A 144,179-nucleotide genomic window follows, 5' to 3' on the forward strand; every position below is an offset into this window, starting at 1 on the left:
AACACTATACTACTGCCCTGTATATATCTTCAGCTATCTTGATTACAACCTGCCATAAATGTAATGAATGAAAACACATTAAACCTGCATAAGGATTTTATACAACCACACATCACTAGAGTATATGGGCACCTTCTGTCCTGGCAGTCTTGAGTGGACTGAGGGACTAACTCTAGCCCTACTCAGCCACTATCCCCTCACGTGACCCTCTGACTCATTGCATGAGAGGAAAGTGGAACAGTGGGGCCATGCCAGCTGGTCCCCACCATCACCATCGCATCCCCAGTGCCGGATGCCCCTGTGGAGCAGAACGTTAGTCATGCTGGGTTCTCCATTACAGGAGGAGTCTACAAAAATAGAGCACGATCCCCTCTTCAGACCATCCAACTTAATGCATGGGTGGTGGGAGGGTGGAGATGCAGTGGAGCGCATGGGGCCCGTACTCTCCCCCTCATGTGATGTTAATTGCATGAGGGGATAATGCCGACACAAATGGCCTGGCACCATCTTGAGGCAGAGGGCCCAAGTGCCCTGGGAGAACCCACCCCTGATGACTATTTTAAAAATAATGTTGTACACTTAAAAATGAAATAAATTCAGCAGTCCAGTGCCCAGCAGCTTCTAGCTTCCATCTGGGATTTGTGCCCAATTCTATGGAAGTTTAGTTTTTTCAGAGCATTATAGGGGGAAGGATGACCGCCACCACAAAAAAAACATGGCAGCCACCATATTCATCTTTCCTTCGCAATGGTATGGAAATACTTGTCTTCTGAGACATTGGGGGTAAATCCAAGATAGCATCTGGAAGGCATTCATCCCTGTAGTGCTGGGTTGTTTTTTAAGGTAGAGGATCAGTGATGGAAGAAGGCCCACTGATGGAGGGAGGCCCATAGGATGGCACTTTCCTGCAGGCCCCTTCAATCCTGAAGCCAAGCAGCTGCTGCCAACCCACATTTCCCCCCACCACTATCACTTGTCTTCCTGGTAACATTCTGTAAGAGAGACATGAGACATGATACCATGTGCTGACCCTGAAAATAGCAGTCAGTTAATAGGAGTGTGCACTGACCACGAGACTTGGCTCGGACCCAGATTTGGCAAATCAGAAGTGTCCCAGTTCAGCTCGGATTGATTTGGCAGCCAATCTGGCTCGGGTCCAAATCTCGATCCAGAAATCCAGATTTTCATGCCTCCCATTGACTATCATTGGAAATAAACAAATACCTATTGTATAACTTTTTTTGCTTTTTGTCACCATTGGATGACATTTGCAGGCATAGTGTCCCTTATGAGGGGATTATGCCTCCTAAATTTAAGAGAAATCAGTGCAGGGATTATTGTGCTGCATGTCTTTACATTTTGGGTTTTTTTTTAAAGGAACTACCAATAGATTTTTTAATTTCTTGGTACAATTGGATGAAATCAATTCAGCAGAAATAGTTACCCCTTCTGAGGGTATCATGCCTGCTAAGTTTCAGATGAATAGGTGCAGGGAGTTTGTACAAGAGCAGCCTTTACAGTTTGGAGGTTTCCAGAAAAAAGGGATGTGCTTATCTTCCCATGTTTTTTGTGGGCAGTTGTTATAAAATAGCATACAGCTTAGTGGTGGCCCTAGTGAAAAACCTGCAACATTTCAGAAGGATAGGTGCAATTGGGGGGGTGAAAGGAAAGTGTTCAAATTTGGGGGAGGGGAGTGACTCGCTTCCCCTTACCACCATCTATAGGGGTTTTTTTAACAATTTGTGTGAAAATGGCATATGTCATGGGTTGTCCCTAGGCAAGAAACTTGCAATATTTCAGAAGGATAGATGGGCAGTCATAATCCATGTAAAACAGTTAAACTCTTTTGGTTTCTTTTCTGCTCACTGGCATCAAGGTCACAGAAAGTACAATAGGGGTGGGGGGTGGATGATGGATGTGGAACATACAATGGCAGAGGCAGAAAGACCTAACATCTAGCATTTTTCAGGCAGGCACCCCATGCTACACCCTCCCAGGTCTCACAGACTCCACCTGCTCCTGGGAAAGAGAACTAGCAAAGAGCACGGAACAGTGGGTCAGCCCTGCAATATATTACTTCAACATGCCTACTCCAAAGCACTGGGATTCGAGAGCCCTGGTAAAACCATTCACTGTGATTAGAAGCTGGAGCTGCCAATCACAAAACTACTACACCCCCTCCTCTCCCCACCACATATGGAGAGGTTGGGAAGAAATGTATCCCTTTTCGGAGGCACGCTGTCCATGTCGGTGGCCTTTGAATCCTGAATCTCCAGGAGAGTTCAGCTTCAGGTTCAGTCCGCTTCAGATGAGTCTCACTTCAGTTTGGACATCTCCCGAATTTGTCCAGATCTGCCTGACTCAGTTCTGGATTTGGGATTTAGCCAAATCTGATATACAGCCCTGCCAGCAAACTGGCAGGTGTAGCCAAATCTGAAATGCAGTGACCTCATGTCACATGTTTCTTTTATCAAATGTTTCTTTTCCTGGGGAGATATGCAAGAGAGGAATATGAGTCAGGGGACAACTACTCATCCCTTATAATATATATTTAGGTCTTAAGGCAGCCTTCCCCCACCTGGTGCCCTCCAAATATGTTGGGCTACAACTTCCACCATCCCCAGCCAACATGGCCACAGTCAGGGATGATGGGAGTTGTTGTCCAACACATTTTAAAGCTGCCTTAAGGCTCTGAAGCTGTGGAACAAATAAAGCATATACCCTGCCCCCAGAGAAGTCTGACTGAAGTGGGACTTAAGTGGTGCTTTCTGTCTGCCAGCTGACTTTACAGGAATGAGTTTAACATCCTTAATATCTCCCACATTCCAGCAGCAGCAGCAGCAAAACCATTCATATTCTCAGTGGATGACACACTCATTCCTCTCCCCTCCTCTGATAGATTAGAAAGATTTTTCTCACCTAGCAATTGTGGCAGGGCAGTTCTTGAAAATATCTTGTGGGGCTAGTTATTAGTGAATCCTGCTTATATATTCACTAATAACTCTCCTCAGAAAGACAGTAGCTTTCCAAAATGCTGCTGGGGATAGCATTCATTTTCTGCAGAAAATGAGATGAGGTGTCACACCACCACACCTAGCTGGGCTGGCAACAGGAACTTTTGGCATTTCAAGAGGGATGGGCTCAGCATGCCACAACTATACCAACAAATGAAGATGCTCCATTCTGTTTTGGTCATTTGCGGGGCTGTGTACATATTTCACAGGGAAAAGGTTAATAGAGTTCAAGGGGCTGCAATAACCCAGAAAATGAGCTAAAGAAGAAACCCTATTATTTAGCACCAGGAATAACAACAACAACAACAACAACTATTATTTACATTTGATCAGACTGTCTAATTACCTGAGGTTTCACCTACCCCCATTTAGGGCTCTGCACAAACCCACAGATTTTATGTTTGTATAGGATGTCAGGAATATTTGCAGCTTTGCCTGTGACAGCAGGATATTCGTTGGGAAGCCCTCGAGAACAGCATTTTAGAAACCTCATGTCTTTCTAAAGCTCAGATTACAGCCATGGCGAAGATTATGGTATCTGAGTGGCCAGAACTGAGAAAACACCCAACCAACGCCCTGTGTTTAGTAGGATGTAAATTAGGGGTGGGGAACCTCTTTCAGTCGGAGGGCCAAATTCAATTTCAGTGAAACTCAGGGGGCTGCTTTCCAGTGGTGGGCAGTGCCTAAGGCAAAAGGGATGGGGCAAAAAATATCAGCATACATATTTTAGCTGTGAGTTCTTCTTGCTAGTAACTAAGCCTTAAGAGAGCCATACCTTTTAGAATGGGGTATGGGGGGGAGTGCACAAAAGCTGGGAAACTACCAAACAATCAATAGTTGGGAGAAACAGGATGGGGCCAGAGGAAGGGGACTGTTGTAAATGGCTGAGAGCAACATAGTTTGCTTCGAGTTTGGCCATTTTAACATGATGTACTGCAGTCTTTAATGCATTCATCCTCACAGCCTCCCTGCCGCTTGGAGATGTTGAGGCGAATAAAGGGCTTAGCATTTAGGGTTCCTGAGGGAAGGGAATAATAAGCAGTCCATTTTGCTCTGGCCTCAACAGCTTGGCTACCTCCCTCCACCATGCAGATGAAGACAATGAAGATATCAGAAAGGTGACACTCAGCAGTGTAAGACTCGACTCTTCATTACTGACTCATCAAGCTGTGGGATCGATTCCATTTTCCCACAGTTTATTGCAGTTCAAAGCTTGGTTAGCTTTAGCATTTCATTTTCTAAGGGCTCCCTGCACTCCTTAAGACAGACATCGAAGGGAGAGTGGTATTAGAGAGGTCACTGAAGCACTCAGAAATGGCAACAGCACCTGCGGAAATGGATCACTCTATTCATTAAGATGTAGGACAATAAGCCTTTGCTCCAAGAACACTTGCAAAGGAAACAGACTAGGAAGAATAGGTTTTACTCACTTCAATGCAGGGGGTGAGGGGTTGTTAAATAGCCTGAGACTTGTAGTGTTAGGAGGACCACTACATTCAACAAAAATGTGCATATACCATCAGTAGGATATGGCATTGTTGGCCTCCATGCTATTTAGGATGCATCTTCTCCAAGAGCTGGGCATACAGAGAGGTTCTGTTGTGGAAAGAGGTTTTGTCGATCCTTTTATGATGGCCCATTTGCAAGGCCTGGCTTGGTCTGAGACAGTGGAGTACCAGGCAAAGTCGTACTATTGTCTTTCCTGTACACTACAGTCAAACAGGGCTGGAGGTGCAAAACAGAGAGATGGGGGTTGCGTAGGGTGGCCATTTATTCACCCCCACAAAAGAGGACAAAAGACGGTATATGTTCACATAAAATTTGCATATGTTAATTCATATGTATAGCTGCAAATTTAGAAATAATTACTAGAATTACAATTTCACAGAAGGCAAGAGAAGTTCCCATCCAAATCACCCCAGACACTTTCTTCCATTAATTTACACTTCATTTCCAGATCACCCCATCAGTTCCTCTCTCTCTCTCTCTAACTCTCTCTCTCTCTCTCTCTGGTAACCTCACTTCCCACGCAAGAACATGTGCTATCCTGCAGCTGGTAATGTTTGGTATACACCACCTCCTCCTCCTGTTAAAGCTATTGTTTTTCCTGTTAGGGCTAATTTTATGTATGTATGCATGCATGCATGCATGCATATAAAAGTATATCCTACCCTTCCAGTGCTTATGTGGCTAAAACTCAGAGTGGCTAAAAATGATTAAAACCAACAATAAAATTACCCCAAAGAAGAAGGTACATACAGTCAGGGCCAGAAATATTGGAACAATGATAACTGTTTTGGCATTTGGCCTCTGCACACCACCACATTGAAGTTGAAAGGAAACACACCCAGATGGGAGCGAAGTCAGGACTTTCAGCTGTAATTCAATGGGTTGTACAAAAGTGGGGCACTAACCATCCAGGAAGTGCAGCCAGCAGCATATACGCACATACCCATTGTTGGTGGCTCATAAGTAATGGAACAAACCAACATCATTTCACACTTAAGGATCACCTTTAATACCTGGATGAAAATCCTTTGCAGTCAATGACTGCCTGAAGTCTGGAACCCATGGACATGACCAAATGCTGAGTTTCCTCCCTCGAGATGCTTTGCCAGGCCTTTACTGCAGCTGCCTTCAGCTGCTGCTTGTTTGTGGGTCTTTCTGCCTTCAGTCTTGTCTTCAGTAAGTGAAAAGCATGCTCTATTGGGTGGAGATCAAGTGACTGACTTGGCCATTGAAGAACATCCCACTTCTTTGCCTTCAGAAACTCTTGGGTAGCTTTTGCTGTATGTTTTGGGTCATATCCATCTGCAATATGAAGCGGCGTCCTATCAGTTTGGCAGCATTCGGCTGAATCTGAGCAGAAAGTATAGCCTTATACACTTCAGAATTCATCCTGCTGCTTTTATCAGCAGTCAGGTCATCAATAAACACCAGTGACTGGGTTCCATTGGCAGCCATACATGCCCATGCCATAACACTGCCTCCACCATGTTTGACAGATGATGTGGTATACTTTGGATCATGAGCTGTTCCTTTCCTTCTCCATACTTTCCTCTTCCCATCATTCTGGTGCAAGTTAATCTTGGTTTCATCAGTCCAAAGAATCTTATTCCAGAACTGGGCAGGCTTTTTTAAGTGTTTGCTGACAAAGGCTAATCTGGCCTGTCTGTTCTTGAGCGTTACCAGTGGTTTGCACCTTGTTGTGAAGCCTCTGTATTTACATTCATAAAGCCGTCTCTTGACTGTAGATGTTGACAATGACATACCTACCTCCTCAAGAGCGTTCTTGACCTGGCTAGATGTTGTGAAAGGGTTCCTCTTCACCAGGAGCAGAATTCTGCAGTCATCCACTTTAGTTGTCTTCCATGGTCTTCCAGGCCTTTTGCTGTTGCTGAGCTTGCCAGTTAACTCCTTCTTTTTCAGAATGTTCCAAACTGTTGTGTTGGCCACTCCCAATGTTTTTGCTATCTCTCTGATGGGTTTATTTTGTTTCCTCAGCCTAATGATGGCCTCCTTCACTTGCATGGACACCTCTTTGGACCTCATGTTGGGAGTTCCAGTGAACAGCTACCAAATGCCAATGTAGCACTCAGAACCACCTCCAGGGCTTTTCTCTGCTTGATTGGTCATGGGGTACCCAGGAAACAGGCCACAGCTGGCCATGCAGCTGCTTGTCAGCCATTCGTTCTGTTACTTATGAGCCACCAACTTTGGGTGTGTGTGTATGCCACTAGCTGTACTTCCTGAATGGGTAGTGCCTCACTTTTGTTAAACCCCTTGAATTACAGCTGAAAGTCCTGACTTCACTCCCATCTAGGTGTGTTTCCTTTCAACTTCAATGTGGTGGTGTAGAGAGGCCAACTACCAAAACAGTTATCCTTGTTCCAATATTTCTGGCCCTGACTGTATATAGATATAAACAGATAAAACAGAGGCATCCTATAAAATAAATACCACCTAAGCAAGAAGTTTTAAAATTTTATTTATTTAGTGCATTGGGTAAAGATCTACTGTTGCTATTCTTTACTCCTATTTTCTCTTAAGATGGCACATGCAACATGGTCTGCTTGCAGTTTTTTCACATTTTGTCTAGCTCAGTGTCTTTAAGGAAATGCCCTTGCCTTTTTCCACATGTAGCTACAAGTTTGAGCTGCGTTGGTCGGCCAGGAATTACAGATGGTGCCAGGGTTGCAGCTATCTTGACTGAGAGTCAGCTCAGGGTCTTTCAAACTCTAATGTAGCTGGGAAGAATGACCTGTTGTTGCTAAGCTGTCATAAGCCAGAGACTGTCCTGAAGGTTCTGGACGTAGCTGCATCTCTGAAACTAAGCAGCTCGGACCTGACCAATACCTGAACAAGTGATTGATCACCTGGCAATCCCTCCTACATATGACATTCTGAGTTCTTTAGAAAAAGGGTGAGATAGAAATAGTAACAAAATAGTTCATGGCATGTCAACTTAGAACTCATTATTCATGTAGGCCTGCTTTCATGTTCTACTCATGCAAAAAAGATCTGTCCGGAATGTGTGAGGTGGTTTACTCTACAGGTTCTACATGTGGTGATGGGAGGGTGAATAAGCCTCAAGCCCTCTCTTTGGGGTTCATCACACAAGGCTGTTTGTTTCACATTTTACCGGGGCTTCTGTTTCCACGTTCTAAGCAAGATAAAGATGAGCTTTTTACACAGACTGTTCTCCACAGCCTCAAGGCAGAGAGCGAGTGGTGAATCAGTGGATCTCCCAAGGGATCCAACTCTCTCTCTCTCTCTCTCTCTCTCTCTCTCTCTCTGCAAAGCAGTGTGTGTGGGTGGTGGGGGTGGCTTCATTGCTGTCAGCTGTTTACATGGAAGGGGTGACATCTTCTTCCTCCCCCAGCCAGTTCCATGTTCACTTTGAGCCTTTCTTAGCCCAGCCAAGAAAACTCTCCTCCCAAGTCAACAGGCAGACATGCTGGTGGGGTGGAGTGAGCAACTGTGATTTTCCTGCTCTTCTCAAGGGCTTCTTCCCAGGCTGTGGTTACAACAGAACTGCAAATTTACACACAGCTATTAAAGCAGATTTGCATTTAAATAGTGGATTATCTCAGGGTTTGGGGTGGGTTTTTTTTTTGCAGGATAAAGATCCAGTACAGCTGGAAGTGCCCTGGAGGTTGACAGCATCATGTAAATGAGCAAACTTCTGTGAGTGACCAGTCATGAGTGTATTATAAATGCCTCATGTAAAGACAGCCTTTTCCCTACTGTTAAGTTTATTTCTTTAAAATACCTTTAGGTGGATTCTACAAATTTGTCTAATCCCCTTTTAAAGTCATCCATATTTTGTCCATCACTACATCTTGTGGTAGCAAACTCCATAGTTTATGCTACTACTTAATTTTATCTGTCCTGAATCTCCCGCTAACCAGTTTCATGGGATGACCTTGGGTCCTAGTATTATGAGAGAGGGAGAAAAATGTCTCCCTATCCTCTTTCCCCACACTATGCATAATTTTATACACTTCTATTCAGTGATTGGAAACTTCCATCTACTGATTTCTGCCACTCTTAGATGTATAGCCCTACAAGGAAAAACAAAAGGTGGCAATCTTAGTCACTGTTGCATTCATTTTTTTTTATTATTTTTGCCATCTGTTCAAAGCCTACTAGTATAATATGATGACCACCCCACCCCAAAATGCACTGGCAATTATATGAATTACGACTTAAGTGCATTTTTTTTCCCAGCACTGTGAAACATTGATCCCATTCCTACCGTCTTGATTTCACATCTGGACCAAGCCCTGTCATCCGCTAACATCTGGCTCAGCTTCCATAAATGCTTATCAGAACAAGGTCAGCTGTTACTTGGCTGCAGAAGCAAAAGTCCCGTGTCTAAATGTTCAGACCCAGGGCACAGTTGTGGGAAATGGCACATTAGCATAGAACTCATTTGACTTCCCAGGCTCCCTGTTGTATCCCTGTCTGGAACCATTAAGAATAAAGCAATCCCTTTAATATGTAGAGGCCTGCCACAGAAAAACCTATTGGTGCAAAGTTAGGAACAATACAGCATATTTAACAGCCATACATTTTTGTAGCAGGAATTCTAGTGAAGGAATAGATCTTACAGATGTTGGTGCTGCTTTGGATAATAAGATGCAAAGCTACTGACATTGCAGTTCTTGGGTATCATAATCTGAGGTCCCTAAACTACGTGAGTAATGCATTTGGGGGGTTCAGAACTCTGACAGGTTTTGACATGCTGGTCTGGAGCCACGTTATCTCAACTTTGCCTTGTTTTTCTCAAGTTCTTCTCTCCACTGTGAACTTGCATACTCTGCTATTAAGCACCAGGCATAGAGAAAGCAGCAGTTGCAGCTCTACTTTGTGACAGGAGTTCTGCTCCATTAACAGTTGTATAGCAGCCAGCAATTCAACAGCTGCAGCCACTTCTCCCCAACACCAGTTGCCACCTCCTCCTGCCATAGATCCTGCATGTCAAGAGGAAAGTCAGCAGGTGAAGCTTTTCCCATCACTGCTTCTGCATGCCAGGAAAAGCTTCACTGGCTGGATTTCTATTGGCCACACAGCTATTAAAGGCACAGAAGCAAGAGAGAAAAACAGCACCAAATAGGCAACCCCTTTTTATGGTGGCTCTGAGGGGTCCTGTTCAGGGCTGGTGAAAGGGAATCTCACTAACACATAGGTTGTTTCCACTTGAATTTAACACATGGATTGGATTCCACTGTTCTGGTAGGGCTCCTGTGCATCAGAGAGGCAAATATTTAGCATTACATGAAGATGCTGCTATGACAGAGAGCTCCACCTAGTTGATTTCTGACTGCCGTTCAGTTGCTAAAGGCTCAGGGGTCCAAAACTCCCCAAAGTGGGGCATCAGGCTGGAACAGCCAGAAGGTATCACCAAGTCTTGAGATGCCACCCACTATCAGCACATTACCAGGAGTGGAACAGTTCACAATCCAACCCCACAATGCGATGTGCAAGACTCTGAAGTGGAAACAGCCAGAACCTGCTGAACTTTGCCAATATCTTGCAGCTTCACGCATTTCTGCCCCGTCCACCAAACCTTTTTGTGCAATGACATTAAACTCCCAGTAACATTTGCTAAACAGGGGTATCTGGGTAGAGTTGGCAGCTTTCCTCTTCACCTGGCTCAGTGGCGTGATCCCCGCCAGGCTCCACCATTAGCCAGAAGGCATGTGTGCGAATGGATGCACTGAGCCAAGCATGACTGGAGAAGGGAGATGGCTAATTGCCTGACAGGGAGAAGATGAATACGAGATGCTGATCTTTAATTGCAAACAATTACATTTGCAAGAAACAAGCTCATCCTCATGCATGATGTGCAGCTTCTAATTAAATGTTAAACACGTTCACTTTTTCCCTTCATTTCTCCTCCCCCCCCCAATTTTCTGTAGAAAGTAATTAACAGTGTTGTCTACAGGTAAGCCATTAATTAATTCTTTGCTCATGATGATCAAGATCAGATTGCTTTGATTTATTTAGTGTTACTTTTCCCTTAATGCAATTACTCCCTGATTCTTGGGAAGGGACAGTGGGGATTGACCTTTTATGCATGGGAAGAGGCAACCTCGAAGTGTGCATTGAAGGATGTAGCACTTCAAAGACTCCTGCATGGACCAAGATATCTGCATCACTCTACAGCACAGCATTCAGCAACTCACAGTTGCATGTGTGAACTGCCTACATTGATATATACTGTCTCTGTGGTGATACAAGGTGAGATGAGGGTTCTGAGCAGCATCCAGTACTACTGGCTCCGTTGTGCTTATGGGACCCACCACTGGTGCAACAGGATCTAAGGTAACCCCAGAAACAAGCGGAAATGCTTGTTTCCAGAACGGGAAAGATCAGCCAAGCTCCCTTCTGCAAGCTCTGCTGACCTGCGCCATCCCAGAAACTAGCGTTGCTGTTCATTTCTGATTGCTTTGGGAACCATTAGGTTCCCATTGCACTAGTGGTAGGTCTCACTAGCACCTGGGCAGTACTGGATACTGCCCTTGTTTGTGATGCTGGTTTTGAGATGGCTGTTTCATCCATGCAAGTCATCTCTGTAATTCTGTAATTGTTGCGTGATGAACACATGCATATGAATTCACAGTAGAGTAACTCACAGCCTGAAATCTTGTACAAGAAACAGAACTATAAAATGTGAGACCCTCTTCCTTTTCAGTACTCAGGCTAAAGATCCTCTAAGAGGCTGTGCTATGTTTTGCATTGACTTCAAAGTGATCCATTTTCAGCCATGTTTTGGTGATATCCATATTTATCCCAGTCTTGTGAATGGTTTGATAGCTCTTAAAACAGTAGGACAACAAAATGTTGGCAAGATTCAGAAATCTGTGCAGCCTGTGATTTAGATTCATATTGATCAGATTACTACAATTCATATAGAAATATCAACAAAAATGTGGATGTAAGTATGTGGAGGGCACATGTCAATCTCTCTAAACTTTCTAACCTGTTACCCCTTTCATTCTTAATTACGATTGAGTTAGAATTGGCACTAGATTTCTTCTAGCAACAAGGAACTTGTGAGAAAATATGTAAAATGAAAAAATATTGGATATATGAAAATATATATATTGTGAGAAATTTTATGGCAAGATTGAACATCAACATCTTGGGAATCAGCGAACTAAAATGGACAAGCATGGGCGAATTTAATTCAGGTGACCATCATATCTACTACTGTGGGCAAGAATCCCTTAGAAGAAATGGCGTAGCACTCATAGTCAATAAAAGGGTGGGAAAAGCCATACTGGGGTGCAATCTCAAAAACAATAGAATGATCTCAGTACGAATCCAAGGCAAACCATTCAACATCATAGTAATTCAAGTCTATGCCCCAACCACTGAGGCCAAAGAAGCTGAGGTTGATCGGTTCTATGAAGACCTACAACACCTTGTAGAACTAACACCAAAAAAAGATGTCCTCTTCATCATAGGGGATTGGAATGCTAAAGTAGGAAGTCAAGAAATCACCGGGATAAGAGGCAAGCATGGCCTTGGTGTACAAAATGAAGCAGGACAAAGGCTAATAGAGTTTTGCCAAGAGAACATGCTGATCATAGCAAGCACTCTTTTCCAACAGCACAAGAGGCGACTCTACACATGGACATGACCAGATGGTCAATATCAAAATCAGATTGATTATGTACTTTGCAGCCAAAGATGGAGAAGCTCTAAAAACAAGACCTGGAGCTGACTGTGGCTCAGATCATGAGCTGCTTCTTGCAAAATTTTGGCTTAAATTGAAGAACGTAGGGAAAACCACTAAATCATTCAGGTATGACCTAAATCATATCCCTTATGAATATACAGTGGAGGTGAGGAATAGATTTCAGGGATTAGACCTGATAGACAGAGTGCCTGAGGAACTATGGATGGAGGTCCGTAACACTGTTCAGGAGGCAGCAACTCAATCCATCCCAAAGAAAAAGAAATGCAAGAAAGCCAAGTGGCTGTCTGATGAGGCTTGACAAGTAGCTGAGGAAAGAAGGGACGCGAAAAGCAAGGGAGAAAGGGGAAGATATATCCAACTGAATGCAGACTTCCAGAGAATAGCAAGGAGAGACAAGAAGGCCTTCTTAAATGAACAGTGCAAGGAAATCGAGGAAAACAATAGAATGGGAAAGACTAGAGATATTTTCAAGAAAATCGGAGATCTCAAGGAAACGTTTTGTGCAAAGACGGGCATGATAAAGGACGAAGAAGGCAGGGACCTAACAGAAGCAGATGAGATTAAGGAGAGGTGGAAAGAATACACAGAAGAACTATACAGGAAAGAACTTAATGTCCGTGATAGCCATGAGAGTGCAGTCACTGAACTTGAGCCCGACATCCTAGAGAGTGAAGTCAAGTGGTCCTTAGGAAGCATTAGTAACAACAAAGCTAGCGGAGATGACAGCCAGCTAAGCTATTTAAAATCCTAAAAGATGATGCTGTTAAAGTGCTGCACTCAATATGCCAACCAATTTGGAACACTCAACAGTGGCCACAAGACTGGAAAAGGTCAGTTTACATTCCAATTGCAAAGAAGGGCAACGCCAAAGAGTGTTCAAACTACCGTACAATTGAGCTCATTTCACATGCCAGCAAGGTGATGCTCAAAATCCTACAAGCTAGGCTTCAGCAGTATGCGAACCAAGAACTACCGGAAGTACAAGCTGGGTTTCGAAGAGGCAGAGGAACTAGAGATCAAATTGCCAACATTCGCTGGATCATGGAGAAAGCAAGAGAATTCCAGAAAAACGTCTATTTCTGCTTCATTGACTATGCTAAAGCCTTTGATTGTGTGGATCACAACAAACTGTGGCAAATTCTGAAAGAGATGGGAGTACCAGACCACCTTACCTGTCTCCTGAGAAACCTGTACGAGGAACAACCGATTGGTTCAAAATTGGGAAATGAGTACGACAAGGCTGCATATTGTCGCCCTGCTTATTTAACTTATATGCAGAGTATATCATGAGAAACGCTGGATTGGATGAATCACAGGTCAGAATTAAGATTGCCGGGAGAATGATCAACAACCTCCGATATGCAGACGATACCACCCTAATGGCAGAAAGCAAAGAGGATCTAAAGAGCCTCTTGTTGAGGGTGAAAGTGGAGAGGGTGAAAGCTGGTTTGAAACTCAACATTAAAAAAACTAAGATCATGGCATCTGGCCCCATCACTTCCTGGCATATAGAAGGGAAAGAAATGGAAGCAGTGACAGATTTTATTTTCTTGGGCTCCAAGATCACCGCAGACGGTGACTGTAGCCATGAAATTAAAAGACGCTTGCTCCTTGGGAGGAAAGCTATGGCAAACCTAGACAGCATGGTAAGAAGCAGAGACATCACCATGCCGACAAAGGTCCGTCTAATCAAAGCTATGGTTTTCCCAGTAGTAATGCATGGCTGTGAGAGCTGGACTATAAGGAAGGCTGAGCACCGAAGTACTGATGCTTTCAAACTATGGTGCTGGAGAAGACTCTTATGAGTCCCCTGGACTGCAAGGAGGTCAAATCAGTCCATCCTAAAGGAAATCAACCCTGACTGCTCATTGGAAGGACAGATACTGAAACTGAAGCTCCAATATTTTGGCCACCTAATGCGAAGAGAAAACTCCCTGGAAAAGACCCTGATGCTGGGAAAGATTGAAGGCGAAAGGAGAAGTGGACGGCAGAGGATGAGATGGCTAGATAGCATCACTGATGCAATGAATATGAACTTGAGCACACTCTGGGAGAGAGCAGAGGACAGGAAGGCCTGGGGTGCTATGGTCCATGGGGTCACGAAGAGTCGGACACGACTTAACGACTAAACAACAACAACCCATTTCCAGAGTTTACGCTGCCTGCTAAACTCAGCTGCAAGTATATTGGCTCCTGTTTGTATCTTGCCAGCTTCCTAAGGTTGTCCTCTTTTTTAGTCTGGAGCCCTCAGAACATTTTCTTCCATCTCTGTGGCATGATGGGAATTGACTCATTAGATGAGGAATGCGACCAACCATCCTTTCTCAGCAGCCCGTATGTCTTTCAATGAAAACCAGCACCATCTAATGAAAAACAGCACCATCTAGTGGCTGAAAATAGCAGTGTGCACCCCGTTGTATTTAAATACCTCAATTAAATTGTTTGTTTTAACTACACTTTTTGCCAGGGATAGCATGGGAGGGGCCCTGGATGATGACAGCATCATGTAATGGACCCACACACCTCTGTGGATGGCCAGTCATGAATGCACTATAAATGTGTAAAGACAGCCACAGAGCATCTTCATCTTTAAGAAGCACATGTTGTAATGTCTTTTTGGCATGGAAATGTAGCGATAAGGAAATAGTCCTGGTTGAGTTCTTGCTAGCAAAGAACCCCTGTCCATTAAAAAAAAAAATCAACCATACAGCTTTCAGTTCCTACTAGCTTGACCAAAGAATAAAGAACAGAGGGTTCCTGCACAGTTAACAGCTGTGTAGAAGAGGGAATTTCAGCAGATGTACCTGGTCCTGCAAATTCCTTCTTCTAGACAACTATTAAAGGTGCAAGGTTGTCATGCAAGTTACACCTGCTAATATTCCCTCTTTTTCACAACTATTAAAGGTGCAGGGGCCCTGTCCTCTTATGCATCTGGACAACCTACCTACACCTCCTTTCTCTGGAGTATCCACAAACTTCAGGGTAACAGGTTCTAAGATGACTCAGCTGTTTGAGAGTTATGAGATAGGGATTTGCCTCTAGGGCAGGGATAACCCTGGCCCATGGGGGATTCTCCATCCAGCTCCCTCCGCAGCTTTTTCCCCAGGCCCCTCTCCTGGTGGGGAAAAGCTCTTATCTCCAATCAGCAAATGATCAGATATAAGAGCTTTTCCCTGCTGTGTAGTGCAAAAGGGAGCCTTTGTCACTGTGCAGCAGGGGAAGGCTGCTGTTTGGAGACAAGAGATTTTCCCTGCAGGAGAGAGTGGGCAGGGCCTGGGAAGGAAGCTGTTGAGTGATTCAGCCCTGCTTTCTTCTGAGGCTTATCATACAGAGGCTTGCCTTCTTTACTTCTGAGTAGATATGCTGCTCATGCTTACTTCTGGATAGACATGCAGAGGCTTAGTATTTGGGATGCTACTGGAAAGTGCTGCTGAGTGATTCAGTCCTGCTGAATAGACATGGTTACTTGTGTGTTATCTAGGGTTACCATCTTGTTATTGGCTCTGTTCCTGTGCCTTTTAACAATTACGTGACACAGAGAGAATCAGAAGGTGAAATGTTTCTCATCACTTTTCTCGAGGGGAAAAACTTCACCTGCTAAATGTCTGCAATTAATGTACAGCAGCAGGACCTTTATAAACATGTCTTCTGGACTCCCAGATGGCTTAATAGAAATAAAATCCCTTGGGGGAATTGCAAATTCCCACCATACTTCAGAACCTTGGTTGCAACTAATTTGTGCCACAGATAATTGTTAAAGGACCAACAATAGTTCAGAGAATTGTCAAAAGCTATGCAAAATGAGGTTTAAAAATATGCTTATCTGGATGGCACAGCACTACATGTGCCATGGGGCATAGACAAAAGTGGAGAAATGGTAATAGAGTACACAGGACCTAGTCACCTTGGCTTGCACAAGATAACTGTGACACATAAGTATGGGGTTAATGGAGAATCACTCTTTCTTCACACGATGTTTTAATTGTAAGTTGTAGCAAGAAAATTACCCCCCCCCTTTTAAACAGGCAGTTTGAGTTGTATCTAGGGGGGAACCGCTACCCACAGGTGTAAGATGAGCTTTGAGTTGTTGAGCAATGTAATCAGAGCAATTGCCACTAGGGGATGCTCTAAGCTGCAAAATTAAGCCAAGCCTTAGGCTAAACAATAGTAATATTGTCTGGAACATATTGTGCAAAAGCTGACAAAAGTGGGAATCTTCCTGTTCCTTCCACCCAGAACCCTAGAGGTGTACACCCCAAGTTCTTGGCATATTCTTGCAATTTAATAATGCAAGGTGTTGACGAAACAGATTCCCTATTTTTTTTTTCCAGTGGGAACAAACATTTTCATGTTGCCAAGGGAAAAAAATGTCTGATTAGCACATCCTCTCTCTCATGCAGACTTGGCCTAAACAACCTTTTATCGTTAGTGATATGCAGAGACAGGACCTCAAGCTTTTCTCATCTCCTTCCCATGAATTCCTGGGCAATCGGGCAGCGTATGACAGCCAGGAAACTGACACCCTAAGCATCTTTACTAAGAATTCTCCCTAAACTTACAGGTTCAGGAATTCCTCATCATTAATTACTGATGATTCTGCAAGTTCATGATGTGCAATAAGTCACAACTTGTCCAGTAATGATAGATATTCAACTGCGGTTAATCTGAAAAACTGAGTCTGCAGCATCCATGTCTAAATTATAGGTCTTCATAAATCACATTCCTCTTTGTATGACTGTATCAATATGAAAGCGGGGTGGGGGGATAGCAGCATGATTTGAACCACCCAACCTTAGCACAAAAAGACCAAGGTGTTTGGTACTAAAGCAGGGCTGGGGAACTATAATTATTCCTTCATGGGCCTGATGACATCAGTGAGAGTGGCAATGTCCCCTGATGTCATTCTGTCCACAGCCAAAGCTCCACATGGCAGCTGTGCCAGGGACTCAGCTTCACCTGCCCTGCACCTTCCACCACTGGGAAGGACACAGGCGGGCATAACTGCTGGGTGTTCTTCCACCAGACACCTCGCTGGAGGAATGTGGCTTTGCTGTTCGTGGGTTTTCCCTGTCTGGGGAAAGCCCACGCACAGTGAAGCCACTCCTGGGGAGACACTGGGTGGAGGAATGTTCCTCCACACCACAGCTCCATCAGGGTGGCTTTGCCTGCCTCATGCCTTTCCCGAGTGGGGAAGACGCAGGTCAGGTGAGACTCTTAGCAAGCTGCTCATGCTCCCAATTGGGATGGTAAGCATCACACTAAGGGAATTTATACTGATCACTGATTGGAAACAAAAGCAGGAATTCCCTAAACACACCACTGCGGTGTGGGACACAGACAAATCCCTGCTGACCAATTATCAGAGATAACAGGGATTCCTCTCCCTGCTTGCTCTGAAGGGGCAGGGCTTGGGGAGGGCATGGAGCTTGGGAGAAGGAGCAGGCCCTTGGCTGAGGCGCCATGGGCTAAATGGGCTGGCCCTGTGGGTCAAATAGGCTCGTGGGCCAGATATTCCCCATCCCTGTACTAAAGGAAGTATTCTCTGTCAATAATAAGATGCCATTCTGAGTACTGATCCTACATTAGGGGTAGTATATAAAATACAGGCTCTAGCAGAGTCAGATCAAGAATTTGGGGGTCCCTTGGGCAAGGTGTCTTCAGTAGCCCTATTGCCATCACCCGTTCATTCTCTTTCCCTCTGGCTTAATCCCCACCACAATGTAGAGAGAAATGGTGGACAAGTGAGTAGTCAACAGGTTTTACTGTCTCTTCTCCTCACTCCTGTTGCTTGCTCACTTGCATTTTCACCCTGGGCCACAGAGACTGGGTGGAAATGGGAAGGAGTACAGGACATCTGGAGGTACCCAACAGTGCTGACCCCCCCCACACACACACACACTGGCTGGGCTCTGCTCAAATCTTTTGTTTCTCTTCTGAATTCTGGATCTAGAAAGTGGTCAAGAAAATCAGTGGGCATATAGCTTCTCCGTTTTCCTTGTGGTAAGCCATCTAGGGTTGTTTTGCTAACCATAGTCCATGCTCATTTCTGAGATGGTGCACCTTTGTCCCTTGACTACTGTTCGCACACGCTGTAACCTGAATGTTATAGACAAATCTGGATGATCTGTTCTTAAGCACAACTCTGCCATCAAGGTACCACAGAGGCCATATTCACAGGAGAAAACCTGGCCTCGCTGTGCTGGGCCCAGAACCACCAATGCAGTGTTTGAAACTAATGGGGCTGTTCCCAACTGAAGGGTGGGGAAAAGGAGAAAATCACATATATATAGTTAACTTTATGAAAATTGGTCTAGATTTTTGTCTGCATTCCATGGACAGTATCCAGTGCTGGCAGTCCATCGGCTGAGAACACCTTGCGCTAGCAGGAACTGCTAGCACAATGGGAAAGCAGCACTTGCTAGCGCAGCCCATGAAACTACCCAAAACTACTGCTTCCGGAATGGGACGAGTGAGTGGAGCTTCCTTTCACAACCTCTGCTGACTTCTCTTTCCAAAAGCAGTAGTTTTGTGTAGCTTCCAGTTGTGCTAGCAGGTGCTACTTTCTCGTTTCACTAGTGGTCATTTCTGCTGGAGCAGAGGCAGCGCTGGATACTGCCCCATACTCCTACTTCTGTACTGGGATATCTGCTGAACCAGTCAGCTGTTCCGATACGTGCTCACAAATCCAAGGCAGAGAACCATCATCTCACATAAATTACTCTAGACCTCAAACATGTTCCCCTAATCCACACCCTACCTAGATGTTCTCGTAATAAACCCAACCCTTTGGTATGACAGCAGTCTTGGTAATTTGCAGAACTAATCATTATATCCACATCAAACATCAGAGAAAAATCAGAAGCAGGGCCAGCCCAACCCAATATGCTGCCTGTGACATCAGAATGCAAGAGATGCCAGGATATTCTCTTTTTTTAAAGTCTCAAGAAAGAAACATAGTTTTCCTCCACCCAAGGTCCTTGGGGGTCCATGTCCCACCTTCAGAGTGTCATGGGGAAGCTGAAGGCGGACAGTATTTGAATTGCAGATTAATTTGTTTTATTAATATATAAATGTCTATGGTGGGGTGGGGAAACTGTGGCCTTCCAGATATTGTTAGACTACAATTCTCATCATTCCTGACCATCGGCCATGTTGGCTGGGGCTGATGGAGTTTGGAGTCCAACATCTGGAGGTCCACAGGTTCCTCAGCCTTGCTCAACAGAAGCTTTCACCAACCTGGCGCCCCCCAGATGTTTTGGGCTTCACCCCCGTCATCATGGCCAATCATCAGGAATCCTGGGAGTTGTGGTTCAAAACAACTGGAGGGCACCAGGTTGGAGAAGGCTGCTCTACAGCCATGAAGGCAAGGAACAGGGCCTTTCTTGAAATAAATGAATTAATAATGAGGAGGGGTCCCAGGTGGGGGTGGAGATCATAACTTATTCTGGTTCAGGACCCTCTGCTGTAATTGGCAGGAGATTAAATGTCCCATTTATCCAAATCAGCAATCGCATTTTAATACTGTGAGAGCACAGTCATTAATCAAATACAATCTGCTGGAATAATAATGGATGATTAATTTGTTGGGATTATCTGCCCCTTTTTAGTGATGCTTGGTTGATATATTAAGAGGGTTGTTGTTGTTGTTTTACAGCTCTTAACCAATTGGAGTAAGTCGCTGCTGCTTCTGTAGGGCTCACCCACTACCTTATGTCAGCAACAGAAAGTACTCAAGTGTTCTTCCTGGATAAATGCTGGCCCTGTGGACTTAAGCAAAGCTTCTTGAAAGCAGAATATGCTGTGGGTCCTGCAACTCTGGTACCCATTCCCTTTGGGGCAGGTGGGGTGGCCAGATTTAGGGAAACAAGGGCTGGTTCAAACGGGCAGTTTCTCTGGCACATAGTGCATCAATCTGGCAGAAACAAGAATTGTGGTAAGTGCACTGTCCCCAGGTATAGCCAACAGTAATTCCACGATTACAGTTTTCCACAGCTTTGGTCATGGGAATCTTTGCACAGGAAGCTGCCTTATACCAAGTCAGCTCTTTGGCCTCTCTTGCCCATGCCCAGTACTGTCGACACTGACTGGCAGCAGCTCTCCAAGGTTTCAGGCAGGAATTTTTCCAGCCCTAGCTGGGGATTGAACCTGGGACATTCAGCATGCAAAGCATGTGCTCTACCACTGAGCCACAGCCCTGCCCAGTGGTTCATCCATATCTAGAGCCAAGTTCACACCCTAACATTTCCTCATGTGATGGTGGGTATGTATACAGCCAAGGAAATGTTGTAGAAAGTTGCATGTAGGCAAAATTGCCAGCACAAACTTTCCCAAAGATATGCAACAATTTGTGCTCAGATCTTTGTCTCAACTCTGCTGCCCTTTCTAATTGGGCCTGGGTAAACAGCACAGGCCCCCATGTGGGTTGTCGGTCTCAAGCGCACAAATAATTGTTGTAAGGAAAAGAATGAGCAATGGCAAGTTTTAAATTGGGTGGCTGGCTTCCCTAGTGATCTTCCATCATTAAAACTGCACTATTTTTCCCAACCCTTCCCCTTGCATAGGCCTTATCAGAGGTACTCCACCAAAACAACAACGACGCCCTGAGGGATAAACTGTTTCTTGTATGCTACCTCCAAATTACCTGGTCATTGTCACTGTGAAGTCATGATCTGACCTAGCATGGCAGAATATTTCTACATTTCCAAATGTGAATATGTCATGACTTCCAAAGCAATAGGCTACTGGAATAACCAACTTAAATATTTATTAGCCAAGAACAGACTATGGTATGTAACTGTTCACTCGTGTGAGGGTTTTCCCCATTTGTGGAATGTTTTTCCTCGTATTATGTTCATATTGTTACAGCTGCAGGCAGACCAATAGTTTATTCAGTGGCTTGCTGATCCAAGATGGTCAGTTGATGTTTTATCATTGGGAGCTGATGGTTTGGAAATGTTTACCTGCTAGCTGGGGATATCTCTGTGGTTTTTGAAGATCTCCACGCTCTGATAGGTAAAGTATTGAAACAGCTGCACTGGCTTCCAGTTTGTTTCTGAGCTCCGTTCTTACTTAATGTCAGGGGCCCCTAGCCGGCCTCTTTCAGTCTACTCCAGTAGCCAACTCCAGACACAGACAAAGGATTCTTTTCAAGGCTTTATTCCTTTTACAACTTAATAACTCTATCACCAGCGACTAAGCTATGAACAGCAGAGTAACCTATGCCCCAGGTTGGAAACAGTTGGTCCCCGTTTGAACGAGAAACACTTGCAGACCCTAAACTTATGGGCTAGGGAGAGTCCCTCCCCTTTTCTCTTGGGTCCTCTGGACACGACCGTTGCTTGAGCACCAAACGGGCACTACGCCTCCTTTCTGCGCCCTCCATAGCTCATCGCGCTTTGCATCTGCGTCGAGCATCCAGCCAGCCCTCCTCCCGTGCTGTTTCACTCCCAGGACCACTATCTATGTCTGGAATGCTGGCAGAAGGAATCTCTGCCAGCTGCAGGGCCTGGGAGGGATGAGCGCGCTCCTCTCCCACGGACAGCTGTTCCTCCTCAGAATCAGAACTGCTCTGAGGTTCTATGGACTCAGTGTCCACCCTGACACTTAAGAAGCCCTAAATGGCTTGAGGCCTGGGTATTTTAAAGACTGCCTCCTCCTGAATAAACTTGCCCAAACATTTGTATTCATCATCTGAGGCCCTGTTGTGTCCCACTTCCTTCAGAGAAGAGTTTGTTGGGGATTTGGGACAGACCTTCTTTGTTGCAACACCCCAGATGTGGAACTCCCTCACAAGGTTTGGCTGGCGTCTTTTATTGTCCTTTAGACATTTGGTGAAGACAACATTGTTCCACTGAGCTTTTAAGAGTTAATTCCCCTCTTTGATTTTACCATTGGTTTTATTGTTTAGCCTTTTGTGGTTTATAATATATTTTTAGTTTTACATCACCTACAGTGTTCATTGACCAGAGGGGCGATCAAACACTATACCAGATAGAGATAGATGGATGGATGGATAGATAGGGTGGAGACCCTTTAGCTGAACTGAAAAGCAGAGAGGCAGCTGAAAAAGCAGTCTGTCAGTTCTGAATTTGTAGGCAGACAAGCAAGTTGGCTGAAGGAGAATTTATTTGTGGTTCGGGGCCTCCCGCTGGAGATCTTTTGTGGTATCATGGATCTGCTGCCTTGCAGGGGAGCCTTTTTGCCTCCACTTACACTTGGCTTGTGTCTCCAAAAAACACCTTAAAGACTAACCAATTTTATTATGTCACCAGAACTTTCTCATCTAGAGGAGACTTCTAATCACCAAGGCAAGTGAGGAGTATGTAACAATATTAATATTACACCACTATTACAGTCAGTATCCAAAGAGCTACTTTAGCATTCCCCACTGGATTTTTGCCTTCCCCCACGCTTACCTTGGAACAGCAGAGGCCTTTGCTACACCAGGAACTGTGTTTTGAAATTCCCCTCCATCTCAAAAGTATTTGCCATCTCTCATGCAGAGCGGGGAGGAGCAGCTCTTCCAGACATTACACAACTCCAGTGCACCTTTGGGTATGTGGAACTGGGCACAAAGTTTGTTGGATCCTGGTTTCGGTAACACAGTTCCTTAATTGTACTGAATTAGTTCTGTATTTTCAGACTTGGGTAAACTGAATTAGCAAAGACTTTCAAGAAATCTAATGAAAAGAAATGCCTACTGGGGTCAAAACATGGGGCTATACAATAACATGACAAAATGACATGTGGAGAGAAAAGTAAGAGGTGGCGAGGTGGAGGAACTCCTTATAAAAAGGAAGAATTCTCTGCATAGGGCAATACTTCTCAAAATATGAGTCCTAATCTGTTCCTGGGTGGGCTACGCAATGAGGGTCTTCCTCCCACCCACCCCTTATCTAGGAATGTCTTTTTTTTCCTTCTTCTTTCACCAAGCCAACCACACACCATTGCTTTTGGGTGGCCCTTTAAGAAACAAGCTCCCTTCTTCTGTGTCATGCTGAAATCCTGTTCAAATACATTCTGCCTATAGATGTACACCACCATTAATATTAAAAATGAAAAATAAAAACTATAAACTATAAACTTGCTCAGAGTCAATTGCTGGTGTGATGTCCTTGCATTTTAGGTTGTAAAGGTGGAAACAAGGGCCCAAAAGGTGGAGTTAATTGTATAAGTGGGTCCTAAAGACCAAGTAAGTTTACAGATGGTTCTTGCTCTGAAATGTTTGAGAAGCACTGGACCTAGGGGCACCATAAGATACAAAACCCAATCACATTTAATGCATTATACAGTTAGATAGCTTTCGTTACTTGACCTGTGGCCAGAGTACCTATAACCTTCAAGCCTGCTAGCTTGAACACCTTTGCTGTATTGTTGTGATGCAGGCTCTGGTGCACCTCTCTTCATCCCAAACAGCCAGAGCTTCAGAGGCTTCGTTCCAAGTTTGCTACTGCACCAGCCTCTGCTCACTGCATGCTGCTAGATGGACTGTTTGCCCTGGAGCTACTTTCAGGTATGCAACTTCCCCCTGAAAAGAACACTCATGAGCACCTCTACACACTAATAGTTGTAATTTATTTTTAATGCAGCATTGTACCTTTTCCAGTAAACTTTTCCCAGGGCAGTGTGTGTGTGTGTGTGTGTGCGCGCGCGCACGCGCATGAGATAGATAGATAGATAGATAGATAGATAGATAGATAGATAGATAGATAGCACAATCAGGACAAATAAGCAATATACTGAAGGGATTTTAGTACTCTAAAGCAGGGAAATGTATAAGCCTGTTGACATAGGAGCTTAATGACTAGCTGGTTATTTGTCCTGTGGCTTTCCTGAAGATCCCTCTAGATCTAATTTTCCCAAGACACAGAGCTCTGGGTAAGCAGCTTTCTCATCCTTCATATTCTCTGGGCTCAATCAGGCTCATTCACCTTACATCTCACACCGCCTTCACACAAACACACTTTAGATGCAAAAGACTGTTTGAAGAGCAGCAGCCTGGGCTATTCAGCAAAGAGCTCCTGACTCAGCAGAGCTCAAATCTTATGGAAAGTCTAAATAAACGGGCCCCAGGCTGAAGAGAAAGGCGGACAGGCAAGAATGCCAATCCTGTCCTCATGGCCATCACATGCATGAGCTCAGTGCTCCTGTCTTGGAAGGCAATTGAAGTGCGTTATGGTAATGATTAAGCTGATTTACAATTGTTTGAATGCCTGCTTGTCTGTGTGTGCATGTGTGCGCATGTGTGTGTGTTGAGGGATTGGGAAAAGGTCACAAGGACAAGCTTCTTCCATGCCAGAAAATGGAGCAAGAAAAGGTGATGCCATCCTCAAACCAAGCTTTTGGCTGAACAGAATGCAATGAACATGACAGGCTAGCAAGAATTAGTGACAGGAAGCAGTTCAGAGACATGGAAAACAGCCAGGTGTGGTTACAGCAGCTCCAGGAATGTATGCGTGTCTTCTTGGTAAATGAGTTGTCTGACTTCTCTGGCACGGGTGACAGAGAAAGCTTCACTTTCAGTATAGACAGTAAGACAGGCCAGGCTGCATGTTTGTCATGATCTAGCAGCTGCAGAGGGGAGCTTCCATTGCCAAAATGGACACCAGATGTTTTAGCTGTAGGAAAGAACATTGAGACACACGTTGTTGTTTTAAAAAAAAAACATGGGAAGCATGTTTTTTAAATCCTACCTAATTTATATGAAGTGAAAGATGAAGACCAAGGACAATTCCAACACTGCAACCAGGTGATGTAGAGGCTCGCTCTTCCCTAGAATCCAAAGCCATTCTCCCCAAAACCTGTGCCTGTTTACATTCTACGAGGAGAGAGTATTCCCCAAATTATAACATGCAAAACAAAGAGTGGTAATTTGTTTGGCATAGAGACTTACCTTGGAAACCCATAAAATAAGCCAGTGTACTACACCCCATTTTTGTAAGTTTATATCCATCAACATTTATTTTAGATTTTTATCCTGTCCTTTCATAGAATGTATAGGAAATTTGCATGGAGATATGGATCAACAGGAGGCCTTGACGCTCAGTGAAGTTTTTAATGTTTACTTAATTTTGTTCCGAAAAGTCCCAGTGTGATAGACAGCGAAACGAATGCCCTCCTCCTATAAGAATGGATTTGAGCCTATCAACTCCTCAGTAATTGGACAGGCTTAGAAATTATTAGGAGTGAGGAATGTGGTATCAATTTAATTTGTTCCAGAAGCCTTTCAGATACCATGCTTCAAATTTTGAAGACCCTCACTCTGCAACTAAGAAATAGGAACTTACAGCTGAAGTTAAGATTCTGACAACATTTAGCAGAGATACACAAGTCCAAGGACAGCTTCTTGGGTTTGACCCTGTTACTCTAAAGGCCTAAGGAGATATATCTTCTATAATAAAATCAAGAACTAGCTGTTAGGATTGATTCTGAGCATACGGAGAGTGTTAGCAGTTCAGACTCAGAAGGGGAATAGCCAGAACCAGGGGAGGCATCTTCCCAAGCGAGTTCAGATATGGATAGGCGTGCTTCTCAGGATACTCACACACAGACGGCTGGGCCTGAAGCCCCCCCCCCCTTTCCCTCCTCTGTGAGAACCCAGGAGGAACAGGAGAGTGCAGGGTGTGACCTGAGGGATGCTAGATTGCGGCACAGAGCAAAGAGGGAAAAGTTAGAGGTGGAACTCAGATGTTCCACCCAGTTGGCGATGCGTGAGGGTCAACGTAGGGGAGCATCACTGGAAGGGAGAGGCATCCCTCCCTAAGTTATTCTAGCCAGCAAGTTCTTGTTTCACACTGCTGGCAACATCGTAGCTCCCACTTGGATCCCCTGTTGCCATTCGTAAATATATGAAACAGCTGTATTCCTTAATAGCCTGGGAGTCTTTGAGGATTTGCATCTGTAATAAACCTGTTGACAGTGAATTAAAAGCGTGAGACTGAAGCCTCTCTTCTTGTGTGTGTGCATGAGGAAGGAGGAGGCCAAGGGAACGTGACACTAGAAATGTTCTAAGGGTCCTACCTCACCTTATGGCTCCTGTATATATCTCCTCAACCTAGGATAAGTTGAACCCGGGAAGTGGAGGAAAAGGGCTCTCTATAATGTCACAAAGGGCAAAGAGGGAGAATGGAACATTATGTACTTTCCTGTCCTCATATAAGGCTAGAGGAACCATGTGACCTGGCCACCAGCAATTCAGGTCAGCTTTGTGCCACAGAGCTAACTTTAGATAGATAGATAGATATTTTAAGGACATGCCATTTCTTGCATGCTCAGATATAAAAGGCAATGTTGTGAAGACCACCCCTTCTGCAATGGGCCAAAGCTTTTACAGGAGGAAATCATCAGGCTTACAACAGGGAAGAAGGGTTGTTTGAAAACTGCATGTGTCACAAAAGAGTTCTGTGGCAAGTACCCACTCTAGAATTTCACAAGCCTGTAGCTATGCCACAGATTGGGGAAGATGGTTGCCACCCTTCCGTTGCACCCATACATCTGATAATCCTCACCACAAGCCTAATGGGCTGACTGCTACTGCCAGGGGGAGGGTCAGGCCTAGCAAAGTTCTCTTCATCAGCTAACACTACACGGACCAACCCAAAATCAATTTAATCTGGAAGCACTGAAGAAAGATGACTGGGGAAAGAGCATGATTATAGCTGTAAACCCCCAAACCCTATATGCCAGCCAGCATTTTGTTTTTAGCGCCAACTAAGCAGAGGAAATAGCTGGCAGCAATTTAATCAGGGTGAAGGTTGGTAGCCTGCCCTTTGGGGTCTATTGCAGTTGTCCGAGTAACAAGACGCTACTGCTGGCTCTACTGGTCTTTCCCCCAGCTGCTGTGCACCCCCCAAATAAGACTGCATGCAAAATTAAGTATTGGAACAAATGCATCTATTGCTTTCCTTAATCTAGTTCATTCTAATAAGTTTAGGGTTGTAGATATAAAGTGAGTTTGTGTACCTGTGGGCTTTTTTTTAATGCATTAAAAAAGTGGGCTCCTGGAGTTCTGCAAGCTAATATTTTCTTACTTCCTCTCATGCCCACTTTTGCAGTCACCACATTCAAAGCTTCAGCTAGCTGACCAGTTCCTCCCTTCTTTTTCCCCAGACTATAAAAAGGATGCTCATGTTCTAATATCAGCCCACTCTCGATTATTTCAGGGCAAACATCTGCAAGTTTGTACAGGTCTGGATGAAATAGTGCTGTAGAAGGTATTAGCTATAATGTACAGTGATGCTTGGTTTCTGAGTGGCTTGCCTCTGAATGGGCTGCTTAGCCTTAGAACCTTAGTACATTCAGCCTTTTTCCCCCTTCCTCAGAGAGTTCAGCCCAAATGAACTACATGTTATTCAGGAGGTTCAGGATTGCATCTCCCACTATTTTGTTTTTAAGGAAATGTGGCTATGTTGTTGTTGTTGTTCAGTCGTTCAGTCGTGTCCGACTCTTCGTGACCCCATGGACCATAGCACGCCAGGCCTTCCTGTCCTGCGCTCTCTCCCGGAGCGTGTGGCTATAGGGTGGCTATAGGGTGCTGCCAATTTGTACTGAAGCTGTGGCAGGAAGTTAGGGAATATTTTACCCTTATAGCTTCCTCCTGCAGCTTTGATCAAATTGGCAACCTACTGCAACTGCATTTTCTTTTTTTAAAACTGCAAGGAGATCCAGTCTCAGATCTCTCATGTAATATATAACAGATGATAGACAGTAGCTTCAAACACAATAGAAAGTTCTGTTTAAACCAGAGAGTTCTGTAAATGACATTAGACTTCACGTAACACTTGAGAATGTAGCACCCAAGGCTGGCATTCAACATGCATAGGTCACAGCAAGCCAGAGGTGGCCATGGTAACAGGCCAGAGAAACAAGCTATGTACTACTCTTTCTTACTCTTTCTACTTACTCTTACTCTTTCTACAAGCATAAGGAAGTCTCCTAGATAGCTAGGAAAAGGTGGGGGGAGGGGGGTAGAAAACGGAGAAGGGACTGTGAACTAGCCTCAGCTTTAAGAATAGCCTAGAAATAAACATGGACCATGCTGGTGAAGAAGAGTGTTTATATGACAGCTGCCCATGATGCAATCTGTTCTGGAGCTAAACCACAGTCATTTTCCATCGCTATTAAAAGACTATCAAAATGCATTCCACCTTTTGGTAGAAACTTGCCCTAAAGACATGAACACTTAATCTAGGATTCTCTGCTGTCCTCAGCTCTCCTAGTACAGAGGCCACTCGAGTTGTTTTCTCCTTTCCATCTTTATACTGCAGAGTACTGGAATGGCACAGAATAGTTCCTGGGCACCTCCATCAGTTGCAACCTTTTCTGGGGGCTGGGAAGGGAGGAGAAAGAAAATCCTATGATCTACTTTATGGTGAAGATTTGATCAGCCAGCAATAAAAGGAATTTTTGGCAGCAGCACTGGAAAGGGTTTAACAGAACAAGCTGCAAGGAATTCTTTTCCAGTGGTTTCATCCAGGCAGTTGCAACAGCTCTGGAAGGAATCTTAGTGACATCTGTTCTCTCTTTACCTTTGCAAGCAGTAAAACAATTAAAAAACTTATGTGGAACTTTCTGGCCTTTGATACTCCAGTTTCTTCTTTAAGATAACTACTAAAGTCATCTAGGTTTCTCTTATGCATTGAGCTACGAAATCTGTTCTGCTTGCAAAATCTTAGATCAGCGTTTCTTAGCTTAATACAGTTAAAGAATCACTCAGTGGTGAGAGCTGTAACCACAGGAATGTGACAGGAAGCAGGCCGGAAATGCAACCATTACAAATTGCCAAATAATAATGTACTAGGAGCACTCACAGGCCCCATATCTATCTTACAACCCCCTTGTGTTACTTTGACATCTAGGATGATAAGGAGAAAGCAAATAAAGATTTATTTTAAGTGAGGGAGCAGCAGAAACATTCAGAGCACAGGGGAAGAGACTGAACACCACCACCCTTGTCTCTGTTGGAGCCTTGAGAACTGCACCACTGTGAGAGAATGGAGAGATCTACTGCAGGCTTTAAGAAACCTGGCTGCTATTTTCTGAACTTTGTTTTCCTGGCATAGCTGTTGCAGTTTGTAGTGTTTATTAAAGCCTTAATACATAGGAATGATTTAGTTTATTGGGCTCTGGTTTACATTCTACTGAAATATAATAATTGATATTGTGTTGCAATGTTTGATTTTGCCTATTTTGTAATTAATCTGAAATGTTATTATGTTAGTATCAGTGAAATGAGTTGTTTATGATTGTAATACGGTCCTATTATAATGTTGCTGTTGTATTGCTGTTTTGTTAGCCGCTTTGGGCACTTTTTGTGGGAAAGCTGCATATAAATTAAATGATAATGAATATTCCAAATATCATTCAAATATCATTCAAATATCATTTATTATTGGTGCCAGTGCAAAATATTGATATCAGCTCTGGAAAAAAGGAATAGTTTGAGTGCCCAGAGAGAACAACTAATCAGAGCTAACATCCTTCCATGCTGAAAAATAACCACAATTGAAAGGGCTTCTCTATCTATGTAGCCATGAGAATCTGGTCAGAAACTGCTATTGTGCTCTTTAAACATCTTTGGCAATAGAGAAGTTGTTAGCTTTTCAATGTTACCTTTCTCTCCATTCAGAGTTTCAGGCTAGAGCTGTAGGGCTGGATTCCTGCCCAGCAGCATCACCTAAAGAAGCAAAAGAGGACAGATGTATTCAGTTACTAAGCCTCCCAGTCTCAACAGATCATAGAGATCAAGACAAAGGTATGCTATTTCCACACCTGCTCCCTTCAGTATATTTGCTAGCAGAATGTTATCTGTTGGGACAGCCAACTACCAGAGTCAACACACATGGGTTTTGCTTGAATCATACCTATTACCAGTCCAAAATGCCCACCAATGGAGAAAGCTGCCCATTGCATCTCTGTATGAGTCACTACTGCAAGCATGCCTCCTTCCAGTCAGCTTCATTCACTCCAGATAGAGATGTAGAACAACCCAACTCCACAGAAGAGGCAGAATTAAATTATTTTCCTTATGTGGTCATCTATTACTGTATTTCACAAACATGTGTCCCAGGGCATGCAAAGGTTTTGCAAGAGAGCTGACAGTATCATATGGAAAACACGAAAAAGAAAATCTTTAAGAAAAATAAAATTCTGTATTTCCTGAGCCCACTTTAGAGGAGGCCAGCTTGAGTACAAGCTGGCCTCCTCTAAAGGAAATTCTATGATATATTTTTTTTTTAAAAAAACAACTTCCTAACTTTAACAGCACCTATGCTCAGTATTCTTACCCAATGAAGCCATTATCTCCAGGCACTAGAGGGGAAAGTAGTGTTACAATATTAAGTACTTCAAACATTCACATATATATGAGCATGAAGTTTAGACTAGGAAATTCTATGCATTTATTAGCATATGTCTAGCAGTGATGAAGGAACTCTGTGCAGTAGCCACTACTTAAAAAAGAGACTCTTCCTGTGCCTTAAGCGTGGCACAGTGGGCCAAAGTACTCCCAGGTGTGTGGGTATGTGATTGCTGCCTCAAAGGGTCAGAATAATGACTCTCAAATGGAAGAGTTTAGACACGATCAGCGTTTCACAAAAGTATGTTGGAGAAATGAAGACTAAACATCCACCATCTAGCCCTTGTTAGCAACATACCACAGTCCACATCCTACTGGTATGAAGAACAACATTATGATTTTCAGGGAAGACAGCAATTAGATGTGCTACATACTTAGTGACTTTGATTAACGCAGTTCCCATGACTCCTTGGCCAAAGGGTACTAAAAAAGATTGCCAGAAACAGCTAGTATTACCCTCACTTCAAAGAATTGATCCCTTTAAGTACAGAAACAGGAACAGTGTTGTGGGAGACATCATACTGATACCTAAGCCTTGGAAGCATGAAAAGAAGCTTCCCATCTCATCTTGACAGTATTAAAACAAAGGGCTGGTTCACATGATCAAAAGAAGTTACCGTGGCTTATGAGCCATGGCGTGTGCTGGCATGATTTGCATTATCACCTCCTACCCGCAGCTTATCGTGACATCTAAATCTGGGTGGCATGGCTTGTTGGATAGTTAAACAACCCTCAAATAACCCTACAACAGGCTATGGGGTTATTTGAGGGTTATTTAACCCTCCAACAAACAATGCTACCTGGGTTCAGACAACACGATAAGCTGGGCGGTGATCATGCAAATCATGCCGGACACACACCGGCACATCCCACCGCTCAGAACAGGTGGCTTCTTTTGATCATTCAAACTAGGTCAAACACTCCACTAGACAACTAATGTTGATTAGACACTCTTAATCCTTTCCTCTCCTTTATCAGTTGTGGCACAAGTGGATTGTACCCCAATAGCTACTGTAGCATTCTATGCAGGGCAGAGTTAGACAGTTCCATTTAGGGATGTACTAGAATTTTATTTCAGTTTGCAAATCTCTTGAAAATGCCCTGCTCTCACTCCCAAATGCAAATGGGACATGTTCTTCAAAAATATTTGCAAATTCCCAAACTTGCATTCGTGTTTGAAAAAAGCATTTGCACAGTTTTTTAAATTCATTTAAATTTTCATGCTTTAATCAGTGGGGAGAAAGTGTGTGCTTTTTCCATTTGAAATGCGTACTTTTCCTTTTTGAAATAACTGAAAAAAAACAGATTGCAAACAAGAATGGGAGTGAGCCGAACCGAGTTTTGAATTTCGGTGAGCTCAAGCATCCCTGGTTCTCCCATCCCATTTATCTTTAGATTTTACACATTGCAAAGCCATTCCCAAGGCCTTGCCTTGGATTCCCTCAGGTTGTAGCATCAGGAGTCAACAATAGTCCCATTCTACTCTGTCCTCTCTCTGCTGGATAATGTTCCTGTACAGCATGATTTTTTCCCAAGCTGCAGCGACAGCTACAGTTGTTTCAACCACAGATCATGCCAATTCCCAGCCCTGGAACACGTAAACGTGTCAGCACAGGGAGCCCTATCCTATACAGTGCACAGCACAAGATCAGGCTGTAATAGAGCACTTCTAATATACAAGATATTTTACTATAATCTTGGGTTATCCTCACAGGTTTGTGATATAGGCCATTAGTATTCCAATATAATAAAACAATAATGGAGACAGGGGCTTGTTTAAAATCATTGACATAATATGTCAATGACTACGCAGCACTCTGAATCAGCACGTAGTTCAAAATCCAGTATTCTCCAATGGACCATATATCTGCTCTCAGAGTTAATCAGATACCTTCATTGCAAGCTGGATATCTAGTTCATCCTTCTAGTAGATGGTTAAAATTAAATATAGCTTCATGATTGGGCATTTAGAATAACTACTTTTGCTCAAAGAAACAATGGGCGGAATCCAGTTGTCGCTTCCTTTCCAACCCACTGATTTTCTTCAGCAAATGATGGGTCCCGCCAATTCCATTGGCAAATGGGATTAACCACTTATGCAAAGGAGATTTACCACTTCCTAGGGGAAGCCCTGAAACGAGCTCCCCTTATGTTTGTTCTGCCGACTTCCCTCTTTCCAGAAAGTGCCCCAGAAGCACTAAACCTCTGTTGCACTAGCAGTGGGGGCTGCTTGAGCAATGGAATTGGCAGGGCGTAAGAGAATTGTGGGAACATAAGCATACTGTTGAATTCTGCACAGAAGCAGGAAAATTGCCTTTGGGTGCTAGCATATTCCCTGCATTATTATTTATTATCAATTTATTATTACAATTAATTTTATTATAGGCATTTTTACTCCACTCTTCAAACATATTCTCAGGGTCACTGTAACTGCAGTGCTTCTAACTTACCCAGTAAACATAGAGTTGAGACCAAATGCATTTAGATGCAGCTGCTATCTTCATGACTACTTGGACTTACAAGAACACGGACCACACTGGAAGCTTTTCATGGTTAATTTATTGCAGTGTAAACCAGTTATTATGAACTCTTGACACATGAACATGTAACAACTTGGTTTTACACTGTCACAGCTCAATACAGTACAATGAAATCTGTTTATACAAAATATTCTATTGGATTTATAAACTTATTCTAAAGTACGAAAATACCCTGACCTGTTCCTTTTTTGTACAATTTTAGAGCAGAATGAAATTACAAAATTAAAAAAAACAAATACCTAATTCAGCAGCCAAAACAACAGAACAGAGGATTTCACAGTGCATTGTGTAATACTGTCATGGGACTTCCAGAAACTTCTTTAACAAAGGAAAAGTCATTTGTCAGAATTTACATATTTGGGGTGGGGGAAAAGAAAACACAAAATACAATTTGTTCAATTTTATTTATATAAACCCTAAGTCTGGGACAATTACCAGCACTATCATTTGTGCAACATTATAAGCAAACACTGGAGTTTCCAGTAATCTGTTGTAATTCTCCCTTCAGTATGAGCTTAGATAAGGCAATGTTACTTCAATTAAAAATGTCCAGGTTACACAGCAAAAGAAGATCGGAGGCTTAAACTTACTGAATTCCTATCCTTTAAATAAACATACTCTTTTCAGGGGCAAGGGTGCGGGGGGAGGCCAGAGCATCATCTTACAATTAGTCTTTAAGGACGTGTCTGTATGGGTCTTTTGTGGGGAGTGAAGTGTTCTTAATAAGACAATAAGTTTTATTAGCCATTGCTTACTTCAACATTCAAATTAGCAAAACACCAAAGACACACCTTGTCCCTCCTGCTGCTGAAAGCTTGCAATTATATTTCTGTCCATTGTTTTCCTACAAGCTACTAGCTTCCATCGACTGAGTGGGTCATGAGATCACATCATATCTTATATGCTACAGGGATAATTCCTGTTATCTCCTCTCAGAACACCCACAAGCCACACACAAGCCTGTGCTACTCCTCTACTGTCCTACAAAATCCCCACACTACAACTGAGGGCCATTGTGGTCTGCAAAGGGAAATGGAAATGGTAGCATGAGAAGTTGCTGAGTCACACTGAACCTCCTTTTAGCTGGAACAAAATGGTCCCTGCAAAGGAACATCCTGTATTCCTGGAATACTGCTAAAGTGCTAAACACACAGGAAGTTCCTGGGCAGATGTCAGCCATTACCTGAGAGAGAGAAACTGAGAGAATCTGAACATTCAGTGTCAAAGCCTTTGTATAAGAACCATTTTTTTCAAAGTTATCAGGCCAAACAAAATTTTAAGAATATTAAGAATACTGGTTAGCATTTCATCAACCTCTGACTGGAATGGAATAGCAGTTTGTAGGCAAATACAAGTCAGTTACAAAACACCATTGCACAATTTGACTCCTATCAGGCCAGGTTCAGATTCCCAAAACATGCTCAAAAGTATAAAAAGATAAGTTTTAATTTTTCCATTTCCTAAAAAGTCAAATGCAATACAGCAACATGTTACTTGCTTTATACATTGCCAGCACTAGATGTTACACAGCATGTGTGGCTCCCACTAAAAACAGTAGTCCAGCATCTCCTCTTCTCTAGTACTTCAAAAAAACACAACACTGTGTCACTGGACTATGTGTTCCTTGACCACTGCAAGCAAATTGAACAGTGTGGGTTAACTAGAAGCGCAATGACATCACATCATGAATTTTGTGTTACTAGATTTTAGTCTCTAGAGGAAACACTGAGATGCAGTTTTCAGCATTAATGGCATAAGAGTGTCGGAGTTTTAGAAAGTTTACCCGATTAAAAGTAATTTGCAAGCAAGGCACATCAGCAGTCACATTTAACACACACCATTCACACAAGTGAGCATCAGGTACATTTCAAGAGAAGACCTCGAATTGTTTTTCTGTCAGTTATTCTCTTGCAGCCTACTAACTTTCATATGATTAAGTGACTCACGATGTCATGTCTTCATGGAACATAACTTTGTATCTATTTCCTTACAAGACCCATGTGATACATGCCAATGTACTCATGTACTTTGGAATGTGGCTGTGAAAGGTTAAATACTATATAGTTAAGCAGGAAAAAAAGGCATCAGCATTTGGTGGATACATTATACAAAAACGTTTATTTGAAAAAGCCAATGTCTTTCATAAATATTGATTGGATTTCAGTAGAATTGGCCAGTGACCATAAAGCTGCTCTCTGCTTACCCTCTGATGTAAAGTGTGATTTTCACCAATACTAATAACAACAAAATATATACAAAGTATTCTCCTGTCTTTTACCAGATAAAGTGTCTTGTAGCTGAGCACCTACATATCCTTTCAAATCCTTAGCTCATTCGAAATGAGGGCCAAAATGAAAAGCATGAGGAACTGAGAACAAGTAATGTATCTATCTGTGATCCAAGTTAGCATACACATGCTGCTCTTCAACAAATCTATCTGAGCACAGGTCAGAAAGAAGTAACTGCTCTGGCAGTATAGTTAATGATAAGACAGTGCTCTCTGGGCACTACTCTCTATAAAGCAGGGCACTAGATACTTAGAAGAAAGTGAAAATGAAAATTCATCCCTTTGGAAGTAGTGGGGTTGGCAAGAGGCAGTGAATGGCAACAATGCAGACCACAAGCCGGACCTTAAATGTGCTAACTCACATGTAAACTGCATTCATTTCAGTGAGACTTATTTCCAACCTTATGATGACATCCTTAATGTTTCCTGTTCCAGTGCACAAAATGAGTCAAACAGATAATGAAAAAGGTATACATTTATATTCTCTCAATTATAGTAATGGCATGCACTATGTAATCAGCTCACCCTCTTGCACTGATACCTCTTTCATTTCAAATATTATTCTCTCAAGATAGACCTTAGGCAGATGACAATCAGAAAATTAATGATGATTAAAATATAGACTCAGCTTCCATAGTAAGTCAAGTGAAGACAGTATAAAAATGTCTCTGTATATTTTATTCAATTTTGAGACCTCAAATTTAACCACGAAGGGATTTAAACAAACAAACCCCACAACAGTTAGAAAAGTTTTCAAAGGCTGTTAGAAACACAATCTGGCTTGAACCTCGCATCCAGAAGCATTAGGACTGCAATACTATTTATTAAAGATCCACCAACCTTTTCCTCAACTGTGCTCCAAAGATATTTGTACTTCTATCACAAGTCTTGTCAGCAACAGATTTTAGAAGCATATGAAGCAGTGTTCATTTTAACACTCAACTTTGAAACCTACTGAATAAAAGAAGTCAGATATCCTTTACAGATATAGCCTAGGCAGACTACAAACCTACAATAACAGAATGCAGAACTGAGTTAAGGCTTTGCAAGAATGGCCTAAATGTGGAAGCTCTAAGGCACATATTAATACATTCACATTTCTGTTAAAAAAAATGAAAAAGAAAAAAGCCATAGTACAAAAAATCCCCTCCCTCCCCACCAACCCCCAATAAAAAGATGGCAGTGCCCTCTGAGCTCTGATACTCCTATTAAATGCTGATAAAAAGACAATTTGCAGCTTCGTTTTCTTTTTTAAAAAATCACCTGATTTATACTTCTCACCACTGTTCACTACCAGCAGTGCTTCCCCCACCCATGTTGATAACTTTTTATCATAACCTCCTGGATTTAAGATACCAGTCCCTCACATGTGGCTATCCTCCTCTTTTATACCATCTTCTGCGGTTTTCTGAGACAGATTAGCCATATCAATGCTTGGATCCTTTTGTTTTTCAGCTTCATCGATGTTGGTTTCCTCCTCTTTCCCTTCAGCCTTCTGCTTATCCTCAGCCTTCTGCTCCTTTGCCAACAACCGGTAATTGATTCCCATCCCAATAAACAGGAAGAACCCAGAGACAATCAGGATGATGCCACATGCCCAGTAGGTATATTTGTAGTCACCATACATGTCATTCAGTGCACCTAATAGACAAAAAGGAACATTATAAGACTGTCCACTTTTTAATCATCTAAAGTACATGTAGTTCGAGGGAGTGTGGCAACTACTTCCCCTCCCTTTTAGGCTGTTCCGAAAAATCCATACAGGTACAAATCCATTATTTGGTTTATGCAAGCTGCACAATGATGGATAAGCTTTACCATGGATGCTTAATACATGTCTTTGGAAACTGTACCACAAGCTGATGAGAACACTTTTCTCATATTTGTATAGTGGCAGAAGAAGTATAATTGTCAGATTATCCTGAACATTTCTAAATCAGTGTATGGTGTCAGTAATGAACTGGATGAGGGTGAACAAATTGAAGTTTAATCCAAACAAGACAGAGGTGCTTCCGTTTAGTTGAAAGGCAGATCAGCGAAGAGGGATTCAACCTGTGCTGGATGGGGTTACACTCTCCCTGAAGACTCAGGCTAGCAGTTTGGCTATAATCTTGGATTCAGCTCTGACCTTGAATGCCCAGGTTTCAGCAGTGGCCAGGAGTGCACTGGCATAGCTGAGCCTTGTGCACCCACTGTTCCCACTCCTAGAGATGTCTGATCTGACCACAATCACACATACTTTGGTTACATCCTATTTAGGCTACTGTAACGTGCTCTATATGGGGCTGCCTTTGAAAACCGTTTGGAAACTTCAGCTGGTCCTGAATAAGGCGGCCAGACTGTTGACTAGGGTCAGTTACAGGAAGCCCAGGATTCCCTAGTTACAACAGCTTCACTGACGAATGGGTCTGTTTTGGGGTACAATTCAAAGTGCTGCTTATAACCTATAAAGCCCTGTATGGCTTGGGACCAGGTTACCTGAAAAGAATAGCTTCTCCCATATAAGCCTGTCCAGGTTTTATTATCTTTCAGGGAGGCCCTTCTCTTGGCACTGCCACTATCAGATTGCGTTTGGTGGGGACGTGAAAGGCGGCCTTCTTGGTGGCCACTTCCAGGCTCTGGAACTCCCTGCTGAGAGAGGTTAGGTTCTTGTCCTTCTGCTGGCATGCAACAATGTTTTTATTCAGGCAGACCTTTAGCATATAAGATGGTCTGCTGCAGAAGAGAGTTTTAAATTGTTTTATACTGTTTATTAACTTTTATTGCTGTATTCTTAATTGTGTTTCTAGTTTATTGATTTTTATGTTATGCTTTAATTAAGATTTTGGCTTTAATCTGGATTTTATTGTTAGCTGCTATGCGCACCACTTTTTGGCAGAAAGGCAGGATAAATAAACAAAATTTCTGACTTTCTTAGATTCTTAATGGCTTCATTAACCTCCATTTCAGATCTAGGTGGATTTAAACAGGATCTAGGTTCAGGTGAATGAGGTTTTAAATCCAACTTACTTAAGTAAGCTTCTATATTATTTGGGCTTGGGGAATCAGAAGAATATAAATTTGAATAAAAAACAGCAAATTCCTCATTAATTTGTTTATAGTCAAAAATCATATCACCTTTACGGTTTTTAATCCCCAGAATCAGATTTCTGGATTGCCTTTTTTAAAGAGCATTAGCCAGTAATTTTGAACATTTATCTCCTGATTCATAATAACACTGCTAATGTAGGTATGTAAGGTAGGCTAATGACACATAGATTTTTTTCTGTCTCCCAAGATTGGAACTCTGCCCATTTGTTGGTCAATGCAAGCTCAATTGTTGGATCTCCTGATATCTTAAAGTCCCTATCAAATTGTTTAATTTTATCCAGAATTATCTGGGCTTCATATTGATGCATTCGCTTCAGGAAGCTAGCTTCCTGGATACAGTGGCATCTTGTAACAACTTTCATAGCATCCCACAAAATGTGCATTTCAATGTCAGGGGTGGCATTCTCCTGGAAATATTGTCTAAGAACCTGTTTTAAACTATTCTGAAAGCTTTCAGAAATGAGCAAGTTAGGATTGAATTTCCAGGACTATGGTCCCCTTTTATCATGTATGTTAACCAATCCTTACCTCTTCTTTCTCCTCCACCTACCCATGTTTCCTGTGGTGAAGGTCAATAAGACAACTTGAGATGGATTGTTAAAAGATTATATATATTCATTTTTTAATATTATGGATTAGATCTATTTAGTATTTTAGATATTTTTAATTTATTATTATTTCTTTATTGTTGCTGTCACACCATGATTGTGTAATGTTGTACTTCAGTTTTGGTTGTAATTTGTTTTTCTATTTGTTAATAAATATATGTATATATTTTTTAAAAATCTGACATTAGAGGTACAATTAGTCTTTCTAACTGCCTCTTCTCATGTAATACCTGCAGACACAGCCCCACACAGAACTACCCCAGAAGAGCAATATAGAAAATACTCTACCTAGGAGAGGTGGTCCCAAAAGCACAGGGCAACATTCCACAATAGTCACCAAACCAACAGCACTGGAGAACCGTTGAGCTCCAACCAAATCCATCAGTGTTTCAAACAAGACAGAGCTTAGCCAGCCAAAAGCAAATCCAAAGAAGCCAGCATAGATACAAAAGCCAGCATAAGTGGTAGATAAAGGAACCATAAGGTGGCACACTCCATTATAGACCACAGACACAGCAAAGAAATACTGGATCCTAGGTCTCACCCACTTGGTGTTTGCTACCAAGCCCATGGATGGCCTGGCAACCATATCAACAAAGGCCAGGATGGATAGAAGGAAGGCAGAAGATTCTTTAGAGAAATTCATACTCTTTCCATAATTACTGAGAAAGACTAAAGGAGTAAACAGTCCAAAAAACATGACCACGTTGCCAAGCAGGTATAGTAAAAAGCCACGATGCGTAAAAAGAGACAAATCCAAAAATTTGTTAATAGTGTGGAAGGCTGTGGTTTTCTGCTTTTTCGTCTTCCCAGCAATAAGATCTGTACTGACATCTCCTGCTCCTTCTTTTCTCACTTCGCCAGCCTCCTGCAACGCTTCCTTATTAACACCTTTCTTCTGCTGGTCTGGCTTAGGACCTATTGGTCTCATTAGAGACCCAGCAACACAACAGTTCAACAAGAGGCCACCAAGGATTAAGAAGCTCCCTCTCCACCCAAAAATGGTGTAGAAATATTGGTTCAGGGGAGCCAGTGTAGACAAGAACACAGGGCTGCCTGCCATAGCCAGTCCATTAGCCAATGGACGCCTCTTGTAGAAATATTTACCAATCATGGTCAAGGCTGGGTTTAAATTAAATGCAAGTCCAAGACCTGGGAAAAGAAGTAAATACATGATTAAAGGCAAGAGAATTGCAGCTTTGCAAACCCTGTTCTAGAGAACATATTTATACATGAGTAGGCTGAACAAGAGGAACAGAGTTATGCTCTTAATGGGATTACAGCAGCATTCCCTAACCTGGTACTCTCCAAATGTTTTAGACTACAACTCCCATCATTCCTGACCATTGACTATGCTGGCTGGGGCTGATGGGAGCTGAAGTCCCAAACATTCAGAAGGAACCAGGTTGGGGAAGGCTGGACTATAGTATAATATGCACTCTGCCTGCTGACTTGAGCTGTTAGGCGGTTGGGGTAGACATTTTTGACTCAACTGCTACTCCTGTGACACATTTATGAAATCAATACAGTTTCAAAGGCTCCAAGGTACCGGAAGTCATGGTTATTTCAACATAGTGTAGGGCCAGTCTGGGGGTTCCCCACACTCTCTGAACTTTCCCAGCTCCCACTACACATCCCCTGATCAGTTTGTAAGTATATAATGCATCATTTCTTCTTATCTGGCAAGTACCCTTCTCATTTCCTAGGAGGGGTGTCTTCACTGCGGTCCTATATAGTCATGATCCAGTGTTGGAAGGGGTGGCAGGGGCTGCAAACCATGTCTGCTTCTTCCATGCAGGGGCTCCTCCCACTAGGAAATGAGAAGTCACCACAGATGCCTCTGTGTCTCTGGGAGATCACCTTGTTTCCCAAAAGGGAACACCTAATGGGCTAAAGGCCCATCTCACATCCACTGCTTTTAGCCAAGTCAGCATTACAAGTGTGCCTCTTTAGGACACAGAGACCTCTGGGTGACCTCTCATTTCCTAATTTCATTGCCTGCCTCTTTAATTTAAATGTATTTATATTCCTCCCTTCAACCCTGAATAGTTTCCAGGGCAGCTAACAATTAAAACAATCAATATTAAATATAAAACCAGCCAAACATTAAAAACATGGTAATTATTAAAACCACATAACCACAGAGCTAGGAAGCAAAAACACTCAACAGCAGATAAAATGCCTGAATAAATAAGGTCTTCATCTGGTGTCAAAAAGATAACAGAATTGATACTAGGCGAGCTATTCTAAAGGTGGGGTGCCACTAGGGATGGCAGAGAATTCCGCCACGGATCTCGGGGAGGCCGAATGTCAGTGCATTCGGCCCCCCGAAACCTGTGGCGGAACAGCCTGCCACCCCCCCGCCACCCCCGCGGATCCCCCCGGGACGAGACTTACCTGGGGCGGATCTTCCAGGCGGCGGTGGCTCCGGCGGCAGCAGCAGCGGCGGCTGCGGCGGCTGGTCTTCCGACCGGCTGCCACCACCGCCATTTGCAGGGATTTTTTTTTTTTTTTTACACCAACGTGATAAGCTACGTAAGTTTTTACGTAGCCGAAAACGTCTGGGTAAAAAAAAAAGGCATACGCAAATGGCGGCAGCTACAGCCGCCGCTATTTGCGTACGCCCTTTTTTTTTTTTTAACCCAGACGTTTTAGGCTACGTAAAAACTCATGTAGCCTAAAACAACTGGGTAAAAAAAAAAAAAAGTGTATGCAAATGGCGGCGGCTGTAGGCTGCCACCATTTGCGTTCCTTATTTTGGGCCGTCTTAGTCTACGTAAATAATTACATAGTCTTAGTCTACGTAAATAATTACGTAGACTAAGACGGCGAAAATAAGGGGAACGCAAATAGCGTCCACTACGCTATTTGCATTCCCCTTATTTTCGCCGTCTTAGTCTACGTAAACATTTACGTAGATTAAGAGGTCAAAAATAAGGAACACAAATGGCGGCGGCCATAGCCACCATTTGCGTACGCGGTTCCCCCCCCCGAGCCCTCCACGGCCAGAAATCCGGCTACGGATGGCTCTGGCCTGGCTGGGCCTGGCCAGCTGCTCCGCGGAGCCGCCGTGGAGCACAGCCGGCCAAGGAGGATTCCGGGGGGGGGGGGGAGGAACGGAGCACCTCCCCCCCGTCCAGGATTCCGGGGGAAGGGACGGAGCGCCTCCCTCCCCGTCCAGGATTCCAGGGGGAGGGACGGAGCGCCTCCCCCCCCACCATCAGCATAATCCGCAAACAGGTAAGTGATTTTTGTACATCCCTAGGTGCCACCATAGAGAAAGATCACCATCCACCTTTCCTCAGATAGCAGAGGGATCTGAATAAGGTCTTCTGAAGAAAATCTAGTGTCATGTGGGACAAATGAGGTACAGAAGTCCCTCCCAAACTACTTGGTTGAACTGGGGCGGGGGGAGGGGAGAATTGTGAACTTTCCTTGGCCAAGCTGTGATAACATTGTAGCTAGGGAGGGAATGAAACTGCCTCCCCCCCAAAAGCATACCCAGGGAGAATCTGGTCTCCCAAGGTCAAGACGCTGGCCATCCTGGAAATCGAGCATGGACCTCTACTTTTCAGTTCCTTAAAGTGGCTTCCCTTAAACACAAAGTAATCGACCTGGTCTCTAAAAGTCTATGCAATTACATGCTATAATACCTGCATTTATTTTTCCACAGGCTAGACTAGATTCCTTGTATCATAATCAAATCCAGTATCATTCCTCCAAAAGGAAGAGCAGAGTTATGAGGATTAGCCAAGGAGATGTCCAATAGCTGTCACTTACCTCCCACAACCCCAACACAAAAGTAAAGCTCTTCCACAGTATTACAGAAAGAGGCTGCAATCAAGCCGCATCCCGAAAGGCAGCCCCCTGCAATCATGACTGGCCGACTACCATATTTGTTCACCAGGATGCTGCTAATTGGGCCTAGGAAAAATCAAAAAGATAATTATTCAGATGTGAAGCACTTTTGTATTTCATTCATTTCCTGCACTTTAGAACAAGTGTACGCCAAGCAAAGTATGAACTGTTGAAGGCCATGGATACATGAATACTGTATACTGATTAGCTAGTTCATACGGGGCTGATTCACACATTGCATTGGATCCTAAGTAGTGCAATTGGAGGTCTACTTGCAGAACTAAGTTTTCCCACCGCGACCCACTGAACAGCTACTGCTGAGGGTTGGGTGACATTTGGAGATGGCATGGAATGTGTTGTGGAGGGACAGAGCTAGAGGAGAGGAAGTCAGGAGATACCGAGGACCCTATCCTTTGGGCAAGCAGCTATTCGGATCCAACCTGTTACGTACATAAGAGTACATTTGAAATGTAGTATGTGAAAGGCATGTGGGGACAAACTGTACAAATATGTATTTATTTATATATTGCACACTCTCATCAGAGATCAAGGTTTATCTGTGGCTCCCTGTTAAGTGTACCTTCAGTGGCAAACTGAGGTTTGTCACTGAGGATTTTGTGAAAAAGCCCATAGATGCACATTTTTATGAAAAACGGTTTTCCTGATGCCTTTTTTGGTACTATAAAGCCACTTCAGTCTATGTTTGCATGATCAAAACGTTTATTTAATGTTTAAGCCATGGTGGCTTGTTTAAATCGGCGGCACACAACCATGGCTTTGTTTGATCATCCAAACAAGCCCTGTGTCTGCATCTCTGTCAACTCTTCTGGAACAGGAAAGAACTAATGGAAGAGTAAAATGGCACAGAACAAATACAGGATCAAAGCCACTCCTAATGCAGTGCACATGTCGATATTCCACCCACACAATCTGCAGACTGTGAATGTCCACTGTATTCTAACTGTAACCTGTTATGCAATGGATAAGTTGTACAGTGTATGTGCACCAGTTTGCAACTGACACAGGGACTGGTGCTAGTGTTAGCACGCCACTAGCAAGTTGGCGGGTATTAAACATCCCTCTATGTCAGGCCATTATGAGCAATTAAAATGTTCCAGCACACCCAGGGTACAGAGCAAGACAATCCTGGGGTGCATGATCTGTGGCCAGCAGACATCTCGCCCTTGGCCACTCTCTGGGTGGCCCATGGGAGCCCCACCCACTACGTCCACAGCCCAGCTAATAAGCTCAGCTGCAGAGAAAAGGAAGTGGAACAAAGCACCAGGATCTTTAATTCCCAAATGGAGTTGCTGGGGAGAGATCAGGAAGCCCAAGGGTGGGATCAGGGAGAAGCAGCCAGGATGGTTTACTTTCCTGCCACTAATAGTGGCAGGAGAGCAGCCATGATAGCTGTGAGGGAGAAGGTTCTAGCCACTGCCTCCCTCAGTGACCCCACAGCATCCTCCCCCCCACCCCAGCAATCTTGAGCAGGATTGCTATGAGAATGAGGTATGTGTGTGCATGTGCACATGCATGGAGACATGTGTGTGATGCCTGAGCTGCCACCCAGCATCACATGTAGCCCACAGGACAAGAAAGATTATGCAGCCTTGTGCTACAGCATTAACTTTCACAATGCTATTTTTGATCATTTAGGAGAGATTGTTGCTCCACTCCAGAAGCAGCAATCCATGTGTCAAGTAGGCTTCGCGTTCATATCAAGAACTGTAAGCGTAAAGTAGATGTGGATGCATGTACACTGAATGATGAAAGCAAGGGAATGGGGACACTTTTTCCCAGACCCAGAAATTTGGGAGGGGGGGGGCTGGCCCAGTCCTCCCATTATTATGAGGAAAATCATAGACTATACTTGAGGATATTTATGCAATCTTATTTCCCTGTATCTACATGGAATATCCAGATCGTTTGAGAATTGCTGGAGCAAATCAGAAACAGTATTAGAATAGATCAAGCAACTCTGAACAGTGAGCTGATCTAGGCCCTCCTCTAGATCAGAGAAAGATAGAATGTTTGTATGAGAAACTCTAGGACTTGTAGTATGAGAGACAGAAAGTAATGTGCCATCTTATAACACATGCTCCCTCAAGTAAAAGTCCCTGAATTCCTTAGTCCCTGCTTACAATTCCTGTGCATAGGCAAAAAAACAAAAAGCGTGGCATCTAACTGACAACAGGAAGGAGGGACATGCACCATAATAACTGGGGACGTTAAGATCCCAGGAACAGTGGATGGCAATGTTGCTGATAGGATCTAGTAGCTTCAGAACACCTATGAGTGAGTTAGGCCTCTGGTCTCTAGAGTGAACAAAACTGATACTAGATCCCAGAAATAGGGAATGGTGTCAGTGTACTCATATGTAATTCACACATACATACCATACTACCATGTTTGGTAAGAAGACACAAATCTCCCAATTTTTCAAAACAGATAAGGCCTTTGATGGGGTCATGGGCAGGAGTGGCTCATGTTAAAAGTTTGTACTATGCCCAGAGAAATGATGCTTGGGCACTGCTCAGATGTGATCCAGTTTATGGTTGTGGTTCCTAATATTCCTTGATAAGAAGAGGGTATATGTTATTAAAAGTTGCTACATTCTTCCCGATGATGAAATAATGCTGTGCTGGCAATGTTTCTAAAGAATAGATGAGTGGAAGCAGCATTAATTTAACACTGTATTGCATTAAGAATACATTTGGTCTGGTAGATCGGGTGGAGACATTTTCTAGTTTAATCATCAGCAAAACAAAGATTCATCTATTTTGTAACTGCAATTCAATTGAAGCACTCCAAATATAATATGCACAGCCTACCTATAACTAACTGTCTGGCAACCTTATTGAGATTTTATTCTATACACTGCCTTGCATTAAGTATTCACCCCCTCTGACTTTACCATTTTGTTGTGTTACAACCTGGAATTAAAAGGGATTAAATTAGGATTTCTTGTCACTGATGTACACAAAATAGTCCACAATGTTAAAGTGGGGGGGAAATCTGCATATTTTACAAAATGATTTACAAATAAAAAATAGAGAAGTCTGGATTGCATAAGTATTCACCTCTTTGCTGTGACACCCCTAAATAAGCTCTAGTGCAACCAACTGCCTTCAGAAGCATAATTAGTTGTATGGAGCCCACCTGTGTGCAATTCAAGTATCACATGATCTCAGATTAAATACACCTGTTTCTGGAAGGCCCCAGAGTTTGCTGGAGAGCATATCTAAACAAACAGCAGCATGAAGACTAAGGAGCCATCAAAACAAGTCCAGGATAGAGAAGCACCAATCAGGGTTGGGTTATATAAAAAAATATATCCCAAACTGTGGACATCCCCTGGAGCACCATTAAATCCATTATTACAAAATGGAAAGAATATGGCACAACCACGACTCTGCCTAGAGAAGGCCATCCACCAAAACTCAGTAACCAAGTAAGGAGGGCATTAGTCAGAGAAACAACCAAGAGGCCAATAGTAACTCTGAAGGAACTGGAGAGATCCACAGCTGGTATGGGAGAAACTGTCCATGGGACAACTCTCACCCAGATGCTCCACAAAGCTGGGCTTTATGGAAGAGTGGTGAGAAGAAAGTTATTGCTAGGGGGCAAAAAACATATCAAATCCCATTTGGATTTTGCCAAAAGGCATGTGGGAGATACAGCAAATATGTGGGGAAAGGTTCTCTGGTCTGATGAGACCAAAACTGAACTTTTTGGCCTTACTGCAAAACCTTATGTGTGGCGCAAACCCAACAGGCCTGAGAACACCAGCCCCATGGTGAAGCATGCTGGTGGCAGCATCATGTTGTGGGGATGCTTTTCATCAGCAGAGACTGGAAAACTGGTCAGGATTGAGGGTAAGATGGATGGAGCCAAATACAGGGCAATTCTAGAGGAAAACCTGTTCCAGTCTGCAAGGGATCTGGGACTGAGGCGGAGGTTCACTTTCCAGCAGGACAATGGCCCTAAACACACAGCCAGAGTTACACTGGAGTGGTTTAAAAACAAGAACTTGAATGTCCTAGAATGGCCCAGTCAAGACCCAGACCTCAATCCAATTGAGAATCTGTGACAAGACTCGAAAATTGCTGTTCACCAAGGGTCCCCATCCAACTTGACAGAACTTGAGCAATTTTGCCAACAATGGCAAAAATTGCAGGATTCAGATGCACAAAGCTGGTAGAGACTTACACAAAGACTCACAGCTGTAATTTCTGCCAAAGGTGCTTCTACCAAGTAATGACCAGCGGGGGGGGGGGGGGGGGGAATACTTATTCAACCAACAAATGCCAGTTTAACTTTTGTGCCACAATGCAAATTTTGCACCTTCAAAGTGTTAAGTATGTTGTGTAAATCAAATGGCAAGAATGCCGATTAAATCCATTTTAATTCCAGGTTGTAACACAACAAAATGTGGAAAAGTCAAAGGGGGGGTGAATACTTATGCAAGGTGCTGTATAATTCCATACATCAATCAAGATTTTTTTTTCCAAGTTGAATTTCAGGTTTATTTCTAAATAAATAAAGCTTTTAAATCTGGTTGACAGCAGAGTTCCTAATCTAAAATAAAAAGAAGAGAGAGTGGTAGGGGGAGGGGGGAATGTGTGTCAGGGTGGAAACTGAGCCAATAGAGCCCCAGAGCAGTTCTGATTCTGAGGAGGAACAGCAATCCATGGGAGAGGAGCTCGCTCATCTCTCACAAGCACAGCAGCTGGCAGAGTTTCCTCCTGCCAGCATTCCTGGGATAGATAGTGACCCTGGCAGTGAGAGAGCGCTGGAGGGGGGCTTGCTGGACGCTCGGCGCAGACACAGGGAGCGATGACAGATGGAGGGCGCAGAAAGGAGGCGTAGCGCTCGTTTGGTGCGCAAACAACGGTCACGTCCCAAGGACCCAAGAGAAAAAGGGAGGATCTCTCCCTAGCCCATAAGTTCAGGGTCTTCCCGTGGTTCTCCTTCAAACGGGGACCAACCGCCTTACCTGCAGCTTAGGCTACTCTACTATCTTTCCCCAGTGCTGTTCCTTGCTTTATCGCTAGCGATTAGTAACTAAAAGAGTCGTAAAGGAATAAAGTCTCGGAAAGAATTCCTCGTCGTCTGTGTCTTGAGTTGGCTATTGGTGGGGACTGCAAGAGGCAGCTAGGGCGCTCCTAACAATGTGGAAGAGAAACCTTTCTTCTTAGACTCCCAGTTTTGGAAAGAGGGCTATACACATGCATACTAAATAGATGTTATGTTTAAATATGCATTACCAACCATGGGGATCAGCAGGACACTGAATTAATAGGACAGTTTCTGATCCAAGTGGGCTTCATCTGTACCTTAAAGACAAATTGCCAAATATCTGGATTGCTTTAGCTTGCCAGCTGTGATCAAATTTTGTTCTTGTGGCTTTCAGTAAAAGCAACAGCCAAATTAAACTCAGTTTGATAGACTCCAGAGGGAGAATTTCTACCCTGGGAATTCCATGCTTACCCAAGTACTATATATGTTCCTGGAGAAAATTCTCTATAAGGATCTTTTTTCTTCCACTCTCTTTCAGTATAAGAGTCAGGTTGCTACTATCCAGTCTTACGTTTCATAGTCTTTTCTTTAGCTCCACAGACAAAATATGTTTTCTGACAGTAATGTCCAAACAGAAGCTGGAACAGGTTGGGTTAGGATGTATATTAATTAAGAACGTATCCACTAGATCAACCAAACTGAAATACCACCAGATCAACCGAACACCATCTGCTCTAGAACTGGCTTAATCACATTAGCATCCAGTGAACAAACTGCAAAATGAAGATCAAGTAGCAGAATGGTGCAGATACATATGAACCATTTGCCATAGACTAACACAGCAAGTAACAGGGTTATTCCTATGGCAAAACACTGAAGTGGTTATGTGGGTAAAGCCCTCTGCAGTAAACGTTCTTGTTCACCAAATGCATAAATGTGTGATGTTAACTCTAGGGCAGTCCTAGGAGTGGTAAATGAACAGCAGTTTGACAGTGGCCATAGGAGATGAATAAAACAATTGAAATCAGTGTATAAAATAGTGTCATGAAAGATGGGTTATTTTAGTTTTACTTGTGTACTCCAAAGCAAAACAATCTACCAACAACAGAGTATCCCGTTTATAAATGTACAGATTTTTAAAATTCATGATTGGTTCCTGTTGCTGATAGATTCTGGCTCAGTTTATAAGTGGTATTGTGGTACACTCTTATTTATGACTCAAGGTGGTGTTTTATGCCAAAATGTTTCACATTTTAAAATCTGTTTGTATCTTTTTTTAAAAATCTATACATTTATAAACTAGATGTGCTATCGTTGGTCCATTGTTTTATCTTGGAGTGCTATGTCATGTGAACTATCAGTTTTACTTGTGTATCTAACTCTTAACCAGTCAGTAGCTGTAATCACAGCTCAAATCCTCTGTAGCCCAACTCTTTTATGTACAAATTGTATTCTTTTAATTACCATCCAAAGGTTTGAATCTGATTAATCTACATGGCAGTATTTAAAATATTTCATTACAGAAAGGCCCTAAATCGGCCCTAAATCCAAAGTAAGCAGTGATTAAGGGCAGCCCAAATGTTTTCTACAGACACTAAACTGAATGGGCATGTCCTGAATATTAACTGATCAGGTTTCTCCATTAACAGATAGCAAGGTTGACAACACACATTGGTACTCCGGCCCCATCGTGACCCTTTAACCTGGATAACCAAGCAGAACCTGGTCAGCATTGTCAATTGCATCTTAGTTGGAAAACAAGGTATTCTGTAATCCCAGGAAGTTCCAACTGGATCATGTCACCTGTCCCATGAGATGCCATTCTGGCTGCTTTCAGGGAAGCATGCAAAAACACAGAAGTCCCCTTCAGCTGCTTCACAGCCTTGAAAACATTCTCATAAATAACCCAATATAAAAGCACTGTAAAGTAATTGATTTGATTTTACAGGAGGATTACCGATGGGAAAGCTCAAAATTAAATCTAAGCCTCCCAAATTCCAAGTCTGAACACACATGAAGCTGCCTTCTATCAAATCAGACTGTTGATCCATCCGGTATTGTTTACTCTGGCAGCACTTCATCAAGGTCTCAGACACAGATCTATCCCAGTCCTGCTACCCAATATCTTTTAGAGAAGAATCCTATGGTCCCTGGGCTAAGTGGCCCATCTGGCTCAAATTAGAAAAAAAAAAAGGAAGAAAAGGAGGCAAAACCCCCTGTCATTCCTCCCACCCACCCTGCCTGGCTCTTACTGGTAGGGATTTGGATGGGCAGAGGGATCCAATCTCAGAGCCCTCCATTTGGGCTGCATTAACAGAAGCACAGCTTCCAAATCCTGGGAAGTACTAGTTCCCCTCCACTCAGCACTGGTGAGGCCTCATCTGGAGTACTGTGTCCAGTTCTGGGCACTGCACTTTAAGAAGGATGCAGACATGCTGGAGAGGGTTCAGAGGAGGGCAACAAAGATGATCAGGGGACTGGAAACAAAGCCCTATGAAGAGAGACTGAAATAACTGGGCATGTTTAGCCTTGAGAAGAGAAGACTGAGGGGAGAGATGATAGTGCTCTTCAAGTACTTGAAAGGTTGTCACAGAGAGGGAGGCCAGGATCTCTTCTCCATCATCCCAGAGTGCAGGACATGGAATAATGGGATCAAGTGACAGGAAGCCAGATTCCGGCTGAACATCAGGAAAAACTTCCTGACTGTTAGAGCAATACGACAATGGAACCAATTACCTAGGGAGGTCGTGGGCTCTCCCACACTGGAGGCATTCAAGACGAGGCTGGACAGCCGTCAGGGATGCTCTGACTTGGATTCCTGCATTGAGCAGGGGGTCGGACTCGATGGTCTTGTAGGCCCCTTCCAACCCTCCTATTGTATGATTCTACTATTCTATGATTCTTAAAGAGCATCAGGCCTATAGGGCTCTTAATTAGATTCCAGGGACTCAGCATGGAGCTTTCTGTATGCAAAGCATGATCTCTTCCATTGAGACATAGCACTCTCCCCAACAATTCCTTTTCTCAAGACAAATGTTACCCAATTATTTCTTGAAAAACTATCCTTTGACATTATGCTACAGAAATGGTGGTTAAAGGTTTAGGCAGCTGGTGTGCTAAAACTACCACTTTCTGTGCAGTAGTCTAGTATCAGGGCTTATTTCTATATCGAGTATTATAGTCTCCAAACATCTAGTCTATCCCCCTTCCCTCCCCCCATGTGCAAGTGTCTAGTAAAGTCAGTGTGTAACCAAAAACACGATTCAAATCTTGTTTTGAACATCAAAGCAATATCAGGATGCGTCAGCAGCTGTGATACACCTACACACAGCACACAATAGCTTAAAGCATCACATGAACATTAAACACTGAAGTTTTGTGCCTGTTCAGAGGACACTACTGAATTGTACCATGTTATAAAAAGGATAATTGACAAAATGCAAGGCCAGCTGACACAGAATGAATACACAGCCAAATTACATTTGGCTTCAGAGAATCAAATCTCACCACTCCAAAGAGTGGCTTATGTAAAGTTTTACTGAACATGAACTTTGATTAATTGCTGTTACACAAAGCTCTTAAAACAGCAGATTCCACCAAGCTTTGTCACTGCCAAAGCATCTTGAAAAGGAGCCTTCTCATTTTCTGTGGAAATGTGTAAGTTTAAGAACAAGATTTCAGTTAACTAGAGCATGGATGAAGAGGAGCTAATAAGCAAATAAAGTAAGTCACACTTTTAGCAACAAGTACAGTTACAAAGAAATACAGGTTGTGAACCAATTCAGTGACATCTATGCATAAGCAAGATTTGAAAATATTGCCCTATGGATGTATAGACTGGCTTTGCTACTGAACACCATTCTGTCCCTATTTTAGAACAGATCTCTCATTTCCCCTGTAATTCCAAGCAGATGGGGAGGGGGGATTCCTTCACCATATAGAGTATAAAGATGTCCCGTAGGCAGGCAGGGAAGGACAGTAAATGTTGTTACTGCAGAAGCACAACAGCACCCCAGCAGTAATAAATACAGTTTAACCCATAGGACATTTTATCAGAAGTAAGCCAGGTCTATATTGCCAAGTGACTGCTGAAAAGAATAACTGTGCAAGACTTCAAGCCCAATCATGGAAAAGCGTGTACCTACAAGTACAAGCATTTTCACAAGAAATTCTGGAAATGGAATACTAACCCAGAACAAAAGATGGCAGGTAAGTGGATGCAACATGTACTTTGCCTTCTCTTTGTATGAAAATGAGTAGCAGACAATGTGAAAACGTATTGCCTAGATGAACTTAAAAGACAGTAGGGCTTTAGTAGTGTCTTAAAAGACACTAGAGCTTCCAATAGTACAGACATGGAGAAAAAGAATTCCTTGATGGATTTATTTTTGAGGATCCATTAGCGCCCCAGGAGGTAACACAGCTTGCATTGTAGCTACACAAGACAGACTTTATCAAATGTTTAGTATTCTTGTTGGTTGACTGCTGATTCATGAATATGAACTCAGGCAAGGTCACAGGCTATTGGGAATAAGAAGTCAGGGATCTCCCTTTCGCAAACAGATTTAACTTACTCTGAAAAAAGCAAGTTTTTAAGCAAAGTGTCCCTGTTTCCTGAAGAACGAACAAAAACGCTAAGAACAGTTTCGTTTTTCAATCTGTCCTCCAAGTACCTCAGGACTGCATAGTATTGAGGTAAAACTGGTTACAACTTTTTTATTCTATTTTGTGGCCTAGATTACTACTTAACTCTTCCTTCACAAGGAATAACGTAGCTGGGTTCCCCTCACCCCCTGGAGAGATTGTAATAGGAACCCAAACCTTACCACTGGGTCACATAACAGTGATGAGAAGCTTTTCTTCCCATTTATTAGTTAGGTCAACTCATTTCCTGCTGTCATACTGCAGTTGCAGGAGTTGATGTTACTCTGCCACCAATGGTGGTGGGAATTAAAGAGCTGTATAGAAGTGGTCTCGCTCTGTCTCATGCAGGAATTTTTACGGTACCTGAAAGCAAGATCTTTGCTATACTCTTCCATCACTCCAGAAGCAATTATCTGTACCAACAGGCATAGTATTAATCCTTTGTTACCTTTTCTCTTTTTCCTCCCCTCCCCTTGTTTAAGTTTATATTGTATACTATTTGGGCCAAGGGCCTGTCTTTCTTTCCTGTAAAATGCCATATAAATTCACTATAAAGAAACAAGTTTACAGGTGGGATTGCTCCAGCTTTGTCACCGGAGCCCCAAGTTAACTTCATGGCACAGAGCACCTTTCATCAGCTAAGGCTTGTGCACCACCTTCTCTCTCTCCTGGATGGGATAGCTTAGCCAGTTATCCGTGATCTGCTAACCTCCAGATTAGACAACTGCAGTGTGTTATACATGGTGACTTGAAGAACGTCCAAAAGCTATAGTTAGATCAAAATATGATTGCGAGGCTGGTAAGTGGGACCAGTCAATGGGAACACAGATATCTTGCTAGTACTTAAACAGCTACACTTTGTTCAGCTCCACTTCTGGGTACAGTTCAAAGTGCTGGTGCTTAGCTTTAAAGTCCTACATGACTTGTACCTAGGTATATGAAGGTTGCCTGTTCCAATAAGAGCCTGCACATATACTCTGATCATCTTCAGAGTCCCTCCTCTGGGTGCCCGTGCCAACTGAATTGATGTGGGTGGTGACTGGGAAGAGGTTCTATGGAGCTGCAGTGCCTCCATTTGTGTAATGTTCTCCCTAGGAAGGCTCACCTGGCACCTACATTTCTGCCCTTTTGGCACCAGGCAAATACTTCATTTTCCCAAGCCTTTAATCTGTGAAGGAGCCATTTTAACAGCTGCCATTTATCTTCATGTTCTTGATGGTACAAGTTCTTTGATAGTGGAGCAGGCTGCCTCAGAAAGTGGTGGCCTATCCTTCATCAGAGGTTTTTAAGGAGAGAAGGGATAGTCACGCATCAGTGGTCCTGTAGTAGTGGATTTCCTGCATCAGCAGGTAATTAGAACAAATCTGAGATCCCTTCCCATTCTTCTGATTCTATTATTTTTTGTTTCAGATTCATGTGGTAAGTGCCCTGGAAATGTGTTTACATTGAAAGATAGGAAATACATTGATGGATTAAATACATAAATATATAGCTATCATCAACATCATGCTGCTTGGTCATGGAATTACTCCCAATAAGCATTAGCTCTAGTTGTTTAATTGTTGTCAAAAAATGAAAACAGTCACATCTAAGTGCTTTATATTTCTAATGTAACTATACCCAGAGAGGCTTCCTTATGAGTGTGATTCTACAACCCCCAGGCTAATCACTGTTATACAAACCACCTCTTGCAATGGACCACCGGTGAACAAATGCTCCAGCCATAACTTACAGGGACCATTCTCCAGTGAAGGGAGATAGTTAAAGAATATATATACAGATGTCTCATTCTGGGGACAAATGAGCATTGTTGGTCAATTTACTTTTTTTTTCCAATACGAATTCCCTCTCTCAATGTTCTGCAAATGAATATTCAAGGAATGATTTCTCTGAACTATTAGAAACAAACAATTACAGAGGTCTCATTAAGACAGTTACAGTTTATGTGCTTGATGTAACACTGAAGCAGGGAAGTATGCTTCTTGCCTCACTAGCCGAGTGAGGACAAAGCAGAGATTGTTCCCGTCAAAGATAATTTCTCATGCTCAACTCACCAATGTCACTTGCCTTTGAGGTATAAATGCAAAATAAAGTCTGTCTGTTTACCCACCAACGTTGCAGCAGCATTGAAGCCACAAATATTCAGTTCAGCTTCAAAAGAAGAATGTCATGTCATTCCGAAAGAAAGGGGAAGGAAAGGCACCAGTATAAGCAATGAAGAGAAGAGGAATTTACACGTAGAGAAATGCTTTCCCATGTTGGATTACTTTTAAGAAATTCATGAGCAGAGTTGTGTTTCTAAAATACAGTCTAAAAGCATTTTAAATTACAAGGACAAGGTTATCATTGCCTACAAGCTATGTTCCAACATATATTTTTCATTACAGATTATGATGTGTGTGTATAGAAAAGACTGCTATTTTTTTTATTGGTATCAGATGTAGAACAGGTGTTCTTAAAGATAACCAAGACTGTGCATCATATACCATTTTCCAAGAGTTAATATACTGTTTGGTTGGTCCCACTTTACAGATCATGTTATATTACTTTTTGGACTGAGTAATATACAGTATGTTGACTTTTATCAACTATTTTAGTGTTTTTAAGAAGATGAATTCATTAGTTTTATAAAACCAAATGGGTTATATTGTTTTCTATTCGCCTTGAGGAACTCTTTGAACTCAATATAGATTTGACCTTAATAACTCACTGGTTGTTAAACATCTTTGACGCTTTCTCTTTTTTTTGCTTCATGACATGCATCAGATTTGTAGATAAATTGTTATGATTTCCTACTCTATTAGAAGTAGGGGGGGTGTCTTGCTAGTAAGCTCTCTACTGTCTTAAGTAGAAAACCATATCCAGGGCCTAAGAGAGAGGGAGAAAGGGAATGGTACAAGCCAGAAGACTGGGAATAAGAGTCATGAGGAAGAACAGGAGAATGCCTGTGTGTGTGTGTGTGTGTGTGTGTGTGTGTGTATACACACGCACGCAGAGGGGGGAGATACAAAAGTCCCATCCTCTAACACTTTGGGGGTGGGAACTGTAATTAGGGCATTCCACCTTAGGTCCTCCCAATTATAGATACCTCTGCTTTTGAACACTGACCTCTACTCCTGTCCTCCCAATGACTACTTCTGGTATCTCTGAGAAAGGAATCAGTCATGAGAATTTGGAAAAGTTTATGCAGAAAGTTACAAAGCTTCAAGGGGCAGTATGTAATTTGGGTTTAGGAACAATCTGTAGGAGTGTTCGGGGTTCCACGGCTGGACCTTTGCCCAAAGATTCATTAGTGCCAAAGCTAGGATTATAGCCCTATCTTTGGTAGACACATAGTTGCACAAGGGCTACAAACTTGTCCTAAAACAAGACCAATTCTGTGATTGCCTTGTATTGCGTTGAAACAATCCTAAGATCCTGTGTTTTGGGTATCTATGTTTGCCGCCATATCCAGACTAGGAAACTGTGGTTTAAGTGCACCCTACAACCCATGATCAGTTTGATCTTGGTTTGTAGGAAGTGCCTAAACTACAGTTTCCTGATTCAGTTAACATGACAGACTGTGGTTTAACAAGCCAGGCAGTCTTCTATGAAGTTGGTTGAACAAGGGTAAGCAGCAAGGGAAGGGGGGAATGCTTGTTCCTATAAATTTGTCCCTAACCCAATAAACTATGGTTTACTGGATTGTGTATGTAATATCTGAATCACACTACTGCCTTAATGTTGGTCTTGCAATATATATCTTTATAGACCAGCAAACCAAATTGGACACACTGACTAAGGATGATGGGAGTTGTTGTCAAACACAACTGGAAGGCATCAGGATCGGGGAAACTGTTATACACTTTGCAGGGTAGCACACAATTCATACACTTTCACACTCTCAATTTCTCCATCTCTCAGACTTATTTTAAAAATCCTATTTTATCCTGCCAGAGCCTCTCAAAGTAGTTTAACAATATCTCACATACATACCTGTCCACACATTTATTTAATGCCAAGGGCAATGATAGGTATTCATAGCCTGTGAATAGGCTTCTAGGGAAAACAAAGTATGGAATTTATAGTGAACTATTTGAAGAGCAAACTAATTATTTATCCTCAACCCACCTCTGAAAACTAGAAGCCTCATCCTGCCTCTCCATTTACTCATTGTAAAACAAAGTAGATTTTCTTTAAACCCAAATTTGATCGAGCTTTGTTCTGACTTCATCATATCTTCTATTTAAAGGGCTGAGACTGTAGTAAAAGTTGGGCTTTGAGATAAACACACATAAAATGTTATTACCAATGGCTTTAATTTTCACAGAACATCATTAATTAAATAACTGTAATCCACTGTCATTGTGAAAAGCAGCAAAAGGAGATAAGGTAGAATCTTAAGGTAGAAACTCTCACAGCATGCAGTTCCTCTCCAGATGCAAGAAGCCAGAGTGGAAACAAGTACACATAGTCATAGCTACTCTACTCTTTACCAGGCCATGTTTCTCAGCGCTACAGTTGCAAAAGGAATTAATATTTTTGAAAGCCAATTCTTCATTTCCCCTGCACATCTTTTCCTGTGATTTTCAAAGCTCAGCATCCATTTTCTTTCCTTATCTAAGTTAACTTTGAAACTAGTTGTGCACTTGCCTTTACTACTTAGAGTAGCCTTCTGGAACATGATGTCAGAGTGTACACTGACACTCTTTGAAAAGAGTGTAAGTACAGAATTACATAAACAAGCATTCCCTGGAAATAGTTTATTTAGAGCTTTGCAAAGAAGCAGGACAAATTGGCCTCAGTTTTTTTTTCCCCATTTGGTTATTACAATAAAGTTTATTCTACTAATGGGAAACTAAATTTAAGGTACCTAAAACAAATCTATTAACAATGTCTTCTTTCTTCTTGCTAAAGCACAGACTAAAATATAAACAGCAATTAAGTCAAGCCTGTATAGTAAAAGCATGCAGTCTTTTCAGTTTGCAACTTACCTCCTGCATACATAACTGCCAGCATAATGGAGGAGATCCAGGACACTTTGCTGCTAGATGCGTCAAAGATGACCTCTATCTCTTTAAAGAATACTGTAATGGATTTGGGGAATGCATAGGAAAAGCCAATAGAGATAAAGGCACCAACAACTACAGCCCAGCCCCACCCTCCTTCTGGTGGTGTGTATCCCACGGGGCCTCCAATTGCTGGTGGCATCTTGATTGAAGTGGTAGTAATTCAACTAGGAATCAAAGTTCTGCAAAACAAAAGCAAAAAACAGAACAAGATAGTCAGCATGTAGACGTAGCAAGCTAAAAACTCCCCCTACATCAGACAACAGGCTCCTTCATAGATTATGATCTGCAAATCCAGACCACTAGGTTGTTCAGGGGCTAAACAAACCAGTGATTAACAAACAACAAAATCATGGGATAACTGCTGGGTTGTTTAGGGGCTAAACAACCCAGCGGTCCAAGTTCACATGTGCATTCCACAACCTATGAAGAAGCTGATCATGGGTTATGCAGTAAAAGCAGAAAAGATGGCAATCCATTGGTTTTTAAACAAATTGGTTGTCGTTAAGTGCGAACCAGGTCTTTAAGTGTCATCCAAAACCTAAATTGTGGCTAATCTTAACTATAGTTAGAGAAAACAAACCAGCTTCATAAGCTATGGTTTGAAATTAATTTGTTTCTACTAACCACAGTTAAGATCAACCAGTTTTGCCTGGGTTCAGTTGTCATAGTGTCGGCCTAACCCAAGAACTGTGGGCTCTACAGCTTTGCAGCCATGGTCTGATTCAGAGTCAGGACGATTTAGAACCCACACCAGTCATTGGAACCCCAGGGCCTGGGAGATCAGCGCTGCCTAGCTTCCCATCTGATTTCAGGTGGAAGGCAAATGGTGCTCCCTATCAGCCACAGCTGCAAGATTTGGCCTTAAGCGAAGCTTCTGTTTTACAGCCTGGGATTGTGAGAACAAAGCAGGAGGAGGACTCTGCAGGGGAGGGGGGCTCGGGGGTGTCTCCCAGGTTACAGCATCAACTAAAAAAGCCAGAACAAAAGTGGCCTCTTAGACGTAGTGCTCGCTTACGGGCCTGATTCCCTGTCAGAAGGGGAGCTTTAACAACCCCTCCCCTATACTTAAGCTGGTGCAGAGGCTGAAGAGTCTTTGCTGGGAACATCTTAATTGCCCGGAATACTTTCTTGCCTGAACTTTTTGTGAATCTTGAACTCTTGTCTGCCTTGAATCTTGTATCATTAAAACTCTGACTTGAATTCTGACTTTGACTCTGTGTGGATTCTAGCCTTGGAACTTTCTCTTGAACAAAGCAACATGCCAATAGCCTCTGCCTAGGCTATCTGATATATTAGGGTCTATAAACGCTGCAAGCTTTGCTGGAAAGCTGGCTGTGTAACCTCATCTGTTTCACTGTTACTGTGCATCCTGTGTCAGGTTGCCAGAGTGTGTCAGAAAGTCGGGCGTGACACATGGAAACCTGTAGTTAAACTAAAATGAAAGTTAAAGTTTCTGAATTACTCCTTATGGCCACAATGAAGGAGGAAGGGGAAGACAGGGAGGAGTTTAGGTTCATTCTAAGAACACTAAACCATGGTTTAGCATTATGGCAAAACCAGCCCTTAACAAAGCCTTTCTCAATTTGGCACCCTTCAGATCTGTTGGATAACAACTCCCTTCATTCCCAGCCAGCATTGCCATTGGCTGTGCGGGCTAAAGGATAATAGTTATAGTAAAAACATCTAGAGGGTGCCAGGTTGGAGAAGGCTACCTTAACAATTAGCAGTTTGTGGTAGTTAGTTTCCTATATTAAACCAAGTAATTGGCATTTGCAGTGCCAAAGCTGGATCTGAACAGCTCAAGACTGTGCCATCCTCCCCATGACCAAGTAAAAGAAAAAAAGACTACTACTGGGATTTAGAAGAAACTAACTTCTTTATCTATTCTAACTCTACTATAAACATTGCCCGTGCAAAATCCTAAAGTTAGTGTGTGTGTGTGTGTGTGTGTGCACGCACACACGCGCACGCACGTGCATGATTTTACTTACAGACAGCACAGCCATAAAATTGATGCATAAAAAGTTAATTACAAAGACATTAATCATATGGGACTAGAGAGTTGCAAATTAATCTCAGGTTTCTCACACAGGACTGATGAATTACAAGGTATTTCAAAAGTATGTGACTGCTGATTAAATAGCTCTGAAATGATTGCATTTCAAATCTACAACATTTAGGCAGCACAAAGGCCAGTTAGCAGAAACTTTTAGGGGGCTCATTTTAGACTTCATCTTCTTCAGGGGTCAACCTGGAATCAGGACACAATCATCAGTCAAACATATGGGAACCGACTCCCCATGGTTTTTTTTTAGCACAAAAGTTGCACAATTACTCAAAGGCATTCTGGATCCTGGGTGCACTACGAACTGTCACCTGCCCAGAGGCTACACGTCAATTCAAGTCATGCTGATCACCCGACCACCAGCAAAATGCACATCAAGTGAGCCTAATCTGTAATAAGGCCTTACTCCCTCAAACGATCACATGAATCACACTTTGGACTGGTGGCATTCAGTAAACAGAGTATCACTGGAGGCTGAAACCAGTTTGAACAATAACTAAACATTTTGAATTTTCATTATCCCTTAGTATCACAGAGAAAGACACATCTATTTTTTTTTTTTTTAAGAATGCAAGGAGATAGCTTTTTAATCATTTCTGTATCACTATAGCCACTCATTAGGTAAAGAAACAAAAGAACCAAAGACACAAGCAAACTGAACAAATATTTTTCTTCCACTTTGCAAATGCATTCCTTCTTCTGTAGTCATTTGCAGCCTCCTCCTTTTTCTATTCTTTCAATCCTCACCTCTCTATATAAGTCCATGTAATATTAGTCCTAGAACTTTTTTATTTTTATGCTTTAAACAACCCATTCTTAGTTACTTTTCCAGTAACTCTTGAGAACCCCCAGTGCTCACTTGCTCTCCATGGTAACATCTCTCAGGATTTTTCAGAACACACACAGACACCAGATGCTCATCTATTGCCAATAGCTCTCAATGTTGCCATTGCTAACTGATTCCTGTATACCTTTGGAGGTCAGAAGGATCACATTACACTAGATTCCTGTTGCTCTGTGCCTGTGTGGAGCTGCACAGAGGTTTTTCCAGGTGAATTTGAAGAGGAGTGGACTAGTTTCTGTCAGGATATTAGTAACAGAACTAGGAAGCATTATGATGCTTAGCAAAGATCATTCCTCAAGCTACAGAGTTAATACAATTAAGTGCAACAGTCTGAGAAGCTTACATTGTCAATAAAATTATTGCACTGGTTAGCTCTATACCATTTCCTGTAAGAGTAACAAGGAGATCTCTCCATTCTTGATGACAACACTGCCTCTAAACTAACGGCTGATGGATACTTAAAAAGTATCATCACTCCAGAAAGAAGGGGCCTGAACAGTGCTACTGAAAGAAGGTCAGACAGGGAATGGGGGGGGGACACCAAAAAGAAAATGAGGAAACAGTCAGGAATACCCTTGTGTAGAAAGATCAAAATGCCCCATTAACACAACCTTTACAGTCACTCTTGAGAAGAACTCTGAAGGTCAGTAAACGAGTTAAATTTAGCAGGGACTGATAACAATGGAAAATTTCAATAGGTGCCTACGTGCCTTGCACAGGCTTCATGAGATCTGAATTCCAGTCTACTTGGAATGTAGCCCATGCTGCCAATTTCCCACCAGCACAGTGCCAACACTTGCACTTTGAGGTACGCTGAAGATGTTCATGGATGCCGCAGTGCAGAGTTCTCACATGACTGGCTAGCAATATTAGACACCTTAGTTGTATAAAAATACTCCATATATCATTAGTGATAAGCATTCAAGGCCTAGGAAAACCATTTTAAGGTGCAGCATCCAAGGCCTCATTTTGGAGTGATCCCAAAATACTTATGCATCAGTTGCCATTGCTTTCAAAATAGGGGAGAAAAAACTTCTGTAGTTAAGTGTAGGCAAACTATGCCTCTGGTTTTCTGGGAGAAAAGGGGTGGCATAAGTTGACAGAAATAAAAACTAAAAGAGAACTCTACAGCCCCAGATTCAAGATATATGGATCCCCAGAAGATCAACCAGGCCTGTTCTAACTTCAGGCCCAAAGACAGTTTATTAACAATTGATGCTGTACAGTAATCAATATACAAAATCCCACTATGCTAGTATCCTAGTAGCCACATTCCCTTGCATGGAGTCTTGCATAAACCACACCAAACAAAACAAAACACTGTTTTATCGTCATGTGACCAAGGTTTGGTGTAAGCAGCATTAGAAAGAAGGTGCAAGAGAATAGTTTATGACCCCTAACAATATGCAGTACTGCTCATGCAAGAAGAATCTTCATGAAAACATAAAAGCACAATGAAAGCACTTTCTACCAATTGCACATGAAAATTACTTAGCATAAGGCAAATTGGGGAAGTCCAATAAGTCAAAATGTTATAAGAAAACACACACACACACACACCCCGAGAACCATGTCATTTTGCAAGCTTCAAAAACCAGCTTCTGGATAAAAATATTTTGTACTGTCAGTGTGATTTAGTATTGCTACAGTGGTGAACAAAGCAAGAACATTTCACATAATATATAATATTATGGTTCTCTACAGCCTGAAAAAGTGCAAGGCCACAAAAAGCGCAGAACTAGGCATGTTTAAACTCACTAAGGGCCAAGATTAAACATTAGGCTAATCATGCATAATATCTATGTGTGATAGTTTTATTTTCCTTCCTTTAAGTATGTGTGGCCCCAATTAGAATAGAGACTACAGTGCTCTGGGAGCAGGGGATTAAACCTTCCCCCACACATACCCATCCCCCCTCCCAGATTGCACCACCACCCTGAGGGAAGGTGTTAAAAAAATCCTCCATTGACTGCAATGGAGGCTTTTTTAAACATCTCTCCTCCCCCCCCCGCCCCCGGGAGGTGGTAGAATTCTGCCACCACCATCCTCCTGTCCTTTCTTATTTATGTGTAGAAGGGAATGCTACACACTGTGAATTCAAACCAGGAAGAGAGTCCACTGCAAGATAAACTCCACAGACACTAATGTGCAAGGTTCAGCCAGCATTTCCTTATCTCCCCTCAGACCAGCACATAGCCAGAACAGCCAAATGATCTAGCATGTGGGAGAATATTCCTTGGGTGTGAGGCAGGCAGCTAAATCCTAGATTTCAACTAAATGAACTTTATTCCAAGATTTATATATGAAGAACACAGGTCTCCACAGCTGTCTACAGTAAAAGGTGGACATAAGGGAAACACCCAACTTTATTCTGTGTAGTTGGGGAATGCGGGAAAGAGACTGACAGGTTTCAGGAACCCTCCAATCAGGAGTAGGCAAAGGGTGTTTGGTGAAAACCTCACATAGGCAGCCTCCCATCACAGGAAGGAGAGCTGAGAATCAGGGAGTTCCTACTGACAGACAGTTTTGCAAAGAAGATTCATCCTGTGGAGTTGGCAACAAGAGTGGGAACTACATGCCAGGACTGTCAAGGGGAAATGGAGTACCAAGTTCATGGCAGGTCTAAGGATCCTTAAAAGGATATGTCCTGTATGTTCAGTCTGATATGACAATGCCAAACGATGTTGGACTTTGGCCCAAATGTTTACAGAAAAAGCTTGCCCATCATTTTATGATGTATAAAAAGGCTACAGAAATAAGGGCCTTACCCCAGAATTTAGTTCCTCCTTCAGGCCAACTACATGGATCATTGTACCTACTCACCCTAGTTAAGAAATGGTAGAACAACAACAAGGTTTATTACTTCAGGGTAGTTCCAGACAGAACACTCCTAGCACTACCAACCAAAAGGAATTGTGCAGCTAATCGATCTTCTCCTCCTTAACTGGTTTTCTGTGGCAAGAACAATGATGGAAGAAGAAGCAGTGGAAGGGTTGCAAATGGAAGATGACAACATCTCAAAAATTCCATAAATGAGAAATCTCATCTGGAAAGCACCCTTGTTCTAAACCAATTTTATGTTTACGTTTTGCACTAGGTTCGTTGAATATAAACTATGTAATTTTCACTGGCTACAGCTTTTATACAAGGCTGCTTAGTTTAACTATAAAAAATATGGATTCTATACATTTTTAGTTAGCAGCCCTGAAAACCAGTAAAATCATTAAGAAAGGTTATGGTAGTTGTAATATAGTGCCAAGTCAAGGTAACAAGCACAGTACAGGGTTATGAATCAAACCTGCAAAGCCAATTTACATTTCTCCAGAGCTCAGTTACTGCAATTCAACAGAAATACACAATGCATGATGTTTAGGGCACTGTCTCCTGAACTGGGTCCTTTGTGCAAATACAGTCAGGGCCAGAAATATTGGAACAAGGATAACTGTTTTGGCAGTTGGCCTCTGTATACCACCACAGTGAAGTTGAAAGGAAACACACCCAGATGGGAGCGAAGTCAGGACTTTCAGCTGTAATTCAAGGGGTTTGACAAAAGTGGGGGACTAACCATTCAGGAAGTACAGCCAGTGGCATACAGCCCCCACCCCATCGTTGGTGGCTCACAAGTAATGGAAAGAATGGCTGACAAGCAGCTGCATGGCCAGGTGTGGCCTGTTTCCTGGGTACCCCATGACCAATCAAGCAGAGAAAAGGCCTGGAGGTGGTTCTGAGTGTTACATTGGCATTTGGTAGCTGTTCACTGGAACTCCCAACATGAGGTCCAAAGAGGTGTCCATGTGAGTGAAGGAGGCCATTGTTAGGCTGAGGAAACAACATAAACCCATCAGAGATTGCCAAAACAGTGGGAGTGGCCAATACAACAGTTTGGAACATCCTGAAAAAGAAGGAATTAACTGGCAAGCTCAGCAACAGCAGAAGGCCTGGAAGACCATGGAAGACAACCAAAGTGGATGACCGCGGAATTCTGCTCATGGTGAAGAGGAACCCGTTCACAACATCTAGCCAGGTCAAGAACGCTCTTGAGGAGGTAGGCATGTCATTGTCAACATCTACAGTCAAGAGACGGTTTTATGAATGTAAATGCAGAGGCTTCACAACAAGGTGCAAACCACTGGTAACACTCAAGAACAGACAGGCCAGATTAGCCTTTGTCAGCAAACACTTAAAAAAGCCTGCCCAGTTCTGGAATAAGATTCTTTGGACTGATGAAACCAAGATTAACTTGCACCAGAATGATGGGAAGAGGAAAGTATGGAGAAGGAAAGGAACAGCTCATGATCCAAAGCATACCACATCATCTGTCAAACGTGGTGGAGGCAGTGTTATGGCATGGGCATGTATGGCTGCCAAGGGAACCGGGTCACTGGTGTTTATTGATGACCTGACTGCTGATAAAAGCAGCAGAATGAATTCTGAAGTGTATAGGCCTATACTTTCTGCCTATACATTCGGCCGAATGTTGCCAAACTGATAGGATGCCACTTCATATTGCAGATGGATAATGACCCAAAACATACAGCAAAAGCTACACAAGAGTTTCTCCAGGCAAAGAAGTGGGATGTTCTTCAATGGCCAAGTCAGTCACCTGATCTCCACCCAAGAGAGCATGTTTTTCACTTACTTGTGGGCAGAAAGACCCACAAACAAGCAGCAGCAGAAGGCAGCTGCAGGAAAGGCCTGGCCAAGCATCTCAAGGGAGGAAACTCAGCATTTGGTCATGTCCATGGGTTCCAGACTTCAGGCAGTCTTTGACTGCAAAGGATTTTCATCCAGGTATTAAAGGCGATCCTTAAGTTTGAAATGATGTTGGTTTGTTCCATTACTTATGAGCCAGCAATGATGGGTGTGTGTGTATGCCACTGGCTGCACTTCCTGGATGGTTAGTGCCCTACTTTTGTCCAACCCCTTGAATTACAGCTGAAAGTCCTGGCTTCGCTCCCATCTGGGTGTGTTTCCTTTCAACTTCAATGTGGTGGTGTACAGAGGCCAACTGCCAAAACACTTATCCTTGTTCCAATATTTCTGGCCCTGACTGTATGTAAGTAACTCTGAGCCACATTTCTAAAGACTTGAAAGTAAAGACTCCTGCTCATCAATGGGGAGAGAAATCCTATGCCCACCAGATCGCATCTTGGGGGGCATAGGATAGTTCTGTTTCCTGGCTCCCAGAGACATGGCTTTGAACTCAGACATAGGAAGCTGCGCTCCCCACCCCTTCCTCCTCGTAGCTGGCGTAGAGAGAAGTGAGCCAGCTACCTCTCCACACTCCGAAAATGGAGTGCCAAGATGGGGAAAAGGGGATGTTTCCGGGGATGGGGAGGAAGGATGACCAGGGTGGCTGCCTTATGCCACTTCCTATGGCTGCCCTAGCCACCTTCCCTCCTCCTCCAAGGGGCCGCTACTAGATGCCCATCTAGAAGAAATGCAGGGTGGCTGGAGTATGGAGCCACTGCTCTCCACCCTGCATTGGATATTCAGCAGCCTCCAAGTTCGGAGGCTGCTGATTATCTGGGTAGGATTGCGTAGCCCCCTAGCTATGGAAAGGGACATGGAATGGTCTTGTTTTACTTTACAGTTTTATAATAAACAACCCGTCTAAAAACCTCAAGAGATTTTATATCAATACCATTTTTTTAGAAGAGGTTAAGTACATAGGCTCTGAACATAGCTTTCTGAGAATGACGCTTCCTGTTTCATATTTCATTTATTTTGCTATCACAACTATGCAGCCCAAAATTGGAAGTCATCGTCCGTCCGTCCCCCCACTTAAATACAGAACTCCAAGTAAATGCATCATGTAAATCTTCAAGATTATTTTCACTTCTTGACAGCCACCAGTCACTTTTGGCTTTATCATTTTTTGACCAAAGCACCTAACTGTCATTTCAAACTGAAGCCACACTGGAACCTTAACAAAATACACATTTATAACACACACACACGTGCACGCACACATTAATTGAACTATACTCTCCAATCCAATTCTGGTAGCATATCAGGTGACAGCACTTTTGAGTGTCATTCATCATAGTAAGAAATCACACAAATAGGAGCCTTAATGCACACAGACGTATGGGACAGACAGAGCTCAGTTCCACAAGTAAGATATACAATAAACATCCTTTATCATGCCCAAGTTCTATGAAAATAACATACATAGCAATATGATGTACACAGAATGCTTTCCTGAAGTTACACTTCCAGTGATGAATAAAAGTTTTGCTGCTGTTGCTGCTATTCCGTATCGGTTCCATATATATGCAGAAACACCTAGTGCTATTTGACATATTGTTACAGCCATACTCATATCAAATTTACTCTATGCTGAAAGTGAGCTTCTCTTAAAATAACCCTCTCATTTCAACAGATATTAAGGCTAACAGCAGACTACAACAAAGTAAGCCCTAAGTAAGCTGCAATACAGAAGGGGCACACACACATATCCTGTGCTATTTTCACTTCCTCTCTCTTACTACTTCTGTCATTAATATTGAAAGGCCTTGTAGTTTAAGAAATTATCTCATTCAGGTTTCCTTCTGGTGTTTGGTGGGGCTGGGAAGATAGAAAGAGAAACCGAAAGGCAAGCTTTAAAGAAGACTCTTCACAATACAGATATGAGAATCAGAGCTCATTCTACTTTATAACCATACCAAGACACCCTAAATTTCACTCTCAGTCAGCTCCATATATAGATTCCGGTTAGTCTTGTAGTAAGCAGGTATCATTAGACATTCAAGAAGTTGCACAACTTAAGATTTGTCTGATACCTGTCAGGTTCTCTGCTCAATAAGGAATGAGGCTGGAGGTCAAGGTTGAGTTAACACAAATCCTTTATTCATGCATGAAGATTGACCGCTAACAAAAGGGGAAACAACAACTCTTTCTAGAACATATTCATATATTTTGAGGAAAAAAACGGCCTGAGGACAAATCACAGTATATCACCATACATGGCATCTAATATCCGCTATTCACAGCAGTTTCTTAATCATATGAGTATTCTAAATTAGGACTGCTTTATTGCAAAGCTTTTACAGACTCAACAATTAGCAAAGTTAGAAAGCAACAGTTGGCAAAGTGAGCAAATATGTTCTAGGAAACGTCTGGCACATTATGGAAGCATTCCAAGTTTCTTTTCTTAGGTTCCCCTTTTCTTAAGGCCCGCTGCTAGGGTGCATCTGACCTTTGCTCTTAGTTATAGCAGACAAGCTAAAATGATCTTTTAGCAAAATAAAAATGATTCTTATTAATCGCCCTTTTGATGCTTCCATACTAAAGGAAGTATCACACTTCGATCTGGCCTAGCTTACTTGCTTTTTCTTCAATATATTGCTTCTATATCCCTCCATTCCTTCAATAACATGCATTTCTTCATATTTAGCCTGTAATTCTGCATAGTCAGGTTCTTTTTCTATAGCTACCATACTGAGGTATTTGTGTTGCAGGGTTATCTGCATCTTTCTTGCTTTCTGGCAGAGTCAGGAGGATACTTTCTACACTAGGATTGCTAAGACAATCAACAGAGTAATTCTTAGTATATTTATTAAGATTTTGGCTAGCAGATGTTTCAGTGCTATTCTAATATTTGGGAGAAGGTCTTCTAGCCAATTAAACCATCTTCTTACTTGGTCAGTATTTACTTGGTGTAAAACATGTACAGCCTCTTTTATTTTTGCCAAATCTGTTTCTATTTTACTGTCATGATTGACAAAGAAACAGCAAGATTGGTTAATTACAGCACATCATCTTCTTTGCTGAGGCAACATCTTGTCTAGAGCCATTCTATTTTGTAGGACCACATCACTTAATGATTTTATTTCAACTCTCTCCTAGCATCTATTTCTGTGAATACATTCAGAAAGGCTTGTTCTAAATCATATTTCTCTAAGCCGGAAAGAACGTACGTGCGAAGGTGTAAAACCTTGATTTGCATTTTAACAGATAATTTTCTATTGTGGCAGTATTTTGCTTACCTCGGACTTTATGGGCAAAGCTTCCTAAATTAGTAATGCCTTTGGAAGTCAAATGTTTATGTACTGCAAAATGAGGCATTATATAAGCAAGGGTACACCTTCCCCACTAATTAGGAGGAAGGGCTTTGTACACTTTTGTCTCACATTGAAAATAAAGGCCTTTCTTATTCAGTGTAAGTGTCAAAGCATTTCCTTTTGCTTAAAACTTACTACCATTCAGATGTTTACTGGTTTCTTGTGTATCTCAAGTGTAATAGTGACCATCACACCTTCTTGCAAACTGGGGACTCTTCTAATTTTTAGTAGATGTAACCCAGTTTTTCTGTGTGTGTTTTTTATACCCGCACAAAACAGATGTGTGTACTTGCTGGGTAACAGACCGGTCTACTAAATTCTCAATGTCTCGACACCATGAGGCATTAAAGTTTGGTTTTTGTACAGCACTATTTGCATATAGGAAGTATAAGGAGCAGTTGTAGAGGAAAGAAGCATCTTTTTTTTCAACTAGGGTCCGAAAAATTTAGAAAAACTTGGACCACATCAGACAGCTCATAAGGAGGAAGTCTTGGGAAACTCAGAACTGTGCCTCGAGCACAGTGGCTTTTTTTACCCCACATCTAATTAAAATTTATCCATTCCCCATCTTCAGAGTCAAACCAGAGAATGTGAGCACATTGGTTTTCTGGAACCCACCCTAATTCCTTTCTTGATCCATAGCAGTGTTCTAAGCATATTGGAAATATAACTGTAGAAGGTTACACTTCAGCAAAATGAATACTCTTGGCTAGAGCATGATCATACTATACCCTTTTCAAGTACTCCTCTCCTGGACTAACTTGGCTAGGTCCCCACCCTGTGAATTTATGTCTCCCCTCCACCCATCTTGTTAGGGGAACTGGAATATCTATCAATGGGGGGTTCTTCTTGCGCCACTAACTTCTCACATATCCAACAGTTCACTTTGCTCCTTCTGCTAATACTTCCAGAGGCTTCTGATAAGGGTGTGTAGGCCAGGTCTTGACAACTGGACTTATCCAACTCAACCCTACCAGAATATAAGAATTGCTAAGCAAAAGGTATTATACTCTAAAATCTTAAGATTTGCTATTGCTATATTAAAAGAGCTGTGCTTTGTGTTAATATTATTAAAAAGACAATAGACACCACTGCAGTATTTGTTAGTTCTGACATACACAAAATATATATAGCAGTAAGTGATAAGTGAAATACAGACATAAGAATAATAATATAAAACAACTCAAAAATATCTGGAAGTTGAATTTGCCAACATCTAGGGGTTTAGCCTTTGCGGGGTTTTCTTTCAGCTATTGGGGACCACTTTAATCTCTAAAAGGTAGCATTTCTGGGCATTCAAGTTCACAAATATTTATTATTCAGCTAGATATTCTTCGAGACTACATTGTCAAGACTTCACTCAGCAGGTGTACCTCAAGAAATTTTCAGTTTCAGGACTTCTCTTGGAATTGGCTCTGCTTTCCACTGGCTGGAGAAATCTCTCTTTACATGGGAAGCATGTACCCATGTAGGCCTCTCGGCAACTCTAACAGTTGCATGTGAAGTGGCCAAGACTTGGCATGGACCTTCCCACCAGAGCTGGAGACACATCTTTCGTCTGTGGCTCTTTGTCCACACCCAGTCAATAGCACGAATCTCGCAGCACGGCTCTTCAGGCTTCTGGGTCTGTTGGTGGAAGCTTGACAAAGTTTTAGTGAGAGTCTTTACATATCCCAGCTGCAGGTCCATTAGTTTCCTCAGTGCTGGGGCTGCTTAGCACATGTAACCTTGTTGGCATGAGCCTGCCAAAGAAAATTTCAAAAGGGGTGAGACTTGTTCATTGATATGGAGTGTTTCTAACCTTTATTAAGGCCAGTGGCAATGCTTGGGGCCATTTTAGGCCTGTGGACTGTCCAATTTTTGCTAAGGTGTTTTTCAGAGTGTTATTCATGTATTCTACCATATTTGAGGACTGTGGATGATATGGAGTGTGAAATTTTAACTCTATGGACAGTATTTTACACAATATTTTTATCACATTAGCGGTGAACTAAGTGCCTTGATCAGATTCCAGATGTTCAGGCAGGCTAAATCTTGGGATAATTGCGTTCAACAGGATTTTCTCTACTGGAAAATGCCCTTCGACTGGGAAAGGCTTCTGCCCACCTTAAGAACATACACACTAGTACCAAACAGTACTTCTTCCCTTCTGCTGGGGGCACTCTATATAATCTTGGCATTTCAGGTTGGGGTACAATTCTAGGGTGTGTACTGGTGCACTGGCCCACATTGTGAGCAGCACAGGTGGCACACCTCTGAGTTATTTCATATGTAATTGCATGAATGCCTGGAATATAGTAATGCTTAAGAAGGTTAGTAACCACCCCTCTTCTGCACATGTGTCCTTGCTGATGAGACACATGAGCAAGCCAGTAGGCAAGAATACAGGGTGCAACAGGTCGGCCATCTGTAAAACAAAATAGTCTATTAGGGTGTTTGGTGATTCCTGCAAGATTCTATGCTTTCTGCTCCTCCAATGAGGCTTGTGACTAGAAAAGGGAAATTTCAGAAACAGTTAGAGGGCTCAACAGAGGCTGTAAAGAAAAAGGAGGGGTGCACTGAGCTTTTAAGGCTGCCTTTGCTGCTGCATCTGCATGCGCGTTGCCTAATGAAATAGGAACTGACAAGCCCATGTGGGCTTTGCAGTGGATGATACTGATGCCTCGAGGCAAATGAATAGCATCTAATAAGTCAGCAATCAGTGTTCTATGTGCTACGCCACTGCTACTCGAAGTTATGAAGCCACCATTTTTCTAAATTTGTTCAGTTGCATGGCACACGCTGAAGGCATATTTTGAGTCTGTAAAAACATTTACCATCTGGCCAGTGGCTAAAACACAGGCACAAGTCAAAGCAATTACTTCAGCTGCTTGTGCAGATCGAATTTCTGGAAGAAAGAAAGCTTCTAGAATGTCAGAATCAGTCACAACTGCATAGGAAGTGAAGGGCACATCATCAGTCTTTTTGCAAGATCCATCAGTATACAAGGCTTGGTTTCCAATTCAACTATATCTGCACAGTTATATGGCAACAATCATTAAGTTTCAGGAAAAGGTAACAGTATAGCTGGATTAAGAACCTTGCAGCTCACAATAGTGATGGCAGAATTAGAAAGTAAAGCTTGTTCATAAGTAGTTTACCTCCTGACAGAAAGGTGCTGAGTTCGATGGACAGTTAGGAGAGCAGAAACAGAGTGAGGCACCAACAGGATAAGGAGAAACACAATAGACTAATACACCTTGTTCTAATAGGGTAGTTTTAACTGGTTGGGTGCCATTTCTTTTATTGTTTTGGCTGTTTCTGTTATTGTTGCATCTTTAACTGTTTTTAATTGATTCGTTTTTCTGTTTTTAAGCTCTGTTTAAGCTCTCTTAGCTGCCTTGAGTGCTATGTTTAGCAGAAAGGCAGGATATAAATGTAATTAATAAGTAAAAATAATAAATAAATAAATAAATAAATAGATAGATAGATAGATAGATAGATAGGTGGGATTCAATAGCAGGGGCAATCCCTTCCACGGCATCCCATGACAATGGATACTGCTCAACTCTGGGCCATGGTTTGTTTTTCTGATACTTTATGCGTACAGGTTGAGCATTCTTTAACAAACCCACTTCATTTGTATGGGTTGCCCACAAATGAAGAGGCACAGCAGCCAATGATGGGAGATCAGCCACTTCAGGGGCTGCTGGTTCTTCTTTCAATGCTGCTATGAGCGCAGGGGCAGATGCACTAGGCAACTCTACCCACACTCCATCTGGAGCACATTTAATTGTAGCCTGAATTTTACACAACAAATCACAATCCAATAAATTCACAGGAGTAGAAGGAGACAACAAAAATGCATACTCTTCAGTAAGGGGCCCCAGGGAAACAGTAACAGGCTGAGACATGGGATATATAATGGGAGTACCAGAAATGCCAATAGCTGAAACAGAAGATTTAGAGAGGGGCAATGGCAGAGTCTGGGGAGAAACAGTAGAAAGAGTAGCTCCAGTATCTACTAAAAAAAGGTTGAGTGGATCCATTTACAGAAAGAAAGAGAAAAGATTCAGAAAAACATTTTCCCAGAGCCATTACTACACTGTTATTCTTGAGTCTGTGCTTGCTGGGCGTACTGACCTATTGGCCAGGCAGGAGCTTGAGGATTCATGGGGAGAGGGAATGATGGTTGTGGTGGTGGCAAAACGTAAGGCGGCAATGCTTTGCTGAGGTTGTTGTTCTTTCAGCTATCTTTTTCAGTCTCTTACAGCAATCACTCTTTTAATGTCCAGGCTTCTTGCAATAATGGCACAAGCCAGGCAGTTGCTTTCTTGGTCTTGCCTGAGGAACTCCTGGTGGAGATAGCACGGCAAACGCAGTAGTAGGATACTGCAGCTGAGCTAACTGCATGGTGACTAACTGGGTCTTCTGGTCCTTCTCTCGTTTCTTCTGGTCATTCTCCCAGAACTGGGTAACTGCTGCAAGGATGGCAGCTGGAGTTAGTCCTTTCCACCCGATCACTTTTCTTTTTACTTGTTTGGCCATGTCGAGGGTCATGCCATCTATCCAGCAGTTCACACACAACTGTCGGTTAGGGTCTTCTGTGATGTTTAGACGGGTTGCTTGCTTGAAGATTTCTGAGAATCGGGACCAAAAGGTTGCAGGATGTTTATCTGGCTTCTGCCTGCACGCCTGGACTTTGGACTAATCTGCAGTTACTGATACAGACCTCAAGGACTGCATTCAGTAAACTCTCAGTCATTTCGGAGTGCTTGCAGTTGCAATTCAGTCTGGGGTGGCTGTGGAAGCGGGTCTGGCCATCTAGCTCCATGATGCAAAGGCTGGTCTCCGGTCCCTCATCTGGCTTGCTGGAAGATGAGGGTGGCCTCATCAGCCTGCAAGGCTGCTCTCAGAAACCACTCAACATCTTGGTTGGGAGGCACAGGGCTCTTCAGAGGGAAACCATGAGGCACCTAGGGGGACTGCTGCTGTTCGATTATGCTCTGTCTTCAGATCTATCGGTTGTAGAACAGCTTTTGTTCTCCCCTCCCCCCCTTCCCCCTGTTCTTCAACAAGACCTGTTACAGCCACCCTTTTTTTTTTTGGTTTTCTCCCAAAGACGAGTTTTAAGCTCTGGTAGAGTCAGCTTCTCAAGCAGTAAGGGATAGATCAGGAAGTGGGGGGAGAGGGATAGTGCACCCAGTGAACACGGTGAAAAATCAGGGGGAGAAACTTCCAAGGTTAAACTGAGAGAGTGAGCAACAGGAGATGCGTGTGGGGGGGTGTCGTATGAGCTTTTCTCATAGTAATTTGCTCTACTTGAGAAGATACAGAAGGAGGAGGAGGAACAGAAGAATAAATAGGAGACCACAGATCAAGGAGAACTTCAGGCTCAGGGAGACAACTAGGCAGAGAGAGATACTGAGGAAAATATGGGAGAACAGACTCTTTAAGTGTTTGATGGCATTTCTGGACTATTCCTTTTTGAAAACTTTCAGTCATGTCTTTCATCTGTTGTTCTAACTTCTTTACTTTTTCAGACTGACTAGCGATGTGGCAGTCTAATTTTTGTTTCTCAGCAACATCTCTCCACAAATGCCAATAATCTATTTGCCTAGGCTTGGGGTCCTCTAAGAACCCTTTTAAATAATTTAATTTTGCTAAATCAAAAGAACCTACTTCAGGCCATTGCAATGCTGGCTTTACATACGTAGAATCATAGAATCATGGAATCAAACCCATTCCAAACATGGGAGAGAAAAACCATTCGTTTTATGAACTGTCCGGTCGGCAATTTTCTTGGCTGACTATAAATCTTTATTGTTTGTGCCAACGGAGAACCAGGTAGCCATCTCTTTGACTGCAAAGCCCCCATGGTGGAGTTTCAGCCTAGTTCTCTACAGCTGACAACTCAACTGAGCTATCAGGCTAGGACTGTCAAAGAGAAGAACGCACACCCACCTGGCTTTCACACAAACACACCACACCACTCCATTGGTTTAGTAGCCTGTTCTCAAAGGGAACTGCTTCTTAGGTCAGTCTCTTTCAAAGCAGGCATCAGCCCACATACTGCAGGTCACAGCCTTGTGGGGCTCACCACAGCAGTGTTTCGTATTCCGGGCACACAAACACAGTCATTCGCACACATGCTCGAAAGCCAAAAACCAGACAATAATATAGTCAGCCCCAGATCCTGAATGTGTATAACTCAACCATTTCCGAAATATTATTTTAAGGGGAAATTACTCTTACCGCCCGCAGTAGTCCACGCTGCGCACAGGGTGCTAAAGCGCCAGGAGATTTTCTAAGAAGGATCTATTACCTCTAGATGACATGCACGTTGTCTGGTACCCAGAACCCCACTTGCAGGCAGGCCACCCAGGAGTGCCAGCCATCCCACCGCTAACATCAAATTGTCAGGTTCTCTGCTCAATAAGGAATGAGGCTGGAGGTCAAGGTTGGGTTAACACAAATCCTTTATTCATGCATAAAGGTTGGCCGCCAACAAAAGGGAAATAACCCTCCTTCTAGAACAACACATTCATATACCTGAGGAAAAAAACAGCCTGAGGACAAATCACAGTATATCACCATACATGGCATCTAATATCCGCTATTCACAGCAGTTTCTTAATCATATGAGTATTCTAAATTAGGACTGCTTTATTGCAAAGCTTTTACAGACTCAACAATTAGCAAAGTTAGAAAGCAACAGTTGGCAAAGTGAGCAAATATGTTCTAGGAAACGTCTGGCACATTATGGAAGCATTCCAAGTTTCTTTTCTTAGGTTCCCCTTTTCTTAAGGCCCATTGCTAGGGTGCATCTGACCTTTGCTCTTAGTTATAGCAGACAAGCTACAAATGATCTTTTAGCAAAGTAAAAATTATTCTTATACCCTTTCTGGGAAGATTTAGTGAAATAAAACACTCCCACTTAAGGCTACTTCACACATTGGTTTCCCCTACAGAGACCATTTGTGTACAGAAATATTTATCTATTTAATTTGTATCCCACCTTTCTAGCAAGAAAAGTGGCACTCAAAGCAGAATAAATATCATATGTGAAGTAGCTCTCATTATCTTCATTCACATACTCAGCCTGCACCCAGTAAAGTAGCTTACCTTTCCACATTCCCGAAAAATTGCATTACATCATTGTATATTGCCATATTGCTCACATAGGATGCTTCTACACTACTTAGTGTAGAATTGTCATGCTTTGTCCTCTCACTTTGTATAGGGTATTGACACAAACATTAAATGTCTGGGCTTCCCCTCCATCTGGGTTTTCCTTCCATCTTTCTTCAGACTGAATAAAATCCAACTTCAAAAACAGCACTTTAAAAACAGCACCCTAAAAAGCAGCAGCGCTATCCTGCAAGAAGATGAAAGTGTATGCAGGCAGGGCAAGCCCAAGACATTTTGCAGCCTGAGAAGGACAAGATGACAGCCCACTCCCCACCCTCCATTCTGTCAGTTTAATCTTACTTCAACATTGGCAATGGGACTATATCCTCCACTGCACCTAAGGGCAGCAAGCCAGTTTAGGGGATACGAGGCTGACCATGTAGCACATACAGTCCATCCCAACTCGCCTTCATTCCTCAGCATCAACTGCCTAAGGTGGCTGTTTTAACAAAGTTGCAGAGGCACGGGCACTTCAAAGGGGAAAGCTTTGCTAACTGAAGGAAACTGAGAATGTAACTTGCTTCTGAGTAAACACAGTTAACAAACTTAAAGCTGTGCTGTCAAACCCTGTTTGATAATGCCCACCTTTGCTTTGCTGTGGGGACGAAACATTGCAAAACCAAAATAAAAATAAAGCACTTTATTAAGTGTGGTGTGGCTACATCATCAAAGCAGTACAAACGGGCTCTAGTCTGGAAGCACCTGTAGGTTGGAACAGTTTTAACCACTTTTTGGTTTCACTCTATGCAAATGCTGTGATATGTTGCTGTGCATTAATAGCATGTGTAGGTTCCTGAGGTGGTCAGATTTTATGTTCAGATCACATGACACTGTGCTAGTTTTATTGTACTGAGTCCCTAAAACTGTCCTGTACCTTCTTGCAGCCTTATTTAAGGACAGTTGGGCTCATTTCCTTCTCCACTCCAATGTAAAAGGAGGAAAGACTTGACCAGTTCAAGCAGCCAGTTCCATAAACATTTCCTCAAAGTCAAAACACAACTTGTAATGTTTCCCGCTCTGTCTGGAAATCACTGCTACATGTCAGACATGCTTGGCAGCTGAAAGAAGAAAGTGCCAAAGCTGGGTTGCAGTTAAACCTAAAAAAAAAACAAGATTATGGCAACCTGCTTGATTGATAACTGGCAAATAGAGGGAGAAAACATGGAGGCAGTGACAGACTTTGTCTTTCTAGGCGCAAAGATTACTGCAGACGCTGACTGCAGCCAGGAAATCAGAAGACGTTTCCTTCTTGGGAGGACAGCAATGACAAATCTTGATAAAATAGTGAAGAGCAGAGACATCACACTGACAACAAAGGTCCACATAGTTCAAGCAATGGTATTCCCCGTAGTAACCTATGGCTGCGAGAACTGGGCCATAAGGAAGGCTGAGCAAAGGAAGATAGATGCTTTTGAACTGTGGTGTTGGAGGAAAATTCTGAGAGTGCCTTGGACTGCAAGAAGATCAAACCAGTCCATACTCGAGCAAATAAAGCCAGACTGCTCACTTGAGGGAATATTAAAGGCAAAACTGAAGTACTTTGGACACATAATGAGAAGGCAGGATACCCTGGAGAAGATACTGATGCTAGGGAAAGCAGAAGGCAAAAGGAAGAGGGGCCGACCAAGGGCAAGATGGATGGATGATATTCTAGAGGTGATGGACTCGACCTTGGGGGAGCTGGGGGTGGTGACGGCTGACAGGAAGCTCTGGCGTGGGCTGGTCCATGAAGTCACAAAGAGTCGGAAGCGACTGAACGAATAAACAACAAGACATGTATAGATATTTTTAAAGCCACATTCAAAGTAATTAAGACTGACGAGTCAGAAGTGACGCTGCAAATATAAGGCTTTGTTTCCAGTCCCCTGATCATCTTTGTTACCCTCCTCTGAACCGTCTCCAGCTTGTCTGCATCCTTCTTAAAATGTGGTGCCCAGAACTGGACACAGTACTCCAGATGAGGCCTAACCAGTGCTGAGTAGACGGGAACTAGTACTTCCCGGGATTTGGAAGCGATGCTTCTCTTAATGCAACCCAAAAGAGCGTTTGCCTTTTTTGCAGCCACATCACATGGTTGGCTCATATTCAGCTTGTGATCTACAATTCCAAGATCCTTCTCGCTTGTAGTATTGTTGAGCCACGTATCCCCCATCTTGTAACTGTGCATTTGGTTTCTTTTTCCTAGGTGCAGAACTTGACATTTATCCCGATTAAATTTCATCCTGTTGTTTTCAGCCTAGCACTCCAGCCTATCAAGATCACTTTGAATTTTTTTTTCCTGTCTTCCAGGGTATTAGCTATCCCACCCAATATTGTGCCATCTGCAAATCTGATAAGCATTCCCTGCATCTCCTCATCCATCTTTCACAAAAATGTTGAGGAGCACTGGGCCCAGAACTGAGCCCTGCGGTACCCCACTTGTTACCTCTCCCCAGTTTAAGATACCATTGATAATTTTTAATTTTTCATTGACAAATAAATGCAGTCTCAGAAACCTGCTGTGTTGTTTTCAGCAGTAGGGTCAAAGTTGAGTGTTAGAAAGTGTTATTTTACAGAAACACCACCTGTTCTTGTTTCAAGTTAGTCAGCTAACTAAAGTCATGTGTTTTGAAAGAGACTTGCTGATAACAGGCACTCTCCCTCTGCAACTGCAAGTGCTAGAAACTTGATTTAACACACATCATCTTATAGACTGCATGGAAGCTAAGAAAGAAGCAAAACCCTATGCCAGATCAACAGTCTGGCACACGCAAAATACATGCATACCCTATTTATGGAGTAGGTATTTGGGCAATAGTATTTTTTTCCAGCTCTTATGTGGTACAGAGTGAAGGGGACGGAGTTATGAAGCAGCTCTCAGTTGCCCAATATTTTATCAAAATCCAACTCACGTTTCTTCATCGAAAACTTTGTAAACTGCTACAGTATTTATTAACAGTTAGTGACCTCCTGGTCAGTGCAAGTGCACAAACTCTCATGTAAGAAACCATTAGAGACGGTGTCCTCCTATATTTGGCAAATGTTTTGCTCTTCGTACTGCAGCTCAAGCCAACACAATTGCCATCTGTTTGACTTTGTTTTGTGTAATAGCCTTGGACCAAAGTTTCCCAGAGCTCCAGTAGGTGTTTTTTGTGCACAAGCCAGCTAATGAATATAGAAATCAGCATAGTATGCCCATCTGCAGAAGCCCAGCTGTGCATTCCATTCACTGCCATGACTTGCAGTAATGCTGGTTAGGCACTGCTTCTTAGGATTGCTCCATAATTTGGCAGGTCCAGTCTCTTGAAAGATGAATAGCTGAAAGTAGCAGATGCTTGTGTGTTCAGTTTATTGCTCCTTGTTACCATCTTGTCAGAACACCTCACTGTCCTCTTCATTTACAGGCTATGAAGTCTCACCATCTGTTTCAAACTTGAACTAGAAATCAGTTTCCTTTAAACTTCTGCGCCCTACTATACCCAAACTCCTACTGCCAGTAGCCTGTAAACCCACCCACAAGGATTCATGCCCTGATAGATCCTTTTTTCATCATTTGAGAATCATTTTAATGCTGCTTGATAAATAAGGCGCAAAACATTCCTTGTGTTGAAAAACAGAGTTCATTACAGACATACATTCTCTCACGTACAACCTACTTATCCTCCTTTGGTTGAAGCTTCATTGGATGAATTTCAGTTATTGACAGCAGAATGTACGGGCAGGATGCTTGCTGCTATCTTAAAGTATGTGCCACTATTAGCCTGCCCAGTCCATGCTCATCTTGGCTGGTTCTGAAGAGCAAGGGGAGACTGCAAACCTATATATTAAAATACATACTTCTCCACAGAAGAGAGAAATTCCACCAGGATTAAAAAGGAGCAGTTGTTAGGCCTCTACTAAAGAAGGCTTCTCTAGACCATTGTGAACTGGGATATTATACAACAATGTCCAATATCCCCTTTCTGACCAAATGTGGTGGAGCAAGCTGTGGCCAAGCAGCTCCAGGAACTTGTAGATGGAATCGATTCAATCTGGCTTCTAGCCAGGCTTCAGGACTAGAAGCACCCTGGTCTTCCCAGATTTATTGGGAAAGACACAAGGGGAAAGTGATCCCGTTGATGGTCTTGGACCTATTAAGTTTTTAGTACTATCAATCTCGGTATTCTTCTGTACCAGCTGTGCAGACTGAGTGCTGGAGATGCTATTCTGCAGTTTTTCCACTTCTATCTTGCCAAAAGGTTGGTCCAGAAGATGGTACCAGGAGAATACTGCTACTTTACATGGGAGAGGTTTCCACAGGGATCTATTTTGTCTCATATGCTTTTAAAAATCAACATGAAGCTACTGGGAGAGGTTCTCTGGGGATTTGGGTCAAGGTCTTACCAGTATGCTCCCATTCAATACTCTCCTTTTCATCAGAGCCAGGTGATGGCTTTTCATCAAACTTCCCTGAAATTCTTTCTAAAAACTTCAGTAATGGACTGGATGGAAGCAAATTCGATCCAGATCCAAAGAAGACAGAGATTCTTATGAGTGGCCCAGGGTAGTAGTGGAGGTGCCTGTCACAGATGGGGTCACAGTTGCCTAAATGATGAGACATACAATCTAGGACTTGTAGATCCAGATTTGTTCCTGGATGCTCAAGTGGCAGCCAAAACCAGGAATACTTTTTACCAACTTTTGAATGCTAGCTTCCTGGAAAGCAAGGGCCTAGTTACTATTTTGCTCCACTAGTTACTATTTAGTTTCCAATCAAAATTAAATGTGCTGGTCTTCACCTTTAAAGCCCAACAGTACCCGAGTCCAGATATCTGAGAGAGCACTTTCACCTATATGTCTCTAAACACACACACATACATAAAGTGCACATGCATGCACACACAGAGAGAGTTGTGACTGAATGATAAGGCCTTTCTGTGAGTGCTACCAGAAGCAGGGCTTTTACCAGCAGCTGGCCCCCAAACTGGAGAAAGCCCTCCTGACAAAGCTCTACCAGATCCTCTTCACTAGCCCATTCAGGCAAGACTTTAGTTCATTATTATGAACTGGCTGGTTTGGGGGAATTAGATAGTTATTGCCTCCAGTCTTAAGCATGGGTGGGTTTTAATGTTGTGTCACTGTTCTTTATATTTTATCATACATTGTAAGCTGCTTTGGTCACAAAAATAGCAATAGAGAAACTTTTAAAGTAAACAAATAAGACAATCAGAATATACTACCCAGAAGATATAGTTATCAGCATGGCCATTAACTGGAAAATATAGCTTCCAAGCCACATCCCAAACTCTATTCCTGGAATCTAACCCATATGGCGCTGTAGCTCAGTGACAGTGCACATGCTTTGCATGCTGACGGTTCCAAGTTCAGTCCTTGGAACCTCAAGGTAGGGCTGAAAAGACCCCTGACTGAAGTCTTGGAGAGCCACTGCCAGTCATTGAATACTGAGCCAGATGGATCAATGGACTGACAATATATGACAGCTTCATATATTCCAGGCTACCATAGATAGCTTAAGACATTTGGTGCCCTAAACATGCAAATGCACCTTGTTTCCCCAGTCCATGGTGTACAGACAACAACAACTACTACAAATATTATTATTATTATTATTATTATTATTATTATTATTAACCCAAGCCCTGCCAATCCCCACAAAAATATTCTGTGCACTCAGAACACCCTATACATTTATACAAGCATTTTGTCACAGCTTAAAGGAAGGATCATGTCAAGATGCCACATGATCCTAAAGCAGCTAATGTTAAAGCAGCTAAGCCTTAGCTGCTTTAACATTAGCTGCTTTAGGAAGTTCCAGGGCAGGGGCCAAGGGAAGCAAATGCGAGTAAGGGAGCTCCACGGTGCCCTTCCGCACAATTTTCTGCATTTCGCGCAACACACCTACACACTGCCGCCGACACAGTAATGTGTCGCAGCACAGTTTGGAAAGCTCTGCTCTAGGCGGTATAGAAAGTTTAAAACAATTTAACTCTAGCAATAGGCAGCTGTGGCAGATAGCCCTCAGAGGACCTTAGGAGGCAGACTGGGACACAGGGGAGAAGGCGCCACACATGCATTGATGTGAACAATGGTCAGATGAGAGTGGGTTCAAATATGTGGTTTTATGTTTTGGAGCTCAGCCACCTCCCCCCCCCCCCGCCTTGTACTTAAGTTCTTGGGCAAGTTAGTTTTCTTTAACTTTACCAGTTTGCCTTCTGGGAAATTGGTATGTTGTGACTGGCCACACCAACCTTGGAAGATTTTGTGAATGGGCAAGCCACTCTCCATTGAAGTCATTTGTGAGAGTGCCTGTAACATTCTCTCATAATTCCAAATGTGCCCACAGGCACAAAAATGCTGGGGACCCCTCAGGATTGTGTCCTTACTCCACTTGAAGCAAATTGAGAATGAACAGAGGTTTTGTGTTAGAATAGATCTTAAATCTAGAGGGCTCTGGATAGGGGTGAATGCTCCTTCCTTGTTCTCCTCGACCTCTCAGCAGCTTTTGATACCATTCACCATGGTATCCTCCTGGACCGCCTGGAGGGGTTGGGCATTGGAGACACCATATTGCGGTGGTTCCTGTCCTTCCTCTCTGGCAGGTACCAGAGGGTAGCACTGGGAGAGGTTTCGGACCCGTGGCCACTCACTTGTGGGGTGCCACAGGGTTCCATCCTCTCCCTGATGCTATTTAATATCTATGTGAAGCCGCTGGGGGCTATCATCAGGAGGTTTGGGATGCGGTGTCATCAATATGCAGATGACATGCAGCTCTACCTCTCGTTCAAACCTTCACCAAGGTTGGCCGTAGAATCCCTGTCCAAATGTCTGGAGACGGTGAGTGGCTGGATGGAGAGGAATAAGCTGAAGCTGAACCCTGACAAGACCGAGGTACTTTTGGTGGGAGACAAGAGGAGGCTGGGGGATGTTGACCTGGTGTTGACTGGGATACGACTACCCTTGAAAGACCAGGTCCGCAGCCTGGGAGTCATTTTGGACTCCCAGCTGTCCATGGAGGCTCAGGTGTCAGCTGTGAGCCGGACAGCGCTGTATCAACTCTATCTGATACAGCGGCTGCACCCCTTCCTTCCCGACCATCTGCTCCCATCGGTAGTACATGTCCTGGTCTCCTCTCGTTTAGACTACTGTAATGCACTCTACATGGGGTTACCCTTGAAGACGGTTCGGAACCTGCAGCTGGTACAGAACGCGGCGGCTCACCTGATTAAAGGCAGCCGCCGGCGAGATCACATCACTCCAGTGCTGAAGGAGTTGCACTGGTTACCAGTTGTTTTCCAGGCCAAATTCAAGCTGTTGGTTTTGACCTTTAAAACCCTATATGGTTCCGGCCCAGCCTATCTTAAGGAGCACCTCCAGCAGCACCAGACAGGCCGCTTAACAAGATCAGCCTCGGATGGCCTTCTCTCTGTCCCATCAGCCAGGACAGCTAGACTGGTGGGGACGAGGGAGAGGGCCTTTTCTGTGGTGGCCCCCACTCTGTGGAACTCCCTCCCTAGGGAACTCCGTCATGCCCCCTCTTTAATGAGCTTCTGTCGTGCATTAAAAACGTGGTTGTTCAGGCAGGCATTTGGGGTGGGTTAGGGTATTTTAGAAAATGTTTTTATTGTAGAATTTTATTGTTTTAAACTGTTTTATTGTATGCTGTACATCGCCCAGAGTGGCTGGGTGACCAGCCAGATGGGCGATTAATTTAATAATAAATAAATAAATAAATGTTTCTGTAACCAAACTTGCCACAATTTATGTGATAAGACTTGGTCCACTCTGTTCTCTTTCAGACTAGGACTAAGAAACCCAATAGAGTTAAGTTTTGTTTGGGGCAGTAAGCTTAATGGCCGTCATTAAACTACATGACATTAGACTCATTTACCAGATACTGACTCAGAGTTCAAACAGGAATATATATCTATAAAGTTCTACTGTGAGACTGTAGTGAGTAAATAATGTATTTTTCCCCCCAACAATAAACTTTCTTCCATATTACAAGTAAGGTATTTCCCCTATCAGTACATAAAGGACTGATACTGCCTCTGCTGAACAAGATTAGTTTACATAGTGCGTCAGAAGTTTAAATGCTTTTTATCTGGCTATGTGCACTTTTCAAATGGAGCTGTGTCAACTACACTATCTACAGAGGAAAGCATCCTCCCAATCATTGGAGCAGTTAAAAAACCGGGAGACAGTTAAAAAGGTGGCAGAAATTTCTTACAACCGTTTCCAGGATCAAATGTCTGAATACCACAAACCTCAATGGCATTTATCTGAACAGGCACCAGATGAAATAAAGCTTAGCACTTCCACTTTTTTTCCTCCTGTTTAAGATGACTTAAAGAATTTGTTTGGAATGGAGCTCTGCTTAGTCCCCTTGGCTGGGAATAAAGTCTGGCTGTGCCTGGTATACGTGACTATCCAGGTTTGTAAGGGCTCTGCATGACACAATAGACAATTGAAGGCCTACTTGGTTATTGCAGTGCTCACAGGGTGATCTAAGGTCAGCAACAGGCAGACAGAGGGCTACTGACGGTTTCTCATATAGTGGACGTGAGACAACAGTCCTTTTCATGTCAGCCACAGCATATCCCACAAGAACCTGGTCAACCCTGGTGTTTAGGCATTCATTTCTTGTAGTCAGAGTCACTGAACACTGGGGAAAGCGAAGACATTAGACAGATACTTCCATGAAAAGTGGAAGACAACAGTACCTCATCTTCAACTAAGAACACAATCTCTCAGTACTTTACATTCTAGCCTGTCAGGCTGCTTAAACACAGCAAATAGAAGCATTAAACACTAGAGATCATTTGAGATACTGCCCATACTTCCCTCAAAATGGTATCTGTGTGACACTGTTCATTCCCCAGCCAACTGAAACTAAAGAATTAGCTCACACTATATGCTGGGTTTTGTTTAAACGTGAAACCATTTCTTGAGAAGCAGATAAGCAGCCTGGACTCTTTAAGTCTGTTTAAAGTACCAACTCCACCAAAAGAACATATAAACTATAACCTGCCCCTCAAATTATTCTACAGAGAAGTCAACCCAACGTCCTTGAATTCTTCACCTTCATGACAGGACATTGCTGAGATACTTTATTTAACTTGTATTGAAAGAAAGAAAGAAAGAAAGAAAGAAAGAAAGAAAGAAAGAAAGAAAGAAAGGTCTAAACTGATTCCCACAAATTACTATTTTTATGCAACTGCCTACTGCTACTGAAATACTGCATAGGTGGAACTAGGGTTTGTCTTTTGTTTTTTTACTGGGATAACAACCTGGGATTTTTATATTTCAATTAGGATTTTAAAAAGAAAATTCTCTAATCAATGCAAAAATGGGACAGAACGGAGTCATAGGACAGAACGGAGTCATGGGACAGAACAGAGTCATGGGACAGAACAGAGTCATGGGTGAACACATGCAAAGCAATGTAGACTGGGAATAGCGTGATTCATCCATCCCTAGTTCCAAGTAGTAACCTTTCTAGTAACTTCTATCAAAATTATGCTTTAATATAAGGAACACTTCCAAATTCATACTTATATAGATGTGTGCACTTAAGATGATTCAATATTAGGCTATGAAAAAAGTCCACAAGTCAGGCAATTAAACTCACACCTTTGTGGTGAGATAGACAAGCTATTCTTAATCATTACAGAATAGCATTTACGTGCATCTTAGAATGCTCATCTTAAGATGTGGTCTATTAAGTATCAGACGTGACCGTATCACAAACCACTGACCAATGCTGACCCACACAGTGCTTCAAGCGAAGTAATTGTGTCTGTTTATTTAGAATATCACATGAGATTCCAAAATGGTGTATAATATCAACAACAAAACTAACATCCAACAGCCATAATAAAAGACAGCAAGAGAGGTTTCAGTTAAAAATTCAGTTACGAAGGGACACTGAGAATATACAAATTAAAATGCCTGGGTAAAAAGATACGTCTTAACTTGGTGCTGAAAAGACTGTAAATTAGGCACCAGGCATTCTTTTGGGAGTGCATTCCAAACCAGGCACCACTACAGAGAAAGCCCTCTCTCTTGTAATTACTAACTTGTGTCCAATAAGGAAGGCACTTGAGGCAAGGCCTCAGTGAAAAATCTTAAGGCAGAGGCAGACTGTTACGGGAAGGGTGCTTTTTCAAGTATTTGGGTCCCAGGCTATTTAGAGCTTTAAAAGGCAAGGCAAGTACCAGCACCTTGAATTGGGACCATAAACAAACTGGCAATCAGTGCAGCACTTTTAAGAATGGAATGATGAGAGCCAACCTGGCCATGCCAGTTAAAAATCTGGCAGTCAGTTTCTGCACTAACTGGAAATTCCAAGCCATCTTCAAGGGCAGTCCCACATATAATGCATTATAGTAATCCAACCAGAAGGTTAACAGAACATGGATCACCATGGCCAGACTAAGCCACTCTATTTAGAAACGTCTGGAGCTGGCAAACCAAACAAAGCTGGCAAAAGATAGTCTGTGCTACAGCAGCCACCTTTGCCTCTAATGACAAAGCTGGATCTAGGAGCACCCCCAAGCTGCTAATGTGTTCAGGGGAGCACAACCCCATCCAAAATAGGCTGAAAACCATTCCCCCTTGACCCATCTACCTTCAATGCCTCCATCTTGTCAGGATTCATTTCAGTTTATTGGTTCTCATCCAGCCAATGAGATACTTATCAATTCTTAGTGCAGAGAACTGGACTAGATTTTCACCTTATAGTTTAAAGACACTACCACTGTCCCTTCTGATGTGCTTGTGACTGAAGGCAGTGCTTTCAAATAGTTTCAGAGATCAAGAACACATTACATCCCAAGTGTAAATAATGTATAAGAGATTCAATGACGGTAGTAACAGAGAAGCTTCTGGCAGTGATTAGCTGAGCTGCTCAGAATAAAGAAAAGCAGAATAGGCCAAGAGAAAGAAGACAGGGGCCTAGAAGAGGACTATTGTCACAAAGGTTGGCCAGAAGAAAGAGGGCAAGAGAAGGCAAACTGGAAAAACAGATCAGAGGAAAGGTGCACATAGGCAGATGCTGCAGAGGTGAGAGAGCCTTATATTCGTCTATTGATTTGAAATATCCAGCCTAATCTCTTGACTTCAGGGTTCAAATCTTGTTTTGTACAACTTTGTACAACTGAATTAGCCCTTTTTCAGTTATTCTACAGATGGCTTGTCTGCACCTTCATTGCACATATACAACAAAACATTACAGGGAGCAACACGCAGCATTTGCAAGTAGGAGGGGCCATAGCACACTGGTAGAGCACATGGTTTCCATGCAGAAGGCCCCGGGTTCGATCCCCAGCATCTCCAGATAAGGCAGGAAGAACTCCTGCCTGAAATCCTGGAGAACCATTGCTAGTCAATATCAACAGTACTTGGCCAAAAGGACAAATGGTCTGCCTCAGTATAAGGCAGCTTCCTATGTTCCTAAAACAGAATTTAAGCTCATTTGGTCCACATTATAGCTCCCCAGACAGCCTACTTGTTTTGAAGCAACATAGTGGTTAAACCTCAGATATGAGAAAGTCACACAATTATTACATCCAATACAAATCAGTCTGAATTTATTAAATACCCAGAGGGAAAGAAACTTAGAGAACATACACACTGTCCCAGTCTAGAGCCCTATACAGGTGTTATTTACAATAGTTATCACAACACATAAGCAAGAAAAAAGCTGAGCTGAATAGATCTACTCCTAGTGGCATGTGCACAATCTAGCCCTCTCCAGGCATCTGTGTGTATGTCTGCAGGAAGGGGGCCTTCCCACATGCAGGTGCACACACATAGGCTTCCACATAAGCAGGTAGCCCACTAGCACAAGTTTCATGCTCACATGGAAGCTTCCGCATGTACAGCTGTACGCGTGAAAAAAACCTTCCTGCAGCCAGCCATTCACACAGCCACCAAGGTGAGGGTCTATATGACATATGCAACATTGAGGTACAGCTATTCAGCACAATCCCATCCACACTCAAGTCTTGAGATAACTACACTTAATTAACACCTGAATATGGCTTCAATTACAAAGGGCCCAATCCTATGTTTAGACATAAAAAAAATGTCCTACAATTTCATGATTGTGACCAGGAACTGGGAAAGCTTTGCAGGACATATAGCTTGCAACAACATCATAGCCAACCAAGAACAGAGGCAGCCTGAAATGAACCATCTTATTCCATAGGTTTATAACAAACAAGGGTGTAATTTAGCATGAAGAATGTGCCATTTGTTTTTATAACCAAAGTGTTCAAAATTCACAGAAAATGAAATGGATGAGAATCAGGTTTTAACTAGCAAAACTGAGACAGCCATAACCAATCAAAAGTATATTTTGTTCAATAGTTGTCTATGAAGCATCTCAGTCAAGAGATCAGGATTAAACTACCAGTATAACCAAGACAGGAGCATTCACAACACCTCAAGGCATGGTGCATTTAAAGTCAACCCCAAAGTTCACTCAGCAAGTAAACATATACAAGCATTGTTTCAATACAGGATTCCTTTATTTCATGTCTGTCTCACTAATCTCAAAACAGAATGTATGCAACAATTAGAACAGCTTCATATTTAAGCACTCACCTGGTAGCCAGAGGCGACAAGGAATTGCATGCAGGCGAGTACATGGAATTCAATGCTGGTAAGTGGGCTGGTGAGGAGGGATGCCGCACGCTGTCCCTCCAGTGTGCCCAGCACAGAAACCAAACTGGCTGCTCGAAGGATGCCCTCTCTTCATGTCCAGCATAAAACTGCAGAAGACTGCTGGAGGAGAGTTGGAGCTCTCTGCCTTATTGTGCCAGTCCTCAGCAGGCTAGTAAAAACTTAGGCTTATTTACAAGGCTGAATTAGAATTAGTAACAGGACCATTGCTAGTAACAATTCAGGAAGGTGGCTGATGTTCAGCATTTCTTTCCCATGTAAATTTTTCCTAGTAGTGTCATTGACAAAAGATTTTACACCAGAAAAGGACTGATATGCTAGAACAAACCCCTTTCTGCCAGTCAACATTCAGGTATTGTCATTTAATACGATTTTTGGCTGAACATCTAGGAGAATATGTTGTTTGGACAGTTTTTTAAAGAGTTGAACATATAAAGTAATTGAGCTAGCCTAGTACTACTCCAGCCATCCCCAACATAGTGCCCCCCAGGTGTTTTGGACTACAACTCCAAGCATTTCTGACCATTATTCATGCTGGCTGGGGTGATGTGAGTTGAAGTCCAAAACACCAGGAGGGCACCAGATTGGGGGAGGCTCAGCGATTCCAACTAGCTTCAGCTTTCCAAAGTCTCCAAAGTAGTGTTTTCTCTAGTCTGGCTATCTGAGATCCTTTTAACTGAATACCGTGATAAAGTGAGTTCTAGTCCATGAAAGTTTTAATGTGTCACAAGACCCTTTGTTGTTTTGTTGTAACACAGCTAGCCCTCTGAAATTTAACTGGAGATGCTGTGGACTGAACCTGGGATCTTCTGCATGGGAAAAAAAATGAGCTCCATGCTCTACCACTGATACAGGATCCCTTCCTATTCCACTTTTAATTAATGGGGTATCCAATATATCCCTTCTTAAAATTAAGAAGTTTGATACACATGCATGATTTCTAAGTTTCTTACAGCTTACAAGCTACTACATCCATCTTTCTCTGGAAGGAAGATATATGGTAGTGACGGCCAATTCCATGACAAAACGTTCCTGTTTAAAAGATAACACTGTAGAACTAGCCAGTGCCATTATCACTGATGGCACAGCCTGTATCTGAGAAGTAAATGGAGTCAAGGTAGGTTAACAGAAAGACAATCCATCCATGCACTTGTTACGCAGGTCTCCTGAATTTATTAAATCAAAGGACAGTAGAACATCCACAGGCCTTTAATGCACAAGAGAATTAAGAGTCTTCTCTGCCTTATTAGGTCTGAATTCTAGAACAGTGTTTTTACACCAGTTCAGTTCACTCCATGACTTGATATCTGATCTTTACAATTCAGTTCAGTTTATTTAGCTAGCTCAAACTGAGAAAGGACAGGCAAGCGTTTTTGTTGTTGTTCAGTCATTCAGTCGTGTCCGACTCTTCATGACCCCATGGACCATAGCACACCAGGCCTTCCTATCCTCCGCTCTCTCCCGGAACGTGTTCAAGTCCATATTCATTGCATCAGTGATGCTATCTAGCCATCTCATCCTCTGCTGTCCTCTTCTCCTTTAGGCAAGAGTTACCAATACTTTATATTGTTCAGCTGCATTGTTCAAAAAGCTGCCAGTTCCAAAATTTATTAGCTTTCTTTGGAGACACTAGACCATCCCAAATAACTCATTTAAATGGAATTTCTTTTAATAAGGAACTTTAAATGCTTACACCTCCAGTATAACAGAAATTAGAGTCTGTTTTGTAGATTAATTCTCCTATGAAAGAAGAATGCTTTTATAACAGACTATGCAGCTTGACCAGTGTTCATCTTAAATGTAGGAGGTCAGCAAATTAGAAGATTCTAATCTACGTAGTTAAATATTCTGTGACCTAATTTAAACAACACAGTACACATGCTATGGTGGAAAACCTGCAACATTTAAATGTATAGGCTTTAGAACAGCCTACATACTATCCTGAATGCTTAAACATTAATTGGTCAAGCAAACAAACCAACTAATCCATCCACTGCAAATAAAAAAAAAAACTTACCTTTCTTAACCTCTAGTCCCTTAGCCTGCAAAGCATAAGGGTCCTAGTGCCATGGAAGGGGAGTTGCCTCTTTAATACGGTGCTGTGACCCAGTCTCACACTATTGCAGCATAGTAGCTGCTAGTGGTGCTGCTTCATAAAACATTCCTGTCATCCCTGGGTGCAAATCAGCTGTGCAACTTAAGGGTTTGGGGAGTGGGGAACAAGGAAGGGACAGAACAGGGACATCGGGAAGGAGCTGCCAACATCTTCTTGTGCCACACCTTAAGAGTAATAGGAACCAAGTGCCTAGTCACCCTGAAAAGTAGACATCTTTTGTGTGTACATGTATTCCAATTCTGTACAGAGGTGACTCCTAGGACTTTAGAAAGGGTCGGGGGGTGGGGGGGACAACCAGGGAAGCAGACCTCAAAAAAGTGCTAAAAGGTACAATCCTATGCAAGTCTTCTCAGAAGCAAGTACAACAGAGTTCAATGGGACTTACTCCGAGGTAAAATTGCAGCCTACAGCTGGGAAGGAGATTGTGTGAGTTTCATATTTAACTGTTGTACATATAATTACTTTTCCAGAGTAAACACGTTTACTTTTTCTAGTTTACATCACTAGTAACGGAGCAGGAAGGCATTTGGGTTACCATTTCCCTGCTATGGCTCTGCTCCACTTGCCTAATGTAGGATGCCACTTCTAGCTGCAGTAGCACTAGATTTTGTTTTGTGCCATAGTATGTAAAGAAACACTAGAGGATTGGCCTGCCAAAGTGTTATATAAAGCCTCACTAAAATGTGTTAGTATTCAATTAAGTCGACAAGATCAAAACAGCTCAGTTTAAACATGTTAACCGACGAGCAGCTCTAGATTGCATGAGCATAAGATTTGTGGATAATACTCTGTAAGTAGCAGGAAATTTTGCTTGAGCAGTTCCCACTGTATAGCAAAGCATAGCTTCATCTGAAAGAAATTTCAGTTAGAACCACTGTAAAATTGTGAGAGTGGGAAGAAGTGAATATATCTTTAGAATTAACTGTTCGTGTTGATAATTATGAAAGTGCCGAACTGCTCATTTAAAACTACGCCAATGAACTTCAAAAATTCCAAAGATGGCAGGGATGAGAGGAGGGGCTGCATTATCTGTGACTAATAGTACATGATGGTGATATGGTCTGTATCTCACTTCATGATCCATCACTGAGGGCCAAGAAACATGCAATAATGTAGATTATATGCATTTCAATTTTCTTTAAATTTTTGCAAATAGCGGAAGTGGAGGGGTGTGTGTCCTCGATTGGGACCATGGTAAAGGGCAGAGGAAAGTAACCTCTTTTGGTCTAGGGGCCACAATGCTCCTCCAGGACCAAGCCACCTGATCAGATTACGTTGGGGAGGGCACCCAAAGCCCCACCCCTCCCATGACATAATGCAGCCATATCCCATTCACTTTTCCTTTCTCTATTCACAGAAGCACAGAGCTCAGCTGCTATTTTCAAAAGCTAAAAGGAGTGGAGATGCATTCACAAACCTCAGACATCATGTCTAGTTTCATCCTCATTGTCCATAGTTAACAAGCCACAAAAGAGCTGGCACCTCATTCCAGGGGTACAAACCTTTCCATCCATCCATTTATTTATTTATTTATTTATTTTTGCATTTATACCCCACCTTTTTTCCTCTTGCAAGGAACCCAAGGCAGCTTACATTATCCTCCTCCTCTCCATTTTATCTTTACAACAACAACCCTGTGAGGTAGGTTGGGCTGAGAGTGTGTGACTGGTCCAACTGATCTAATATCTGTGTCCTTCTTCCCAGCTAGTGCCACCCACCCATTATGCGATCTTTTTTTTTTTTACCAAGTTAAAAATGCCCACCCACTTGAGACACCACACTAATGTTTTCTACAAATTTCTTGGGTGGGGAGGAAATGTTTGCTTCTGACCTTGCACAACCCCAGCCACAGCACAATTTCATGTCAAGGTTCCCTGCCTTCTCCTTTTTAGGAGATCACAACAATGCTAGTAGTACGTGTGTGAACTGATGCAATTGTAGAAAAGCAACAATTGGGTGTGGGGGGAATAAAAAATGAAACCATGAACCTGAGTTGAGGATCATACCAGGACTACATGGAGCAAAAACTAAGTTGAGAACTGTGGCTAAGTACACTGATACTGACACAGCCTTCTTTGTTCAGAACTCAACAGCAAAAATCAAGGCATGTAAGGCATTCTGTCAGGATATGAAAACTTTTACCGAATTACCAGCTACAAGGTAAGTAAACCAGAAGTGGTGTCTTTGTTTAGTAAACTGAAGTAACAAGGCTGCTGAAATATATATTAGTGATGCTGAGCCAGGTATGCACATATAAAGGACACAAAGCTTACTGATGCAATTCAGGATCAATCCTACCTTGAGTTGGCTTGACTTACAAAAAGTTGCACCTGATCAGCATATGATTGGCAGGGATGGCTGCAATCCTACACATAGTTACTTGGAAGTAAGCTCCACTGAACACAGCAGGGCTTATTTCTGAGTAAATTTGTATTTATTTAAAACATTTGTATCCCGCCCTATATCATTAAGATCTCAGGGCGGAATGTAGATAAAATCAATTTAAACACTATAAAGCAATAATTTAAACAGCTAAAAGCATATTAAACCATTAAACAAGTGAATACTAATTAAATATGCACAGGATTTCACTAGAATTGCATCATGGTTATGATTTACAGCTAGGAGGATTTAAATGTCTTGGCACAGGTACATCCACCGCCAAAATGTTATCAGCAATACTGGTAATATGGACCAAAGGTTATAAAGGCTGACTGAACTAAGGCTGCCCCTCTTCTTCACTGGCTGGCACCCATTCTTCCACAAAAGGTTGTGCCTGCTACAGCAAAGTGCAAAAGTAATTACTATGTATTTAGCATGATGCCTTAAAATATGCAAGAATAAGCCCACAGATCAGAAAAAGAGACCCTTTCTAGGAAATTGCTAGTTTCAAACATGGTAAGTTAAAAAAAATCTTTACTTTCTTCATAATTTTGTTTCTCCCCAACAACATCCAACTACAAAACCACAGGGCCAGGAGTATCATTACTATACGCATCTTCTCAAAATTAGTGACAGGCCTGAAATGTGCAGGAACAGGTGCTTTAATCACGGAACACAGAAAGCACTGAATCAACCCATGCCAAGGCAGAGAAGCTTCCAACACTACAACATCAGCACTTCAAGTCAACAGTCATACAGCACATTGCTATTTACATTATAGGCCATTCATTTTCTATGTTATCATAGATGTCTACATACTCATATAAAGTTTTGCCTCTCTGGCTCTCCTTCTGCTGGCAAGTCTTTCTTCTGTGATTGACTGCTCTGTCATTAGAGAAGAAAAATCTCATCATCAGATTTGAATACCCCACTGTGGGAAAGATGCTGTTACAAGCGGGGGTGTCAGAACATAATAAATGCAATACAAGCCATCAAAACACATTTGTTGGAATAAAGGTTCCTGTTTAAACAAATCCTGAAACTGTGAAGAGGCAAAAGAATTTGGAAACAAACCCCTCTGTATGAAAATACAGTGCACTCCATAATAGGCAAAAATGTTGGTATATTCTGTATTAACTAACAGCTTAAGAGTGAAAAACAGCAAGGTGATCCACCACAGTCATCTTTTCTCTGACAGACTTCTGAAGCCATCCCATCTAGAAAAATAACTAGGGCTGCAATCCTATGCATATTTACATGGGAATAAGCTCCACTTAATAAAGTGGCACTTACTTCTAAGTAAACAGGCACAGATTGAGTTATAAATCAGTTACAAGAGATAAAGGCCTCGACCCAGCTGTAGCCTGACAATATACCATCAGTGAGTTAATTAGAAGACCAGCACAGCACAGATTTGCATCCAGATGCACGTCTGCACCAGTAATACATACACACAATGCTGCTCATACAGATTGTTACCCTTTCTGGATCGTGTTGTGTAACTGTCTTTATTCAAAATTGACATTGAATATCTTGATTTAGAAAGCAGGGAATCCAGAATTACAAACTCTGGAACTTAGCCTATACTGCAGACCTCATGGCCACAAGATCTGGCCTAATTTTGGAAAGTTTCTTTTTCTTCCCCTATCCCCTGCCTCTTGTACCACCTAGCCTGATGAGTTCTGAAGAACTTGAAAGTCTGCACAATATTTTGTGGCATTTTTGTGGTTCTAATAAAGGTATTGAATAACCATGGATTTTAGACTTTTTTTCCTGACTATGGGATGTTTTACTCATGGACCAGGGTAGCTATCATTTTTCAGTTCCTTAGACAAGTTTCTTATAGAGAGGTTTAAAGCTTGTGCCTGAACAAAAAACATAGCAATTCAACACGGTTGTTTCTACACTCAAGAATGTTTTCAGCATGAAGCGTCAGCACTCTTAAGGTTCAAAAAGTCACCAAAAGGCAGTACAGTAAACAAGGAAGGGCCTTTTATTTGAGAAAGTTCCACTTCCCCCAGTCCAAAGTGTGCCATTTTGAAATGCTTATGTGCTCACACAAGGAAAAGACATGGCTTTGTTCTGAACAGATGAATGCCCTTTCCCTGGGAGAACAAATACAATGCACTCAAGGAGCAACAGTTTGTTCATTTGCCACAGGAAGCAGTCCCACATACCTATTAACATAATCGCATTCACGCCACACACATGGAATCAATCACATTCTTGTACTCCACATTAAATAATCCACTGATTCTAGACTAAGAATGGATTAATCCATGCTGCTCATCACTTGGTGGCTGCAACATCAGTGTGCAAAAAACCACCACAGATGGGACTTCTATTTATAATCTCATATTACCTCAAACCTTTTTCAATGGAGGCAGCTCACACATTGAGCTGTAAATCATCAAGTGATGAAACATTAAGCCAGCCTTCCTCCACCTGGTTTTCTCCAGATTTTTGGACTACAGTTCCCAGCATTTTTGACCATTAGTCATGCTGTCCATAGTTGAGTCTAATCTGGAGGGCACCAGGTTGAGGAAGGCTGCATTAAGTGATAAGCATGGATAGGTGAATCAACCCCAGGGATCTCTAAAACAATAGGATCTCCACTTCACCTGTACGTATGCACTGAAAGAGTGGTACTGTAAGTACAGTAGCGCATTAAAGGTTAAATGGCAAATTGCATTGTATAAACACTGCAAATCATTTTGAAGACAGTTGACAAGATTATCGAGGATCTGCTAGATAAGCCATCTATATGGAAACCCTATTATATCAACCCTGAGATGCACGTGTAGAACACCAGAGAAGTCAAATACTCTCTGATCTTTCAAATGCATACACAGCCACACAAAGCAAGCCATGTGCACAAACTACGCATACCCAGCCCAAACCATATTTAAGATTAACATTCATTAACCCCTTTCACTCATGCACTATAACGCCACCTAATCCGCCCATGATTAATTTTAAACCTCTCTCCCCCAACCCCAACCCCCAATAGCGAAAATCCCCAGGAATCAGTAAGCAGAAGAGTAAATGGCCCCAAACCCAAATATCAATCAAACATAAGAGCAGCGAGGGAGCATCCATAATGGAATCCCCCCGCCCTCGCCATCGTGGCAGAATGGCCGCCCTCCCCGGGCCCTTGGCCTCCATGCTTTCTGCCCCTCTCATCAGGTTATCGCTAGGAAATCCTTGGCTTGGTGAGCTTGGGACCTTCCTCCTAACTCATGCCAGCTTGCTTCACCCACCTCCCTCCGTCTTCCCCTCATGGTTCCACCACGGGGTAGGGGACAGAGCGAAAGGCGCCCCGCACCCCCACATGTATATACACACACGGTCCCCTCAGTGGGCGATACACAGCCACGGCGCCCCTCTCCCTTCGCATTCAGTCCCTTTCTATGCCGCCACGTGGAGCACCATAAGCTCCTCGGCGGGCGAGCAGGCGCTGTGAGGAGGACGTGCCACCCCGCCGGCCTCACAGGCAAAGCCATACCTGTCGCAAACAGCGAGCCTGGTCCGAGGCGGCTTCTTTTCTTTTCTTGGCCCCCACTTTCTCTCTCCCCCCCTCTCCTTCTGGCTGGCTCGCCCGCCCGCTCGCCTGCCCGCTCGCCTGCCTTCCCTTCAGACACTCCGACACTCGACTCCGAGCCGCTCCCGCCCCCTCACGCACTATAACGGGACAGGCGGGGCGGAGCTGAGGCGGGGAAAGGGCGGGCTTTTGTGGTCAGAGTTTATGGACCACCGGGTATCCCGCCCGTCCCCCGGGAAGCAGGGGCTGCTCTTATTGGAGAGAGGCGCCTTTGTGGGAGAGAGAGCGCGTGCCTGAGGGAGCCTTTGTGGCGGGGCGCTCCTTCTGAGGGAAGGCGGGAAACGGTTCCCCCGAGAGAGGGGCGGGGGCTGAAGTGGAGATGGAGTTTTCTGCACGTAGCGAAAGGCCACCAGGAGGTGGGGATTCGCTCGCCAGAAGCAGAGAGGAAAGTAGCGGGGCGGGGGGAGGGGAGGAGTGATGCTCCTCTCTCTGGCCGAGTCCCTCTCAGTCCTCTTCGTGGCCGCTTTTGTCCTCCTCAGACTGGCCTGGGGCAGGCGCCCCCTTTTAATTTCCTTCTAGAAGAGGTACCGACCCTCCATCCGCTCCTGCCCCAGCGTATGACGCGGAGGCGCCTGCCATTCCCCCGCTCTCTCCCAGATGTATGGGTGCTGAGTGGCAAAAGTGGTGAGGTACTTTTTGTATGCTCAGGAACACGCACGCTCTCTTTCATATTTTGTCAGGAGTCAGCTCTAGCGCTGAAAACGCTTCTTGGGATAAGCCCTGCCTCAAATTACTTTCCCCCGACCCCTTCTTGGCCTTTAAAACTAGGCCAAGCAGTTAGCCCCCCCCCCCCCATAGAGGCACTCCTTAGCATATTTCTCTGTGTTTGTGGCTGCTGGACACATAGGACAGAGGAATGCCTGATTCCAGCACAGTTAAATGCTCATAAATTGTGTCCCCTTTTCACTCAACATCCATGTCCTCTCCAAACATTTAAGCTACAATTTTAAATGTGCCTACTAGGGGGGTAAACCCCATTGAACACAGTGGGACTTACCCCCTGAGTAAACATTGCTTATAATTGCTCTATTAGTCACTTACACTAAGAACATATGAGCCCTGCTGAATCAGACCAAAGTCCAGAATGCTGAAGCTGGGAAAACAAAGTAAAGAATATCACTGAAGGTGGGGCATAGGAGGGAACAACCTTTAAGAGGTGGATATTGTTACGTTTGGGTGGGATCTTTATAAGAAGTTCCTTAGGCAGCAAGATCTCTAAATTAGATAGTTTGGGATGCTTGGGCTCTAAAAGAAGGGAATATACTTTAGGGTTGATAGTGGGAGGGGAATAGGAAATGAGTCTGTCATTGAGAGGAATGTGAGAATCATCTTTGGGGTTCAGTTTTCTGGGAAGGTGTCATTTCTCTGCAATGTCCACCTGCCATGCAGACACACACATTTACTACATGGAGATCAGTCAAGCAGTGGTACTGCCATAGAGTGGTGGAACTCAGTCACAAGATTTGCTGTGGAAATAATCATTGGATATTTGCAAGCAACCAGTGCTGCAATCCCCTTCATGGATCACTGCCTTGTTGTGGCGAAGGGGCTTGCGTAACTCAGTGAAGCCATAAGCTATGCCGTGCAGGGCCACCCAAGACGGACAGGTCATGGCAGAGAGTTCTGACAAAATGTGGTCCACTGGAGAAGGAAATGGCAACCCACTCCAGTATTCTTGCCAAGATAACCCCATGGAACGTATCACAAGGCTAAAAGATATGATGCCGGAAGATGAGCCCCTCAGGTCGGAAGGTGTCCAATATACTACTGGGGAAGAGCAGAGGGAATTTTCAAGTAGCACCAGAAAGAGTGAAGCGACTGGGCCAAGGCCGAAAGGGCACTCAGCTGTGGATGTGTCTGGTGGTGAAAAGAAAGTCCGATACTGTAAAGAACAATATTGTTTAGGAACCTGGAATGTCAGATCAATGAATCAAGGTAAGCTGGAGGTGGTCAAACATGAGATGGCAAAATTGAACATCGACATCTTGGGAATCAGCAAACTAAAATGGACAAGCATGGGCGAATTTAATTCAGGTGACCATCATATCTACTACTGTGGGCAAGAATCCCTTAGAAGAAATGGAGTAGCACTCATTGTCAACAAAAGGGTGGGAAAAACAGTACTGGGGTACAATCTTAAAAACGATAGAATGATCTCAGTACGAATCCAAGGCAAACCATTCAACATCACAGTAATTCAAGTCTATGCCCCAACCACTGAGGCCGAAGAATTTATTTATTTATTTATTGCATTTATACCCCGCCTTTTTTCCTCTTGCAAGGAACCCAAGGCAGCTTACATTATCCTCCTCTTCTCCATTTTATCCTCATAACAACAACCCTGTGAGGTGGGTTGGGCTGAGAGTCTGTGACTGGCCCAAAGTCACCCAGTGAGCTTCCATGGCCGAGTGGGGACTAGAACCCGGATCTCCCAGCTCCTAGTCCAACACTTTTGCCAGTACACCACGCTGGTTCTATGATCAGTTCTATGAAGACCTACAACACCTTCTAGAACTAACACCAAAAAAAGATGTCCTCTTCATCATAGGCAATTGGAATGCTAAAGTAGGAAGTCAAGAAATCACCAGGATAACAGGCAAGCATGGCCTTGGTGTACAAAATGAAGCAGGACAAAGGCTAATAGAGTTTTGCCAAGAAAACATGCTGATCATAGCAAACACACTTTTCCAACAGCACAAGAGGCGACTCTACACATGGACATCACCAGATGGTCAATATCGAAATCAGATTGATTATGTCCTTTGCAGCCAAAGATGGAGAAGCTCTATACAGTCAGTAAAAACAAGACCTGGAGCTGACTGTGGCTCAGATCATGAGCTGCTTCTTGCAAAATGTTGGCTTAAAATGAAGAACGTAGGGCAAACCACTAAACCATTCAGGTATGACCTAAATCATATCCCTGATGAATATACAGTGGAGGTGAGGAATAGATTTCAGGGATTAGACCTGATAGACAAAGTGCCTGAGGAACTATGGACAGAGGTCTGTAACATTGTTCAGGAGGCAGCAACTCAATCCATCCCAAAGAAAAAGAAATGCAAGAAAGCAAAGTGGCTGTCTGGTAAGGCTTTACAAGTAGCTGAGGAAAGAAGGGAGGAGAAAAACAAGGGAGAAAGGGGAAGATATATCCAACTGAACACAGATTTCCAGAGAATAGCAAGGAGAGACAAGAAGGCCTTCTTAAATGAACAGTGCAAGGAAATCGAGGAAAACAATAGAATGGGAAAGACTAGAGATCTCTTCAAGAAAATCGGAGATCTCAAGGGAACGTTTTGTGCAAAGACAGGCATGATAAAGGACAAAGAAGGCAGGGACCTAAAAGAAGCAGATGAGATTAAGGAGAGGTGGAAAGAATACACAGAAGAACTATACAGGAAAGATCTGAATGTCCCTGATAGCCATGATAGTGCGGTCACTGAACTTGAGCCGGACATACTCGAGAGTGAAGTGAAGTGGGCCTTAGGAAGCATTACTAACAACAAAGCTAGTGGAGATGACAGCCAGCTAAGCTATTTAAAATCCTAAAAGATGACGCTGTTAAAGTGCTGCACTCAATATGCCAACAAATTTGGAACACTCAACAGTGGCTACAAGACTGGAAAAGGTCAGTTTACATTCCAATTCCAAAGAAGGGCAACGCCAAAGAGTGTTCAAACTACCACACAATTACGCTCATTTCACATGCCAGCAAGGTGATGCTCAAAATCCTACAAGCTAGGCTTCAGCAGTATGCGAACCGAGAACTACCGGAAGTACAAGCGGGGTTTCGAAGAGGCAGAGGAACTAGAGGTCAAATCGCCAACATTCGCTGGATCATGGAGAAAGCAAGAGAATTCCAGAAAAACGTCTATTTCTGCTTCATTGACTACGCTAAAGCCTTTGATTGTGTGGATCACAACAAACTCTGGCAAATTCTGAAAGAGATGGGGGTACCAGACCACCTTACCTGTCTCCTGAGAAACCTGTACGAGGTTCAAGAAGTAACCGTAAGAACCAGACATGGAACAACCGATTTGTTCAAAATTGGGAAAGGAGTACAACAAGGCTGCATATTGTCGCCCTGCTTATTTAACTTATATGCAGAGTACATCATGAGAAACGCCGGGTTGGATGAATCACAGGTCAGAATTAAGATTGCCGGCAGAATTATCAGCAACCTCCGATATGCAGACGATACCACCCTAATGGCAGAAAGCGAAGAGGATCTCAAGAGCCTCTTGTTGAGGGTGAAAGAGGAGAGTGCAGAAGCTGGTTTGAAACTCAACATTAAAAAAATGAAGATCATGGCATCTGGCCCCATCACTTCCTGGCATATAGAAGGGGAAGAAATGGAAGCAGTGACAGATTTTATTTTCTTGGGCTCCAAGATCACCGCAGACGGTGACTGTAGCCATGAAATTAAAAGATGCTTGCTCTTTGGGAGGAAAGCTATGGCAAAGCTAGACAGCATAGTAAGAAGCAGAGACATCACCATGCCGACAAAGGTCCGCATAATCAAAGCTATGGTTTTCCCAGTAGTAACGTATGGCTGTGAGAGCTGGACTATAAGGAAGGCTGAGCACCGAAGTACTGATGCTTTCAAACTATGGTGCTGGAGAAGACTCTTACGAGTCCCCTGGACTGCAAGGAGGTTACATCAGTCAATCCTAAAGGAAATCAACCCTGAGTGCTCATTGGAAGGACAGATGCTGAAGCTCAAATATTTTGGCCACCTAATGCGAAGAGAAAACTCTCTGGAAAAGACCCTGATGCTGGGAAAGACTGAAGGCAAAAGGAGAAGGGGACAGCAGAGGATGAGATGGCTAGATGGCATCACTGATGCAATGAATATGGACTTGAGCATGCTCCGGGAGAGAGCGCAGGACAGGAAGGCCTGGCATGCGATGGTCCATGGGGTCACGAAGAGTCGGACATGACTGAACGACTGAACAACAATGCTGCAATCCTATACTCATTTACCTCTGAGTAAATATGCATAGGATTGCATTCCAAATTATTGTGGAGGTGGTGTTGCTGCATGGGATGAAGGGAAGTGGTCAAAAAGGAAAGCCATGTTTGTGCCTAAATAAGGCAGACAGTTGCCAAAGTGAGGCCATCACTCCATGCCCCAGTCATTGATTGGCTGTAGCCTGTGCTGTTCTTTAGTGCCATGTGGGTCCCTTTTAGTGCTAGTCTATCTGGCTTGGAGCCCTGGATTCCATGAATGGGGCTGAAAGTCAAGGGGGCATGTCATATTATTAGCGCCAGAGAATGGTCCTATTATGGGTCTTTCTTGTAGGGAGAATGTAGCTCTCTGAAGCGGGAGGCTTGAGTTCTAGTTTTGCAATGACTCCCTTTTTCATCTAAACACATTGTTACCAGAAGAACAGACAAAAGTTCTGTTGCTTGCCTTGTAGAGGCCACCTCAGCATTTCTGAGGGGCAGGAATCAAATGTATATCTCCTGTTTCCTGTTGCAGCAAACTTTCCAATTGAGATGTGCACATGGTAACAATATATCTTCTTAAGCTAAGGAGAAAAAGAAAAATATGGTTTGAAAATGAATATATGTTATTATAAATAATACAGATATATAACATAAAAATTTATATAATATAAATAATAATAAAGATATCTACACTGAGTTAGATCTAGATTTAGTTATACGTAGATAGATCCATTGAAATCAATGGAACTTAAATTAGTCTTTAACTTAACTTTCATTGATTTCATTTGGTCACCTCTAAGTATGACTAAGTCTGGATCCAGCCCAGTATAAAACTGGACAAAATATACTTAAGACCAAGGAGAAAAAGGAAAATACAATGTGTAAAAATTAAAAATGAATATTTATAAATACTTTTATGAATATTGGCACCACAGCGGGACTCAAACTCTTGTTCTGGAAACTAGTGACCTTCTTCTATCATCAAGACTTCTGAGTTAGGGAAGTTTGTAATGGGAGAGGAACTGTGGACTTTTTGGGCAGCCTGCTTGAGCATTGTATATGAAAGAGGATATAGAATGAGTTGAATTATGTCATCTTGGTATTCCTGCTATCACCGTATTTGATTGGTGCCTTCCATTTATGGCTAATGTTGGGTTGTCATCAGTAATCATTATTGTGATTGATGGGTAGCAATGATGTTGCCGGGGAGTCTGTGGGATTTGCTGCTGTTGCTATGTGAGCTCTTGTATCTACTTCTGTTATTTTGACTTCATGGCTGGGGAAAGCATAATATCCAAATCACTTTACAATAATATTATATTATGAGATGATAATAGCCTGACATAGTGGCAGCTGCTGTAGCTATACTATGGGATCAGACTGACTAACTGTAACATTAAAAGTCGGCATGAAAGGACAGCTTTTTCTGGATTTTAACTTTAGTTTAAACTCTGCTGCAGGTTTTCAAGCTCATAAGATGTTTGTCACAGCCATAATCCACAGCTGGGCAATACCTTTCTTAAACTGAGAAAAGGATATTATGTCTGACCACTAGATATGTTTAACACCTGTGCTTGAACTCTTCGGTTGTTTGAAATATTGCAGCTATGTTTAAATAACAAGCACTGATCTAGTCAAAGATGCTATTTTTTATTCTTTTCAGGGGATCAAATATCCTAAGGCTTCCTCTTAATTTTATCATTTTTCAGACAGTTAAGGAAACAGTTAATCAGGGTCACCAAATCCACCACTTCAGAGGTAGGCAACATGGTGCTCATGGACCCCCAGATGCATTTCTTGGTGCCCACCAAGGTGCCCTACCCCTCCCACTTAAAAAAACAAACACACATTTTTTTACTGGCAGCAGAGATTGCTGTGAAATAGCCTTTTGTTGGTGCTGAAAACTGTGGGTTCAAAGTTGTTCAGTGTGTTGAGGCTCAGCCTCCACCTTGTTCTCAATCATTTGTCATTTGCCACACCTCTCATAGAATCATAGGGTTGGAAGGGGTTTACAAGGCCATCGAGTCCAACCCCCTGCTCAATGCAGGAATCCAAGTCAGAGCATCCCTAACAGATGGCTGTCCAGCCTCGTCTTGAATGCCTCCAGTGTGGGAGAGCCCACCACCTCCCTAGGTAATTGGTTCCATGGCAGCCACTTTGTGGTGGTGCCCAGGACAGTTTCTCAAATTGCCAAATGTAAATGAATTTTTAAAAATGTTACAACCACTGGTTACAACAAAAATATGTAAACAAAAATACAATAAAAACACATCAAAGAACAAGAGTTCATAATCAATAAAATTTAACACTCCTCATAGAAAGTAGAAAATTAACTCAAAATTTAGTTTATAAAAAAGCAAAATCCACAACTACCAATAAAATAATAGCTCACATATATATGCAACGATCATAATCCATCTTCTGTAACAGCTGTTGCAAGTTATGCCATATGCAATAACTTACTGCACAATTTAAACAGTAAGGTTAAATAATTTTATTGTATACTATATATATTATGTTTGCCATATCTCTGCTGCACCAGTAGTAAGGTTTCATTAAGCATTTCTCCCTATACTAGGCCAATTTTTTAACTTTTCATCCACCTATATAGTAACAGCCTCATCCTATGCATATTTGCGCAGATGTAAATCACAGATCACTGTATCCAACGGTCCTTACAGTTACAGGTAAGCGTTATTTGTCTAAGAAACACAGTGTAAAATGTATTTTTGGGATGCATTACAATGACTGTCAAAGGACTGTTTGCTGTGTGCTTTCTCTTCATTTTTGATTCACCTGTCATTGTAACCTGAAATTAGATGAAACAGACTCATTTTGCCTTTTCCAAAGGACAAATGTTTAATATCAAGTGATTTGTAATATCTGGAGAATGGAACAGGGAACAAAAGTAGTTAAGCAGTGACACTAAACAGATGGGAGATGCATCTTCTGCCACATCTAAGGGAAAAGTCATCTCTGTGATAACTCAAGGTACACTTCATAAATGTTAAGTTAATGATGTTGAGAAGTGAAAACAGGGCCTTGTACATTGGATAATAACACAATTATTCTAATCCAAGGATTAGAACCATTTCACTCATCCTCCACTTTTAACATGCCACTAAATATAGATGTAAAAACTGGTGGGTTGACCAAGTTTCTTCTAAATGTTTTATAGAGATTTAACCCATTAATATATCTTTTATTTCTCAATACTGATTTTGAAAACCTTCAAAAACTTTTGTCTAAGCCTTTTCTGACAGGTTTGTGCTAGTTTTGGGCCATTAAGATCAGGCAATTACAGGCCTTTAATATTAAATATAATATGAATATCTGACAAAGGGATATAAATCCAGATACATATGCCACAAACCCTATAGTTACTAATTTTGTTTGTTATTAACAGGGGACCCTAATATCTGGTGGTGAGTTAGATTAGGAAAAAGAGGTGGTGGGACTGGATTTGAGTCTCAGAGGACCTGGAGTCTTCCATAGGGTTGCATTCTAACAAACAATCTCAAGTTAGCAGCAAGTAAAGGGGATGTGCATTCTATTAATGGTTTATTGATGGTCCTGGACTAAGTCACTCTACATCTCTCTGTTTTCCCACTTCATTTAAACAAATACATAAAATTCATTTGTAATATTTGCCATCCACCACCTTAAAGACTAACAAATTTATTCTGGCACAAGCTTTTATGGATATTGTCCACTTCATCAGTGTCCATGAAAGCTTATGCCAGAATAAATGTGTTAGTCTTTAAGGTGCCATAAGACTCCTTGTTGTTTTCGCAGCAACAGACTAACACAGCTACCCTCTGGAAATTATGTGAGATAGTAACCAAAGCATCTAAACAGCATGACCAGTATATACAAAAACTAATGAAGTGTGTACACAGAAATGATCAGCATACAAATTCATTCGGCTTTTAAAGAAAAGTTATGTTAAATAATGGAACCTGCAGCATTGAAATGCAACCAGTATTTGAGGTGAAAAATGATCACCAGCATATCCATTCCGGAATTTACACACCTACACAGTGGTGCAGCTAGGGCTGGACCTTGAGGCTATTGTTTCAGGCCCAACAGCCTGTCGTTCAGTCATGTCCGACTCTTCATGACCCCATGGACCATAGCACGCCAGGCCTTCCTGTCCTGCGCTCTCTCCCAGAGCGTGCTCAAGTTCATATTCATTGCATCGGTGATGCTATCTAGCCATCTCATCCTCTGCTGTCCCCTTCTCCTTTTGCCTTCAGTCTTTCCCAGCATCAGGGTCTTTTCCAGAGAGTTTTCTCTTCGCATTAGGTGGCCAAAATATTTGAGCTTCAGTTTCAATATCTGTCCTTCCAATGAGAACTCAGGGTTGATTTCCTTTAGGATGGACTGATTTGACCTCCTTGCAGTCCAGGGGACTCGTAAGAGTCTTCTCCAGCACCACAGTTCAAATGCATCAATTCTTCGGCGCTCAGCCTTCCTTATAGTCCAGCTCTCACAGCCATACGTTACTACTGGGAAAACCATAGCTTTGATTAGACGGACCTTTGTCGGCAAGGTGATGTCTCTGCTTCTTACTGTGCTGTCTAGGTTTGCCATAGCTTTCCTCCCAAGGAGCAAGTGTCTTTTAATTTCATGGCTACAGTCACCGTCTGCGGTGATCTTGGAGCCCAAGAAAATAAAATCTGTCACTGCTTCCATTTCTTCCCGTTCTATATGCTAGGAAGTGATGGGGCCAAATGCCATGATCTTAGTTTTTTTAATGTTGAGTTTCAAACCAGCTTTTGCACTCTCCTCTTTCACCCTCAACAAGAGGCTCTTTAGATCCTCTTCGCTTTCTGCCATTAGGGTGGTATCGTCTGCATATCGGAGGTTGCTGATAATTCTGCCGGCAATCTTAATTCCGACCTGCGATTCATCCAACCCGGTGTTTCTCATGATGTACTCTGCATATAAGTTAAATAAGCAGGGTGACAATATGCAGCCTTGTCGTACTCCTTTCCCAATTTTGAACCAATCGGTTGTTCCATGTCTGGTTCCTACTGTTGCTTCTTGACCCTCGTACAGGTTTCTCAGGAGACAGGTAAGGTGGTCTGGTACTCCCATCACTTTAAGAATTTGCCAGAGTTTGTTGTGATCCACACAATCAAAGGCTTTAGCTTAGTCAATGAAGCAGAAATAGACGTTTTTCTGGAATTCTCTTGCTTTCTCCATGATCCAGCGAATGTTGGCAATTTGATCTCTAGTTCCTCTGCCTCTTTGAAACCCCGCTTGTACTTCCGGTAGTTCTCGGTTCGCATACTACTGAAGCCTAGCTTGTAGGATTTTGAGCATCACCTTGCTGGCATGTGAAATCAGCGCAATTGTGCGGTAGTTTGAACACTCTTTGGCGTTGCCCTTCTTTGGAATTGGAATGTAAACTGACCTTTTCCAGTCTTGCGGCCACTGTTGAGTGTTCCAAATTTGTTGGCATATTGAGTGCAGCACTTTAACAGCATAATCTTTTAGGATTTTAAATAGCTCAGCTGGAATACTGTCATCTCCACTAGCTTTGTTGTTACTAATGCTTCCTAAGGCCCACTTGACTTCACTCTCGAGGATGTCTGGCTCAAGTTCAGTGAGCACACTGTCATGGCTATCAGGGACATTCAGATCTTTCCTGTATAGTTCTTCTGTGTATTCTTTCCACCTCTTCTTAATCTCATCTGCTTCTGTTAGGTCCCTGCTTTCTTTGTCCTTTATCATGCCTGTCTTTGCACAAAACGTTCCCTTGAGATCTCCGATTTTTTGAAACAGCCTAGGGGCCCCCAAATGACCATCCAGAGAGGACCAGGCGATGGGGGCAGTGGCAAACAGGCCCAGTGTCAACACCTCTGTTAGTATTAGCATGCCGTGGCCGATGTTATCTTGGCATTTTTTCTTTATTCTTATTTTTAAAAACAATTTATACTCAGGAGGCAACCAGCCAGGCATGTACATTTTTACAGATGTTCATTTTATTAGTTTTACTTTAAAATATATAATCCTTTTCTATAACAAAATGCTGCATATTCGCAAATAAATGTGTTTAGCATCAGGGCAGCAGAAGCAAACTTCGATTTTATTATCATGATGGTGCTATGATGTCAGTGAGTTTAAAAAGCAACATAGCACATGCTCAGAGTATTTCTTTTTAATTGAGATTGACAAACAGTTTTAATTTTTTTGCTCTGACATAGCAGGAATGTAGAAGCACTTATAATGCATGGAATGGTGGTGTAGAGGGGTAGAAAATAAATGTTAATTGTGTGCTTCACAAGTATAGCCGTCCAAATACATGGCCATCTAAAACCGCCCCGACCGCCCCCCCATCCGACCCCTGCAAGACCATTATGTACATGGTCTAAAATTTCCTAGCTGTATCACTGTACATACATGAATGCACAAACCAGATTCCTCAGATTATAAATTCATTAATTTAAATTTGGATTAGAGATATTGTTCCTGGCTCTTGTGCAAATTGTTATGGTGCTTAAGCAGACACAAATGGTCAAGAGCTTGGTTGCAGATTTAATTTTAATCCCTTGAGGGGGGGGGTTCCTTTTAAGGGAAAACAGGATCTTTCTCAAGTTATTTGCCAAAAAAGCTGAATTTTAAAGGTACCTACTGCAACAGTCTTATTAAGTTTGCTTTACTGATCATTACATATGTTCCATATCATGCACAAGGGAACCCTTCTGCACCCAAAACAGTATGGAAAGAGGGTGCAGAATAATTCACTCATTATAAATGTAACAAAGATTTTTGCCACCCTATCATTCACTTTAATATCCAACAGAGCTAGTTTTGATAACTGGTATTAAAAATTGAGACCACATATTTACCCTGAGCGCCTATGCTCTACTTCCTAAGAACCATTTTCAGATTTATGTGGTAATTGTGTATGTCACAGATACATTGGTGGTATACCAGCTTTTTGTGTTGCAAACTCATAAACAGTGGAGGGCAAATTTGCATTCTTAAACAAGCAGTAGACACATGCTCGAAACCCAATGCTTCCAGACACATGAACTGAATTTTTAGGAACATGGATCTGCCCTTCGCATTTTACATGTTTATTGCAATGAACACTGCTGTAGCCACAGCAAGCACGATTGCTACATAACCTTAGACATCTTTGGATGGGAAGGTATTGTATACATTCACTAAAATAAATACATTAAAAACAGGAGTGTTGTGAGGATAAAATGGGGAGGGTAGAGAACCACGTACATTGCTCTGAGCACCTTGAAGGAAAGATGGAATAAAAACATGTAATTAATAGACTATAAAGCTGGTCAGGAGAAAAGCAAAAGAAGGAAGCATGTTCCTCTGAGATAACCAACCCTGTTTCCATGCCTAGAAAGCAGGGGAGGCAGGAGGAGCAACACCTGGACTTAAAGTTAATCTTTAAATGCCTTGCCTCCACATAGGTGAAGTCTTCAAATTTGTAAATGTTTCACCTCAGAGGAACAATACATCCAGTTTATCAAACCACAGACATAAAAAAAGTTCTGAACTAATAATTACTTTGACTTGAGACGGGACTTCCTTGTTGCTTTTAATCCCATGTCAGTTACTCAAAGGAAACAATGGAGAAATGGGGGACTTTATTGTACCTGTTATTTGGCAACAGTATGCCTTGACCCCCAGCCTAAAAAATAGAAGCCAAGAGAAAAGTTCATGCTCTTTCAAACTCAGTTCTTTTTGTGTGGGAAAAATGTGCTTGCTTGCTTTCTTAAACATTGGGCCACCAATGTTTCTTGCGCTAGGAGAGAAATAAACTGTTTAGTATCCCCCCCCCCCACTCACAATGTAGATGAGGACTAGGGTGACACTGAGATATCATTTCTATAGTGTGAATTGCATAGAGATATAGTGTTATCACCCCCATGTTTCAGGTGGGGGCTGAGACTGGGAAAGAGTGGTATACAAGAACCCTGCAGTGTAGTTCAGTGTTATTATTTCCACATTTCAAGTTGGAGGAGGAGAAGCTGAAGCTAAGCGGTTTACAAACCTCCCATTTTGTAGTCTGTTGTTATTATCTGCATATTGTATATTTGTGTTTGAAACATAACCCATGGATTATGATCTTCACATTTTGGATGGGAGCTGAGGTTGATAGATGCTGGCTTATAGCTACTCTCTAATAAAGACTTCAAAAATGGTCACCTACTCAATTGTTATTGGCAAAATATGTCACAGAATACTGCAGTATTTCCCAGTACACACGTGGTATCAAGATACAATTATATAGGCTATACAAATCTCATTACCAGTGTTTGTTGTTCAGTTAAGTCATGTCCGACTCTTCGTGACCCCATGGACCATAGCGTGCCAGGCCTTTCTGTCCTCCGCTCTCTACCGGAGTGTGCTCAAGTTCAACATTAACAGTGTACATGTGCCTAAAGCATCTGAAATCATCAGTCGCATTAAAAATGGACACTTCATCAAAAGTTGGGCTGGATGCAGACCAATAAACTGAAACTGAATTCTGGCAAGACAGAAGCCCTGTGGGTGAGTGGTTCTCAAGTCCAGAAGCTAGGCTCATTCCCTGTTCTGGATGGGGTTGCACTCCCTCTGAAAGAAAAGGTTCATTGTATGGGTGTACTCCTAGATCCATCATTATTGCTGGAGGCCCAAGTGGCAGCTGCAGCTCTGAGTGCCTCACTAGCTACAGCCTCTCCTGGACAGTATGGATCGCTTGGCCATGGAGGTACAGGCACTAGTAACCTCAAGACTGGATTTACTGCAATGCGGTCTATGTGGGGCTGCTCTTGAGGCTGGTCTGGAAGCTGGAGCTTGTGCAGAATGCAGCAGCTCGGCTATTGTCAGGATCTTCCCCTTTTCAGCATGTAAATCCTTTGCTGAAGGAACTGCACTAGCTCCCTGTTTGCTACAGGGCCAGCTTTAAGGTTTTAGTACTAGTGTACAAAGCCCTAAACAACTTAGGACCAGTAAACGTGAGAGAGCGCCTTCTTCTTTACCAACCTGCCTGGTCACTGAGGTCATCAGAGGGTATGTCCCTGGTGGTTTCACATGGGATGGTTGGAGTCCACCAGGAAAAGAGCCTTCAGCGTGGTGGCCCCCTTCCTGTGGAACGCCCTGCCTTTGGAGATCGGGCAGGCACCAACGTTGTGTTGCTTTCAACACCTCCTGAACACATTGTTATTTTGAGAGGCCTTCCCTGAGTGATCAGCCGTGGTTTATTAAGTTCAGAATCTGTTCTTTTAAAATGTTATAATTGTTTTAATTATGGGGTTTTATTCTTCTATCTTGTTATTCACCACTCCAAAATCTTTGATGTGGACCTGTATATAAATAAATAACAAAAAGGTATCCTACAAAAACACACCTCAGCTTGCAGTAAAGTTTAATATAGTTACATTATCCCTTCAACTTCTTGAAAGCCAGCACTTAATTGAACAGAGATGTCTTGTGCTCCATTCACTTGCATGCCTTTCAGTGTAAAATTCAGGTCCCAAATAAAGCAGAAACCCAGGAACATGTCATGTGTTCTTAATTTTCTAACTCTGTGTTCAGATGTGTTTATTAAATTAGTTAATAAACAGTGATTTGATTAGAGAGTTGTGGTAGATACTTCCAGCTAATTTGTTTATTTACCAGATGATAAAGGTTCACTATCCTAAGAGGTTAACTGCAGGGCAATAAACTTGCTGGATTGTTCAGAAATCCATTATCAGAATAAAATGTTCTTTACTGATTAAAAAACAACAACACCCAAATATTTTATTGACAGTTAATCTTCATTACATCCCTCCCAAGTGCTGCATTAATAGTCAAGTTATAGCTAACAGCCCAGACCTTTTTTCTATTGTGTCTTCTACTTACTATCAGTTTCACAAACATTTCCTTGTTCAAGAGGAAGCCCGTCCTTGCTAAGATCTTATCACAAAATGGCCCTTAAGTCTCTGTATCCACATACTGATGTCTCCAGTTTCTGTTTTATCAGGTACCTTTATGTCAGTGCCTGTCAGCTAGACACAAAACAGTTTTTCTGTCCCTTCAGGCTGATAAGACTTAATATCTACTGGACAGTTAATTCATAATTCAAATTCTTTGTACATAGGTGGGGCAACTAAAATATAGGATGGAAGAAAAAGAACTACGTGAGAAACAACAAGTTCATCCAGCCCTAAGGAATTCCTCTTCTCTCAGGTGCTCCTAATCTCTTTGCACAGTGCTCTTCAGCAACGGAAAACAATCCATAAAAAATTGCAACTGCTGAGCTGAAACAGGCATGTTTTGTGTACATTTTTTGCCCCTATGTTTTGAACCCCTCATTTTCAGAATTTTTTTTTTTTTGTATCCTTTTGCAGTAGTATACAAAAGAGGGTGGATGTCTGGGGGTGAGGGAGAAGGTATGTGTCCTTGTTGCTAAGGCAACCCAGCCAATGCTCCCTTGCCCCAGTCAAGTTGTGCATTGTTTAATAGTTGGGACAGAATGTGAGTAGGGATGTGAATTTGGATTGAAAGTAATGTAGTGTGGATGGACAACCAGAAGCACATCCAGATTCATTTATCACTTCTTTCAATGTGATACTTCCAACTAGACATGTGTAAGTATATGTAGCTAGAGCTGAATTGGGCTGAAAGTCTTGCCACTCAGTGTTGGCATGCAATGAAATTTACTATCAAGACAATTGATTACACTCGCAGTACATAGAATTAAACTTCCGAACTGTGGCAAACCATCAAATAACATCTCAGATTTTTAAATATCTCAAATGATTACTGGGCAATGCCCAATGTTGCCCGCATGTCAGTGGGACCCACTGCTATCTAGCACTTCCTAAAGCAACCCATTTCCTGAAGCATTCATTTCCAGAATAGACAGCGGAACTAGCAGAAGGGAGCTCCACTTGCCTAGCCCTTTCCAGAAATGAGTGTTCCAGCTTGTTTCCTGGGTTGCTCTAGGAAGCGCTAGTTTCCTATAGCACTAGTGGTGGATCCTGCTGGCACAACACAAACAGCAGTAGCGCAGTAGCAGCATTGAATACTGCCCACTGTATTATGATATTAAAGATAGCTGATTAGACTGTGGCACTTTGAGTGCCATTTTTGGTTGAAAGGTGGGGTACAAATCAAATAAATAAATACAGTAAACGCCATTGAGCACAGTGAAACTTCTAAGTAAAATACACAGACATACACCGCACATCAGCCATTTGGGATTATATGTTTAGCCTTGGGCCTTTCTATTATTCTTATATTTGAGCTTTCTAAAGGTAGAAAGCTATTTGACTTATCTGCCTTATCTATATAGGCACAGCTGCACCTATAAAATTTTGCTGGGTTTTTGTTGGGGTTTATCATGTGTTTGTTAGCCATTAAAGCAGGGACTCGTCTACTCTTGTTATTTAGTATTTAGGAGTATTTCAAGTGCTTAATAAATAAGAACAAAGTCACTGTGAACTTACAATCATAAATCAGCTGTCACAGAGATAACCCCCATGTCACAGGGATACGTGATAACCATCTATTTGATCTTGTCTGCCCCTTATCATTTGATCTCATTGAGAATTCAAGTTAAAATGCATTCGGTGTTTCTTAAGTTGAAATAAGTAATTGGTGGTAGAGTGAGGATCTAATGGTATCCTCATTTTTATAGCCGGGTACCTCTGCTTACACACAGGACTTGTTTGTATATTTGTTTTTAGCATGCACCTGTATCATACGTACCATAAACAAAATGGGCAACACTTACAAACATATACTTTAAGCAGATGTTTCAAATAGTTACATGCTTCAGGGCAATACAAATTGGATGCATCTCTCCAAAGCTTGTGTCCTTAATGGAAGACATGTGTCTTCTGGGCCATATTAACAGAAGAAGTGGATAGTGCTTTGACCAAATCCACCCAGTCATAGCTGAGTCTTGTATCTATTTCTCCTCAATGCAAGTCTCTTGTGTAATCAATTAGACCACACTAGCATTTGTTGTTTCTCATTTTCTAAAATATCGAGTGAATGTAGGATGTGAGGTCTTACCAATTTTGCACATACTGTGCCTTGCATAAGTACTCTCACACACATCCTTTGACTTTTCCATATTTTGTTGTGTTACAACATGGAATGAAAAGGGATTTAATTAGGATTTCTTGTCAATGATCTACACAAAATAGTCCATAATGTCAACGTGGGGGGAAAACTCTACATGTTTTACAAAATGATTTACAAATAAAAAATGGAAAAGTCTGGATTGCGTAGGTATTTGCCCCCTTTGTGGTGACACCCATAAATAAGCTCTGGTGCAGCCAACTGCCTCTAGAAGTCACATAATTAGGTGAATGGAGTTCACCTGTGTGCAATTCAAGTGTCACATGATCTCAGATTAAATACACCTGTTTCTGGAAGGCCCCAGAGTTTGTTGGAGAGCATATCTGAACAAACAGCATCATAAAGACCAAGGAGCTATCAAAACAAGTCCCTTTGTGCCACAATAAAATATTCTGCACCTTCAAAGTGTTAAGTATGTTGTGTAAATCAAATTATAAAAATGCCAGTTACATCCATTTTAATTCCAGTTTGTAACACGACCAAATGTGGAAAAGTCAATGGTGGGTGAATACTTACGCAAGGCACTGTATACTGTTACTTAGCATGATTTCAAAGGTGCTGATGTTTTTCCATGTGTAACTAGCAAGTCTGGCTCTGGCTAACAGTGTCTGGATGGGAAATTATTTAGGAATCCCATGTGCGCTCCCACTGAAAAATTAATTATTTCATAATAATGTCTTCCTCCAATTTAAGTAACCACATTTTGCATGAATTATCTGCCAATATGCTTTTACTGAACTCAGATGGGCACCATGGTTCTCTGTGATCCATTTGTTATTCCAAAGAGATCCGGTCCTGTTATGGCATCAAAATAAGGGTTGAACATTATTAGCAGCTTCTGCTGTTAAAACTCACAGTAAGTAATGGCAATTCACCCCATATGTTCCAAATGCCACAGCTCCTTTCCCCACCTCCTTTCCTGATGGTTTACAAAGGAACTGGCATCCTGACTAAGACTGTGTGATCTTGCCAGCTCTATCTTCCCTCACACAAACATATTCTGTTTTCATTCTTTTGCCTTATTCAAAGGGCAGGCCAGATGTGTTGCTATTAGTATCTTGATGCTGGCAGAGTGAGCATGGATAATTTAAAACACTGAGAGCCTGACATGGCAATTTCTTCCATGGGAATGCTAGTGACATTGTTCCCAGGGAGAAATACATGTGGAAAATGTTGTGTCTGAAGAGAAAATCGGTGTGCACATTACAGTTGAAAGATCTGTGGGTAGAAGCCAGCATCAGGTTTATTATTGTTGTTGTTGTTACATTTTCCTCTTGCAAGGAATCCCAAATGGCTTACATGGACCTCTTCCACTCCATTTTATCTTCACAACAACCCTGTGAGGTAGGTTAGGCTGAGAGTCAGTGACTGGCCCAAAGTCACCCAGTGAGCTTCATGGCCATATGGGAACTAGAACCTGGATCTCCCAAGTCCCAGTCCAACACTCTAACCACTACAACACATACGGTATTCCACTCATGGACCTTTTCTAAAGCTATGGATTTTTATTTCTGCCCACATTTTCCACATGTGGATGTGGATTAATTCCAACAGCACTCCTGAAGAGGAAAATATTACATTGGAATTGGCTGTCAGTGTAAATTCTGGAGCAGGAGTTTTGTGACTAGTTTATAGCATTTGGGCATAGTGCCACATATATAGGGAGACTAGCCAAGGGGCATTTCAACTTCTTTGTATCAGCCATGCATGAGAACTAGCAGAGGATTTTCAGCTGGGAAAATGAGAGCTGGCAGCTGGGGGGCATGCATGATTGACAGCCAGTAACTAGCTCAGCAAATAACCAATTACTGTGCCCAGTGAGAATCATTGCTTCACTTTGGGGCATTATCAGTTGGGAGATGCACCATTGATTTCTTTAGTGGAAATCACCTGGATACAGATTTTAAGCAAGCTATTGGGGTGTCTTTTCAAATTGTAACTCTCTTTAGTTCTTCAGAAAGTATGGTCAGAGGTAGCAGATAGAAAGTTCCACAATAACGTACCTGCCCTTATTTTGGTACCAAATGAGAGTATTGTCTCTTATGGAAAGTCGCGTGGTGTTCAGAAACGCCCCCACTTCTTTATTGTAGCCCACTTCTTACAGCCTGAGCTCTCTTTTCTCATAAATCAACCTGGTAAGGGAAAACCTAGCCTCTCAATTTCTGAGATAACTATTTTCAGGCAAAAGAAACCAAACGGTGGCTGTAGGAGGCTGCACATGAGTATTAATTGCACAGATCTCAAATTGCAGCTGCTTACGGTGGGGGCTCATCTTTCTCCGACTATGCTGTGTTAATCAACTAACTCCTATTTCAACTGGAATTCTTTATTCAAATGTACTCAGCACAATCAAGACTCATGCCTTGTAAATAAAGTTTCATTTTTAATTTGTTCTTTCAAACCATGCCATTCTCGGTTTCATTTGTTACCAGTAAAAGGGTTAGATGAAGCTATGAAAGAAGTAAGCCATGGTCTATGAATCTACACCCCCACACACAGAAAGAAATTGAAGGTTCTCTCCTCATGAGGAGGAGGGTGATGGCAGCGTCCTAATAAAGTGGTTGCTTAGGTTATAGTTGATGTATTCCTTAAACACACACTCGCTCTTACGTATTACCTCAAGGAAGAGGTTAAGAGATAATAGAGGTACTGAAATTCTGGAGTAGAATCAGTACTTGGTGTTGTAAAAATATTTATGAGAACTGGTGATATTATAATAATCATAGATGGGGGAAAGGTGATAGGTCACATATGCACATTGGGGGAAAGCAATAACTCTGTTGCTGGAATGGGGCAAAACTGCGGGGTGGGATGCTCTCATAGGGAGCCTTCAGATACTGTACTGGAAAATTGGGGATTTTTGCTTCCTCATGCAAAAGTGTGCACATTGGGGAAAAGGGAGGACAGTTCTAACTCTGTGACAGTTTGCTGGAATGGAATTGTGAATTAGTTACTCTCCATTCATAATAATGTAGTAGCGGGGGTGGGGGGGCTGGACAGGGATGAGGAAACAAGCCTTTCTCATTGGTTGAGCAGCCCCTGCCAGGTTCATACCATTCAGTTCTACTCCCCCCACCCAACCCAGAAGTTCCTTTGAAGCACAGTGTGACCCGTGAAAACTGGATTTTAAAGGTTTAATACACTTAGCTTTTCTCGCTTTGTGTTTCCCTGATGGACCAAAGCCAATCCCATGAAAATCCGGATAGTACTCCAATGTGTTTCTCATTCCGTTGTCATGAAGATCCGCCCAAGGAAAAAAACAAACTCAAGCACCAGTTTTTTTAGTCCTTATAATGAGTAGCTAGGATGGAAACAGTTCAGATAGCCATATGGAATTGCTGCTACTAGGTAACAGGATTGGCAAAAGCAGTTGGCATGGAATGGCATGGCAGAAACATGCTGAAATTCTTTATTGATGAAGGCAGAGTCTGAGTCTTGGTTATATTATCATCTCTTCTGAGCCCCTTGTTTTGTGCCAGATAACCAGTTTGCTTTAGCCATTTTTTATATCCCAGGTGAAACATTAAAATTTTATGCTTCTCTTGCCCGGGGCTTTCTAGTCTATGCTCACCTTTGCTGAACAAGGTCCCTATTGCATGCTATGCCTTACAAGAACTTTGTTGTGTCTAGCATTTTACTGCTACTTTCATTTCTCTCAGTTTTTGTTTCAGAATGTTTTCAAATGTTACTACCTCCATGCTGTGAAGAATAGCTCCTCAGCAGGCAGGACTTTCTTTTACAAGATTCCTTGCTGCTTAAACAGTCAACAAACTTTCAGATTCATTCATCTTCTCTCTGTTCAGGAAAGCTGTTTTAGGGCCTGTTTTTAGTTTTCTCTTTTGGTCCCTCTAGCCCAGCCGTGTAGATAGTCATAGCTTAGAATAGCCCTGGCTGATAAAACAGGAATCCAGTATCCTCTTTTGGCTATCCATTAATTATTTATCTTGTACCATGCAAACAGCAGCTACGGCTTTGAGTTATTACGTGCAGCACAACATGTTTTGATTTACTTGTCCTTTCCTATCAACTGTGAGCTTATGTGCTTGGATGTGAAGAATTCAAGCAGCTTTACTAGGCCAGAAGAGAGTCAAGGACTTCAGGTCACCTGCAAATAAGCCACTGCAAAGGCAGAAGCAACAAGGCCATACATTCAGTGCAAAATCATAGTAATGGCCAGGATTTGAAGTTAGATTTAGGTTCTAGATTATTTATTTTTATTTATTTGATTTATACTCTGCCTTTCTACACAAAAAAAAGATGCTCAAGGTGATCTAACTAGGAAGCAGTGAGATATTTCTAAGCAGAAGAAATCACGATAGTGGACTTACTAGGATTCGAATAGCCAGGCAGGAGGCAAGGTGAGGATCAAAGGTATTCATTCACAGGCAAAACGAAAGTACCATAGCCCAGAATCCATTACTTTGCAGATAATTTGGTCTACCATACGGCCTTCTTATAGCTTCAACACATCAGTCTTAAAAAAAAGAAGCATCATCCAGTTGGTAGCCAGATGGTGAAAGAATGTGGTTCTGATGCTATAGATTCAAAAGTGATCCATAATGTTGCTTAAATCTCCTAGCTTTGAGACAAGTACAATTATAAGCAATTATTGCTAAAGATTTTGGAAGCTTACTATGCGATATCTTGGGCCTGCTTTTCTGTCAGTCATAAGAGGGCACAACTTCTATTGATTTAAGTTGTAGGTGGCAATGTCTATGACTTTCCACACCAAATATGTAGATATGTTTGAAAACATTCAGTTGACCTACGACAGGATGCAGTATCAGAGGCAGGAACTGTATTCCAGTGGTGGGTGGGGTCAACCATTCCAGGTAACTAAGCCTTAGGAGAGGCAATTCAACCTTTTAGAATAGGGGAAAACTGCACAAAAGCCATGAAACCACCAAATGATCAGAAGTCAAGGGAAGGGGGTGGGCCCAGGGAAAGGGGTTCTGCACCTTTGAGCTAAGAGGACCAAGTGCAGTACTAACAGTAAACTACAGACCACAGAGAAATGCCACCAAAGTTATCTTGTACTCCCTTCATGTTTTGTAAACTCTCAGTCTGCTTTGCACTACAGCTGTGTTACTTAAAGTTTATATAATTCCTTCTAAACATACTAGATCTTTTGTATATATACCCAAACCTTTTTAGAAATACTCACCCAGCTCCTGCACTCCATGAGCTGCTGCTTCTCCAGATATTTAGTGCTTATTCTCCTGTCCACAGCCCATTTTATCTCCATTTATGCATCCATACATTATCAAAAATGTTTTTAAATGTTTTTTAAATCATTTAATGGTGTGTATGAAAGGGGGTGGAGGAGAGACTTGGCACCAGTAACATCAAGCACACTTATTAAACAGGTGCCTTTGGCAGTTGTATACACATCTATTGCAGTCCTGCTGGTCTAGCTGCTGGGAGCTAGATTTGGTTTCCTCAGGAATTGTTTGAAGTGCTACAAAAACCTGCTGAATGAATCCATTTGACCAGAGGCAATAGTAGGACATTATCTTATTGTTTTCAAGGTTTGAAAATGTTAAATTAAGTAGTTTTACAAAACAATAATATGAGTATCATAAGCAAGGCCAGGTGTAGGTTGCCCAGGGAACCAAGTTGAGGGGGGCGCCAAGCTGAGCTTAGTGGCTGTGGGTTTTTTTTTAATGTACTACCTACAGCAGAGCTTTCCAAAGTGTGTGTCGCGACACATTAGTGTGTCGCCAGCAGTGTGTAGGTGTGTCGCGTGAAAATTGTGCGGAAGGGCACCGCGGAGTTCCCTTACTCACGTTTGCTTCACTTGGTCCCTCCCCCGGAACTTCCTAAAGCAGCTAATGTTAAAGCAGCTTAGCTGCTAAGGCTTAGGTGCTTTAACATTAGCTGCTTTAGGATCACGTGGCATCTTGATGCAGTACGCACGTGATTGGCGGTGTTGGAGCGGTACGACGAGGAGTGTGGGAATGCTGGCTGCATGAGGAGTGTGGAGAATTCGAAGTTAGCAGAGCAGTTAGTCGAACAATTTGCAATCAGCTCGGGCGAGAGGCTTCCCCACGTCCTCGGTGCGGCTGCAGGGCAGCGGGGGAGAACAACGGCCCGCTGGATGCCCCCAGAGCAGGGAGGGCTGCGCCGGGCAGGCGAGGAGCTTTGAGCCTGCGCTCCCCAGAAAGGTAGAGGCATGGGGCAAAGAGAGGGGAAGGGAGGCACTGCCCTGGGAGCAGAGCTCGGCCGACACCGGCGTGGAGAAGTGGCGGTGGCCACCAGCCCTGCGTGGTTTCGGGCGTGCCCTTCGCAGACTTCTGCACTGCGCTGCCACGCGGCCAGGCCAAAGTAGCACACAGGTGGAAACACCACCTGGGACTGCACCGAGCAGGCCGTCCGCCATCTTGGCCAGTCGGAACGGAGCTCAGTTGATTTCTGCCATTTATTTTTATTTTTACTCTGCTGTAATTGTGGATTAACCACCCACTGGCAGTGTACCACCGGAGAGTGCTGGAACTGGACTCTGGACATAGGCATTGCAAATATTTACAGCAGTATAGCCTTGTAGTGAGACATATATATTTACACCATTTTTGTTGGACTTTTGCTTCTCTACTTCATGTGTTTTTGCAGCTGAGCTCCTACCTGGACCTGGAAATGGTAAGTAGTTATTGGTGTTATTCAACTTTTTAAAATTCTTGCACATATTTACATACTGTTACTCATAAATGACAACAATGTATGTTATTATCTTACAGATCATATATTTTTAAAAATATAAATGAAAGGTTTTCATGAGATATGTTGTATCCCCATACATTTCGTTATTACAAATTATGTATGTGTCCGTATCTCTTACAACGGGTTAGTTTAACCTCCGGTTTGCTAGTGTCAGGGTGGACACTGAGCCCATAGAATCCCAGAGTAGTTCTGATTCGGAGGAAGAGCAGTCGCTCCTGGGAGAGGAGCACACCCCTTTTTCCCAGGGCCCGCAGCTGACAGACATTCCTCCCACCAACATTCCTAGATTAGAAAGCAGTCCAGGGAGCGACCCAGCACCGATAGCAGACTGGTTGGATGCGCAGCGCAGATGCAGAGAATGGCGCCAAATGGAGAGTGCGGAAAGGAGGCGTAGCGCCCGGTTGGCGCTCAAAGAACGGTTGCGCCAAGAGGATCCAAGGGAAAAGGGGAGGGATTCTCCCTAGTCCTTATATTCAGGGGTCTGCCAGTAATTGCCTTTCAAATGGGGACCAACTGTTCCAACTTAGGGCATAGGGATGCTGCTGCTCAGATCTAGTTGCTACCTGTAGAGTTGTTAAGTTGTAAAAGAAGAATAAAGCTTTGAAAAGAATCCCTTTGTCTGCATCTGCACTTGGCTACTGGATTAGACTGAGAGAGCCCTCCAAGGAGCCCTTGACAGCTAGTAAAACTGAGTTACCATGTCACGAAATGATGCATGTCTAAAAAGTGTGTCACCAACACGAAAAGTTTGGAAAGCTCTGATCTACAGTGAGCTAGGGTGGCAAAAAGCAAGTGTCTGTAACCTTTCTTTCAAGGTTCTACAGGTTATTTGGGTACTAAGTATAAAAATGATCTTCGTTCAGTTAGCTTTAAAGTGTGATTCTTTTTCAATTTCCACTTTGATGTCATTTGTGCTAGGTAAAAATCAGCTTGACTTTGAGGCAATGTTACCAAACACTTAGCACTTCAAATACTGTAAACACTATAAGCGCTATATAAATAATAACAAAATAAAGCCGAAGTTGTAAGCGGTCAGATTATTGTTCAATCGTTAAGTCGTGTCCGACTCTTTGTGACCCCATGGACCATAGCACACCAGGCCTTCCTGTCCTCCACTCCCTCCCAGAGTGTGCTCAAATTCATATTCATTGCATTGGTGAACATGACTTTCTGCCATTATGGTGGTATCGTCTGCGTATCTGAGGTTGTTGATAATTCTCCCAGCAATCTTAATTCCGACCCATGATTCATCCAACCCACCGTTTCTCATGATGTACTCTGCATATAAATTAAATAAGCAGGGCGACAATATACAGCCTTGTTGTACTCCTTTCCCAATTTTGAACCAATCGGTTGTTCCATGTCCAGTTCTAACTGTTGCTTTTTAACCCTCGTACAGGTTTCTCAGGAGACAGGTAAGGTGGTCTGGTACTCCCATCTCTTTAAGAATTTGCCACAGTTTGTTGTGATCCACACAATCAAAGGCTTTAGTGTAGTCAATTTTTCTGGAATTCTCTTGCTTTCTCTGTGATCCAGAGAATGTTGGCGATTTGATCTCTAGTTCCTCTGCCTCTTCGAAACCCAGCTTGTACTTCCGGTAGTTCTCAGTTCACATACTGCTGAAGCCTAGCTTGTAGGATTTTGAGCATCACCTTGCTGGCATGTGAAATGAGTGCAATTGTACGGTAGTTTCGCCTCTTCCCATATGTGCCTGCCTGGACCTTAAGATCATCGTCAGCAGCCCTTCTCCGTGAGCCCCTGCCAAAAGAAGTGAGGCGGGTGGCTACTAGGAGGAGGGCTTTTTCCACTGTGGCACCCCAGCTCTGGAATGAGCTCCCTAGTGAAGTTCGCCTGGCACCTACATTGTATTCCTTTCAGCGCCAGGTGAAGACCTTTTTATTTTCCCAGGCATTTTAGCATTTTAGCTTTCTGAACTTTCAGTTTTACTGTTTTAAAAATTTGTATTTTAAACTCCTGCACTGCTGCTAGGTTTTATTGTGGTTGTATTGTTATATTGTGGTTTTAATGTTCAAGGAAGCTCTGGCGTGGGATGGTCCGTGAAGTCACGAAGAGTCGGAAGCGACTGACCGAATAAACAACAACAACAAAATATTTTAAATTGTTTTATTGTGTGTTGTTTGGTTTTAATTTTTGTGAACCGCCCAGAGAGCTTCGGCTATTGGCCGGTATAGAAATGAAATGAATAAATAAATAATAGTTTGAACACTCTTTGGCATTGCCCTTCTTTGGAATTGGAATGTAAGCTGACCTTTTCCAGTCTTGTGGCCACTGTTGAGTGTTCCAGATTTGTTGGCATATTGAGTGCAGCACTTTAACAGCATCATCTTTTAGGATCTTAAATAGCTCAGCTGGAATACTGTCATCTCTGCTAGCTTTGTTGTTAGTAATGCTTCCTAAGGCCCACTTGACTTCACTCTCTAGGATGTTCGGCTCAAGTTCAGTGAGCACACTATCATGGCTATCAGGGACTATACAGATCTTTCCTGTATAGTTCTTCTGTGTATTCTTTCCACCTCTTCTTAATCTCATCTACTTCTGTTAGGTCCCTGCCTTCTTGTCCTTTATCATGCCCGTCTTTGCACAAAACGTTTCCTTGATACCTCCAATTTTCTTGAAGAGATCTCTAGTCTTTCCCATTCTATTGTTTTCCTCGATTTCTTTGCATTGTTCATTTAAGAAGGCCTTCTTGTCTCTCCTTGCTATTCTCTGGAAATCTGCGTTCATTTGGGTATATCTTCCCCTTTCTCTCTTGCTTTTCGTTTCCCTTCTTTCCTCAGCTACTTATAAAGCCTCATCAGACAGCCACTTTGCTTTCTTTTTCTTTGGGATGGATTGAGTTGCTGCCTCCTGAACAATATTACGGACCTCCGTCCATAGTTCCTCAGGCACTCTGTCTATCAGGTCTATTCCCTGAAATCTATTCCTCACCTCCACTGCATATTCATAAGGGTTATGATTTAGGTCATACCTGAAGGGTTTAGTGGTTTTCCCTACATTTCTTCAATTTAAGCCGAAATTTTGCCACAAGAAGCTCATGATCTGAGCCACAGTTAGCTCCAGGTCTTGTTTTTACTGACTCTATAGAGCTTCTCCATCTTTGGCTGCAAAGTACATAATCAATCTGATTTCGATATTGACCATCTGCTGATGTCTGTAGAGTCGCCTCTTGTGCTGTTGGAAAAGAGAATTTGCTATGATCAGTGTGTTCCCTTGGCAAAACTCTATTAGCCTTTGTCCTGCTTCATTTTGTACACCAAGGCCATGCTTGCCTGTTATCCTGGTGATTTCTTGACTTCCTACTTTAGCATTCCAATCACCTATGATGAAGAGGACATCTTTTTTTGGTGTTAGTTCTAGAAGGTGTTGTAGGTCTTCATAGAACCGATCCACCTCACCTTCTTCGGCCTCAGTGGTTGGGGCATAGACTTGAATTACTGTGATGTTGAATGGTTTGCCTTGGATTTGTACTGAGATCATTCTATCGTTTTTGAGATTGTACCCCAGTACTGCTTTTCCCACCCTTTTGTTGACTCTGAGTGCTACTCCATTTCTTCTAAGGGATTCTTGCCCACAGTAGTAGATATGATGGTCACCTGAATTAAATTCGCCCATGCTTGTCCATTTTAGTTCACTGATTCCCAAGATGTCAATGTTCAATCTTGCCATCTCATGTTTGACCACCTCCAGCTTACCTTGATTCATTGATCTTACATTCCAGGTTCCTAAACAATATTGTTCTTTACAGCATCGGACTTTCTTTTCACCACCAGACACATCCACAGCTGAGTGCCCTTTCAGCTTTGGCCCAGCCGCTTCACTCTTTCTGGCGCTACTTGGAAATTCCCTCTGCTCTTCCCCGGTAGTATATTGGACACCTTCCGACCTGAGGGGCTCATCTTCCGGCGTCATATCTTTTAGCCTTGTGATACGTTCCATGGGGTTTTCTTGGCAAGAATACTGGAGTGGGTTGCCATTTCTTTCTCCAGTGGACCACATTTTGTCAGAACTCTCTGCCATGACCTGTCCATCTTGGGTGGCCCTGCACGGCATAGCTTATGGCTTCACTGAGTTACGCAAGCCCCTTCGCCACAACAAGGCAGTGATCTATGAAGGGGAAGCAGTCAGATAGATACTTTTAATTTATAACTTTTCTTTATTATTTTTAAAGATAAAAATAATGGCTATTTTAAAACAGAGAATGCTTACCAAAAGATAGGAACTGCCAGCAAACAAGAAATATTATAAGTAAAACCTTTGATAGTTCTGCTGTGTTGCATAGTGTACTGCCACTAGTCAGAATGTGGCTTTTCAAACTTTGGCTTGTACAAACTGAAGCATAGTGGCTGAGAGATCAAGGTTTTGAGCAAAGTCTTTCTCAATGGACATTACACCTGCACAGGCCCCGTAAGTTCTCTGGGTGGCCCTGCAAAACTGGCAAGGGGAGGGGTCACCAAAGGCCCTCCTCACACAGGGTGCTATTTGTCCTAGGGCCGGCCTTGATCATAAGCAATAATGGTTCTACAATAATGCACCCCAAGTCTCTGAAAAGTGGCCATCTGTACGCAATCTAAAAGGCCAGGGGTTTATAAATGGACTCGATGACTCTTGAAGTTCTGTCTTCTGACTCTAGTAACACTCTGAACATTCTGCTCAGGATTAAAACAATGCCGCCTTTACCTTTTTCTGGTGGACCTCTTTGCTTCCACTTTAGAAGGCTATGGGAGGCATGATTTAGCTAAAATGGGGAGGGGGGACTAAGGCATGGGTCTTGTAGACTATGTAATCTTTTGCTAAGGCCCCATATTTTGAGCACTGGATTAAAGGACTCCATTTATACACATGTCCAGATCTGCATTCTCTCTCTCTTAAAAGAAGATCTGGAAGAATTGCCTAGATATTGGCTGCTCTAGTCCCACCAACTTGAGCCTTTCTGGGCTTGCAAACAATCCACTGAGCTTCAGACTGAACTGCATAAAAATAGTTTCACAATCAGTTTTTTTCTTACAGGAAGACAACTTCCATATAGGGGGGGAAAATACATACACTGCCATATGTGAAAATCACATGAGTATCTATTTTTACCATAACCAAATCTATTTTGAAGCAGGTATCTATGTACTTCAAAGGCTCTCCCTCCTCACAACCCTGAGCGGTTTCTCTCTTGTGTTTGGCTTACTTAACAGTTGAAGATTGGGACTGGAGCAGAAACACAGCCAACAGCAATAATACCAAGATGGGCCAGTATGAATTACACTGCAAGACAATACTCTGAGGATGTGGTTATACCATTACGTGGGAAACAAGGAAGGCCAAACCTGTGCTTTTGAAATACAGCAAACACACAAAAAAAGGCTTTTGTATCACCTTAAAGATTTATTGTGGCATAAGCTTTCATGGATAAACACACACAAAAAGGCTTTTGTGGCACCTTAAAGATTTACTGTGGCATAAGCTTTCAGGGATTAAAACCCAATTGTACAGATGCCTGAAGTGTCATTTTGAGTTAGCAGATTATGTGAGTAACACATACACACACAGAGAGAAAAAGGACTGTGGAGCCAAAAGGCCATGAAATGGAAGAGATACAGTCAGTAGCAGTTTTATGCAAAGCTCAAATGTATACAAGATAAGCACAGTGACCATTCAGAAAAGGAGTACCTGGTGATAACATATTCTTCTCAGCTCTGCTGTGTTAATTTAACAAAGTTGCAAGCAAGAGAGTTTATGTTCATGTAGTATCCTTAGCCATAACTGCCAGGACTACTTAAGTGGATGGAGTGATGGAATCAAAAACATTCTGGATTGATTAATGAGTGGTGTCCTGTACAGTCACAGGGCACAGTTAAGGAATGGATAAAGGGGCCACTGGTTTCCACTCTGCAAAGGATTGGCAGACCCAGGCAAAAATGTTCCAGTCTGCCAAAACCTTAAAGAGAGGATTATGGATCTGGAGTGGATTGCACAATCCTCTCCTGGCTCTGAAATAACACTGAGATACATCTGGTGCATCAAGGATTTGAGGATTATGGATCTGGAGTGGATTGCACAACTCTGTCTAGGCTTTGAAAAGGCACTAGAATGCATCTGGTGCATCAGAGGTTTAACAAAAGTGTAGCTAGCTATTTGGCTCATTTTGGGAAACTTCTGTGGTTAAGAAACCCATGAAAACCTACAAGATATTCCAAAATAATGAAAGATAGGTTAGTATATTCTGACACTCCTCTAAGAATAAATAGAAACAAACTACTAGTGGTGGCAGGAGGAGCTCCTCCTTCGATGTGTTTATTGCCAATTTATTGCTGTGGTGTAAATCTTACTCTTACTACAGATAGTGAAATATATAATCTTATGCATCTCACTTGTATGCTGCATGTGTAATTAAGCCATAAAGAACTCATGTGGCAAATTTCCATATTTGGAAAAGTAAGTCTCACAAGAAAAAGATGTGTGAACATAAGAGCAAGATAGCTTATGAAAGGACTGGTACATTGTTGGTTAGAGAGTCTTTTTTCTTTTTTATCAATATCATAAAGCCACTGAGTTTACTTTTGGAGCAACAGAAAAGCTCAATAACAAGAATGAATAATTCATACTCGGATGGGATACTTAGTGAATCTTCAAACTTTCCTGCACAATGGGCAGGATAATTGAAATAGATTTTCTAGAACTAACGTTGCAATACGTTTTTTTGTTACGTTAACCAAAAACGTGTCTGAAATTGTTCTTGTACACCTGTTTTACGAAGAACAATACATTATTAGAATGTTATGTAATATCCCTGGCCTGGGGAAAGGGGGCTTTAACCTTTATTCCTGCCATGGTTCCAACTAGAATCAGACCCCCACACATTCACACACCTGCTATTCACAATGGGAGGGAATGGGAGCTTTCCTCCCACTGCAAGTAGCATAGGTGTGTGTGTCCTTTCGGGTTTGGCCCAGCCGCTTCACTCTTTCTGGCGCTACTTGGAAATACCCTCTGCTCTTCCCCAGTAGCATATTGGACACCTTCCGACCTGAGGGGCTCATCTTCCGGCGTCATCTCTTTTAGCCTTGTGATACATTCCATGGGGTTTTCTTGGCAAGAATACTGGAGTGGGTTGCCATTTCCTTCTCCAGTGGACCACATTTTGTCAGAACTCTCTGCCATGACCTGTCCGTCTTGGGTGGCCCTGCACGGCATAGCTTATGGCTTCACTGAGTTACGCAAGCCCCTTCGCCACAACAAGGCAGTGATCCATGAGTAGGGAGAGGGAGGCAATTTTGATCTGATAAAGACTGTAGTAGGGGCAAAGGGTCCCCCTCCGCCATGCCTTGTTCCTGAACTAGTTCAGCTCCCCACTTATGTATGTATTTAAAAAAAACAGCTAAGCAAGAGCAAACTACATGACTTGTCTAACTTGGCCCTAAAGTTGCTTTTTTATCTATTGCCAGAAAGACAAGAAAACACACTGAGAAAAAGAGTTTCCCCAAATTATAAGGGAAAGCTACTTAGGGCACAGTCCAATGCATGTTTAGACAGAAAAAACTCCTTCAACTCCCATGGCTGGCTGGGGAATGCTGGGAGGTTTAGGACTTTTTTTTCCTGCCTAAACATGCATCGGATTGGGCCCTTGAAGAGTCTTATGCATGGAATAGATGAGATGGTTTACTACATAAGCTGTTTTGGATGCTGAGATAAATAATATATTAAATATCTAAATATACTGATTTGTTTATAAGACATGCTTCTCTTTATAGTTTGTTAGTTACTATTCCTGTTCTTGTGAATGAAGTAGCTGACATGTAAACTAAGTATAAAGGTGTTATGGCTGCTAGCTAGCCAAATATTCTTTTGTTAGGCAAATTTCTCATTAGTAGCCCAGATGCTCAGTTGATGGCCCATCAGTTGGAGCTAATTGTTAGGAGATGGTTTCCTGATAAGTGAGGAATCTGTGTGTTTTTGAATGATATAACCCTTAGAGCTTGGAGGAGGTTATATACACATACAACTAAAGAAGAGAATATGGTGTATGTGTGCAGGTATTTGTGGATGTGAGAAAGAATAAACAGCAGTTTGCAGTTTGGAAGACACAAGCAAAGAGAGAGCCAGGCAGCCAGCTAGCCTGGAGTTTCTAACTGGGATTAGCTGAAACTGGGTTAGGATGCTGGAAGGCTTTCCTAGTTCTCTTGAGGATCTGCCATCTTGAAGGAGTGCCTGTTGTCTCTACTCATCTTCTTATATAGATGTAAATAATAAAAGTATTACAAAAATGCCATAAGTCTTCAGTGCTTCCTCATCCAAAGGGAACTAAAGCTGATAGTGCAACCCAAAACTTCTCACTGCTTAGAGAACTGTGAAGAGAACAACAGAAAATTCTCCAATGTAAGCCAGGGAAATTTACATGTTGCTTTTCCACAAAATTGTGCCCAAAATGGCTCATATCATAACAACTGTAGAGCAGTAAATATAATTTACATAATATCAAATGAACAACAGTAAATGTAACAGCTGTATTCAGAAAATATAATCTCTTCCTTATGTCTCTTTTCAATATAGGGAATAAATGAAAACATAGGACATCCTGGGGAGTTAAAACAAGCTATGGCCTGGATTATATGTAAAGCTAAACCATGGTTTATGGTTATTATGGGCCGTGGTGGCTTAGTGGTTAAGATGCTGAACTGCAGACTGGAAGGTCGGCAGGACAGCAGTTCGAGATCCGAGTGCTGCGTGACAGAGCGAGCTCCCGTCTTCAGTCCCAGCTTCTGCCAACCTAGCAGTTCAAAAGCAAGAAATTGCAAGTAGATGAATAGGTACCGCCTCGGCGGGAAAGGTAACAGCGTTCCGTGCACCTTGGTGTTCAGTCATGCCGGCCACATGACCACGGAAGCGTCTTCGGACAGCGCTGGCTCTTCGGCTTAGAAACGGGGATGAGCACCGCACCCTAGAGTCGGACACGACTGGTTGGGGACACCTTTACCTTTAAACCATGGTTTAGCATAATTTGCATGAGCAGCCTCAGACTTGTGTGCACTTCCCTCTCTCCTTCCTCCATGAGGAGCAGCTGTGAGGCTATCAGAAGGATCTGTTCCCAGTTTTAAATTAATAACCAGAATTTCTTCTTACATCTGAACCGATGGAACTCCAGTTAGTTGAAACCAGCCTTCCCCAATCTGGTGCTCTCTAAAAATTTTGAACTTCAACTGCCATTAGTCCCAGCCATCATGGCCAACATTCAGAAATGCTGGGAGTTATAGTCCAAAACATTTGGAAGGCACCAGTTTGGGGAAGGCTGGTTTAAACTATGGGTTGTTAAGCCAGAATTATATATCATGGTTTGATTCTGACTTGTTTGAGCAAACCATAGTTTAAAATATAACCTGAGTTATTAACCCAGCATGGAGGTTTCAAGAAACTTTGGTTAGTTTAAAATAGGGACGTACGAAAGTGACTTACCTTTCGCGGATTATGTTGATGGTGGGGGGGGTGTTCCGTCCCTCCCCCCAGAATCCTGGCCGGGGGGGAGGCGCTCTGTTCCTCCCCCCGGAATCCTCGAACGGCCGGCTGTGCTCCGTGGCAGCTCCGCAGAGCAGCCGGCCAGGCCTGGCCCGGCCAGGCCAGAGCCGTCCACAGCCGGCTCTGGGTAAAAAAAAAAAAAAAAAAGCGTACACAAATGGCAGCGGCTTCAGCCACTGCCATTTGCATTCCTTCTTTTTGGCCATCTTAATCTACGTAAATATTTACGTAGACTATGACAGCGAAAATAAAGGGGAACACAAATAGCGTAGCAGGTGCTATTTGCGTCCCTTTTTGATTCCCCGTTTTAGCCTACGTAAATCTTTATGTAGGCTAAAACGGTGACTCAAAAGGGGACGTAAATAGCACCCGCTACGCTATTTGCGTTCCCCTTTATTTTCGTCGTCATAGTCTATGTAAATATTTACGTAGATTAAGACGATAAAAAGAAGGAAGGAAAATGGCGGCAGCCATAGCCGCTGCCATTTGCATACGCGGTTTTTTGTGTTTTTTTTACCCACCCAGCCGTGATAGGCTACGTAAAGATTTATGTAGCCTATCATGTCTTTTTTTTCCTTTTTTTAAAAACCTAGCCATGATAGGCTACGTAAATCTTTACATAGCCTATCACGTCTTTTTTTTTTTTTTTAACGCAAGCCTGGAAATGGGGGCGGCAGCAGCCAGTTGGAAGACTGGCCGCCACCGCTGCCACCAGAGCCGCTGCCACCCGGAAGATCCACCCCAGGTAAGTCTCGTCCCGGGGGGGATCCGCAGGAGGCGGCAAGCCGTTCCACCACAGATTTCGGGGGGCTGAATGCACTGGCATTCGGCCTCACCGAGATTCATGGCGGAATTCTCTGACATCCCTAGTTTAAAACAGGAAGGGAACGCTTCCAGTTTCCTCCTGGTCACATGAGAGGAGGAGAGGATGGCGCATGTGAGACCAAGGCTCTCTGCTGCTAGTTTATAAGGCCTCTAAACCATGGTTTGGTGTTATGTCTGAAAAGAGCCTATAACAGCACACTCCGGGAGAGAGCAGAGGACAGGAAGGCCTGGCATGCTATGGTCCATGGGGTCACGAAGAGTCGGACACGACTTAACGACTGAACAACAACAACTCTTTTTCAGGCTAGGGGCCCCAATTCCAATTTAGTAAGTGTTTCGTGGGCTGCTTTCTAGCAGTGGGCAAGGATAAGGTCACAGGGCAGGGTTAAAGATAGAGAAAAGCAAAGCGAGCAGGGCTAGATTTAATTCTTACCGATTTTGACATTTTCTCACCGAGCATACAAAACAACTCAATTCTAAGTAAATCCACTTAAGAGTAAAGCCCAGTGCAACAGCTCTCGAGGCCTCACAGCACTGCTCATTTCTTTGCAGGGTATTTAAAGATTACTCACTGATGGAGATAAAACAAAAGAAGCTTGCATCCAAATGAGAAACCCCTGGTGACTGCATTTGGCCCAGGAGTCGTCCAGCTGGGGCATGACACAAACCCCAATAGTCTGATGTAGCTCAACAGTGCCCCCTAGAGCAACTGGTGGCCCTATGCTGAGATGCCAAAATAGGCTTATTTCACCTTCTCGTTCTCCAATATATATCCAAAAAATTAAGCTCTTTTAAATAATGGGCTCCGTGCTTCAAATGGACTGCTCTTTTGAGATGTAAGTTTAGAATTGTTATGAAGGTGGATCCAGCTACTAAGCAATTTTCTGATTTGCTGGTTAAACCATTGATATTGCAAATGAAAGGCATTGCATAAGTGGGCAAAACAACAACCAGTCTCTGCTAAGGGGCAAGCTTTTATTGAACTCAGATTCACATGAAAGTAAGACTTTGCTCACTCCTGGTGAGTCTTCCATATAATATCTAATCAGAGGCCAGGAGGCTCTCTCTCAGATCATCCTCTCTGCAGTGAACTCTGCATATGTTCTGGCATCGAAGACTTGGCTCAAGTAGGTAACATCTAACTTACTATGTCAGATAGACATTTTGATTTTATTTGGAATTCCACATGTGTGAGTGTGGCCTTCCCTTGTTTTTTTTTTTAACTTTTTCAATCCCTCCACCCAATAAAACCCTTTTTAAAAATATTTGGACATTTGGCTGCATCTTAAAAGGAAATTTCTCACTAAAAACTCCTCCCCACATGAAGGACCACACAGATACAATACTATCACTTCTTAGGAATCTCATAAGGTTTGGTTAAATTCAGCATTTGGGGGCTTTGGGCTAGGACATCCAAAGCACCTTTCTTTTTATTCTTTTTCCCTAAGGCTAGGATAAGGGAAGGGGACCTTGGCAACAAGGTTCATAAACTCCCCAAGCAGCTAGACAGATCAGGGTGTGTCAGGAGGTTCATCCTGATGGATAGCATCCTTATCAATAATTCTTTTGTGGGAAACTTTTTGTAAGGGAGGGGGTCCACCAGTAGGGAAAGTCATCCCCACTCCCAGTCCATAACACTGATATTTTAAGTAAAACACAGTTATTTATAGTAGCAGAAAAGCCTTTTTTGCTACCAAGCCTAAGTGATGGGTCTCTACATTGATGGGGTACATGAAAAAGGTGAAAGCATGAATCTTTTATAGTTCATTATGACAGGTATATGGACACTTTTGCTGTGAAGCAACTTGTGTAGAATTACTAGCAATGTCTGAAATATTACTGCCATTGGACATGTGTTGTCTGAAATGCTTATAAAAGTTTAATGAAATAGAAGTTTGCAATGAATCAGTGTTTGTTGTGTTTTATGTTGCTGTGGTTTTATTTCAGGTTTAAATAAGCTATTGTACCTGTTACATTTCCTTGAAGAAGGGCAGAACTCAAAACTGTTGTTTTAAGTTCAATACTCTGCTTTACTGACTCCACAGATCATCCCACTCCCTTTTTGTGCATCAATGACTTTATTGAGCCTCCTACTTCCATGAGGCATCTTAGCATGTGTGGTGTGAGGCCTAGCATGACCTAGAATCCCAGTTTAAGCCATGCCACACATACCTGAAGCCTATGGTAGGCCCAAAGGAAGATATCTGTGAAGCCGCACTGCATTCAAAGCCTTTGGGGATACTTTGTGTAGAATCAAAAAAAGAAGGCAGCTACACAGGTTATGTTCCCAACATGTTTTGACACAAGTCTTTACCAAGGGAAAGATTCTTGGTGAGTTTCCTGGAGGATTCCCTCTCCACTCCTTATCCAAAAAGGAGTGGAGAGGGAATCCTCCAGGAAACTCACCAAGAATCTTTCCCTTGGTAAAGACTTGTGTCGAAACATGTTGGGAACATAACCTGTGTAGCTTTCTTCTTTTTGATCCTGGTTTCCAGGCTTACAGCTATAGTCAGGGCCAGAAATATTGGAACAAGGATAACTGTTTTGGCAGTTGGCCTCTGTACACCACTACACTGAAGTTAAAAGGAAACACACCTAGATGGGAGCAAAGTCAGGACTTTCAGCTGTAATTCAAGGGGTTTGACAAAAGTGGGGCACTAACCATTCAGGAAGTACAGCCAGTGGCATACACATACACACATGGTTGGTGGCTCATAAGTAATGGAACGAATGGCTGACAAGCAGCTGCATGGCCAGGTGTGGCCTGTTTTCTAGGTACCCCATGACTAATAAAGCAGATAAAAGGCCTGGAGTTGGTTCTGAGTGTTACATTTGCATTTGGTAGCTGTTCACTGGTACTCCCAACATGAGGTCCAAAGAGGTGTCCATGCGAGTGAAGGAGGCCATCATTAGGTTGAGGAAACAACATAAACCCATCACAGAGACAGCAAAAACAGTGGGAGTGGCCAACACAACAGTTTGGAACATCCTGGAAAAGAAGGACTTAACTGGCAAGCTCAGCAACATCAAAAGGCCTGGAACACCACGGAAGACAACTAAAGTGGATTACTGCAGAATTCTGCTCATGGTGAAGAGGAACCCTTTCACAACATCTAGCCAGGTCAAGAATGCTCTTGAGGAGGTAGGCATGTCATTGTCAACATCTACAGTCAAGAGACAGCTTTATGAATGTAAATACAGAGACTTCACAACAAGGTGCAAACACCTAAAAAAGCCTGCTCAGTTCTGGAATAAGATTCTTTGGACTGATGAAACCAAGATTAACTTGTACCAGAATGATGGGAAGAGAAAAGTATGGAGAAGGAAAGGAACAGCTCATGATCCAAAGCATACCACATCATCTGTCAAACGTGGTGGAGGCAGTGTTATGGCATGGGCATGTATGGCTGCCAATGGAGCCAGGGCACTGGTGTTTATTGATGACCTGACTACTGATTAAAGCACAAGTGTATAGGGCTATACTTTCTGCTCAGATTCAGCCGAATGCTGCCAGACTGATAGGATACCGCTTCGTATTGCAGATGGATAATGACCCAAAACATATAGCAAAAGCTACCCAAGAGTTTCTCCAGGCAAAGAAGTGGGATGTTCTTCAATGGCCAAGTCAGTCACCTGATCTCCACCCAATAGAGCATGCTTTTCATTTACTGAAGACAAGACTGAAGGCAGAAAGACCCACAAACAAGCAGCAGCTGAAGGCAGCTGCAGTAAAGGCCTGGCCAAACATCTGGAGGAAGGAAACTCAGCATTTATTTGGTCATGTCCATGGGTTCCAGACTTCAGGCAGTCATTGACTGCAAAGGATTTTCATCCCGGTATTAAAGGCGATCCTTAAGTTTGAAATGATGTTGGTTTGTTCCATTACTTATGAGCCATCAAGGATGGGTGTGTGTGCATGCCACTGGCTGTCCTTCCTGAATGGTTAGTCCCCCACTTTTGTCAAACCCATTGAATTACAGCTGAAAGTCCTGCCTTCGCTCCCATCTGGGTGTGTTTCCTTTCAACTTCAGAGGCCAACTGCCAAAACAGTTATCCTTGTTCCAATATTTCTGACCCTGACTGTATTTCTCTTGATCCCTACTGATATTGGCGGATACTTAAGCTTTCTTCACATGGAGCTTTTATCCTGCGATTGACATTGCTTCTTCACAGAAGTTTGTGGGCTCTTTACATGACACTGTGATCATCCAAGGCATCTCCTGCACTAAATGCCCTTTGTTTTGTTTTTAAATAGATCGCAGATAATGAGCTATCAAATTACCCCATTGTGTTCTGCTTGTGTTTCCTCTGTGAAAAGAGGGAAAGTGGCAAGAAGAGGAGCGAGATCAGTGAAAGATAATGGAAGACTAAGATACGGGGAGAAGGAGGGGGAAGGGGAGATGGAAAAGGAAGTGAGTGAAAAAGGGCGTTGTTGTGATCCTGCATTTCAAATGGAAGCAGAAAGACCAATTTTAAATGCAGGATTTTAGGCTGGTGTAGAGATGCCCTTAGTGTAGCCTGGAGATGTCTCCAGACTATGCTGGCCTTTATCATTAATGCTGTTCCCAGACCAGATCAATGGATCCTAGATGGAGCCCAGAAGTCTGTTCACCTCAATCAGAAATAGGGAAATTAGCCTGAATTGGGGTGACTATGTATCCTCTTTTACAGATGACAGTCCTCTGTTTGAGGCTGCCAGAGGACCATCCTCTATTTAAAGGACTGTCCTGACCAATTCTAGCTTAAAGATAAAGAATCATAAAAACGGTTATCTGTACCTGTTAGCACCTGGACAGCAGACTGAAGAGCAGTTACATAGGTTACGTGACCAGTCTTCCACATTATAGTAATCTGTTGTATTTCTTTTTAAATCTGAAAAATTATGTATAAAATTGCATCTATACATATAATTTAGCACATGCAAATTATATGCAAATCAGTGTCCTCTTTTGTACTCTTTTTTTGGTGATGCATGCTCTCTTTTTGGCAGTGCCTAAGTGAGAACTGTTATGTCCTCCTTTGGCTAGAAAGACATAGGAGTCAGGAGTGGGGGTTTTCTGCTGCTTGCTTTATTGAAACTTCTAGAAGAACTGCGAAGCACAAAAGGGACTTGCCTGGATCTGTTTACAGGCAGCCCTAAAGTACACTTTCAGCTGGTGTCTTGTGCAACAGGGACTTGGGATTTCCTGAAATGAGTTCAGTGGGCTGCAGAGGCCAGGAGAACGCTGTTCTTTCTTGCTCATTTTGGGAAATCCTGACTCCGAGATCCATGGCATGAATAAAAATGACTGATCTGGCATGTGTGGTGGGAATAGACAGATCCATCAGCCCAGCATCCTGATCAGGCAGACCCTACAGACACCATGAACTTTGCAGGCCTGATGTAGGAGAACTGCAGAAAGAGACTTATGAGACTTTCTGCATCTCTGGACACCTTCCACATACAATATAAGGACCAATTAGCAGTCTGTCCAGGGCACTGTCCAAATGAATAGTGAACCAGACAGGTCAGTTGTGTAATACCAGAAGAAATTCCAATCAGTTCCAATCTTCAACAAAGTTTATAGAATTTAACTATGACACCAGATACAACAATTCTATTTATAAACTCTATTTGTATTTATTTGTAAGACAGACTAGTCTTAAAATTACAATACTACCCCAAGCATGACTTTTATGGCAGGGCAAGCCTTCTCAGCACAGCCAAAATAAGGAAATGTAAAAGCCCCCAGATTGTTATCTGGGAAGGTAATTTTAGAATGGGGCCATACTAATGTGATAAATGCTAGTCTTCTGTATCTCTCTGGCATAATCACGTGCTTTCTAATTTAACTGCAGGACAGTTCATAGCACAGTACTGTTGCTTTAATTTGTTACCTCTCTGGGGCATGGGTATAGTCTTTCATAACTGTGTTTTGATCAGAAATCTTAAAACATGATGAATGCTTTCTCTCCTGTCTCCCATTACTGCTACCTTCTCAGGGGCTGGTCAGACTCCTCTCAGTGGAAGTGCTACATAGAGAACCCAAAAGTGACAGTACAGTCCTTTAAAAAAGCATTTGGAGGCAAGGTTCTGCAGAACCTGGGACTCTGGGAGAGCTTCCAAGGGACAAGAGTTGAGACCATGCCAACCAGTGGCAGCTCCCTTCCAGAAACATGCAGTGCTGGCATGCTAATGCTACAAGTGATTCGACCAGTGCATGGTGGAGAATAATTCAAACATAAGGAATATAAGAAGCTGCCTTATACTGACCTGGTTCACATGATTGAACAGCCCATGGTTTGTTAATTATGGATTGTTTGGAAGTGTACAGGAGAGAGTGAGCATGCTGGCTCCTAACTGCTCACCCGCTTCCATTGCACTAAACAACCTAGGGTTCCCTGGGTTGTTCTCCATGAAGTGCAAACCTGGAACTCTGGGTTGTTGAGAAACATCCCAGAGTTATAACACAAGAACAAACCAGGGTCCATAGGTTGCTTATTGCACTGGAAGTAGTCAAGTGATTGGGAGCCAGCATGCATGCTTGTTCCCACACACTCCAAACAACTCACAGTTAACAAACCATGGTTTGTTTTATCATGTGAACTGGGACACTGGGTCAAACAAGTGGTCCACCAAGCTCAGTACTTCCTACAGTGGCAGTGGCTCTCCAGAATTTCAAACAGGACTCTTTCCTAGCCCTACCTCAAGAAGCTGTAGTTGTATGCCAAGCACTGTTACGGCCTTTCCCCATTACCCCTTGTGTGCAGACTAGCACAGGGAAGGACTTTCTGATAGCAACTGCAAATATGCATGAGGTGAGTACATTCGAATCAACTCATAAATTACCAGAACAGGCCCAAATCCCATTCTTCAATTGGGAGTTGCTAGGGTCTTAAAGAGGAAATGCTCTGGTACAGAGTTGTGAGCACTGATTCTTCAGAGTGGCCTCAGGCTTCTGTTTGTTAAAGGTAAGGTCTTAGAGAAGACCAAGGGGCTTTGCATGGATATTTGACAGGGATGGGTTCAGGCCAGCTTAACCTTGGCTACCTTATGCCAGCCCAGTACTCAGTCAGATCATTTGAGTATTAAACCATAGAGATTTCAACCCAACAAGGAAGGCTATACTTCTTTCTCTCTCTCTCTCTCTCTCTCTCTCTCTCTCTCTCACACACACACACACACACACACACACAGTATTTATTGGCCACACCGGTTATTCTGTCTTCTTTTAATGAAGTAGTTGGAGATCCTAAATTGTACTTGGAGGATGATGCACCAGTTAAAACAATAGTTTGCTTTGGGAATTTGCATTATGGTAGCAAAATGTAGACATTAGATTCTTTATTGCTTTAGGATAAAAACTTTGGTTTGGATCTAGAGTTGCATAGAGCAGAACTCCATGAACTGGATGACTCTCATAGGCTGAAGGGTGGGAGGCAATTTTCACTGATTCCCATCCTCCTGCAGTCCTATGCCCCCCAAAACCTGCTCTGAAGGGTTGGGGGACCCTCCAAAACATTATATGAAATGTAAGAAAAGGGAAAGCTCTAGAATTATTTTTTCAGATAAATAATTTGGAAGTAAGTAGCCTTACAGTCTAAAATCCCTTACCTGTTGAACTCATGAGAGAAAGTAGTAATGACTGAATGGCAAGGAACACACATGTTATATATTTATTTATTTACAACATTTGTATACCTCTCCCTATCTAAAACATATTCCAGAGTGGTGAACATAAGAGATACAATAAAAAAGATAAAAGATTAAAACACTATATTAGAATTATTAAAAACAGAATGCCAGTAAAAACCATGGCTGGTCATTTAAGGAATGCTTCCTGGAACAGAACTGTTTTCAGGAGGCACAGGAAGCAACACAGTGTTGGCACCTGCCTGACTCCAGTGGCAGGGAGTTCCAAAGAAAGGGGGCCACCACACTGAAGGCTCTTCTCCTGCAGGATTCCAATCCGGCCATAGGTCCATGTGAAAGCACTAGGGGCATGTCGTCAGTGACCGGGCAGGTTAGTAAGGGCAAAGGCACTGTCTCAAGTATCCTGGTCCCACATTGTTCAGAGCTTTGTACACTAATACCAAAACCTTAAACCTGGCCCAGAAGGGAATGGGCAGCCGGTGAAGCTCCCTTAGCAAAGGAGTTGCATGCTGAAAAGGGGCAGCTCCCAACAACAGTTGAGCTGTTGCATTCTGCACTAGCTCCAGCTTCCAGAGCAACCTTAAGGGCATGGAGCGCATTGCAGTAATCCAGTCTTGAGGTTACTAGTACTTGTACCACTGTGTCCACGCTATCTCTGTCCAGGAGAGGCCATAGTTGGCAAACCAGCAAAGTTGGTAAAAGGCACTCTGAGCTGCCATGGCCACTTGTGCTTCCAGGGACAATGATGGAGTACCCCCAAACTACAGACCTGATCTTTCAGAGGGGGTGCAACCCTGCCCAGAACAGGCAATGAGCCTATCTCCTGGACTCAAGAACCACAGACCCACAGGGCTTCTTTCTTGCCAGGATTCTGCTTCAGTTTATTGGCCCTCATCCAGCCCATTATGACATCTAGGCACTGATCCAGGACTTGCACAGCCTCACCTGATCCAGATGTCACAGGGAGAAAGAGCTGTGTGTCATCAGCATACTGATGGCACTTGGCTCCAAATCCCCTAATGACTGCTCCCAGTGGCTTCATATAGATGTTAAATAACATTGAGGACAAGATGGTACCCTATGGAACCCTGTAGCTCAATTGCCAAGGGACTGAGGAATGGTCAACCAATGTTACTCTCTGAAATTAGCCCCGCAGGTAGGACTAAAACCAATATAACACAGTGCCTCCAATACCCATCCCACTGAGTTGATCCAGGAGGATACCATGATCACTGCTATCAAAAGTCAATGAGAGGTCAAGTAGAATTAACAGGGTAGCACTCCCCCTGTCCCTCTCTCAATAAAGGTCATCCATCAGGGCGACTAAGGCTGATTCAGTCCTGTAACCAGATTGAAACTCAAACTGGAATGGGTCTAGGTAATCAGTAGCCTTCAAGAGTGCCTGCAGTTGCTCTGCCACAATTCTTTCAAGTACCTTCCCTAAGAAAGGGATATTTGCAACTGGGCGGTAGTTGTCTAATACCATTGGGTCCAAAGTGGGCTTCTTCAGGAGTGGTTGCACTACTGCCTCCTTAAGAACAGCAGGGACCACCCCTTCCTACAGGGAAGCATTTATCACTTCTTGGACCCACCCAGTCATACACCCTCAGCTAGCTTTTATTAGCCAAGAGGGGCAGGGATCAAGAGGGCATGTGGTTGGTCACATTGCTGCAAGCACCTTGTCCATGTCATCAGGCCACAGCAATGGAAACTGATCCCACAAAATTGGGCAGATGATGGCATCAGACACCTCAACTGGAGCTGTGCCAACAACAGCATCAAGTTTGCTGCAGAGGCAAGTGATTTTGTCCTCAAAGTGCTATGCAAAAAGGTCACAGCAGGTCCTTGAGGGGACTAACAGCCCTTGGATCACCTGGAAGAGCTCCACTGGACAGCTACTTGAGGATGCAATGGAGGCAGCAAAATAAGCCTTCTTTGCTGCCCGCACTGCCATGCAACAGGCACGATTATGTGCTCTAGAGTGTGTTTAGTCATCTTTGCTTTGAGTTTTACACCATTTGTGCTCTAGCCAACATCCAGCCTGTTTCATTGACCACAGCTCCTCAGTATACCAAGGAGCAGAGTGGGCTCTACAGCGCTAGAGAGGACAGTCAGGTTCAATCAAGTCAATGGCCCTCTGCATCTAACTGTTCCACAGTGAAACTAGGGCCTCGGCTGGATCACCAGCTCTCTCCACTGGAAAATCCCCAAGAGTGTTCAGAAATCCATTGGATTCCATCAGTCTCCTGGGGTGGACCACCTGAATGGGTCCCCCACCCCGGCAGGAGGAAAGTGCCATGAGTTCAAATCTCACCATAACGTGGTCTGACCATGACAATGGGGTTACTTGGACTCCTCCAATTTTCAGACTACCCATCTCACAATTTGGAGCAAAAACCAAATCAAGGGTATGCCCTGCTTTATGTGTTGGGCCAATGACAAACTGAGACAGCCCCATGGTTGTCATGGAGGCAATGAAGTCCCAAGCTGGAACTCCAGAGACAGAGATATGGCCAAAGATGGAGGTGAATCCTTCCTGATATTTGATAAATATCTAGAAAGCATTAACACCCAAAAGATGACTCCACATGTTGGGCTGAGGATGATCCTCTGAGGCCACAGACATTTACCTGGATGGTAAGCCCCATTAAACTCAGGTGAGCTTACTTCTGAGTATACATACATAGGACTATGCTGCAAGGATCCTAGATCATGCTGATGACATCCAATTTAGTTTCTTCATATACATGCTTTCCCAGTCTTTAATTTCTATTACCACCATTTTTCCTAGAACCCATTGTTTCTATTCTTGTGAAATATTTATCTACAGTACTATTTCATCTACTCATGTAGAATTAATACAGCTAATTCATCAATCATTATTACTTGCTTGCAGCTTGAGGATTTAATCTAATAACAAAATTGTTAAATATCTACCCATCATAACTAGTCCATAAAGATAGTAAGATGAGTTCATAGTAGAGATCAGCCAAAAAAGAAATAATTTATTCATTTATTACTTTTCCTGTCATACAAACATTGTGGTGATAACTTGTTTAGCAACATTTTTACTCCAGGTAGGAAATAGAACCTTCTAATCTCTGTTTAGCTATTGTGCACCAAAATTCTGTTTTCCTTTCAATATCCAGCAGATACAGATATCAACAAAATTCCACTAACAAAAAGTATGCCAGCATCTGTCAACAGTCCATTATACTATGAAAAACTCGACTTCTGCAGGAATACTGGCGTCTTTCTCAGTATCAACCAGAAGGAGACATTTTTCTGATAGTACTCCTGAGCTGCAATGGCAGGAATGTTACCAGTCAGTTGCAACTTCTGGGGTGGGCAGAAAGTAGATCTGAATGTACTGGTAGATCTCTGGGTTAATGTATAAAATTGGCAAGGATTTCTGATTCCCAATTGTTTAACAATAGCAGCAACAAAATGACCCCCCACACCCTATAAATTATACTACTGAAATTAAGAAAGCTTAGGAATCACCAAGAGTAATGTTTTGTGCAGAAGGAGTGTGAGCCCCATTCAGTTCTAGTACAAATTCCTTGGCTCAGAATTCTTTTTCAGGCTCAAGTCAGTGGGTCTTAGGGTTCTAGTAAAAATAAAAGTAAATCCACACAAATCTGAAGTCTGCCCAGTCCTGCAAAATTCTAGTAGTCCTCCTCCCTAGCACCCATGCAAAAACAAACAGCCACAGCAGAAAGTCTTATAAGCATGCAATGATGTTAAAGGAGAAAGAGACTGCTGGAATTTCCTGCCCTGTTTCAGTGGGGACAGCCATGTTGTACAAATCATACTCATTCATATATCCAATTAGTTTCCCACTGATATTCCATTTTAATTCATTTCTTCAACTTAAGTACTAATCTTAAACTGACCCACTGGAACATAATAACCTGCATACGAATAGTGCAAACACATCTTAATCCTCATAATCCTTTGATGCTATTTATAAACCGTTCCTAAAGTAGGTTTCTGTTGACCACACCACAATCACCTTTCTATTAAACAGGCTTCCCACACCAAGCAGCTTTCTCTTATACCATATGGTGCTAAACTGCTGATCCCCTTCAGCTGCCTCCTCTAATTTCCACCTTAGTTTCATTGTCTGTTGTAGAGCTCTGCATCTTCCTCCTACAGGGGAAGGAAGCAAACACAATATGAACTCAGTCCACTTTTGGATGGCACCAGGTTGGTAAAGGCTACACTGGAAACTCAATCTACAACATTCTTGCAGTTTCATCCATGGGAAACTCTAGCCGGATCCAGAGACCACTAAATTTAGGGGGATTCCAATGGTCATTAATGCGGCTTTCCAGATTGGATCTTGCTGTTAGGATTTAAACCACAATTTTTGGTATGTTAATCATGGATTCAGGATGAATGTCACACTGACTGATGGCCGATGGGGGGGAAAGGGAGGGGGGACAGCCAGACTTGCCTGAGATCAGTCAGTGTAACTTTAAGAAGGATTGCCACTTCCTTTCCCCTTCCAAATGGGTGTCTGGGCTCCATGCATTCAATGACCTGGGGTTGCGGCGCATGCTGGCACATGCTAGGCGGCTTTTGAATATTCAAGTTGTGCCCATGGCTTGTCATGTCTGAACCTGGTGGGGCTGGGTTGTGCCAGAGTTAAAAAAAACCTCTCACATAACCCTAGAACAGGCCATGGGTTGTTTAAGCCTTGCATAACCCACCCCCACCAGGTTCAGACAACATGGCAAGCCACTTGAATAAGCCACACTGGGCTATTTGATCATGTGAACCAGCCCATGAATTTTATAGGGTTGGAGCACATTGCAGCCTCCCCCATCCCAACACGCACACACATTTATGTTCTGATGCATATCTACAACTTGCCTACACACATACAAGTGGGAACTGATCAGGAACCATTGGCAGGGAGAGAAGCAAAAATATATTGCAGAAGCACTTCTGAGTGCAAGTAGGTGGAGCATTTTCCTGTAGTCTAATATAGGTCTAGTTACCATTGCTTTGTAATCTGGGGATATCTTGCTCCACAAGCAACTCATCACCACCGCAGGCGATAAGGCTGAAGAGGCAATTTAAAGCCCACATTATCTGCCATAAACAGCATGGTGTTTACAGCATTGCAGCAATTAGAAAACACACTGAAAACAATATATAGAAGCAACAATGAATCAGACAGACAAGGTATTTGCTAAAAGCACAGGAACATCCAGTCCCAAAATGCCTTCCAAAATAGCCACATTTCCCCCTAATGCTGAAAGCTCACGGACAATAAGGAAAACATGCAAGGCATGTCTAGACTAGAAATTGCATTGATTTTATAATAATTTAATTGTTAGCCTTGTGGAGAAGCCAAGTTTCATCTTCACAAATTTTGGTCAAGAAAACATCATGCTCAGACCTTGTTACCAGCAACCTTTGCTTAGGCCAGAGAGTAAGTGCAATAATGCATGTAGCTGTTTCTTGTGTAATGGAAGTCTCACACCTTTGCCAAACTCTGTCTTTGTTCTGAGTTAAGCATTAAGAAGTATTTTCCTAATAGCTGATGAACCTTTGCCAATTTTCTCTTGACACCCCAGCCCTCAAGGCTGAGTTCCTGAATCCAGTGGTGTGATGGAAACTCTTCAAACCCAGATAATCCCATTCCCTACCCCTTTTGGTTCCTGATAACTATGGGAGAGAATTGTTTAGCATGTTGGAGTTCCCCTCTGGAAGAGGAAACACACCTTCATGTAATTCTTTTTGTACATCAAGGATAGCAAATCCCAGAAGACTATGGGAATAAGAACTACCCCTTCATTTGTGAAAGAAAAAGGTGGGCCATCATCCTGGTAAAGATGACTTAAGAATTT

The 144,179-nt window shown here is 42.7% G+C and overlaps 1 protein-coding gene across 1 annotated transcript; it reads right to left on the minus strand.

The window, feature by feature from the left end:
- Positions 1-33,118: 33,118 nt before the first annotated feature.
- Positions 33,119-96,640, minus strand: SLC16A1 (solute carrier family 16 member 1). Its single transcript, XM_084853473.1, has 5 exons — positions 96,489-96,640; positions 57,600-57,856; positions 42,886-43,029; positions 39,394-40,257; positions 33,119-37,048 (listed from the first exon to the last, which is right to left on the minus strand). Exons 2-5 carry the CDS (start codon positions 57,814-57,816, stop codon positions 36,771-36,773), a joined length of 1,503 nt encoding a protein of 500 aa, XP_084709599.1. The 5' UTR covers positions 57,817-57,856; positions 96,489-96,640; the 3' UTR covers positions 33,119-36,770.
- Between the last annotated feature and the right edge of the window lie 47,539 nt (positions 96,641-144,179).

The sequence above is a fragment of the Heloderma suspectum genome, chromosome 4, assembly GCF_057233095.1.
Source record: "Heloderma suspectum isolate Gila_16-S chromosome 4, 16-S_ref, whole genome shotgun sequence".
Classification (NCBI taxonomy): domain Eukaryota; kingdom Metazoa; phylum Chordata; class Lepidosauria; order Squamata; family Helodermatidae; genus Heloderma; species Heloderma suspectum.

Bases quoted from the DNA above. Each gene is read 5' to 3' on its own strand.
- SLC16A1 (XM_084853473.1), bottom strand. From the start codon at position 57,816: ATGCCACCAGCAATTGGAGGCCCCGTGGGATACACACCACCAGAAGGA. The intron at 40,258-42,885 runs GTAAGTGACAGC...TTCTTTTCCCAG, and splicing joins TTGTGTTGGGGTTGTGGGAG to GTCTTGGACTTGCATTTAAT. The intron at 37,049-39,393 runs GTAGAGTATTTT...TTTGTCTATTAG, and splicing joins TTTGGGACCACCTCTCCTAG to GTGCACTGAATGACATGTAT.